Source organism: Pithys albifrons, chromosome 2, assembly GCF_047495875.1.
Source record: "Pithys albifrons albifrons isolate INPA30051 chromosome 2, PitAlb_v1, whole genome shotgun sequence".
Taxonomy (NCBI): Eukaryota; Metazoa; Chordata; class Aves; order Passeriformes; family Thamnophilidae; genus Pithys; species Pithys albifrons.
The window spans coordinates 102,131,440-102,275,618 of NC_092459.1; the positions used below are offsets into that span (position 1 = coordinate 102,131,440).

Genomic DNA, 144,179 nt, shown 5'->3' on the forward strand with positions numbered 1-144,179 from the left:
CAATCTGTACTTTTGTGTGTCAAAGAGTTAATACAAGATTGGGATTGGTGTATGACATATGGAGAAACAGCATAATTTATCCCATACAGCTATTTATTTTATAGCCTGTTTTCGTTATAGCCATTGTGACACCACAGATGGCAAAACTCTGCAAATTGGCTGGAATATTGGAATCAGACTGAAAAAACCTCAAAACTTCAACTGCTGTTTTCAACTCTTCTGTAAGGTACTGCAGACACCTATTGCCCCATACACTCATTGCAGATTTTCATTACAAGTGATTAATTTTTTGAGGTTAAAAGATGCAAACCCCCTGTAGTGTATTAATTTCATTTTTCTCAGTATTCAAAAACTCTGAAGAGTCTGCTTCAAGATGTTCTGTATTTTGCCTGTAGTAATTTCAAGTCCTAGCTACAAGATGCTGATCTGCCATTTCTCTCTGAAATGAGAGACAGCAGCCCTACAAACAGAAGTGCTGTAGTTCCCTGGCCATCGTTAGTATATGTCAACACTTCATTAAACTGTCCAGAGCCTGCAAGCATAAGACAAATGGACTTGATTCTGCAAAAGAAGTAGAAACAAAAATAGTAATTTTTCATCCTGTGTGTTTTGTGATTTAATTGGACAGATGTTCAATTGTTAGGCGTAAGAATCTGAATGGACAAGAAAGGCAGCAGTTTAAAATATCATATTCCTACAATTGGAAGTCAGATGTCTGTGAGCCATTTGGCCTTGTAAAGGCTGAAAGACTGATTGTTCCTGGCATGGGCTGTGAGACAGACACCTCTAGACACCCTGGGAAAATCAAAAGTTATCATGAGCCCCATTAGCTGAAAATTGCAAACTGTAATGTCAGGGCTGAGGCACAATAGATACAAGAGTGCATGAGGCATTTAAATTGGTGTTGCATTTCTTTTGTAGACAAAAATCTTCAGTTTCCAGTGATATTTCTCTTTCTAAAAGCCATGTGCTCATGATTTTTCAGTGTAGTTTTGAAGACACTGATGCACAGTGGTCCATTATCTGTAGGCAGAGAGACCAAGCCATTCTAAGGAAACACACTGACCTCAGAGGAGAGAATAAAAGCAAGAGAAATAAAGCAGCAAAATGAACACATTTATGAACATAATTTTTAAAATGTAAAGCTAAAATAGTGTTTTGTAAAAAGTAATTTATTGCACACATACTTCTATCAGATCAAGACGCAAAGGCAAGTCATATATAAGGTCTGATCTTGGTTTTAGTCTATAGAAGGAAGACAGTCAAGCAAAAAGACGATGGAATCACGGTGAGAGGATGCCAGGTAATAGTGTGAATGAACATAGAGGAGTAAAAACGATAATAATCATCTTGCAGTGGAAGGTGAACATTTGGGTTGACAGGGGTCTCTGTGTAGAATGGCTCAAAGCCTCTTCATACTGTTCAAATTCATGAGGGACTAAAACCACAACTGGTTTGAAGTTATCCTGTGTTCTCAAGGGGCATCCAAAGTATTATTTCATCAAAACACAGGACCAGTTTTTAATTGCCTGAGAGATCTCCTGTTTGTCCATGTCTACCTGATAAAACCTATTTTATTCTTTATCCTCCTCGGCACTTCTCTTAAACCAACAGTACTACTGGTGTTTTTAAACACTTGGTGATGAAAAAAACATGAAATAATCAGTGAGAATACAAAAACATTGAAAATCAGGGGGAATGCAGTGTAGCTCTGTTACTATGTACAGGGAAAGAAATTCATTAGGTACAGTTAAACTAGATTTCTCTGAAAATCACACAATTTATTGTAGGAAGATAAAAACTGTTCAGAAGAATGGTAACATGTGCATGATCTGCAACTGTAAGATCCCAGAGATCTGCAGAGCTCCTGGATCCAGCCATATCACAACTCCACATTAGGGCACAACATGTGTATCCACCATTCCCCCTAGAGCAGAAAGATGGCTGGATGTGAGGATTTGCAGATCTAAGTAGTTTTGCTGTCTCCCGAAAGAATAAAATCTTTTTATTTTATGTGCTGTGTCCAAAGGGGTTTGCACCATCTCATACTGTATTTCAAAATTGATTTTCTCCTGTTCTGCTTGCACAAGTTCCAGCTTTAACATTGGAAATGTTATAAACAAAGGCTGAGGGAGGAGACTCATGATTATAGCTCCCTGCTCAGTTTTCATAACATAGGTCTTGATACTTCAAAAAATGGGAGCGTTTTTCCCACTGCTTCTGGAAATTTTTTTGCTCCTGAATCTCAGTCTACTTACAGACTGGAAAAAGACCCAGCTGGGCAAGACAAGCAAATGTGGCAGCAATAGGCACAAAATTACAACAGAGATTCACAACCATCACAGAGGTTTCAGAGAGTGAAAACCTCCCCATTGCTAGAAATTGTCTACCAGAATATTTCTGTAAGTTTTGAAGCTTTTAGCAAGAGCAAGACTAACCCTAATAAATTACTTATGAACTCAGGCTTATCAGAACTTATGCAGCAGCTGTCTGAGATTCTGAGATGGTACAGTGAGCTCCTTGAACAACCAATTTATTGGAATGCAATTAAGGACTAAGAGGTATTAATGTATACAATCATGTTCTCTGAATCTAGAAATTTTTATTAATAACTCTCAGAGAGCATTTCCAGATTTGTTATTTGCTGGTATTTTTTGGGGGGAGGGTGGGGGGGTGGGGGGCAAGGGGGGAAATGTGCTCCCATTATACATCTCATTGTGTTTTGTATCATTGTATTTTGATGTTACTTACTCAAATTCTGTTCAGGGAAGTAAATCCAAAGAGCAAGGAATTACCTCTATCTAGTGGAAGCTACCTGAAAACCAAAAATACTTGCTCCAAAAATTTTCTGTGAGTATAAAATGCAACCCTTAACGAACATGTTTGGACTCCTTGGGTTAATAATTTTATTGTGTTAGCTACATTTATTTGCTTTGTTTGACACAGAGATTGGCTACCAGCTCTGTCTCTAAATTATTTTTGCAAAAGTAGTGCAGCACCTTTACAAAAAGCATACCTTGAACCATATTACAAATTAAAATGTTGAAGGACCTAGCAAGTAATTCCTTCTTAGTAAATAACAAAGCAGAAACAAGTTTAAGACATTTAATATAGAGGAATATCAGATTATTCTATTAAAAGGTTTATTTTATAAAAATAAAGTATTAAGAGAATTAGGCCTGTTCTGTAAATATTAAACCAAATTACTTTTCCCACCCATACAATGGATACTTCTTTTTTTAGGTGGTGAGCAGTCTACATTGTGGTTGACATTACCCACATCCCAGAAATAATTAAACTGAAATTACTCTATGCAATGCAATGTAAAAGAAAGATAACAGTTTAAGAATCTGAATGTCAGTTTTGGTAAACTCAAACTTTCAGCACTCATTAACAGCAGGTTTGAACCTGAAAGAACTAGAGAGTCTTTCTACTTTAAGAAATTAAAAAAATACGCTTTGATAGGTGTTTCCTTGATGTGGGATTGCATTTGTCAGTATCCATGAAGACAAAGGAGAGTGAATATTGTGCTCCTAAAAAGCTTTCATCTCTTGCTTTACTGAACATGCCAGATAGCTTGAACTCCTGACACTGGTGGGTGTGCACAGAATACCATCCAGGCAGTCCAGTCTCCATAGATTTGCTTCAAAGGAAAGCTTGGGCTCTCTGTAGTGGCATGACTCTTTTCTTCTCAGTGTTGCAGGGTGTGAAAAGACAATGGCCTTCCAGGTTCCCTAAGAAGCATCCCCTGTGAAAACAGGACTGTCCCATGGTTGCTTCAAGTCTGGGGTTCCTTGAACCAAAATGATTCAGAAGCATCTGAGCTGACATGGTGTGATGCACACAGGAGACACTACCCCATTTTGCAGTCCCTGTACTATTTAAATGACTTAAAATCCTGTTAGCTCTTGTGCTAATAGTGCTGTTCCTCTGTAGGAACATTCAGGAAATACTGTAAATCCTTCCGTAATTTTATAGTCAAGGCAGTATAATACAGTTATTTTGAGCTTCAGCTCACAGTGCCATACAATTACATCAGATTCTGCATTTTCATGAAGAAGAAATGGCAAGATTCTTGCCCTTACAGAAAGCTTTAAGCTTTAAAATATGAAATTGATGCAATGTCATCTGCCTGAGGGCCTGAAACAAGAGCTCTAAAGAGACTGATGCAATGTGATATGCTTGAGAGCCTGAAATGTGTTCTAAGGGGTGTGAACTCTGGTGTGCAACTTCATTTCATATTTATTCCTGAGTCCATGGTCCCAGTGAAATTAGTGACAATCACCCCTTCAAAGAGCAGTGAAAAGGCAGGAACAGATAATTGTGGTAAGCCCTGCCTACTCACTAAGTCACTGTACAAATTAATGAGGTATTACAGGTTATCCTAGTTCTCTTCCTTCCTCTCACACAAAAAGAAGAGGCTTCTATTTTCCACTTGCACTCTTTAATTAGGACTATGGTGGAAGCCTCCGGGGTATGGACCCATTGAAGGCTTTTTGGCAATACCTATGGGCTCTGCATTGTCTCATTCCAACCACCATGTATTGGGAATGTCATATAGTAAGAGGATGTAATGAAAAGTAATGATGAAAGTTCATGAAAGTTGCATAGCTTGGTAAACTACTATTTTTCTGTGTAAAGAGCCCTTGAAGTACACATGGGATAAGGGAAAGCTGAATCTGTCAGGAAACTGTGTTGTATTGCACAGTTAAGGCGAGAAGCAGAAAAAATCTGGGACTTTGCAGAAAACTAGGATTAATGAAATCCATTCTTCCCTCTGAGCCATAATGTTAGCAGCCTGATTTACTCCTTGTTTACAGAATTGGCCCATCTCCATTTTTTAAAATCAATTATGTGGTATAACTGAAGGCATCATCTGGCCTTTCAGTACTTGTTGATATTTTCATCTGTTAATTCATTTAAGTATTTTTTGCAATTAATAAGGCTTTCAAGTGTTTTGGGGTTTGGTGTTTTTTGTTTTTGTTTTGTTTTGTTTTTTTTTTAAAGTGTGTAGGGGTTTTTTTGTGGGTTTGGGGTTTTTTTGGTGTGTTTTTTTTTACATCTTTGGGCAAAGCTGTTGCAATTGCTCAGCTGCTAATCAGCCAACAGTAGTTGGTTTGGATATTTGTGATCTGACAATGTATTCTCAAGGGACTAAAAATATGTGTGTGTGGCTCAGCTTCATGAATGAAGATTTTGGGAAGGGCTGTCCCTACATGGGTGGGGCCTTCCAGCCTGTGCAGTGGAGAACTGGCCCCACCGTTTAAGTCCTGGGGTTCATCTGCCACGGCCGAGCGAGCTTGGACAGTGACATTGAAGTCCTCAGGACTAGAACCTACAGCACCCGGCATTTCCCAGGAGGTCTCCCATCCAAGTACTAATCTGGGGCTGACCCTGCTTAGCTTCCGAGATCTGATGGGATCGGATGTCAGGGAGGCATTTAACTGCTACTAAAAATATGTATATTTCTTATTTACTACTAGAAACCCTGACATTTAACTCAATGAGGTCTCTATCCCACAGGGACTCAATATAACCTTTGGTATACTGTTTGCTTTCAGAATAAAGAAAACTTTAACAGGGAGTTCAAAGAAAATAGAACTGAGGGAAGAAGTGATGGTGAAGCATCTGGAATATAGATAGGATCAGAAATATATCTATATGTATATGAATTTGGGATTTACTTCTCTTTCAGTAGCCCAAATTCTCTGGCAACATTTCTGAGGAAAAGAAGCTGAAAGTAAGATATGTGCAGATTTTATTTTTTAAGATGAGGGAAATAAATTGACAAACAATAAAAGCAGAAAGAATGGAAACAGCAGTGCAGACTACAGACAGATTTGCTGCTGTGACTCCAGTTGGGTAAGAGGTTACTGTGAAAGCTCTGCTCACCCCCCCCGCTCAATGTTACTGCCTCTCCAAGATATGCAGGTGTCACTGAACATGCAGATTTGTGTTCTCTGACTTTAGGGAGTCATTGAATGTGCAACCCTGCCAACAGTTCCAAAGTCAGTACTGCTGCAGGCACAGTGATATCCACCCCAGGGTCTATATGGTGGTTGTGACCCAAATAACCCAGCTCAGCTGACGGGACAGCACTTCTGACCATCTAAATCAGTGTCAATCCAACAACACCAGATTTTTACTGCTGTAACTAAGAGCAGAATGTGATGCATAAAAGCTGCAAACAAAATGGGAGTGAAAGTGCATCAGTTTGGAGGAATAGGAAATGAAGAAGAAAAAGTTAAGAGCAAAAAAAATGAAATGAGACAGGATCTGGCTCAGACATATAAACCATCTGTAAGTGTGTATCAGTGGAGTAACAAAGACCTACAGCAATACAAGCTTTGAGCCCACAAGGAAGATGGAGAGACTGCATATGCAGTAGTTTGCTTATAAGCAAGGACCTGTTCCAGAGGTTCCAAAGGTTTCAGACTTCCAGAGGAGTCTCCAGCAGAGACCTGGACTGCACGGGTAGCTAGTGAATCTCCAGGTGCCACTCAGGTATAAAGGTTTTTGTGACTTTTAAATCTATTAGCAACACCTTACTCCTTTATCCAGATCAATATTACAACTCTAAGACGTAAAGAGATTCTGCAAAGCAATCCTGGCTTTTTTTCTGCCTGAGCATGGGTCTCACAGCTTTGTTGATAAACCATGAAGTCCCTCATTTCACTCAGCACAGAAGAGTGTGAATGGAGGTACTGAAGTGAGACACTGAGAGATCACTTTAATAGGAAGTCTGATAATTGTGATGTTCTCAGAGGTACAAGTTTCATTGGGAAAACAACCACTGACTGTTCTCTCAAAAGCCAGGTGAAATGTGGGAGGGTGCTTAGCATTGAGCCAGGCCTCAGCACAGTAACCCTATAAATCCAAAGATGATAATGGCATAAAGAACATCTTTTTAATGACTTGGGAGCCCTCTGTGGCTGTAGATTTGGCAGCAGCATCTGGCTTCCTGCTCCAGAAATCTCACAAAAAAGCTTTATGGTAGAAAAATGAGGCACATTAGATCCCTAAGCCTTTGACATGTATTTCTGATCACAGCATTTTTTGTCCTTTTTTTCTGCAGGCTTGTGGATTAGTTTTGAATGTCTGATATAAAGTCCAAGTCTTCCATATTATTGTGCCCTCAATGCATACTTGCTTTTACCTCTTACAGGCAGTATTGGCATCCCATAGTCACTGAAAATATCTGACTTTGTGGGATGGGTTTTACATCAAGAAGGAAGGTGTCTTGTGCCAGGCCAATTCCTTTCCACTGAAGCTACTCAATATTTATTAAGGAATCAGTACTTTTCAAACTGACTTCCACAGTTATGAGCCTTTCCAGCACAATACAGCTTCAAGCTATCATTTGAACAGGGCTTGTGACTCAGACAGGAGTTGTTGCTAATTTGCAGTTTATTCTGTATGTAAAAAACCTCCACAGAAGGGATTGTTACTGTCTCTGAGAAGAGACTTCTGAGAAATGACTACTCACTGTCATTCCACGACTTTCACACACAATCTCAGTAAAAAGCTTGTTCTCACCTCTGTGATACAAAGGTAACATGAGAAAACTTTATGCTGCCTCCAGGGAACTTTGTGAAGGTAAGCAGTCAATATTTTCCTCCCCACTTGTAAAATCCCTTAGTCTGATACCGAACCCACTCTGCACTGGGGTTTTTACTAAGTCTTATTTGTCCTGAGTCAAGGATTTTTTTTTTGTCTCATACCCTGCCAGTGAGGAGGTATGGAAAAGAGAAAAACTGGGAGGGAATATAGCTGAGACAGGTGACCCAAACAGGCAAAGGGATATTCCACAACCTAGAATACCATGCCCAGTATATAAATGGGGGGTGGGGGGTGGGGTAGTTACCCAGAAGGAGGGTCAGTCTGGGTTTGGGAATGGCATTGGTCAGGAAATGGTGAACAGTTGTGTTATGCATTGCTTGGTTGGGATTTTTAGTTCCCTTTTTATTATCATTATTATTTGCTGTTATTATTATTATAATTTACTTTGTTTTCAATTATTAAACTGTTCCTATCTCAACCTACAATTTTTACTTTTGATTCTCCTCTCCATTCCACTGGGGTGGAGTGAGAGGGGGGGTTGAGCGAGCAGCTGCATGGGGCTTAGTGGCCAGCAGGCCTTAAACCCTGACAGAGATGTTGGAAGTATGTCCTTTAGTGTCTGCAGATGGAGTTGAAAACAGTTTGCCTGTACCTTTTTCAAGCTTGTTAAAAGAGAAGCAAGTTCCGGAAGTTCAGACCTTGCAGAGCACTATAATTTTCATCTCTTTTAAACCCATCTCCTACAAGTTTCATTTAGTATCCCTCAGCCCTCACATGGCCACACTTGGTGAGCAACAGTTCCCCATGCAGCTTATAGCAACTTTGTAAACCTCACTTACATCCTACTCCACCTTCTCTGAGGGCCAAACAGTCACAGCCTTTTTGGCCTTTCCGTGCAAGGTAATGGCTCCCTCCTTTGAAAATTTCCTTGCTATGTCTAATGTCTCTCTGCCCACATTGAGGTGCATGGGAGCAGATCTGCCAATGCACAGACACAAGCTGTGGTGGTGCTGTTGTCCTTTATGGCGGTGCCAAGGTGACATCTGTTTCTGTCAGAACCCTTTCTGATGGTGACCTGATGATGTTTTGTTGCTTTTCCAGCTGCTGCTGAGCTAACAACTTCAGTGACCTGCAGTGATGGCTGCAGGAGTCCTTTCCTGAGTGCTCCCACTGCATGTTTTGAGCTCAATACTGTATGAGTGTGAATTAGATATACTACATATAATTTTATCTTCCCTGAAGCATATCTGCCACCTTTTTGACTCCCATCCTCAGTGTCTTGTTTGACTGCTAATCTGCATAAATTTAGGGATTTTGCTATCTGCCATTTTCTCCAGGTTACAGATGAAGATGTTGAATAAAGCCTGACTCATATCCAGTTCCTGAGAGACACTACTTGACCCTTCTCTGCCCCGAAAAACAACAGTTTTACCTTTCCTTCTGCTTCTTATCCTGTAATCATATTTCAAACCATAAAAGCACCTTTCCTCCAGTCCCATGGAAATCTAATTTCTTAAACAGCTTTTAATGAGGAGTCGTCAAAGGCTTTTTGAAAATTCAAGCTTATTATGTCCACTAGCAACCTTTCTTATAATTCACAAAATCTTCCTTGTCCATGTAAGTCATCAACACACAGGGTTACCACATGAGAACTAAGAACACTTTTCATTTGGTTTCAGAATTAGAAGAAACTTTAACTCATATGCTTTTGTTTCTCAACTGCATTGTGCAAGGCACAGTTCAGGTTCCCCTCCCTTGTGATGCACCTGCTAGCAGGAGGAAAGTGATAGAGCCTAATTTGTATATTGGTAGTTCAGAGCATTTTCTAAACTAGAATCTGAAGAAATAAGTATATTCTTTATTTAAATAAAAAATGTGAACAAGTATCTGGGTTTTAAGAGCTAATTATTTAAAGTCTACTCAAAAGACAAGTCTGGAGTTTCATCCTGATCAAAATAGAAAGTAACAATGTTTGCTAGGTCAAATTAAATAGTTTGGAAATCTGGCACTATTATTTCACTAGATTTTAATATACTTTCATGCCATCTTGAATAGCATTATTTTAAAATTTAAAAATGGACCATGTTATTATGATACATTATATTAAAACAAACTTTTTTTGAATTTTAGGAGTTTTTCTGTATTAGTTGACTTAACTTACTGGCTAAATGCTGTTGTGAATTTACAAATATTTTTGTTCATCCAAAAGTGCCTTATCAGCAAATAATTTTTGTATGAAAAATTTCAGCAAACTTCATATATACATCTCCCCATTTGTAATTGCAAGCAAAATGTTCTATACTACACTATCGTGTAGTATAGCTAGACTGTAGCTAGACTGAATATCAAAGTACAATGTTGTAATTAATGCACAGAGAAGTCTGGTTTGAAAGTAATTCATACTTCTTCCTCTCCAAACTGCATAAAGTCAGATTTTCAAGCTGCTCCTCTCACATACTTACTGACATTGTTTTCATACTATGAAACTGAACTAACTTGGTCTTTTGATGCTCAGGGATCTGGAACTTGTCTTCTATGAAGACAGGCTGAGCATTTTGGTTGTCCAGCCTGGAGAACAGAAGGCTCCAGGGAGACCTTAGAGCCTCTTGCAGTACCTAAAGGAAGCCCATAAGAGAGCTGGAGAGTGACATTTTACATAGGCAAGTACTGATAGAACAAGAAGAAATGGCTTCAAACTGAAAGACAGTAGGTTTACATTTGAGATTATGGTGAAATTCTTTACTATGAGGGTGATGAGGCAGAGGCACAGGTTGCCCAAAGTTTTGGATGCCCCATCCTTGGAAGGGTTCAAGGCTAGTTTGGATGGGGTTTCGAGCAACCTGTTCTAATGGAAAATATCACTGCCGATTGCAGGGAGGTTGGAACTGGATGATCTTTAAGGTCCCTTCCAACCCAAACCATTCTATCATTGTATGAATATGCAGTAATTAATTTTTAGATATCAATTCTCTTAAAAGCAAAGATGTTTTGTGCTATATCTGGAGTGTCACGTCTGGATATACTTCATATTACGTTTATTTTTTATACTTTTTACTTATAACATCCTAGTTGTTCCAGTTACAAAAAGTTATTGTCACTATTCCAATCAAAAAGTGATTCAGAAATAAGAGATTTGCACAAGGTGTAAGTCTGGTATGAAATCACAATCAACTATGTATGAATCACTCAGAAGACAATTGCAGGTACTTAGTGATCTAAGCACATACCTCAGGGAAATTTATGTGCCAGTGATCTAGTATCAGGAATTTAATAGTGCTTATACATCATTAATGTGCTACTTAGCAAACCCAGGGAATATCATTTATCAGGCAGAATTTATCTTAGTTTAATTTTTTTCCTGTTGCCTTGCACTACAATTCAAAATGAATAATCATCTAACTTCTACTTAATAAAAATACATTTAAACTCTTGTTTATCACCCAGAATTTTGGAGATATGTTCAACAGTATAAATATTAACTGGCCTAATTTTTGTCAAGAGCAATAAGGCTAAGGAAAGTTGGGACAAGAAATTAAGGATGTCAAAACATGTAAACAGGGAAAAAAGACAATTTCAGCATGGCAAAACTGAAAAACATTTGCAAGAATCTGCTACTGACTGTAAATACTGACAGGATTTGAAAATGCTCTGAACTGCAACAGGGATGCCCCTGCTGAAAATTCCTTTACAGTACTATGTAAATATAGAATTTTCCTAAAAAGTGATTGTGTATTACAGAACCCAAAGGTTACAAAGTATGCAATATTATTGGATTTTTTTGAGTTTTAATTTTTTTAACAAAAGCTCCGGAAGAGGGAAAATATTAAGCATTCAGGCTAATCAGAATTTGTAGTCTCAATGTGTTATATAGAGGCATAAGAAAGTACAATTTATAAAATCATATAAAGGACCTCAAAAATTTTACTATTCCTTGATCCTTAAATATCTTTAGAATTCCACCTCTTGAACATTTAAAAAAAAAAATTGAAAAAATATTCCTGAAAATCCTATCAGGTCAAGATTCACCAGGCAACTATTTTAAAATTTATTTGCTCTGTGTCTTGTAACAAAGCCATGATTAATATTGCATTAACCTGTCACAGCATTCAAAGACAGTTATGCCCAGTGGTGATGCTAAACCTTTAGCACTTGGAGTCAGGAATTGTTTTTCTAACTGGGTTATTTCTTTCAATTTATTTTACTGCATAAAGAACATGGAGGTGTACAGTGTTCCTAACTTGCAAAATGTCATATTGTTGAAGACACGATATTAATAGAAAAATCACTATCATGAAACTAATACAAAACATGTTATATACTCTTGCAATTATTCCTTTTTTCTTCAGAGCTTTGGTCATTGCAGCAAATACACATAGTTAGGTGAACACAACATCGCTGCAAAGTAACTGGAAAATGTATGTACCCTGTTAGCTGAGGCAAAGTGACCCACAACAGAATAAATCCTTTTAGGTGGGGTTCTGAGTATATACTTTCCTTTTTGATTATGTTTCTTACTGAGGAGCTTTGATTTTGTATTAATTAACTTGGCCTTTTGTAGTGATAGAGAGGGCCTAAACATTCAGTACATGTTTCTTTCCATAGATCATTTTCTACCCAGTCAAGTGACAGTTCTCGTGGCTGACAGATGTTCACGGAGAAGCAAGATAAGTGCAATGTACTTAAATATTGATTTGGGATGGTGATGATGTGGCTCCCTCTACTGCAGTATCCTAGATGGTGTTGCTGGTTCCTGCCTGGGTTCCCTGGCTTGACTTTGAGAAAAAAGAAGCAGTACTTTTAAACAAAACCAAACCAATCAGCCCTAAGATTACACCAATAAATTTGGCTCACTAAGAAACAGCTTTACAATTCTCTGTAGTAAGCATGAAGATATACCTCATTTTGAATAGCAGAGCTGGCAGAAAGACAAGACACTCTACACAAGCAATATTCAGGTGCTTTGGGAGCCTTGTAGCTCCTTTTAAGATGGGGAGGTGCCTTAAGGTGATCTGGTGTTCCTCCAGAAGGGCTCCATCTCTTAAGGTTCTTTTTCCTCCTTCTTCCATTGATTACTCCATTTTCAGCTACTTTTCTTTTTCTCTCCTATGCCCTGATTCTTGTTGTCTGGGGTTTTTGTGGGTTTTGTTTGTTTTTTTTTCCTCCACTTACTGTTTTGGTTTTATTTTTCCTTCTTGATCTTTTTGTTTCACCACTTCTTTATAAGGCAAAATGCTTGGAAAGGAGTTGTATTTTCTGACAATAGCATTTGACCACAGAATCCTTAAAGGGGAGAAAAAAGAAACTGGTTCAGTGTCCTGATGCTGCAGTTATTATAGTGCACCAATGCCATCCACACAATCGTAAGAGGAAGGATGCTGGGAGCCATGGGGCAGATCTGTTTCCATATTTGCCCCATCCCAATGTGATGTGACATCAGTGTGACCTGTCATCCCTGTCTAACACAAAGCTGGGCTGCTCTCAATTAATCAAGTTGAAGCAAGTGACTGAGGACTGGGGTCTACAGTTAGAACTGATGTGGAAAATGGTTGAATGGCAATTTGCACTTATTCTAAGCAGACCTGCCTGAAATCAAGATGAAAATTTACATCTGCTTTGCAGGCACCTGGAATCACTGTGGTGCTTGTGCAGGAGGTCACTACTTGGTCTCTCTGCAGCAGAGTATATACGTGTTATTCCTTTGATCTTTCCACTATCAGTGAACATCTGTGATTTCAGCTCATGTCTGACTTTTTGGTGAAATTAATTGTCAGTGGAGTTTCCACATGATCACCTCCATCTGAAGCAGATGTGGAAGGTTATGACTGTCCAGCTGGTAGATGACTGTGAGCCTGAGCTCTTATGTCCTTTCCAGGCACTCCAGGTAGGCCCATAAAGACCCCCTTATGCTCTCCCTGCTTACTAACAGTACTTGCCGTGTCTCACTGGATGATTAATGAAAACAGACTCCTCTTCATACAGTACTAGAAAGATGAGCCCTTTGGAAAATGAAACTTTCTGACTTTAATACCATGTCCCTGAGTGCACATGTGTACCCATACTCATGGGCACCCATACTAGATGTACTCCAATAAGGGTGCAGAACTGCTCTGTTGTGTACTGTCATCTGCACAGTTGTAAGTCTGATGGGGTTTTTTTCTCCATGAAATTCACAACACATGACACCTTCTGTGAAATCCCAGTTTCCAAATCTCTGGAATTACATGACAATTTATTTCAAAAGAAGGCAGGTTCTTACCTTTCATTCTTCCAGAGAAATATTAGAAAATTAGACCACTTGGAGCCTTGGATTAAAAACATCACAAGGCAAATTTAAAAGTTCATTACATTTTAAAAACTTGTTATTTTTTAATGCCTGAAGTTGGCAATATAATATAAGTGTGCAGTCAGCTCACAGATTTTATTAAATTAGATACTAAAGGAGTTCAGTAGTCCTCACCAAAAAAATATGGGACCATCTGTTACTAAAGAGTCTCTTCTAAAATTATGAATCCCCATTGTGACTGCTGCCCAGCTGTAGTTTGGCTGAGAGGTAAGTAAGCCACCATCTGAGGGGAGAGAAGAAGACAGTGAACAAAAACTTTACCCAGAAAAGTAACAAATTATAGTGCAGCTATTTAGTAACTTTTCCAACACAAAAGTACTTCAAACTAATTAACTCCATTTTTCATTCACAGAAAAACATATGCATTAAAAAGTGCACCAATTCAATGAGCTCGTTTAACTATGAAGCAGAATTTTCAAGAGACAGTTAAGATTTAAGGAAGAATGTAGGAGGAGATAGCAGATGTTCCAAGACAAGTGAAAATTATTTAGGTGTACTTCTATTAATACAAAAACTGCACTGTATTATTACTATGAAGGCAGGGTATTCAAGGCATGCAGTAATACACAAGTCAAGCAGTGATGTGGGAGTCTTCTGGTTCAAGTTGTCTTTCTGAAACTATGAAGAAAAGAGAATGTGTCAAACAGAAGACCACTAAATGTGAAAAAAAAAAAACAGTAATGAAAAGGTAGAGTGTAAAATGAGACCTTGTATCCTGGTAACCCCCATGGAAAAGTCAAATTTAGTGATAGAGATTATACCTTAAATTATGCGTGAATGAATGTCACAACTGGAAGCTTTAACTTCTGAATCCAGACAGCACTGACAGCAGACTTGCCGTGTAACTAGTCTAACCTCTCAACCACTCAGTGTCTAATTTGTGAAAATGCCAGTGCCTACAGAATGAGAAATATAGATTTTTTTGTCTGGCACAGTGTGCTGGTTCAAAGGTGAACCAGCAGGGGAAATGAACTCACCACGAGAGGGATTATAAGTCAGAGCTAAAATTTAATAATAATATTACAATAACAACACTGACACAAAAGGGAATTTGCTTTCAACTCACAAAACCCCAGCAGTATAACCCAGTGTCCTGGGACACAAACCCAAGGGGGTTTGTTTGCTCTTGTGCTGAGACTCCTGTGGTTCCTCCAAGTCCAGAGCAAAAGGAAAAGGAAAAGAAAAACCTGTTGGTGCAGGGGAGGGCTGTGGTCTGGGCGAGAGTGGTGATCTCCTCCTGTTGAGGTCCTGCTGCTCCTCTGGATCCAATGAGAAGTTCCCAAGGTCTTCTTACCCACCACTTATGTACCCTCAGGGAGCACTCAGTCCCTCCCCCTGGGCGGGGACTCACACAATGGGTGATTAACTCTGGGAGCCAGGGGGTGTTGAACTGTTGATGGCCCATTAGCAGCTCCGCCCCCCTCAGGCTGGGTGTGAAGGTGATAATGGCTCCCCGGGCAGCTGCTGCTAATGGCCCATTGTCCTTGGGGAATGAATAGAGGGGGTAGAATACACAGCTTTGATCACCCCCACACAGGGTTAGCTGGTCCCTCCTGCTGAACTAGGACACACAGACACATGAACTCCCATTTCTATTGAAAATTGCAGCTCACAGGTTATAGAGTCACACATGCAAGATACTTACCATTCATGGCTACAGCAGTTTGGTTCAGACAGATAATTATCCATCTGCAATTAGGCAAAAGCCTCTAAAACCCTGCATGTTTTTCAGAACTATTTACTTTGTGTGTTTATGACACCTATGTTATACCTAAAATTAATATGAGTGATGTCCCATCCATTTTTAACACCCACCAATGTTCTAACATAAGGGTTAGTTGCAGTTGGTTCTGCAGAGCAAGGTAGGAAATGCATAGGCTACATAGGACGCCCTTGGATAAGAAAGAGCAGCCCCAGGGTCATCCAGTATTTAAGGAGGGGGACCAGCTATGGCCAGCCTGTGTGTGCTCTGGACAAAGGAGCTGACTGACTGTCAGTCTCAAAGTGAGCATACGAGGACTGGCTGCATATGCCTTCCAAATCTCCTCATAGCAGGCTGCCTGCTCTGTCTGGCAAAAAGCTTACATGTGCCTCTTCCAAATTCTCCACAGGAAAACAGAGAAGAAAATACTGCAGTGCACTTAAAAATGAAGCTTCAAATAACATTTCTCAGTGCAGACCATTAGGACTGTTATTGTCAGTGCAGGACTGTGGAGTTCCATGGCAATATTATTGTCTCTGGATCATGACTGAATTGCTGTCTTTAGTTCAAGAAAGGTGTGGTGAAGGACATCTCTATAGAGAATCTACTTTAGATACCCATAAATCTTGTGGGTTTTTAAATAAAATACAAACTTGTTTGAGAAAGGAAATTATTTTAGAGTTGACTTGTGGAAAAGATTAGTGTATTTGGCATTGTCTCTAATTTATGAAGATACACCTTTTTCCTTTCTTGAAATGCATTCGGTTTTAAATCCCCTGCCTCTCCAAGGTGCAGATGCCAGCTGCACAAATAGATCTGACAATTCTGTAGTGTAGGCAAATTGCCCCTGGATCACTCCTTGTCTCACTGGTTCCCCAGGCTGCTTAATTGCCATATTGTATGATGAAACAGCCTGATATCTGGATGCATCTCATGTTTTTTTGTTTTCTTTTAACAACTGCAATAAGAGATTACTAAACTTATTGCAGGTTGTAATATAACTTATCGACATGTAAACTGTGTAGAAAAACAATTATACTAGCAACTGTTTTCAATAATAACTGTTAGGTACCCACTGGGACACCAGTACCAGCTCTATTATTTGATGTTTTGACAATATTTTGCTCAAACATTTAAGCAGTATGGAAAAATAATGAACTGGGGTTTATATCCAAATGTGGTGGTATTTGTCTGCAGGGTTTACTGCTCTTTCTGTTCAGTTATGGTGGTCAAAACTTTGTAAAAACTAGGAGGGGAATGAGGACAGATTGACAACCGCCTACAGATCAACACCTTACAGAGTAACACTGCCCTTACGTATGTGAACAGCAGCTTGGTGGAGAACATAACATTAGAACCCTGCATGGTTTTCTTCACAAAAAGAAAGAAAAGAAAAAATGGCACCAAGTGCAGCTCCTGGCAGGAATTGGAGATGTTCGTAGAGAAAAGGAAGACTTACAGGAAAAATAAAAGAACAGGAAACCTTGTGTCTCCAGCATGTGAAGAGAGATATGGTGTACAGCAAAAAAAAGTAGATAACCACTGAGAGTGTCCTGAGTTTGTGGGAGATGGAAAAAAATGATACGGAGAGGAGTAAGTGAGGTGACACACAGAGCCACTGCCATGTACAAGAAGGGGAACAGAATGTTGCAGAGTCTTTGCCATGATGGGGATGAGCAGGATGAAAGCCCTGATAATTCCACTGAAAGCTTTCAATCTCCATGTTTCCCCCGGTTTATATTCTACCACATATACCAGGAAGTGATCCCTGCTCTATCTTGGGCCAAGCATGACTTGTTTCAAAGAGAGATCATTGTTGCTATCTCAGAGATCTCAAGCCCTCTCTCCCTGGAAATTTCATATTTTGTGGCTTCTAAGGGTGGCTGCTGAAATATAAACTTTCTAAAACTGAAGCATCTTATAGTGTGAACTACTAGGTTAGTAAAATGTTTATTGAACCAGCTCCGTACTGCAGCTACAAGCACACAGGCAATGAATTTCAGAAAAACAAATTCTTACTAAGCATTTGAATTCATGTTGTGAGTCCCTCTGACCTTCTGCCCTTTGTGCTGCTTTACAAGTGCAAATCTGGTCATTATGGGGAAAATTAATTTCTAGACTCACGTCAATCAATAAACTCTTGACTGTCACAATCTCAGTGTATGCATGCTCAAAAAAAATTACATAAATACAAAGCTGCTAAAAAACCAGAAACTTCAGGAAAGAGACCCCTCAGAAGAGTTGCATGAAGAAGTCTACAAAGAACAGCTCAGAATAGTAGTTCTAATAACATATTAATTTCCAGTAAGACAACTGGTCATAATTTCCTTGTAAAAGTATACTCTTTCAGCAAAGATTAGTAGTCAAACTCTCACTCTTGCTAGGAAAACCAGTTATCAGCTGAGGTCTGAGTCAGGGGATGGATCCAGTGTGGACAGGGCTCAGTAAGCACAACACTCTTCCAGTGTGAAACTCACAGCTTTGTCTCACTGTAGAGCAGACCACATAGCCCCATGTCACTTGTCTCAGTCTGAACCCTCACCAGAGAAACAACTTCTGGAAATAATTTTACAGATTTAGTGCCAATGTCTCTTGGCAATAGACTAGCTCCTCACAAGGAACATAGTTATAGATATAAGAAGGAAATCAAGAAGCCTCTTCTTTTTTTTCCATTGCATTTTAATTAATACGAACCAATTTTTCTTTGGCTCTCTGATCAGTATCTGGCAGGAATACAGAATTAAAACATAAAATGTGACTTTACTTGTTCTTCATCACCAGGCTGCTTTCCTGTTGCCTCTCTCACTCATCATCACTGCTGACAGGTGGTATCTCAGAAGCAAGAGTACATCAATAATGCAACATACAAATAATTTCTGTTTGCAACACTGATTTGCAACACTAATGCAGTTCTGGGAAAAAAACCTGGAACTTACTTAACCCTATCTATCCTGCTTAAATTATGTTCCCTGTCCTGATTGCTGCAAATACCTCATGGTACTTAATTAACAGACAATTGTCACAATCTGTCTTTGCAAACTTTTAAAAGAAAACTTTTTGTGTTCTGCAAGAGATTATCTGATTTAAACAGGGACTGATTCAGGGAAATTCAATGCCATGTGCTATATAGGTCAGACTGTTTGATTACATTGGTTTTTTTCTGGATTTGTAAGTTATTGTGCCTTTGCAAATTGAAATCATAAAACTATATAATCAAACAATCCACAAGTGTTCATATTATTAATAGAGGCACAATAAAACAGAAAGATGAAACAGGATAACTGTGGGTGGCTACTAGTTTCGTATAGCAGGAGCATCTTGAACTCACTGAAATCAGCAGAAGAATTTTCCTCCTCTGTGGGAGCAGATTGGAACCATGGAGAAGAGTTTGATCATCTTCAGCCCTGGCCCATTTTAATTTTGTTTCCTGCTTTTTTCCGTATCTATTTTTTTAGAACATTCTATTATTATGCACAGATCTATACCTTATCACATGGAAAACATCTGAATTGGAGTTGCAGTCTGTCTGCAGTTTTGATTGTGAATTAATTTCACAGGTTATGTTTAGACTCTTCTTCATTTTTGAACTCTTGTTTCTGGTGGTTCTGCTACATGTCATTCCAGCAGCTCTCATCTCCCTTCAGATCTGCATCTAAAAGAAGGCACAATGTAACAAAAGACGGTGTCATTAAAGGAACCCTAAATAAACATGTATTTCTTGCTTCATTTCTTGCTTCTGTACAAGCTCTTCTAAAACTAGCATGAGGAAGCTGCATGTCTGCAGTCATGGAAAAAAGCAAGGAGAAGTTAATTATCTTCGGTTACTAAAATAAAGGTGGTTTCTCAGCCCAATTACAGAACAATGAGTTACTGTATAAACAGTCTCTGATTTATTTCATACTCATGCTTAGCCTGTTAAGTATGCTGGACATTGAGAAGGAAACTGAGAAGCAGTAAACTTAGCACTGGAGGGAAAGTGCCCTTTAAACACACTTTTAAAGGGCACTTTCATACTTATTTTGTCCAGGCCAGTGCAAAATGAGTGTATTAGGATATCTGACTCTTGCCAGCCTACCAGATCAATTACATTTAGGTCAGAATGACTTCAGCACTTATAAACATTTTGTCATGGTTGTATTTTTCTGAAAACTTAACCTTTTCACTGGTTAACCTATTTACAGCATTAATGTTATGGCTAAATTCTCCTTTGGGGCAATTTCTGAGAAAGGTCCATGACTATATCATATAGCAAGATGAAAATATTCCTGTAAAATCTGGTCACCTCATGTCTGTCAATATAAAAGCAGTCACTGCTTTATACAAATCACTTTCAGAGAAAGGACACACATTAATCAAATGAAGCAGTGGACTGCTGTTTCCACTCCCCTTAAGCTATTTGCATGCCAGATTTATCTAATTTGTTTTTGATAGCTTCTGAGTATTTGCAACAGCCCTATAAAAACATTTCAATCTCATAATCTCCCTTCACAGTCATGTCTTGTGCTAGAAATGAAAAAAAGATACTAAAATATTTTCAGAAGTTGTGTTTATAATAATGAAGAAAAGTGAAAATTACATTGGCAACTGCAAAATATTGTAATGGTAAAATCTTAACAGTTTTGTTCAAAATGAAAAAATCTTACCTATAATAGCGAGGGCTATTTTCTCTCAATTTAAGAACTTTCTGTTAGCTCTGAAAGACAAATTTGTCACTTTGCTCAGCAGGCAAATAAATAGGGGTAGTGCACAAATCTTGTACATCAAACCCACACCAAAGTGAGATTACCTGGACTGCCCTTGACACTATCAAAGATACATCTATTTTGCTAATTGCTTGCCAAATTTTGTCCAAAGAGATAGCAAACAGTACAGAAGATATAGAATTGGACACTTGGCCTCAAGAGTACTTTACTTTTCTGTTGTGTTTATTGTTCTAGGTATCTTTCTTGATGTGACTTTCCTAGAAAGATCTCAAAACAACCATGAAAGCATTTTCCTTATTCTAACAACTAATAAGATAGAAACAAATCAATCTATAGAGGAAAGCCTATGTATAGCAGAGTCACTGCACTACAAGCTAGATCTTGGATCCTGCTCCATCTTTAACAAGTGTCCATCATGATTTTCTATCTCAGATGCAGAGAGGTACTGTATAATCTAGAAAAGCAAGGTGTAGCCCAAGTTGGTTTGGTCTCACAAATTTTGAGGTATGTTGAAAAAAGGCCAATCCTTGCTTTTCTAAAGCTCCTAGAATTGAGAATGTTCAGAACCACTTACTAAAAAGCACAGTTAAAGACTCTGTGGGAGTATTTGCGTGTGCACTGGCAGTGGAAGAGGGAGGAAAAGAATTATGATAAATACAGCATTTTCTGGTGTTCAGCTGAGCTTAGTGTAAAGTCTACACTACAGCAACTTAACAATTCCCTATGGTATTCTCTTCAAAATAAGATATTTTAAAAAAGAGGAGAGGACAGAGCTGTTTAAAATATTGTCATTAATAACACATTTTATATCGTCTTTCAAAGACTTTAGTTTTTAAATTACTCTATAATCTACCCTGTTGAGACCAGAAGAAAAACAAGTAGAATTCTTTCACTAGGGAAAAAATGAAGACAGTGTGCAAAAAACCCTCTCAGCGTGAGATTGTGCAACTGGCTCTATAGACACATGTGTGGATGGAGAAATAGTCACCAGGAACAAGCAAACTTAAGAGTGCCTCTGGGGCAGATACAGCTGAGTGCATGCAAGGCTGCAGTACACCAAGACTTGGCAGCAGGCAGAGGAGACAACCCTTGCCCTTGCGGGTGTCCACCTCTGGGCTCCCCAGAGCAAAGTGTCCATTGGCCACCCTGGACACAAGACCCATCCCCATTCCACTTCTCAGTGCCCACTCCAGCATCTGTTAGGCTCAAACAGTGGTCAGTTGGAGTCAACATCCAGCAGAAGGAGCAGCACAGAGCTGTCCTGGTGCACATCAACGCTGGGACAAGGCAGGTTGTGGTCAAGAAGCACAGAGCCAGCCCTGACAGTCCATATCCCATTCTCACTGCTCACTGGCCTGAGCCCTTGGTGCAAGGTGAGGGTCCTTCTGTGCCAGGGAGGATGAGCCTGGCCAACAGCTGCTTTGGCTCCTTGCCTGTCCTGCTGCATCCCTCAGCACTGTGCTGAAAGCAGGGCAGGGCAGGCTGTGAGAGCCCTGTCCTGCTGATCTCCACTGATGGGCTTTTTCTCTCTTTTCCTCTGCAGCAGGAGGGACCAGCAGAAGCAGCAGCAGTAGGAGGTGGCTGCCCTGGCCCTTTGCTCTGCGGCAGAGCCCGTGTGCTGCTGCTCAGGTGCCAGGGCAGGTGGGCTCTGGCTGCAGCACAGCGCTTTTTGGGCAGCCCATGGCAGCCCTCTGCAGGGAGGATGGCTCACTGCCCCAGCCCATCCAGGTAAGGCAGCCTGGACAGGGGTCTCCATCTCTCTCTCCCTCTGGCTGCTCCAGAGCCAGTGTCTCCAGAGACTCTGGCCATGGGGGATTGGGCTCTTCCCCCATGCCATGGGTGTCTGGGCCCAGCCACTTGGTGGGAGAAGGGACCCAGTGTGGGGCACAGCTCTGGTCCCGGCCACTGCTGTTGGAAGGCAGCTCCTCAGACAAGAAACTGCTGGTTGTCCTGCACCAGCGAGTACCGGCCACAGAGGGTATATTCAGGAGACGCTGCAGTGTGACAGCCCTTCGGGAGCTGCAGGAGGCCCTGGACCAGGGTGCGGATGTTGACATGGGAAGCCAGCCTGCAGTGCAGCTGGCCATCCTCCTGAAGGTGAGCACTTCTGACCTGCAGCTGCAAGAGCTCCTGGCTGGGCTGGAAGCTTCAAAGGGTCACCAGGAGCCCTTGGCATTGTAGGACTTCCTCTAAAGCATCCCCTCCAAGATCCTCATCACAGAGCTCTACAAGGACTGAATGGCAGCAATGTAGATGGCCAGCAGGGAGCAAAAGACCTGTGAGCTGAAAGTGTAATCGTGGGCAGCAGCCTGCCTCTTGAGCAGGGCCTGGGAGAAGGCTGGGACTTGCCTGAGAGGGGACAGTGTCCTTCAAATGCTGGGTTTTCTGGCAGCTCGTTGTTGCTGGGTTGGGGTCAGACTGCAGGGGAATGGACAGCCCATCCTTGCATGAGTTTTGGTGAAATCAGAAGCTGGGAGGCAACCATGTGCCTCTTTCCTCCAGTGCAGAGCCTTAAGTGCTGGCTGAGAGCACCTGCAAAGCTGCACAACACAGCCACTGGCTGACCCCTGCCTCGTGCCAGCTTTGGGGGCGGCTGTGGGCAACATGTGCTTGATGAATGTTGCCTTCCTGTTCCTCAGCATGGCCAAGAAGCTGCCAGCAGTGAAGCTCCTCCTCCTCCAGCAGCTGCTCTCCCTGCTCCAGCGTATTGGCCAGCACATGCCCACCAGCAGAATGACCTCCAGCAGCCTGGCCATCTGCCTGGGGCCAAACTTGCTGAGCCCATCCAAGGAGCACCTGCTCTGCTGGAGGCTGCACTGGCAGCAGGCGAGCAGGTAATTCTGTATAGAGTGGCTGTCTGCAGCCTGTCCAGCCATGCCAGCTGGGCTGCCCAGAGGGCCCTGGCAGCCCCCTGTCTCCAACAAAGGCTAATGGGGAAGCTGCCTGCAAGAGCTGCCCATCAGCCACAGCCTTCTGCAGAGGCAAGGCTCAGGAGGGATGGGAAAGGCTGTTTGACACACTTTCAGGCCCCTGGGTTGAGAGCACGGCTTTGATGTGTGCAGGTGAAGGTGCTGGTGGAGTTCATAACTGAAAACTTTGGGGAGGAGATGGCTGGCCCAGGGTAGCTGGGATCCCAGAAATCTCAACATCAAGAAGACAACTGCTGTAGGGCTTAGGTGGGTTTTTCTTTATGTCTTCCTGTATTCCAAGGAGTTGCTTTGCTGCCCATGCTTTTACTTTCTAGATCTGTGCTTGGAGGTGCAAAGTGGCCCTGCAGGAGGAGCAGAGGAGAAGCATCAGGCAAAGAGACCTGTTTGGATGCATCCTCCTCTCTGCTGGACGTGTTTGAAGAAGATGGGCTAGACCCAGTGGTGGAGGCCCAAAGGGCAGAGGTATGTCAGCTCCACAAACACTGGGACAATGTGTTCAGCAGAGGCAGGAAGCTTCTGGTGAGGCTCAGTAGCTGCTGTGCATCCTCCTGACAGCCCATCTCCTGAGCCCTTGGGCTTCCTTGCTCACCCCGCAGTGACACCTCCGAACAAACACTGGACAGGTTGTGTCCCGAATGCCTTAGGCATGGGCTTAGTCAAAGTACAAAAGATCTATGAATTGAAGATAGAGGGGAGTAGGTGTCCACTTGAGAGGTCTTTTGCTCCCATGCTACTTCCTTCCAGCTTCCTCAAGTCTATTTTGGGGCAAGTGTACTGTGCAAGTTGGAGATGATGCAAAACAGCATTTTCTCTGGGGAGCTAAGGTGGCCATTTAGCAATCAGTGACTTCCTACTCCAGCCTTTCTCTTGCTCCCTCTTACCTCCCAAATTTATGGTTTAGGCACCTCCAGCTTTGCCTCCAAACATCCCCCACTGTGTAACACAAGGACTAGAACTGAGTCCTGTAGATCATGGCTTTGCCTATCTAATTCAGTTTTGGGGGTAAAGGTTTGCAGGCTACTCCCAGGAGGAGGAAAAGAGAAGGAAAAGACATAGACAAGAGGCTTGGCCCAGAGAGATGGAATGCCAAGAAAGGAAGAGGAGAGAGGCAGGAAGAAGACAACTAGAGAAACATAGAGAGGTCCAGCAGGTCAGGAAGCCCGGTGTGTCCAAGGTTCTGCTGTCCATATTTCCCAACTCTCAACGCTGCCCTGAGTCAGCCCAGCTCCCTGGCAAGGGCTGGAAAGGGCTGGTGCTGAGCAGGGCTTGGCAAGAGCTCCATGGCAGCTCCCCAGGGACTCTCCACCGAGCCCTGCTGCGTGGCAAGGGGGCACTGGACATCTCTGCATGTCCTCAGGGCTCTAAGGGCATCCATCCCCCCATGGGGATAAAGGCCCCAGAACCAGCCCATCCCCACTGCCAGCAAGAGCTCTCTGTACTGGACCACAAACAAGTCCTTGTCAACTGCATTCCCCAGGGAGAAGGGAACCAAACCACGCCAATTCCTGGCTTTGTGCATTCATTTTCTGATTTTCTGACTGTCAAGTGCTGCTTTTCTGTTTCCAGCTGAAGCCCCAGGACTCGTGGACCCTACCCCCAGTGTTGATGTTTTCAGTAAAATTAGTTTTTGTTTCTTCTCACCATGTCTGACAAATGATGTTGTGGACTGGGGAGATATTGTTTGGGGATGAATCCTGTGGGATCATCCCTTGCCCCAGAAGCCTTGCCAGCAGGTATCAGGGCTGAGCTCAGATGCTTCAGAATTCAGACCTAAGCACTGAATCCCCCCAACATGCTGAGGTTGGGAGGGATATGGTGAGGTCCTGTGCTCCAGCTACCCTGCTTGAACAGGCTCACCTAGAGCTCTAGAAACCCAAAAAGAGATTTTTTGCAAACAAGACCTTCCTCTTTAGCAGGGATCTGAATTTGGGTGGTTTCTTGAGTGTCATGTCACTGTAGGAAAGAGCTGTGGGAGAGAAACCAGAGCCTTCAGGACAGGCAGAATTTAATAGTGGAGATCATCAGGCTGCGGAAGGCCACAGAAGGAGCAGAATTCAGACCTGGCCAGCAGGAAAGAAACATGCCCTGCAAGCACACACTGAGGCACAAGGCCTTGCCTGGGGCTGAGAGCTAGGTCAGGGGATGGACAGGAGACCCCCAGCCCCTGGAGTGGTGGCTGGAGGATGGGCAGGCAGAAAGAGACTGATGGGTTCCCTGCAGGGTCTTCTCTGATGGACCACTGGGCAGCTTGCCCCATCTTAGGGTTGGGATTGATGCTGCAGAGAGTTGTTGGTCCATGGCTGGATAAAAGCTTCTCCCTCTCTCTCTGCCAGGACCTTGCTCAGCTCTGGAGACCTTGCCAAGGACAGCCCCACCAGGTGGATGCTGTCCCCATGGCAGGATACTTCAGGCTGCAGCCACAACAGTTGGCACTGGGGGAAAGCTGTTCCCCTAGAGAGCCTCCCAGGCTCCCAAATCCCAGCCAGGCCCAGTGGGCGAGACAGCGCCCACAGGATGGGCTTCACAGCCCCTTTGCCAAGGTGCTGAGTTTCCTTTTGAGCATCAGCCACCAGACCCATACTGTTTTTGCCAGAGTTTAAAAAAGGGAAAGGAACCTCCTGCAGATCAAGCAGGGGAAGAAAAAAGTCCTGCATCCCGGCAAGAGCAAGGCTTTGCAACCAGGAGATGCTGGTGAAGAGGAAGCTGTAAAGCAGCTGTGCAGACACCTGGGGTCATGGGGGATGCCAGACTGGCCAATTTAGAGGAGGGTAGAGCATTTGCCAAGTGGTGGCATGTGAAAGTCTGCCACAAACTGATAAGCTTCAGAGACTAGTGGTCCTGCTGAATCCACAAAAGTGACAAACCCTGAACATGGAGACTGCCAAATCTTTCTAAATCCACTGGTATCAGCCATGGCTCATACAACCCAGGATACATCCATGAAGGATACTGTATGGAAAAAGACAAGTTTATCTATCTATCTATCTATCTATCTATCTATCTATCTATCTATCTATCTATCTATCTATCTATCTATCTTAGTATATTAAATACACACACACACACATATATATATGATGAAACAAGTGATTTGGAGAGACTTCCTGAACACCGTCCTCAGTACACATCAATACACACCTCTGCTTTTAAGTTACTAGCAGGTGTTGGTCTCCAGCTTCTGCTCCCATCTGTGTACCTGTTAGTGCAGATGTTTGTTAACTGGGTGAGGGAATAAGTGGACACACTGTGCAAAGAGTCTCCTGCTATTGGTAACAGCATAGTGAAGTAAATACTGGTCTGATCTCTGTTCCCGCAGCCTGACCTCACCAGAAAAATAGGGGATGTACAATAGTCCAGTATTGCAAAGTTTAACCTCTACGTTTTTGTGGATATCAAAGTGCAGAGCTACCCCACCTTGGGAAGGGTGTCTGATATTTGATCCAGACTTTCTAAATTACAGACTTAGGTGTGTTTCTAACGTGGCATTCCCTAAATGGCTGTCACCATAAATAGAGGAATGCCCAGACCCAGGGACACCACAGACCTGAAGAACTGGTATAATCGTATGGGACAAATTAAAATATTGCCAAAAAATATTAATCCATTTCACAGATGAATACTCTATGTCCATATGTGGTCCATAAATTCCAAGGATCGCAGTCTCTTCTTGAGACCTCCACAGTGTTGCCAAATCAGTAACATGCCCCTCTTTTAGCAGAGTCACTAGGACTGACTCACCTGTTCCTCACAGACTGAAGAAACCCCAGACTACCAAACAGAGCCCTAACAATAAAATGATTTTTGGGCACTCATACAATATTGGCTCAGAAGGACACCAAATATAGATGGCCCTTCATGTTTTTCTGTCATCTCCATTCCTCATATGGACTGACAACAGTGACCTCCAGGAAGAAGCCACTAGAATCTATCAGGAATCTGTTCAAAACAGGCTTAATCTTTAAAGACTGGGTCTGCTCTAAGCATTTTCCCAAGTTTTCCCCCTTCCTACCTCAGTCCATCTCCTTGCTTCTATCTGCTGGATGGCTGATGAGAGCATAATTTTCCTGACGTGGTGTTGCCTGTTTCCTGCAAACAATTGATACAAAGGTGCCGCCACCCAAACATTTTTGAAAGTACCATTCCTGTGAGTATTTTTGATGGGAACAGCCATCCTGCAATGTATTCTACTTCCAAGCACTTCACTGTCCATGTACTTTGGAATCCCTTGGACTAAACATTTAGGAAACTAAATGTTGTTAGGACACGTCAAATTATTTCTGGAAGCAATAGATGACAAGTTAAACAGAAATTATGCTTTGATATTAAATGGAAACAATTCTTTTAGGATGAACATGCTTTTAAAATCTTTCCACATGGATTGGGTTTGTATGACCTCTTGTGGTTAGAGCCCTACTTAGCAGTTCCATGATTTTACTGGCAGTGAGAGCACACTTGTGCTTTTTCCACTACAGTTGTGCAGACGGGTAAGAGAGTCTTTGACTTGAAATGTTAAATGGCAATGTTAGTGAAAGAAAAAGCTGTGCTAACAGGCATCTGGTGACAATAAACAATTTTTCTCTGGATTTATGCTGATAAAAATAAGTTGTTATTTTTGCTCTGTACTACTGTAGTTTGAGCACACCAATTAAGAACCATGAATGGCATTTTTCCCCCTTCAGGCATAGGTGCAACTTTAACAGATAAATTTGACAATTAACAATTAAATCAAATAATATTCTAAGTTGGAAGGGACCCACAACAATCACAAGAGTTCAACCCTTAGCCCTGCACGGGACCATCCCCAAGAGTCACACCATGTGCCTGACAGAATCATCCAAACACTTCTGGAACTCTGCTAGGCTTGATGCTGTGTCCACTTCTCTGGGGAACCTGTTCAAGTGCCCAGCCACCCTCTGAGGGATCAACCTTTTTCTAAAATCCAACATAAATGTCCCTTGACACAACTTCGGGCCAATCCCTTGGGTCCTGCCACTGGTCACTAGAGAGAAGAGATCTGCATCTGCCCCTCCCCTTCCTCTCACAAGGAAGTTGTAACTCCAATGAGGTCTCCCCTCAGCCTCCTCTTCTCCAGGCCAAACAGAACAAGTGACCTCAGCCTCTCCTTATATGGCTTCCCCTCAAGGCTCTTCACCATCTTCGTTGCCCTCCTTTGGACACTCTCTAACAGCTTAATATCTTTTTTACATTGCAGTTCCCAAAAATACACACAATATTCAAGGTGAGGCTGCCCCAGTGCAGAGCAGAGCAGGGCAATCCCCTCCCTCGACTGGCTGGCGATGCTGTGCCTGATGCCTCCGAGGACATGGTTGGTCCTCCTGTCTGACAGGGCACTGCTGACTCATATTCAACTTGCCATCGACCAGGACCCCCAGGTCCCTTTCCAACATCTCATTCCCCAGTCTGTACGTACATCCAGTGTTGCCCCATCCCAGGTGCAGAATCCAGCACTTTCCCTTGTTGAACTTCATATGGTTGGTGAATGCCCAGCCCTCCAATTTGTTGAGGTCTCTCTGCAGGGCCTCCCTGCCTTCAAGAGAGTCAACAGCTCCTCTGAATTTTGTGTCATCTGTAAACTTGCTCAGTATCCCTTCCAGTCCTGCATCCAAGTCACTTATGAAGATGTTGAAAAGCACAGGGCCTGGGATGGAGCCCTCAGGAACTGCCCTTGTCGCCAGTCTGACATCACCCCATTCACTCTCTGAAGCCAATTGCTCACCCACCACACAGTGTGTTTATCCAGCTGTGTCCTGAACATTTTGTCCAGAAAGATCCTGTGAGAGACAGTATCGAAAACTTTACTGAATTCCAAAAAGATAACATCATCTGGCTTCCCTTGATCAGCTATGCAGGTTATCTTGTCATAAAAGGAAACCAGATTTGGTAAGCAGGACTTCCCTCTCATTAAGCCATGCTGGCTGTGACTGATAATTGTGCTGGTTTTCAGAGGTTTTTCTATACTTCCCAGAATAATCTCCATAACTTTACCAGGCACTGAAGTGAGACTGACAGGCCGGTAGTTTCTGGGGTCCTCCTTCTTGTCCTTCTTAAAAATCAGGACAATGTTCACCAGCTTCCAGTCAGCTGGGACCTCTCTGGATTCCAAAGGCCACTCAAAAATCATTCAGGGAGGTTTTGTGATGACATCAGCCAGCTCTTTGAGGATAGTGGGAAGTATCACTCCAGCCTCCATAGATTTGTAGGGATCCAGCCGAAACAGCAAATCCTGCACAGTTTCAGGCTTGACTGGAAGTTGATCATTCTCACAGTCATGGCTCTCCAGCTCAGGGCACTGAGACCCCCCTTGGTCCATCATCTGCGTTGAGGACAGAGGCAAAGAAAAGCATCAAACTGCTCTGCCTTGTCTCTGTCCCTGTTTGTGAGGTGACCATCCTCACACTGTAATGGGTCAATGATATTTCTATACTGCCTATTGCCATTAATATATTTGAAAAAACTCTTTATTGTCCCCCACATTTCTGGCTAGTTTCAACTCCAGTTGAGCTTTGGCTGCACCAATTTTCCCCCTGTAGCAGTTTGTCTTTCTAACCATCTGGACATCACTCAGAGCTTATTAGTTTGCTTTCTTGAGAAAATCATTACACAGTCTACACTTTTCAACGCAGCGAATCGGACACATCCGCTGGGCTCGGGAATAGCCTCAGGGGCGCTCCCCAGCGTTTCCCGCCAGAGCGGCGGGCGCGGGGCGGGGCGGGGCGGGGCGGGGCGGGGCAGGACGCGCTCGGCGCGGCTTTGGCGCGGCTTTGGCGCGCTGGGCCCGCGTTTCCCGCCGCGGCCATGTCTCGGCAGAGCTCCCTGCTCAGCTTCTTCCCCAAGGCCGCCCCGGCCTCGCCGCGGGATGCCGCGCCCGCAGCCGCCTCTCCGCCGGCCGGTGTGATGCTCCGGCGGCGCCGCGCCTCGGGCGAGCGGAACGGCCGCCAGGCCGCCGGCAGCGCCGCCGGCGAAGCGGCAGCAGCGGGCGGAGCGGCGGCGCGGCGCGGCGAGAAGGGCACGGAGGGCGGCGCGGCCCTGAAGGCCCCCAGGTACTGGCGGAGGAAGCGGGGAGGCCACGGGAGTGCGGCCGTTCGGGAGCGGAGCGCGGGAAGGGAAGGGAAGGCGGGACGGGAATGCGGCCGGCAGCGGTGGGAGCGGAACCCCCGGGCCGCCCGTATCGTCCCTCCCGTCGCTGTCCCGCCCCAATTCCCTGGATGTGGTGGTGTCCCGCCCCCCATTCCCTGGCCATGGTGTTCGGCTGGGCCTGCACGGCCCGCGTTCCCGGCGGGACAGGCGGACACCTGCGGGGAGCGGCGGCGCGTTTGGTTTCTGCTGTTTGGAAATACACTGTTTCGCTTGTGCCTTTATTTCCTTTCCGTGTTGTATCACAGAATCAGGTCAGGTTGAAAGGGACCGCAGTGGGTCATGTGGTCCAACCTCCCTGCACAAGCAGGGTCATCCCAGAGCACATGGCGCAGGTTTGTGTCCAGACGGTTCTTGAATATATCCGGTGAGGGAGATTCCACAACCTCTCTGGGCAACATATTCCAGTCTGTGGTCGCACACAGAGTAAAGTAGTTCTTTGTATTCAGGCGGAACTTCTGTGCATCGGTTTTCAGCTGTTTCCTCTTGTCCCGTTACTTGGCACCAGCGAGAAGGGCCTGGCTTCAGCTTCATGGCACCCCCCAAATTACATGTTTATATACATCGATAGGTCCCTGCTCGGTCCTCTGTTCTCGAGGCTGAACAGGCCCAACTCCCTCAGCCTTTCCTCCGAAGAGAGATGCTCCAGTCCCTTAATCATCTTTGTTGCCCTCTGCTGGACCCACTCCAGGATCTCCGTGTCTCTCTTGTACTGTATGTTATGATGGGAAGTGTCCCACATGTCAGCAGTGGCACTGCTTCTTGGGCCACAGCCCTCAGGAGTATCCCAGCGATCATCTGTGGGAGTGTGGCACTGGCTGAAATCTCAGGGGAGAAGGAAAGAGAAAATAAAAGCTGCATTGGGTGCTTTGCAGTGTGAACAGTGGTTTTTTTATTTTTTGTAGCTTAAGCGTTTTTTAAAATCTTACTCCTTTCCTTTAGGTGCCCGGTTGATAATTAGTCTCTACAAGAAAACTTGCCTTAATTATGTTATATGATGCGTAATACCTAGTCTGCAATCCTTTAGTTAAGGTCTGGTTGGACCCAGCTGTTCTCCCCCTCTGTAAAATCCACAAAGAGTCTGGTTACACATGGCTGTAGATGGCACAGCTTGAGAGGGCTTGGACAAGAAGACCTCCGGAGATCTCTTCCAACCACAGCCACTTGTCTGTGACTGTGAATCCAGAGGATGCCACAAAGATGCTTGGGGGCCTCGAGCAACTCTCTTGTGTAGAGAGGCTGAGAGAGTTGGGGTTGTTCAGCCCGAAAAAGAGAAGGCTCCAGGGAGGCTTTACAGCACCTTCCAGTACCTAAAGAGGCCTGGGAGGGACTTTTTACAAGGGCATGTAGTGATAGGACAAGGGGGAATGGTTTAAACTGAAAGAGAGTAGGTTAAGTGTATGTATTAGGAAAAATTTTTTTACTATGAGGTGGTAAGACATTGGCAGATTACCCAGAGAAGTTGCCCTGTTCTTAGCAGTGTTCAAGGCCTGGGTGGATGGGGCTTCGAGCAACCTGGTCTCGTGGGAGATACCCCTTCTTATGGCAAGGGGTTTGGAAGTAGAAGACCTTTGAGGTGCCTTCCAATCTAAACCATTTTATGATAAAGCTCTGTCTCTGTGGGGATACAGTGGAAATTGGAGGAGTAAATCAAGAAACTTTGGTAAGGTATTGGTGGTGGGTATAGAAGGACTGTGTAATCCATGTTGCACCACTTGGGAGCCTTCCAAGACCTGAAGAGTTTAAATTGCTCAGAAACAGTGTAGAGTTACAGTTATGAAGATAGCTGCTTTAATTACACATTTGTTGTCTCTGCAGTGTCTCCTGTGAGTATTCTCCTGGGGACTTGGTCTGGGCCAAGATGGAAGGTTATCCTTGGTGGCCGGGTCTCATATACAACCACCCGACTGAAAGAACAATACTCAGAGGAAAAGGAAAATCCACTCGTGTCCATGTACAGTTTTTTGATGACAGCCCTACAAGGGGCTGGATAAGTATTAAATACCTGAGGCCATATAAAGGTAAGAGATACATACTAAACTTTTTGACCTAGAAATATGCCACTTGTTTTGGAAAAAGTAGGTTTGAAGTATAGGATATGGTATTCTCCACAGAAAAACAGCAACAAAACCAAGGTTAGAATTGAGCACGTTTTGTGCTTTTTAAATTACAGAAAGCAAGTTTTTGAGTGTTAAGGGTACATTTATGATTATACAGTTCTTTGAACATGAACCACTAAGCTCTCTTGTTTTTTAGGTTAGAACAGCTAAATAAGCCTTCAAGCTTTTTTATATTTTAAAGATTTTTCCTTTACTTCTCCTGTTAACATAAAAAGTATCTAAAGGTTAAATCCAGTATTTCCCTTTTTAGCTCTGAAATCCCCAATTTATTAGGAATGTCAAACCCAGTTTTTAAGCTGCTATGTAGGAACTGCAATTTGTTAAAAGACTAACTCAGGGTATTAGGTAACTAAAGTTAATTCTGCTGTGGTGTTTCTTTTAGGCAATGCAGTTTTGTTAATAAAACACATAACTTGAGAATTGAGTGTTTGTGAGGTTAGTGCTTGTGGTTATCGAGGAAAACTCGTGTTTGTCATATTGAAGAAATTACTTTGCTAACTAGTGAAAAATTTAATCAGGAATTAATATCTTGCATAATAAATCTCACCTTATTAATAATCATGATCTGTTTTCCCCTTATTTCATAATTTTACTGTTGCTGAAAACTAAATCATTGGCTGTAAACTGTGACATGTAAATCATCATGTTGCTGTGAACTGTTGTTAGGCAGGTACTTTGTGTGTAACACGGTGTTTCTGGTGCACTTTGGGATTTTCTTGTGTCCATGAAAAATCTGAATTTAGACAGTGTCTGCCTTTTTGCAAGTCACAGTTCCAACTCATGTGATCATGTAGACACATTTTTTTGGCTCCTTTGTACTGCAAGGTACTGCACTTCAGCCATGGTTAGTTTTAAATTAAAATGGTAATGTTTTGCCATGAATGTTGGCATAATGTAATGCAAGTGAACTGTTCCATAGTTTATATGTGCCTTCCCAGAATGTATTCTAAAAGAATCAAATGGATTTTAAGAGCTTACAGTTGCACTTTAAAGCAAATACAGGTTTACCAAAAGATAACTGTGGAAAAATAAGAAAGTTTAAGCACAGGTACACAGGTCTGTCCATGAGAAATGTGTTGAATGCAGAACAGAGTAAAAATATTTAAAATATGTGGGTTGCTTTAAAATTCAAACAAAAAGTATCTTGGTAAACAAAGTAAGAGTGTTGGAGTATTTGGATAAGAAAATGGAGAAGTTTCTTTTGTTATTGTTTGTACCTGAGTAAATATAGGCAGGACAGGGCCAGACCTGCAACAGCTGGGCATGCAAGAAGGGAAGGTGCATACCAGTTGTTGGAGTGAATATGCAGATGTTGCACACTTGAGTGTGCAATGAAATTACATGAGATTTTTCTCCTGTCATTTGTAAATTGAGTTTGCAAAACTAGAATGGAGACCTGCATTGTTAATGTGTTGCATGCTGTAGAAGCAGCTGCTTGTAATTCCCTGCTTTGCTACTGCACACTCAAAGAAATGAGTGTGAAAAAGGATTCCATTTGGCGTATTTCTGAGGTAGCTGGCCTCCTACAAGTCTGCTGCCTTTTGTCTTCCTCTGAGTTGGAACTGAAGCTTCAGTCAATAGTAGCATATGATGGGATTCACAAGAGAGGGTGTAAGGACCTATCCAAGCAGATCCTACTGTCGTAGGCAGGCAGATAACCTTGTTAGAGCAGAAGCAGGAATTGCTTTTCCCAATCACATACTCTTGTGTCCCTCTTTTTCCTTTCCATAAGTTGAATATATGTTACCTTATATATAGGATTATTTTCTTGAGCATAGCATTAAGATGAATCTCATTGTTTTTGTGGACCCTTTCTAGAAGTCAATCTGTAGATTGGTTGGCTTTGTTTTTGAGTTGTGTGCAAGTGGTAAAAGGAGGAACTGTGGTGTTCAGCGGCTGTGAAAGAGGATGAGGGAATGGTGCAGTTATTAATAGCAGGATTTGCCTGATACTCTGCAGTGTCAGGGTGAATCTCCAGCATGATTGAGGATCAGCTAATCTGGCTAATACATTGGTGTTGGGTCTGGACACCTTGCTGCAGGAGCAGTTTGGAGGCCAGCAGAGCTTTAATCAAGAAGTCTGTGTCAATAGGTGACTTATGCCTATAGCGTGAAGGGCTGCAAGCAGGACCCTGGCAACTACAGGCCTGTCAGCCTGACCTCCATGCCTGGCAGGGTTATGGAGCAGTTCATCCTGAGTGCAATCACACAGCACCTTCAGGGTGGACAAGGAATTAGACCCAGCCAGCATGGGTTTAGGAAGGGCAGGTCCTGTCTGACCAACCTGATCTCTTTTTACGATCAGGTGACCCACCTGGTGGATGAGGGGAAGGCTGTGGATGTGGTCTATCTGGACTTCAGCAAGGCCTTTGACACTGCCTCCCATAATATACTTCTGGAAAAGCTGGTAGCCCATGGCCTGGACAAGTGTACCCTCTCCTGGATTAAGAGCTGGCTGGAGGGTTGGGCCCAGAGAGTGCTGGTGAACGGAGCTGCATCCAGCTGGCGGCCAGTCACCAGTGGTGTTCCCCAGGGGTCTGTATTGGGTCCAGTCCTGTTTAACATCTTTATTGATGATTTAGATGAGGGGATTGAGTCCATCATCAGCAAATTTGCCGATGACACCAAGCTGGGAGGGAGTGTCGATCTGCTGCAAGGCAGGAGGGCTCTGCAGAGGGATCTGGATAGACTTGAGAGATGGGCTGATTCCAATGGGATGAAGTTCAATAAGGCCAAGTGCCAGGTCCTGCACTTTGGCCACAAGAACCCCCTGCAGTGCTCCAGGCTGGGCACAGAGTGGCTGGAGAGCAGCCAGGCAGAAAGGGACCTTGGAGTACTAATTGACAGGAAGCTCAGCATGAGCCAACAGTGTGCCCAGGTGGCCAAGAAGGCCAATGGGATCCTGTCCTGTATCAAAAATAGCGTGGCCAGCAGGACCAGGGCAGTGATCCTTCCCCTGTACTCTGCATTGGTGAGGCCACACCTTGAGTACTGTGTTCAGTTCTGGGCCCCTCAGTTCAGAAAGGATATTGAGGTGCTGGAGCGAGTCCAGAGAAGAGCAACAAGGCTGGTGAAGGGACTGGAGCACAAGCCCTATGGGGAGAGGCTGAGGGAGCTGGGGTTGTTTAGCCTGGAAAAGAGGAGGCTCAGAGGTGACCTCATCACTGTCTAGAACTACCTGAAGGGAAGTTATAGCCAGGTGGGGGCTGGTGTCTTCTCCCAGGCACTCAGCAATAGGACAAGGGGGCACAGGCTTAAGCTCTGCCAGGGGAAATTTAAGTTGGATATCAGAAAAAAATTCTTTCCAGAGAGAGTAATCAGGCATTGGAATGGGCTGCCCAGAGAGGTGGTGGATTCACCATCCCTAGAGATTTTTAAATGCAGATTGGACGTGGCGCTGAGTACCATGATCTAGTAAATGGACTAGAGTTGGACCAAGGGTTGGACTCGATGATCTTGGAGGTCTTTTCCAACCCAATCGATTCCATGATTCTATGATTCTAAGATAACTGTGGCTGAACTTCCCTGTCGTTCCTAAAATATCCATGTGGTCTCAATCAGGCTTGTCTGCTGCACTGCATGAAGCGTTATTTTCAATAGTAAGTACAGTTAGCATGAGGGTGTTTAGAGCTTGGCTGAGAAGTATTCACATGTGGTAATGAGTTACAGAAATAGAAGCAATTCTTCACATGTTCATGTACTAGGTAGGCATTTCATTTGTGAATGTTTATTCTTTCTCTAGGGGTAGTTTTTCAGGCTGAATAACTGATGGGTTACTGTATTTAAGATGTGGTGGGAATGACAGGTAACAACAGAATGTTAGGGAATTATGCTGGTTGTCTGAATACATTTAAAAGTGAAGTATGAACACTGAGGGACTGGCTAAATGCTCGACTAACTTTCTGACAAATTTGTGGTTTCACAGGTTCATCAGATGGGGAGACGCGGAAGGGAGGAATGTTTTATAGTACAAAGCCTGATATTAAAAGAGCAATGGTGCTGGCAGACGATGCAATGAGCAAAGATAAAACTAAGAGGCTTGAGCTGGCAGTATGCAATGAACCTTCAGACACAGAGGAGGAGGAAATGGAGGTAAAATTTTTCTTACTTGCTGTCATTTTCAAAAATAGTGCTAGAACTTAGAAGCTATGTCTTGGAACTAAGCATAGTATGTCTTGCAATTCTCTGGTATCACAGCTTATGTCCTCTTTAATTTTGCATGCATATGTATCCATATGTCTGCTTCTGTGTTGTCAGGTCACATGCTGGTCTCTCACCTTTTCTAGTCTGAAAGACAAGTCTCTTTGGTGTTTTGTGTGGTAAGGACTGACCTCAGAAGCTACTTAACTTCCCTGACTCTCTTCACTGATCACTCCCTGGGTAACCCAGGTGACTCACTTTCTCACTCATAAGTGCTTTTTTCTGATGCATCTTTTTAATCTTTTCTGTTTGCTGTTCATATTCCCAGTTGTCCGAGGTTTGATCTGAAGTTTTAGTGTGTAATAATGTAGAAATTTGTAAAATTTGTTCATGGCAGTGGTGCAGTGGGCACTGGCACTTTGTACTCACCACAGTCCCTCCACTTACAGGTTTTTTTCCAGTGCTGTTGCTGGTGTTATTAAAGTTTAAGGCTGAAAAGACAAATAATGGACTTTCTTTTCTTTCTCCTACACATGCACAATCTTCTTGAAGATTACTTTAAGGTAGTATGTTTCTAGGTAGAAATAGGAAGTTAACTAAAAAACAAAAATCAAGGGCAAAACTCACATGAGCTTGTACTGAAAGGTGGCCAAGCCTCATCATGTTTCTGACAAGAGTTAACACTGAGTGAATGTATGGAGGTATTTCTCCTTGGTGCTGAACTTCATATGCCATATGCTTTTTGTGCAGTTTAAGTGTTTTGTTCATCAGCATCAGTTATGCGCAGTAATGAATGAGGCTGTAAAGAATACAAATAGGAGTAATTATGCCACTGGCCAGTAGCAGTTAGTTTTCCAGAAAAAAAAGTAATTCTGGTAAGGTTTGGTAAGGCTTGGCTTGGCTGTGCTGTCTCTTGCTTGAAGTATCATAGCTATGGCTTTATTGCACACTTTTACGCTTCTTTTTGCAGTAGTGACTTTGTAGCCAAAATTATCTATTTATTTTTCTAGGAGATGAGTGAAAGTGCATCAGGCAACAGTGATGACAGCAACAGTGAGGAGGACATGAAGAGTAATAAGCGAGTAAAAAGCAGGGAAAGAGCTGTAAACACCAAGAAAAGAAGAGTGCTGGATTCTGACAGTGACAATGAAGGCTCTGATGCAGAGTTTAAGCCTGATGTGAAAGAAGCAGCAAGCAGTGAGGAAGCGAGTAGTGGGGTGGATGAAAATGAATCTTCTGACACAGAGACAGATGCAGAGAGTGTTGCAGAAAGTCCCATAAAGGTCCCTTCTAAACGAAAGAGAACAGAGATGAAAAAGCCTGCTAAACGGAGCAGCTTAGGAAATGAATCTTCTGAAATGCCCAAAAGACCAGCAACTGTCTCTTCAGAAGCCAAGTCTAAGTTGACACCATTTGCAGCACCTGAAAGTTTCGAATCCCAGGCAAATGCTTGCAGTGGAGGCACTGGTGGCTTCACAGTGTGGGAACATGAAAAGCTTGATTGGCTGCAGGAAGGGAAGAGGAAAGATGCACATAGAAAGTGTCAGGGTGATCCTGATTATGACCCATGTACTCTCTATGTGCCCCAGGATTATCTCAACAAGTGTACGCCAGGAATGCGGAGGTGGTGGCAGCTGAAAAGTCAAAACTTTGATGCTGTGCTTTTCTACAAAGTTGGAAAGTTCTATGAGTTGTATCATATGGATGCAGTCACCGGTGTAAATGAGCTGGGCCTGATATTTATGAAAGGTACTTGGGCCCATTCAGGTTTTCCAGAAATTGCATTTGGCAGATTCTCAGATGTTCTAGTGCAGAAAGGCTACAAGGTAGCCCGTGTTGAGCAAACAGAAACTCCCGAAATGATGGAAGCGCGTTGCAAGTCAACAGCCTACTCCACAAGGTTTGACAAGGTGGTACACCGAGAAATCTGCAGGATCATCACCAAAGGAACTCAGACTTACAGCATTATGGACTGTGATCCCTCTGAGAACCACAGCAAATACCTTCTGTGTGTTAAGGAGAAAGAAGACTCCTCTGGACAGCGTGTTTATGGGGTCTGCTTTGTTGACACATCGGTGGGGAAGTTTTATGTAGGCCAGTTCTCAGACGACCGCCACTGCTCGAGGTTTAGGACTTTAGTAGCACATTACACTCCTGTGCAGGTACTATATGAGAAGGGGAACTTGTCTGTGGACACACAGAAGATACTGAAGGGCTCACTTGTTTCTTGCATTCAGGAAGGGCTGACCTCAGGATCCCAGTTTTGGAATGCATCTAAAACACTGAAAGTCCTTCTTGAAGAAGGGTATTTCAAGGAGAAACAGAATTGTGAAAATGGATGTTCTCTGCCCTCTGTAATCAGATCTCTGACTTCAGAGAGTGACTCATTAGGATTAACTCCTGGTGAAAACAGTGAATTAGCTTTGTCAGCTCTTGGGGGATGTGTCTTCTATCTCAAAAAATGTCTAATCGATCAGGAGCTGTTATCACTGGCAAACTTCGAGGAATATGTCCCTGTGGATATCGCTACTGCCAAAACTATGAGTTCAAGTAGTTTGTTTTCCAAAACTGATCAGCGGATGGTGCTGGATGGAGTCACCCTGATGAACTTGGAAGTCCTGCAGAATGGAACCAATGGAACCACAGAAGGTACTTTGTTGGAAAGGATTGATTCTTGTTGTACACCATTTGGGAAGCGACTCCTGAAACAGTGGCTCTGCGCACCACTTTGTAATCCTAAATCCATCAACGATCGTTTGGATGCTGTTGAGGACCTCTTGGCAGTGATAGATAAAATGTCTGAAGTTAGTGAGCACCTGAAGAAACTGCCTGACCTTGAAAGGCTGCTCAACAAAATTCACAGTATTGGATCACCACTTAAAAGTCAGAACCATCCTGACAGCAGGGCCATTTTTTATGAAGAAATCAGATACAGCAAAAAAAAAATTGCTGACTTTTTGTCTACACTGGAGGGGTTTAAAGTAGTGAATGAAATTGTTGATGTCATGGAAGAGATTGCCAATGACTTCAAATCTAAAGTCCTGAGGCAGGTAGTTACCTGTAAAGCCAAAAATCCAGACGGCCGCTTCCCAGACTTGAGTGCAGAGCTTACAAGATGGGATACTGCTTTTGATCACAACCATGCTCGGAAGACAGGAGTGATTACTCCAAAGGCAGGCTTTGACTCCGATTATGATGTAGCACTACAGGATATTAAAGCTATTGAGGAAGATCTTAACAAGTACCTGGATAAGCAGCGCAAACTGCTTGGATGCAAATCCATCCTGTACTGGGGGACAGGCAGAAATCGATACCAAATGGAAATACCGGAAAGTGTCATATCATCACGTAATTTGCCCAAGGAATACGAGCTGAGGTCAAGCAGGAAGGGGTACAAACGTTACTGGACCAAGGAGATTGAGAAGATGCTGGCGGCGATGGTCAACGCTGAAGAGCGCCGCGACGCAGCGCTGAAGGACTGCATGAGGCGCTTGTTCCACAACTTTGATAAAAACAGCAAAGACTGGCAGGCAGCTGTGGAGTGCATTGCTGTGCTGGGTAAGAGCTCTGCTTCATTCTGATACACATTAAAATTGCTCTTGTGTACGAAATTGACACCTGATTTGGATAAGCAAAAAAGGCTTGTTGCCAGCCCTTAAATTTTAAACTCCCATTGCAGTAATAGCTTTGATAGCTAACAGTGATTCCCTCTTTCCTTCCTGTCAGTAATGACAGGATAGTTGCTGGGTCTTTATGTTTGCAACCTCTTTCTTCATTCCTGTAGTGTGATGGTAAGTGTACAGCTGAATATTTCTCACAGTTAAGCGTAGCCTGGTGAGTTTCTCATTGCCTCCAGATTCTTGTGTATGGATTAGTAGCTTTTTATTAAATGAAGGTATCATCTAACATACTAGTTATTTCCTTTCCATCTGAGCAGGCATAAAAATAAAGAAGTGGTTATTGTCAAGGCTTGAAGAAGGTAGTCTGGTAGGCAGACTTCCCCAAATCTTCCTATGTTTCTGGGATAGAACAATCTTCTATATTCTCTTCTCAGGACTGGCATACTTTTGTACTGTGAATTTTCTGCTAGGATGAGGGACTCTGGGATGTCTTTGTTCCAGGGAAAAATGAAAGTATTCTCTGAAGGCCACTGGGGCAGAAAAGGGGAGACAGGCAGGCAGGAAGGGTTGTCTTGGAACAGATTGGCTGGGGGGTCTGGGAAGCAGTGACATCAGCTACACCACAGCATCAGGGCAAATACTGAATTGGTTTCCAGTAGAGGCTGAGCTGTAATTATGTGTATGTAAAGCCTCTAAAATCATAGAATGGTCTCATTTTGTAGGTAATCAGCTTTTAGAACCTTAGAGCTCAGCTAACTGGGGTGACTTGTGCTGCTGTTTTTTGATGGACCAACAGAACTTTAAGATTTATATAAATCTCCTTTGGCAACTTTCAAGCAACGTTATGTTTCTTCACTGTCACAGAAGCTGATTTCCTCTTTACTCATTCTAAATGAAAAAAACAAATATTTTAGACATGTACTTTTTAAGTTAAATGATGTGGATTTTAAAGACTTTTAAACTAGAAAACTAGGTAAGAGGATTTTAACCTGACATCAGTAGAAATCTGGAAGGAGTAAGGAAAGTAAATGTAAATATTCTCACCTTTTACTTGGTCTGGAATGCTTCTTGTGTGTTTTCCTTAAAAGGAAAATGGAATAAGCTGGAAAATTGTGCTTACAAAATTGCTATTCAATGAGTAAATGAATTCTAGTGAATGAAGAAAGATGAAAGTGTGACTTACTGGAATTTCTCTTTATTTTATAGATGTCTTGATGTCCCTGGCTCGCTACAGTCAAGATGGTGATGGACCCCTGTGCCGACCTGTAATTCTGCTGCCTCTGGATAGTGCTCCTCCCTTCCTGGAACTCAGAAACTCACGCCATCCCTGCATTACAAAAACTTTCTTTGGGGATGACTTTATTCCTAACGACATCATGATCGGCAGCAGAGGTGAAGGCAGCAGCAGTGAAGCCTCCTGTGTGTTGGTAACTGGCCCAAATATGGGTGGCAAATCTACACTCATGAGACAGGTGATTGACTTTCTGTGTAAGAACAAATGGTCCACAGTGCCTTTGTGTCTTGCATAAAGGAATTGCAAAGTTTGGCCATTGCCAGAGCTGATCCCAGAAGTGGCGTTTAGGGTGTGCAGCACAGTCCAACAACAGCACTGTAAAGATAGTCCAGTAGAAAATGTCCATGTTTAGATAGTTTTTCTATTTTCACTTTAGGGAGGAGAAAGTTTTATTTCTCCTGTGTGAGATGGTTGGCAGATGTGAGATGGTTGATAAGAGTGCCTTTTATCTTTTTCAAGTGACTTATCTAGGACTTGACATGATCTGGCAAAAGATGCTTCTGCAGGTTGAACAAGATGAAACCAGGGATCAGCGGCAACTGGGAAAGCAACAGGGAGTTTGCTTTATAAATACTGCTTGCTGTGATAACTTGTGTTTTGGAACCTTTCAGAGTAGTTTAGTCCTGTTTGAGATTATGATGCTGCAGCCTGGAGCTGTTAAAACAGCAGGAAGCTTTATATACTCTCTATTTTAGGGGAAAACACAGCTTCATCCCCTTGTTCTCTGTGTGGATCTGAAGCTCCAAGCATATTGTAAAAACATGAAATGTGTGCATGTTTGTTCTGCAGGCTGGTCTCCTGGCTGTAATGGCCCAGCTGGGGTGCTACGTACCAGCAGAAGCCTGCAGGCTCACACCCATTGACAGGGTGTTCACACGGCTCGGTGCCTCAGACAGGATTATGGCGGGTGAGTTATTCCAAAGGGCTTTTGCCACCCGGTGAGTTTCTTCTCTTGCTTTGAGTGGCAAGTTGGAAAGGGACAGTGTGTTGATTTTGCAGGGGGAACTGGGCACTAATCTGTCATTTCTCATTGTTGAGAGTGGGAATACGATTATAGTTGCACTTTGTTTCTTTCACATATGTGTCCTTTGTTATTTTTGACAGACACATAGGATCACTTTTAATGAATTTTAGTGTTAAAAGCCTATCTCCCAGCTGGATGCAAGGCTGAGGAATATCTTTCTGGATGCTGTACAGTTGATTATATCCTACTCACATTGGTATCTTTTTCTACGTGTTCTGGAATAGGACAGTGGTGCTTGGGTAGCTGTTGTAGAGGAGTTTTTTGTACCTTGGCAAGACTAGAAGTTCTTTGTTTCAGTCAGAATGCCTTATGTCTGAAATCTGATTTCTTCAGATTAAGAAGAGAGGCAGGCTTCCTTCTTGGAAGCAGTGGTTGACAATTCTTGGAGTATTTTGTCTCTTCAATGGAGAGGAAGACACAAGTGGAGGATGACAAAACTGGAATGGGAAGTCTGCCTGTGGTGGTGGCAAAGTTCATAGGGCTAGAAAAACAAAGTTATTGTTGTGGTAAAAAGGGCACTATCACTGCTCATTTAAAGAGGGCACAGATTTTCTGTGATCTCTCTGCTGAAAAATAGGGGTCAGTGCATATGAAAGGAGTTAAGCCTACTGGACTTGTTGCACATAAGGAATTTGGAAATGAATCATTCTGAGTTAATTAAAAAAAATATTTGCACTTCCCCAAATCAAGGCTTTTCTTTGCAGCTAGAGAATGTTACTAAGGTTTTCTTTACCTAGCTAGTTTCCATTTTGTTTAATTTCAGTTCAAAAGTAAATCTTAAGTGGTGAATATTTAAGTGCTTATGATAGAAATAAAACCTGCCCTTCCTGCATAAGAGGTGGTCTAGCAAGGTGTAGCATTTTCAATTTTTTTTCTATCAATTGAGAACTATTCTTTTCCAAATATGTGTACAGATGTTTTATTTTACATTGTGAGGCTGAATGCTGCTTAGAACTAGATTTGAAATCTGTTCTTGATGTATTAGTTGCACACTCTGTAGATAGGAAAGCACAGCAAAACTTGCTCCGTGGCAGTTAACTCTGTAATGGATATCAACAGGACTTTTATGAATTTAATTTTTTAAGCAATGGAATTTTAAAATTGCCTGTGCAATTTTAGGGCTTTATTTTCTGAAGTGAGTAAGTGGTTATTCTTAAACATTGTTAAAAACATACTCAATCTTAGAAATTTCCTTAAATAAATGCAGAAAATCAGGATTGGTGTACACTGCTTAATAATTCACGTTGGAAAACATGTTAGAGGAAAGCAGTGCTCATGCAGCACGAGTACGGAAAGTAAATGCTTGCCTTTAATGGAATGAATTGCATTAATTACTGCTGTTTGTGATTTTTTGTAATGTATCCTACGAAGAACTAGTAAATCCACTTTGTAAGTGTGCATTTATCATGTGTAAGGGTGAGAATAACTGTGCTTCTGCTTGTAATCTGCTGAAACCAATTTCAGGTTTAAATTTCAGGCCTTGTATTATCTGGGTTGCTGAAACTCCCATGAGATGTTCAAGCCTCAGCAGCAGAAAATTTCTTTTGTCGTGCTTCACTCAAGTGTGTACAAATAAAGCCTTTATTATCCAAATAATTTGTTGCCTTACAACATCACAACCAAACCAGTAATTCTGGTCTTAGTCTTTAAGATTTTCTTCTTGCTTTTTCACTGAAAAGCCACAAACCTTAGGCCTGTCTTGTGCATTTAGAGCAAGAAGGGGCCAAAGATTCCCCCCGTCTTATATCCTTTGTGCCCCTTTTTGTCCAGCTGGAACATTTGACGAGTGCTATTAAAGGCAGACAGATATGGTGGCCTTAAATTAACTGTACTCATGTCTATATGCCTGTACTCTCCAGGAACAAAACCCTGCTTTTTCCAGCAAGTGGAAGTCCACCATTTTCACACTGGAAAGAAAGCTTTATGTTTTTGTTCAATTTTTGGTTTGTTGTGAGCTTCACTTTAGCTTTACCAGGATTCTAGTGCACATTAAATGGGGGTCGAGTTGTGGTTTTCAGACCTTTGACTACTTCACAGTGTCTTTTTTTATGTCATTTTCTGTAAAGGTGAAAGTACCTTCTTTGTTGAATTGAGTGAGACATCCAGCATTCTCCAGCATGCAACAAAACATTCCCTTGTTCTTGTGGATGAACTGGGTAATTATCGTTTTAACATAATGCTCTTGATATTTAACTGGTCTGTGTTTAATCTTAACTCTGTAAAATGTGTACTGCTTGTGTGCCCCAGGAACTGATATACCACCTCCCACCCTGCAGCACTACTATCTCCTATTTCCAGCTATGGTTCCAGCTCTTCCTTTGCATAATTACTTGCAGCAAACCTCTAGAGAGCAGAAACATCATTTTCTGCAGTGCAGAGGAAGTGTGACTTGTTACGGGGCAAATGCTTGGGTCACACCCTGGTGGATCTCACCACACACTGCTGTTTGTCCACCTTCCACAGAGTGCAGAGGGAGACAAACACTACAAATGCATTGCTGCATTTGTCTTTAGAAAAGCACCTCTACTTCTGGTTCGTCATTTTAACAATTGAAGGGATACACATCTCTCACCAGTGGCAAGTAAATTAAGGACTGAATTTACTCTGCTGCTTCTGTTCCCAAGTATGCCAAAGCTCTCCTGTTTCTTCTCCAGGCAGAGGCACAGCTACTTTTGATGGGACAGCTATAGCGAGTGCTGTTGTGAAGGAGCTGGCAGAGAAAATCCAGTGTCGGACGCTGTTCTCCACTCACTACCACTCCCTAGTGGAGGACCATTCCCACAGCGCGGCCGTACGCCTGGGGCACATGGTAGGTGTGGGCACAGCGCAAGCCACGAGGACCAAAGGATGGGATTTTTCCTTGTGGCTGGCGGATCCCATGCTGTGCACACTTCCCTGTGCTCTTCTGCCCTGAGGCACAGGCATTTTGAGAAAAGGACATTATGTCCCATTCATTTATTAGGCTGTAGGTCTGTATTGCAAACACTGACTTGTCACTTGCACTTCCTAGGCTTGCATGGTTGAGAATGAGAGTGAAGATCCAAGCCAGGAAACAATTACGTTCTTGTACAAATTCATTAAAGGAGCATGCCCAAAGAGCTATGGCTTCAATGCAGCAAGACTTGCAGATATTCCAGATGAAGTTATTCAGAAGGGGCACAGAAAAGCCAGAGAGTTTGAAAAAATAACTCTTTCACTGAGAATATTTAGGTAAGGCCTTGGGTTTCTGTATTTAAGTTGTACATTACTTAGTGGGCACCCATTTTAAAATTTGGGGAGTGGCACTTGCTCAGTCTCACAGCAGTAGGGGCAGTTACAACTGCTTTTGGGAATAGCAAATGTATTGCACGGGAAGGGAGGTACTGCAGGAGGGCAGATATGATGAGCAAATGCAGTATTTTATGCCAGTCTTAATTTGCACAGAGGTGCAGGGCTGGCTGTGCACTGAGCCAGGCTGGGGGGAGAGGCTGTGCAATGCCAAGGGACCTTAGAGCAGTACTGGAGCCTCTGCTGCTGGCAGCCTTTGCACCAGGCCCAGCATGTGTGTCTCCTAAAGTTGTGCCAGGAATGGGAAGCTTAAGCTCTGTGTTCACTAAAGGCTTTTATTTCCCTTAGGTATCTGTGCCGGGTGGTGGATGGTGCAACAAGCGATGCAAACGCTGTTCAGAAACTCACCGCGATGATCAACCACCTTTAAGAACACGTGGGTTTGTACAGGCGGTTTCTCAAAAACGTGTTAACAGACAACTTTATGATCTAATAAACTTTATTTTTTAAAAATGACCATTTTTCCATTGTCTTTCCTAGGAAATTAAACCCTTTAATTCATACCTACCCTCTACATAATGGTTATTGAGTACTCCACAATATATTAAGTCTAGATGTTATGGTACATGCATACACTTTCAGGCTGTTGATTACCCACTGTCACCAATACACATAAATGGAAAAAAGCTATGAAACTGTATAGGGCTGTATATATACTTGTCTCAGCTTCATTAGAGCAGGAAATTGCTGTGATTTTTCCAGCAGGTTATATAAGTAATGTCCAAACTGTTCAAAAAAAACTATGAACAGAGTAAAGTACAAGACTGTTTTGAGGAGACTTTCTACTGTGTACTTTAAAACATAGTAAAATTTCTTTCACAAAACTTAGTTACATGGGTACTTTGTTTTATAGTGCATTATAGTCTAGGAAGTCTCATTAAAACACTCGCATTTTTGTTAGGGTGGTTTGAGTACAGACTATTGCTGGGGCAGGGAAGGAGATTATTCTAACTTCAGAGGACACCAGAAAAATTGCTGGATATAATTTAAGATTAGTGTTTTCTCTTTCATAGAAAGAATGTATATACTGGGACATGAGTACAGTTACAGCAAATCTAGGTGTGCTAACAAAACAGGACACATTCAAGTACAATAAGATTTTTTTGCTTGAAATTAGAAACAAACTACATGAGATTAAAGCATTAAAATCATATTTCTCAATCTGAATAAATGTTAAAAAAAATCAAAAGAAATGCAGAAGTGCTAGCTCACATTTTTACCATGTTACAAAAGCAATTGGTACCCATGTCCATAAAGGCAGCAACAAAGAATGCTGCTTGTCTACAGAATAGTACTACTGCAAATTGGACTGCGTTTCAATGCTACTTGTAAAAACACCAGCTCTCAGAAGTTGGTATCTGTACAAAATTGCAGCTTATTTTTCTTCACTTCTGTCCCTTCAAAGTCTTTGTTTACACAGTAATGCTAAAACGCCCAGTTCTGGTATCCTGAGTCAACATATTGCCACTTTCTTTTTTGGTAGGTTGAGCTCCATAGTGTCAACACCTCACACATCCGCTTTAATACAGTCTCTTTCTGCAGAAATGGGCAAGTGTAACTTCCTCCAAAAAAAAAGTTTTAATAGTTATGGTATTAGAATGGCAGGACTTTCTTTCTGAAAGGAATTCAGTTGTGCTGCAATGTATTAGATTCTATAGGTGGAGCAGAGTCATATAGTGTATCTGTATCGTGTGTAGGCTCTCCGGCAAGCGTACAGGGATTGGACAGTGTTCCAGCACCACAGTCACAGAAAAACCTACAACGAGAGAGAGCTCTTTAGTGTCTGCTTCCCTTGTGCTCTCCACACAACCCCCCACACTGTGGTATGAAACATACCTATCATGTCTGATGAATTCTACATCATGTCCTTGATGGCACTTCTTAATGCAGTTCACACAGATGGCGTTACGGTCTGTGGTGTTGCAGGTGTGACATCTGAAGGGAAAAGCAGCACATCAAGCATGAGCCAAAAAGCAACGGGCTCTCAAGCAGAGGGCAGAACAGCACTAAAGGAAGGGGGTGCACAGGACTGTAAGGCTTGAGATTTTTACACAGACTTGGATTTCACAGCACACTCTGTTGCTTGTGTCGAAAGTGCAGTTGTGTTGTGTAATCCATCAGGCTGAGCTCCACATTAACAATTTGTTTTCCTCAAGCCAGCAGTAAATTCCAGACAATGGGAACGTGTTCAAACCTGTCACCTTGCTGTTGAAAAACATGCATTTGTGTGTTCACAGACATACAGCAACTGTTCTGGGGCCTTATTGGAAGAGAAATAGTGTTTATTTGAAAACTTTACTGTAGGTGATGGGAAAGAACCTGTTACCTGTAGAAGTCATGCATCGGGTAGCTGGTGTAGCTTGAGATCTTATATAAACACTGGCCTCTACTGACAGCTTTCTCTATGGCATCTTGATTGTTCATTATTTTGTTATCTGTTGGGTGGGGAAAAAAAATCCAAACTAAGCACACCTGGATCAATGACTTTTTATCTTGATGTGTTGAAGCAAAGGGCCCCGTAGGAAGATAGTTCTATGCCCACATTTTAGTTTTGGCATTTATGCATGTCACAAATCCTTGATGCCAGCTCACAAGGCACATGCCCAGAGTGCTATGCACTCCTCAGGTGAGAAGCACTGTTCTTCACTGCACACACAGCATAAAATTCATGACAGCCTTCATTTGAATACTGTTTGTGAATTGGCCTGTGAATAAATGGTTGCAGATACAGTAAGCTTTCAGCTGAGGAGCCTGAAACCTGAATGTTTAGAAACCTCTCATCTACCAGAAGGACTTGTACACATCCCTTAGGAAATAAAAAAGGGATTGTTCTTTCCCCAGCAGAATCTAGGAATAAGGCACTTTCCAACACAATGGAAGTGGAAATTAGGTCTGACCAGCTCCAGCATTTAAAAGATGTGTCCAAGGCACAGCGAATTTGATAATCCCCTCTGTTACTCAGCTACTAGATCTTGCGTCAAGTCCCAAAGTGCACCTCAAACTAGAGTTTTGAACACTCCCAATAACATCACAGCACCAACAGATGGCATCATAAAGCCCAGGAACTGTGATGTGGGAAGCCAGAGCTTGTATTTAAAGTGGTGTAAAGGATCCACAGGAAAAGGCTTAATACTACAGCCAAACACATAAAAATTCTGCAAACTGAACCTTTTCATTCTAGAATAGCCTCCTGGAGCTGTCTGGCATTCAAACCAGCATTCCCATCTCCTTCAACTGGATATTGTGTCATGTGCACTTTCCCACTGTATATGAGAATTTTACGTATGTAAACTGTTCCTATTCTCTGAAAAAAAGTTACTGGGATTGTGAATATTCACGCTTTTAGATCCTACAAGTCAAGTGAGGCATGTTTCTTTACTGGACACTTGTTTTTGAATGTGGGAGAAAAGACTTTCCATTACACGCTTAGAACTGGCGTTTGAGATGTGCCAAAGACCAGTAACCAGTTCAGAAGCTATACTGAGATAGAAAAGCTAGTAACAGTTTTAATAAGATAGCAAAACCTTCCACTACCTTTGAAAAAATCTTAACACAGCTTAACTTGGCTCATTAGCTTCAGCTGAAACACTTAGTCACAGGTGTTCTTAGGGCAGTACCAAATCTGAGCCACAAAGGATGCGATAAACCCAAGACCCAGCACCAAATTAAAAACCAGCAAATGAGCAAACATAACCAAGGAGGGCTCAGGCTCACCTTTCATTGTGACATTGACACCAGATGCTAGAAATAAACCTCCAAAGCGGTTGTTGAAAATCTGATTGCCTTCTAATGTTGCAGTCGCGTGATTTGTTATTTCGATACCTTTATTAAGTTGGGGAAAAAAAGAAGAGAAAATAAAGTGGCAAAGTTAAATCCTTAGTGATTGCACATTTGTACCTCTCTCATGATCTACAGTTTGTTCTTCATGTTTTTAAAACTCGGGGGGAAACAGCACTGTAATTTGTTACAAAACTGAGGTTCAAATGCTGCTCTTGAATCCTTTCAAAGAGCTGTAGCTGGCATGCACGGTTTCTGGGAGGAACAACACACAATGAGCTTATCTGATAATAAACCAGTAGTATGATCACACATACTTTTTCAAGGGGGATATGATTTTTGGGTACTTAAAGCTGTCATCTTCATGCACATTTGGAAGTTCTTGTGCACATATCTTACCCTTTTTAAAATATATTTTAAAAAAAGTTCTTAAGATGGGAACCTAAAATCATTTAACTCTTAGTTTTTATCAGTAACCCGTGTCTTCAAGTCATTTATCCGGGACTGCTCTTGACAGCAACCTATCCTTCCCCCCCACCACACTGAAACACCACCTTTACAGGCTCTTCTCAGAAAACGTGCTTCTTCTGAAAGAAAGATGGGAGAAAACTCAAGAATGCAATTTTAGTTGAAATGGAATGGAATGCAAGAAGTATAGAACTGTGATGATTAAACAGTAAATTGCCAAAAAATCACAGTTAAACACTGTTCATCTCTTCTGGAGTCAGAAACACTCATATTTGTAATTTTTCTAGTTTATGGAGTGTTAAATGTTGAACTTGAGAAGCAATTCAACTATCTTCAAAATGTGTATTTGCTCTGTTTCCTAGGTTTTAAAGCAGTGATAAAATATTCAAACCAGCATCCAGCACATTACTATGAATGTGTCCTAGACAATTTCAGCAATTACATTTAAAATAAAACAATGAAAAATTATTTCATTAAAAAAATTACAAGATAGAAAGTGTCACTTCTCAACCCACTAGTAATTCCAGAGACTGCTGTAAATACATTCTGGCTAAAATTCTGAATTCTCAAATGACTTCTAGACTATATTGAGGATATATCCCAGTCTCTGTTATAATGTCTAAATACCATGGGGTAAAGAAACCCAAGAGTTAGCTTTGTGAAGAGCTTACTCCAACCTCTAACACTTCCAAATTTGATTTAAAAAACACAAACCTGCAGCAAATCCATCAAATATTCGGTTTTTCCTTAGCACAGGGTGGCTGTTGGTGCTGATGAGAACACCAGCTTGAGCATTCCTGAAGATATCGTTCTCTTCCAGAAGACCTGTAACAGACCAACAAACATGACATTTGAGCTTGGTACCATTTCCTGATCCATAACCACTCTGTGAAACACTTTCAAAAGATCTCATCTGTCATTATCCTGCTAGTTCCTTCCATTGGAGAATACACACCAATAGCACTGAAGTTAGTGATAGAAGTTTAAAATAATTCACAGTGTATATCTTGGAAGTGTAGTTTTTCAGTATACAAGAGACAGAATTTGGGATCATAAGCCCCATTACAGAGAACTAAGTATTTTAGCTTTCCAAATTTTTCTTCAATTTTTTCAACACTTTTTTTGTTCTTGTCTTCTAAAACAAGCAGCCTGCTAAAGCCAAGCTTCACTTGCATTTTTTTGTTACTGCAGGACAGGATTACTTTGAAATACTTAACTTAAAATTAAAACTCATTTACAGCAAGAGATTATCTACAAAATATCAGAAGCTGCTATCAGGATACAGAAGTCATGGCATTTCAGACAGGAACCACTTCTAAGTTTACAAATATACAAGAGATTCCTTAGATCTGGTTTGGTTTTTTTTTCCCTAAATCCTGGACATTGGCAGAACTTGCACTGTGCAGGTGCATGAATTTTGGCTACATGACTTGAATTCAATATTGTGTATCAGTGAAATGGCAAAGCTTACAAAAGCAGACGGCATAAAAGTACTGTCCTAAGCAGCAATCTTAACAGTTGTTCTGGATGAGATTAATTATCACTGTCTCCCACGGATTTCAGTATTACTGGTATAATTAAGGCTAAAAAGTATCTGAGTATGTTTGCTATAACTATTTTATTACTTCAGAAGACAAGAGCTATGATTCTAAAGAGCACTTTAAAAAGGACATTGCTAAATCTGAAATTAAACTCTTATCCAGAATATTCAGTATATGCTAGTAAGGGGAAAAAACCCTACCTCTTCCCCCATTAAATATACAGATGCCTCCATCTCTTCCATCATGGATTTTATTTCTTCTTAGTGTAGGATTACTGTCTGTTTTAATCCACACACCAGCCATTGCATTATCAAAAATTTCATTGTCTTCTATAAACCCAAGCCCTAAAATTGAAGAAAGGGTAGAAAAAAATAAAATCAAAAAGGATAATAAATGGTAAGACTTAACACTGCGGAACATAAACAGTTCTGGATAAACATGAAAAACAAACCTACCAGAATTATAGACAAGAATACCACCATTCTGACCACCCCAGATCTTGTTGCGTCTAATTTTGGGGTTGCTTCCAGTTCTAGAGCAAAATGTAAGCAAAGTAGTAATGTAAAACAGTTTACTATATCCCAAGGCCAAACATTGAAAACACATCTTAAGAACTGCCCCACAGATCTCACTTTTAAAAATCTTAGTAAAATATGGTTCTTTCCAAACACGCAAAAACATTATAGCTTTACAGACTTCAAGGGCCACACATTCTAGTCAATATCCAGGTTGTATTAGTGATAACTTTCTTGTAGGTTAAAGCAGAGGGTATTCAGATAGAGGGAATATCAATTAAGTTACTTTTATAAACAAAATTACAAGAACAGTTAAAAATACACAAAAGAGAACATAACAAGCTACATCTGTTTTGGCTTAAAATCAGAAAAAAATGTTACCTTATCTGAACCCCTGAGTACATGTGATTATAGATGTCATTGTCTTCCAACACGCCATGTCCATTGTCATAAAAATAAACTCCAACCTAATACATCAAGAATTAAATTATTAGTCCCAAAGTAATTAGGTATAAAACCACACACTCTCTTTTCTGTGGCCCACTTGTAACCACAGAGCGAAACTCACTTGTTTTCCACTGTGTATTCTGTTTCTCCTCAAGACTGGAGTGCTCCCTGTTGTCACCCAGACTCCAGCCAAAGTATTGCTGTAAACTTCATTTTCCTCAATCACACCTTGTCCTTTTTCATGCTAAATACAAGATGATTTAATAGTTGAGAAAACCTGCTAATCACCAATACTGTTCCCCAACGTGGCTTCTTAACAAAGTAATTCCTTGCTATTTGAGGACATTTTTTTCACTTTTTTTTTCAGCACAACATGATTTTCAATGTTTGCCAATAAATGAAGAACGCCCTGCATGTAAATCATTGTATTTCAAGGCTCTGCAGTGGCCTTTACAAATCTCTGCTGGCTGTTGGTAGCATGGTTGCTCCCCAGCACCATGCACTCAACATGAAAGCTCTGGCACGTGGTTCCTAAACCTGCACCCAGCCCTATCCACCAGACGGACAAAAAACTGTCAGTACTATGTCCACCATGTGTTCGGGCTCAGAGGTGAAGCACAAGTGTTCTCGGTTAGGGGAAGCTGTTCTGGTTAGATTTACACAATGAACAGATGAAGCTGCACACCTGCAGCATTAGCTGAACCTTAGGTAACTTTTGGCAGAACGCTGCACAAATATTTTTCAAAATCTGATACTGCTGAAGGGAACCTGACAGCTCTTTCAGTTGAGTCAGCAGAGCCTTGAACACACTGGAAATGGTGCTTTGTTCTCCACTTCTACAATACACAACCATACAGAAATTGCAATGTAAATCACCCTGAAGGCATTACAAAAAACACTCTGAAGCACGTAACACTCCAAAAGAGCTGAGCAGACTTCTATTTTTTTTTAAATAATGACATACTACTATGAAAATTAAGCCTTTTCAAAAAGCTTTTAACCAAGAAATGATGAAATTCTGTAATCTATCCCATTTTAAATATTTTAGTCTGTAATAGGAATAATTTAGTGGCATTCATAAAAGCTTCCATCTTTCAAGTATCACCACCAGCTTCAGTCTCTCACAATGAACCTAGTTTAGAACATGAGAAACTCCATCACTGTAAGCACAAACATTTCACAGAGGACTCTTCTCTAATGTTTATAAAACAGAACACAAGTTTCAATGCCTGTCTGAAGGCTGTACTTACAACGTAAATTCCACCATGTTGACCATCATGAATCTTGTTGTGTCGAACTATGGGACAGCTGTTTGTTCGAATCTGTATTCCTGCTAATGCATTACCTGTTAACAAAAGCATTATTTAATATAACACATACTCATTTTTTTCGGAATTCAAGGTGCAACAAGAAGTCAGCTTACCATAAATGTCATTTCCTTCAATAAGGCCTCTTCCATCACCAAAGATATACACACCACCTTGATTCCCATTAAAAATCGCATTGCCCCTAGAAAACAAAAAACCCACATTATGAAGTGGTTCCAATACACTGTACAATATTACACATGTATGTAGTGTCTAGCACTGTACACTATTCAGATTTAAAATAAACACCTTATATTATCTTGCTTTGAAAAAAATCTACCTCCAAGTGTGTACACAAATTAAAAATGTAGTTCAACTGAATGCAGAAATTTCATTTCTACATATACAGTAATATTTACTGTTCATTATAAGTAAATGATATTCAAGTGCACTTCTCCCATCTCCACCCAATCTCTTCTTCTTCTAAGTAGTGAAATGTCAATGAAGAAAACAATACCTTATTGTTGGGTCACTGTTTGAGGTAATCCAAACACCTGCAAAATTGTTTGCATAGATTTTGTTCTCTATGAATTGTCCTCTTCCTTTTTCATGAACATAGATTCCTCCAGTCTGGCCGTGATGGATTTCACACCGCACCACCGTTGGATTGGCATATGCTTTCACTTCAAAGCCTGCTATCCTGTTCCTATGTATGTTGCAGCTTTCAAAATAACCCTTAAGACACAAAACATGCAGTTTTCTTTAAAAGCTCTTTTCAAAATGAAGGCTATTCCCTCCCCTCCCTCCCTTCTAAATACAATACTCATTTAAATGGAAACAATACCCAAATTGACAACACATCAGTACTTCCATAGCTAATTAAAACAATTACTGCCACTATATAATTTTGTTTTTCCCAAAATAAAATACTGTGTTTGCATTGCTATTTATTACTACTCATGGAATACCAAGAAAAGATGGCAACTCTGGATATAGCACCTTGAACAGGACTCAGTGTCATGTTTCCTCAGCAGGTCCTAAGGATCAGTCTCCTTTCAAAGCCCATAGGCCCAATACAAAGAAGGCAGTGCTATGAAGGATACTCCCTACTTGTTTTCAGAGCAAGAACTATATATATTTGGTAAAAATACAGTTTATTTAGGAAGAAGTGTGCTAAATTTCTTTAACACAACTGACTAAAATAAATAAATATGAATATGGGAGTTCTGTAATTTTGCCAGGGCTGGATGCGTGTGAGTGGCCAACAGGTAAACTTTTTTCCTTTTTCTCTTTTTTTTGAACAGTGTACACTTCCACTTAGACACTGCAGCAGTAGCAGGAGACCTGCAACAGAACTGTATTTAAACAAGTGCATTTTAAACAGCATAGCTATGGAAAATAAAAAAAAAGGGCCACAAATCCATCCCAGGCATGCTCCTTCTATGCCAACAAGCACTTGTACAGCAGCACAATGACCTGGTCCATCTGAAAATTTATCTGGCAAAGTAGCTGTTTTCTGCCCAATGATTTCTCTGATTCTAATTCATTCCACAGGCTTGCAAAGTAACCGTGTCAGTCCTTTGAGAGCATTTTTCTGAAACTGTCTCAGAACATTCTGATACTCAAATTCAACCTGTTCTTGAGGTGAACTTTAACAGCATTTCATGTCCATTTTTCCCAACTAAAACAACAGAAACTGATCAACTGAAAGACAGGAAGCCTTACTAGAGATGGTAGGTGATCACCAAGTGGTGTTTTAATTTGTGGATAGCCTAGATGCAGGCTCCTGAAAGCTCTAACCCAGACTAGTGCCAGCAAGCAACTGTGAAGGGTGGGACTAAAAACAGAGCAGATGACATTCAGAGCAGGACTCTGCTGACAACCAACCAAAAATGCACTACCCCTTGCATCCAAGAACACTATGGTTCACGATAAAGTGAATCAGTGTTAGTTCTTTCTTTTCTCCTAGACATCTGTCTGTGCTCTGCAAAGCCCTCTGTAGTATAAACAATCTATAATGCCAGATATAGTTGTAGCAGTATCAGTCTTCATAATGCAAAAAAATTACCTGTGTAATGAACTGGTAACATGTAAACAGGTAAAACATCTGACCCAAAAGCAAAGGGCCACGACTTTTACTGATCTTGGTCACCCCTACAGGCACCTCATCCAAACACCATTCTTCATGTAGCCACCTAAGTTAGTTATTTAGACTCACTCATCATGAGACTTGTTACTTGTGAAAAAAAAAGAAAAAGCAAGCAGCACAATTCCTGCTACTGCTCAGCATACTGGATTCCAGTGTTTGTACTCACATGATCCAGGAACACCTTGTGCCTGGAACTTCTACTACCTATCATGTGGAAATTACTCAATTTACTGCCAACTTAGGTAGTCAGCTGTTTCACTGAGCTGTGAATTACTATGGGACTCCATCAAATATTTTGATTAGAAAAAAGCAGATATCCATCCAGTTCAACAAAGAGATCAAGACAGCATGCACCTCTCCCTCCTCTGAGGATTGCAGCCAGGAAAGGCACAGCCTGGGAAAAACATTGTCCAAAAATGTACTATTCCATGTGCACAGCTCAGCTCCCCAGACTCCTATGGATAAAGTCAATTGGAACATGCCTACTTTCTGTAAATATTCAGAATATGACCGAAGAAATCCAACCCTAAGCAAGTCAAGATGTAGTCAGACTTATCAAGGAAGCTACACACTAAGAGGTAGGGGAATCCAAAGATCTCAGAAATACACCTTCATGCCAACAGGGAAGTCTTCTAGACTTCTTATCTCAAAAGGAAACACATTTTTTTCCTAATTTTCACTTTAAAATGAAGCCCTCAGAGAAACTTAAGTAAGACAACAATTAGGCATGAAGGCAAGCTTGATTCTCTTAATAGAATACATAATTTCAATTAAAATATTACTAAACATGGTCTGATACCTTTTAATTTGCTTCACACATCACCATCCCTTTGAGTGCCAGATATGTTGTGACTACAGCACCATGATGATGAAAAGTATTTCAGTGTGCTTAATCACAGCCATTTTGGATGCCATGTAGAAGTTTCAAACTAACAACCTTTATTATGTGGTCTGCAGTATATTCACAAGCTTCAGCAAGCAGTTATCTAACAGTATGAAAATTTTGGTTAAAATACTTTTAATTCTTGAAAACAGTCTTATATACTGTGTAGCATTTTAATTTGCCTGGAAATGAAGTGAAAGAGAAGGCTCCTTCACTTCTGCTTGTGTCCCTGTGTACCTACATAATATGCAGCTTCAGGGATGAACAGAAGCAGTACCTGCAGGCACACTGTGCTCTACCCACTATATCCTAAGAATGATGCTGTAACATTACTTTACAGTAGAGTACAAGTGTAATTTTTTCAGAAAGCAGAAAATGGAGCTTTCAAAATGACTGCTCTTCTACCTTCTCAAAAAAATGTTTGACTGCAGATTCAGAAGAAAAATGAGAACTTGCTGTTAAGCCTCTGTGAAGGAAATGCTCCTCCAAAGGGGGAGAATAACAAACTAAATCTTTATGTCAGACTACTTTATAAGGCTGACTGCTGGGTCAGAAGGTCAAGGCTTTCTGTTAGGTAAGATCCTGTAACATTCAATATTCATAAAAACAAACCGCATTAAAGAGCCCAGTCCAGCTCAATCAAGAGTCAGCTTAACCTGAACTGCTGGCTTTGAGCTGTCACGGTTAAACCCAGTGGATTTCCACACCTGTTGAGACCATGTCTGACCATTACCTGAGTGCATCATTACTAAACTGAATTTAGGCAAACCAACAGAACTGCTGTTTGTCAGAAACAGTAGTATTCTTCCATAGTCCTAAAACCACCACATTCCCAGACTTCCTATTTCCTATGCCATTCTCTGTTGATACCAACAACTCATTTGCCACAAATTAACCCTTAGGGAAGGCTAAAACTTCAGTCTCTCAGATGACCCTGGCAATCCCTGGTAACTTTTCAGCCACCAGAGCCACTTCCCTTCAAAAGGCATTACTGTGACTTTGAACTACAGCCTCTCAAAGCCATCTAGTGATGAACTTCTGGATCCCAAGAAATCATATATGGGTTCAGACAACATTTTCTCTTTGGAAAGTTAGTATTTTCCAAGTATGAAGACAAATTATCTGTGATTCACAGGGCCAGTCTAACTGCTCGCTAACACAAAGCTTAGTGCCAGCTTCAGCTATAACCAGTATCACCACGAGACACAGGCTGCTCCTTTCCTACCATTTCTGCCTCACAGCACACATAGACTGTCCCACAGCTCTCACGCTCCATCCAGATGTCAGGCAGCTCAAGACCAGATCCTTTATGGACACTCTGCCAGGAAGCTATTAAGGTCAGGCAGGTCAATATCCTTCCTCTGCATAGAGGGACTGCAAGCCTTATACTGCCTTCACCTCCTTCTTAAGGCTCATTTTCAAGTGTTCTGAGTATTTTACTTGTGCTTTGTGGTGGTTTCTGGTTTTCATCAATTAGCAGAAGGTGATCCTGGACAACACAGCACGCGGCCGTGCCAGGATCTCTAAGAAAAAGAGGCCCTTATGAATAATAAGGAAAAGGAGTAACTGATACACATGGGAAAGAGTATTACAATCTTACACAAAAATACCAAGTGTAAGGAAAGTCAAAATACCTTATCAGTGGCTTTCTGCTTGAAAAATCCTAACTATAAAAAGGTAGCTCTCTGTAGATCAGATTTATTTAAAATGCCAAGCAAAGTACTGGCTGTGTGCACAAGATGACAGCTATAGTGACAGAAAGTGTGAGCAAAAATGCACCACTGCAGCCTGTTAAGATCTGAGCAGGTAAAGTAATCACAAACACCACAGGAATAATAAATGTTGATGTTATCACATGGTACACAGTGAACAGAAAAAGATGTGATGACAAAGATGGGTTCCTGAGCAGCTGACAAGAGCAGAAGACTTTTTACATCAAGACAAACTCGGCAATTGAGCTTTTATGCTTTTTTCTTTCTGCATGTAGTCTAGTTTAACAAACACTGCTTTGAAGGTTAAAATTTTAAAAATTATGGGATTTTGTCTGCTGTTCTTCACAGAGGAATTTTTCCCCATTTATTCCAAAAGGGACTATTTTTAATTTCTCTGTCTCAAAGATCACAACATTACATAAACACAGCTATTTCATGTTACTGTTTGAACAACACAGTATTCAAAAAATTTGTTTAAAAATGTAACTGTACAGTCATCCTAAAGATTTAATGACACTGGTATGCCCAACAGGATTAGAAAAAAAAAAAAGAAAAAAACAAACAGCAGGCAATCAAGATAGATAAAAATTAACTGCTGAAGAGTATCTGACTGTGCCAATTTAATCAAACAGAAATTAGAAACGTGACTGACAACAGAAAAAAATATGTTCATAAAAATTTGCATCCCAAAGCCAGGAATGGTCTTTATTTGAAAGCTGGTGCATTTTATAAAAATTCAAATACAACATAAAGAAAATCACAACTAAAATGCAAAAGCAAACCCTTTGTTTTCAGTGGGCAGCAAAAGGTGAACTGAGTTTTTAATGCAGTCTGTATAGAAACTGCTATATGCTTAATTTACTGTTTTTACTTTATATACACATTTCTTTAAAATTGTCTGATTTGTAGTATTTAAAAGACTGAGCTGTAAACTAGTCAGTCACCCAACTTAAGACACATGCTGCTATACTTCTATTTCATCAGGAAAAAGCCCCAAGCAATAGGGAGTGTTCTGTTTCTCATTTGGGAGCAATGAAAATGGAGACTTACACCTAGATCTCAGCTTTAAACTGTAAAATTATGCTTATTCTTACAGAAAGTTGGAACTTCTCTGTTGTTTGCATACAACTGCTAAATAAATTTATGAAAGATGCCTGGTAACTCGTCTCAGGCAACTGCAGGAGAGGTCAGGGTAAGGCACCAAGGGCTGTCAATGCCATGCTGTGTTTTTAGTGCCTGCTTGTTATACATCTGAGACAGCACTAAGGCAAACATCAGAATATTGCCAGTTTAGAAATAAGGTTAAGTTTCTACAAAGACAAAGACCAGTCTGAGAACACAAAAGTGAAAAACTGAAAAACAAAGCACTCTTGAACCTTTTGGAGCCAGCACTCCAACACGGAAATCTACAGGAAAAGAACACATAGGGTAGGGATTCAGCACTGGAATGTCTTTATCCCACTTCACAGTCACAGGCAATATATAGATAAAAAAATACTTCCTCCAAAATAACAGAAGTCAAGCAAGAGAAGCGAATATAGAAAATGTATTAATTTGTTTAGGTATACAGGATTTGTATTTGAACGATACCACGTCACTTTGTTACTTAATGAGCATGAAAGTATAACCAATGATGTAATTTAATTAACTCTATCACTAAGCATGATGCATAAGAGAGGATGATGTCAAAGCAGACTTTAAGAAGGGAAGGCACAGAATCTTTGAAAGGAGTTTGTGACTATGAAATATTTCAACAATATTTGCACCTGAGATAAATATTATTCACAGGTTCTCTTTAATGTGCTAGTGCTTCTTCTAACCAAAAGACAAACATTTATTTCTATTCCATTTTGCTTTTGATACGACACTGATCACAGCATTGAAAGAGGCATTTAACCAGTAAGAAAACAGATCAAATACGCTTTTATTTAAAATTAATCAATTTAATTCAGCCTGTGGTTTTAAATTTTTTTTAATACTTCAGTACTCTAATATCGTTCAGTACTGAAACAAAAAGCAGCTCCCAGCCAGACCTTCCAATTAACCCTCAAGCCTACGCAGACACCTCTCCGCCAGGAGTTACTGATCACTCCCCTTTAGCAGTCTTTCTATAGCTGAAATCTCTTCATTAAATGTTTCCAAGCCTATTTAAATCTTGGAAGGACATATGGATATATGTATCCACTGCAGATTAGTAGTGCTTGGACAATGTCAGTGCAGCTTAACATAGTCCCAACAATGAGATAACAAAAAAGAAAGATGTAACATCCTAAGTCTGCCACCACTCTTTGCCAAACAGCCAAACAACTACATCTCTAGAGAACAGAAAATGATGTAAGGCAATCCATCAGCAGTCTGCCAGCTGGGCATTCCTCTGGGCTGCTGCAAACTTGCCCAACACAGAATATACTCCTTAAGATGTAACTATGAGAGCAGAAAAGAGACACCTAACCACAGAATCCCACCATGTTTCTCACCTTCCACTGGCAAGAGGATTTTATGCCAGCAGCAAAAACAGCAGCACTCTGTGACCTGTTTACCTTCTACTGAAACCAGAAAACTGCAAATCCAACAGCTACAAACTAATTTCTGCCTCAATCCTTTACCCCCATCTCCCCAACAACATGGGTGCAAAGGAGAAAGGCCTCATTCGTTTCAGTCCACAGTGGATTTTCTGTTAATACTCTTTCCACTCTGTCAACTCTCATCAAAAACCTGAGGAAATCTGGATTAGAACTTGCTGAGGATGCACTTGATCCCACTGTCTGTGTTCAATGTCACTGATGAATAGTACTGGTCCCAGTACAGACCACTGACGGACACTACTTGCCACCAATCTCCATCTGGACATTGAGCCCTTGGCATTTATCCTCTGGATGCAACTATCCAAACAATTCCTCATCCACCAAACACAGTCTACCCATCAAATCCACATCTTTCCAATTTAGAGAGAAGGATATTGTGGGGGACTGTGTCAAAGGCCTTACACAGGACTAGATAAATATGACATTTCTAGTCCTTCCTTTATTCACTGATGTTGTCAGTCCATCAGAGAAGGCACCACTGGGTTGGCCAGCCAGGACTTGCCCTTAGTTGCAGCCATGCTGGCTGTTCCAAATCACATCCCTGACCTCCGTAAGCCTTAGAAGAGCTTCTAGAAGGTTCTGTTCCATGATCTTTCCAGGCACAGGGGCGAGGATGACACGTGGGAGTTCCCAGGGTCCTCCTTTCTAACATATATTAAAAAGGGCACAATGTTTCACCAGGTTCTTCATCTGACTGCCAAGACTTTTCAAGTATCATGTAGAGTGGCTTGGCAACCACCTCAGCCAACTCCCTCGACTCTGGGATGCACCTCATTGGGTCCCAAAGACTTAGGTACGTTCAAGTTCCTCAGGTGGTCATGAACCTGATCTTCCCTTACAGTGGGAGGGACTTTGCTCCCCAGTCTCTGCCTTGTGGTCCATGCACTTGAGAGGTGGGAAAGATTGCCAATGAAAACTGAGACAAAATGATGTTGAGTACCTCACTCCAAGATAATACATTGTAACAGGCTGCCAACCAATTGCAACAATCTTGCTTAAACCTCTTTCAGGTAAAATTGTCTGTAAAGTGAAATCTCCCACTGAAGGGCAAGAGAACATCAATAGGCATATTTTAAAGTATCTGTTCATAAGAAATGTTTAAAAAAATTTCTTCAATAACAGGTGAAGTTTGAAGGCTTGAGTTACACAACTATATTTCTTTCTTCAAAGGAAAACATGCATGTTACCATGCCATGGTCGAAAGTGAAAACGCCAACGTCACGTCCATGATGAATGTGATTCCGTCTGATAATGGGATTTCCATGGTTTTTAACCCAAATCCCTGCTAACGCATTATTGGATATCTCATTGTCCTCATATATTCCCTGGAAAATAAAAATGTAAATTAAGACAGGAATCAAGAACAGTGAACAATTTTATCAAAATAAAAAAATTAATATAGAACATTACCTGTGCATGGTCTGTAATATAAAGTCCAACATTTTCACAGTCACTGATGTTACAGTGTTTAATAGTGGGACAAGCTCCCTGGCCACTAACACATACTGCAGAGCCAACTGGAAGAAAACAGTACAGTTACCACAGCTTCAAAGCATAGTGTATTTATAAATAGTCTGGCAGTGCTTTCACAAGAAAAGTTAGTGTGAACTGATATTTAAACAAGATTCAGCGAGCCCAGTGCCAAAGCATTGCAAGACACTGGCAGAAAAAATACTAATGTCATCATTTTCCAGATGCAAAAACCGTGGTAGGAGTTGCTTTAAAATCACTCTGCCAAGGTTACACAGCTGCCAGGACAACGGTTGATATAATAATTCATGCTTATGAAAGTTATCACTCATTTATTTCCCTACATTAGCCCCACTGAATACTGACTGTACACAATAAAGGATAACAGAAATATAACAAAAATCTATGCTCATTACTGCCTTGTTTTACTTGCCTTTAAACTTTTGTAACTTGGTACTCCGAAGAGGCCAAACAAGTAACAATTTTGCAGCACACAAAGACATGCTGTCTAACCAGAGATAAGCAGGACACAAAGGCACAATCTCAAGTACAGAACTAAACATCAGAGACCAACAGGTCTCTTCCTGACTGAGTTACAAAGCTCCTTGAATGATTTCAGCTATCACACCACAGCCTAGAAAACAAACCTTTTTCAGGAAACTAGGACTCAAACTGCTCAGGATCTCAGCAGATCAGCTCCATTCCCTGAATTATATAAACTATGAAAATATGAAATTCTGCAGCCACTGAAAATCAACAGCAGATTCACAGTGATTTCTGAAAAGTAAGATCTCATCTCAAGGTACTTTGTCTATGTAACCTACACTTTTCCCCTGCAATTAAACATCACTGAATAAGCAAGCCAGTACTTCCTCTGTTAGTAAGTTTTCATATATCCTTCTAGCAAAGCATGACAAAGACTGTACTTTAATAATTCACAGACTCATTTACAGAGCTTATTTTGTTAAATTCCTAAAGATATTATTTTGATTGTCTAGTCTGACCTTATGAATAATACAGGCTATACTAATTCCCTGAATTAAGTCCTGCTTCTATTCTAGTAGCAGAAACTTCAGCACATTATCTCTTAGGAACACATTTAATTTTGACTCTGTGATTTCCAGCAACTGAGAAACCAGCAGAAAGCTTGTTAGCTGGTTACAGGGCTGTTACCCTTTTAATTTACACTTTAATTGCTCATGCCAATTCCTCCAGCTTCAGCATCCGGTTACTGGTTCTCTTTACACCAATGTTATGCCATACCCAAGACACGCACATTTACTGCAAGCAATTTTCTCCTTCAGCTTTCTCCCTGATAAAGCAACAAACTGCACTCAGTGTTTTTCACTACAAAGGATTTTTTCTGCTTTACCTTATATGACACTTCATTGAACTGTTTCTAAATTTCCCAACATGTTGCTATGGACACCAAAAAAGAGTACTTTATTCTCAAGGACTAAGCAGAGGCGTTAACACAGTCTCTCTACTTCTACTCCGTATTCCCAGAGGTGTAACTAAGGATCACATCAGTTCTTCCAGCCACTTGACTACATGAGGGCTCATATTTAGCAGTTTACCCACAGTGGCTCTTTAAGCTTTTCACCAGCTTTCCAGGAGGGATGTTTATCACTTAGAACTAGGAACAAAAGCAAGTTTTATGTATAACTTTGCACTTGTCCAGACTAACCTGAATAGTGCTTGACAGTCCAACTACCAAAAAGGTCAGAGCAACCCAATCTCCTGGTTATTGGCAAGATTAGTTACACTATATTCATATTATAACACTTTAAAGTCCTCATTGCCTACAAGTCCCATCACTATGCATGTTATTTCTTCTCTGAAAGTCATTAAGTGGCTTAAAATCAAGAAGTCATCTTTGAAATAACCACAAAAGCCATTTATAGTTACCCTGAAAGTTATTTTTCACTTATTTGGTGTGCACTCTGGTAATTCTGTGGAATTCTAATATTTTGAGGCACTATGTGCTGAAGTCAAGTATTTTTCAGGGATCTATACTGGGAGTGCGGCCTTCTTTTAGTCAAAGAAAGTAATCAAACATGCTAACAGTGTGATGCAACCACTATAACTTTCTGTAAATGCACACTAACTTGATTCAATCATAAATTTATATTCTTCATTGACCAAACCCCTGCATTTACTACCTCATTATTGTACCCAGAGTTAATAGACACTCGTCTTGCCATACTTCTCCCCCCATGCTGCCTCCCCCAGGGACATACAGCATCTCACCTGGTTTCAAGTTACTGTCGATAGATAATACAAGCCCAGAGAATTTCTTGGCCAGTTCTTTTCAAACTCCTGCATGATTTTAGCGTGTCTATTTTTACAGTTGTTTAACCTCATCCACGGTTACTGTCAGGAGTGGAACATATTTCATTATCCCTATAGGGTACGAGCACATTTATCATTCCTGCCTATTCTCATTAAATATGGAACAAAAAATACACAACACTTTGCCATTCAAATTTTTCCATTCTATGATGGATCAGCATCACTGCCAAAACTCCCTTTGTTCCCCAAATTAAGCACTGTCTCTTCTAAAGACAGATGTGGTATCTTGTCTTGTTTATCAAGTTCCTTGTTGGAGTAAGGTGGTATTTTGATGGGATGTTTTTATTTTGGGGGGAGGTCTCCACAAGTTCCATCAATTTCTAATTTCCTGTTTCTATTAGCCACTCATAATGTCTCCTTTCTTGTATTTCATATTGCTTTCACTCCCTTTGCCCCTACCTCTTTTGGTGGCACTGAGGAGCTGTGGATTTTTAGGAACCCAGAGCCATGTTCAGAAAAGCACCCCTTTATCACATCTTCCTTATGAAAGTAATCTTTATTCTGACTCACTTCACTGGACTTCAGTATTGGTAGTGAGAATCTGGGTCTTTTTGGAGTACCAGGCAAATGTAGTACCAGTTTAGGCTTTATTTTGTTTACTCTAAATATAATGATTGCACACACCTATTGCAATTTAAAATAAAAAGGCACACTGCCATCCATTACTACTTTTATCCATTAAGGTAAGGACTAACAGAGACTTTTTCCACAATGAATCCAACAGAACCTCTAGACACAGGATCCTGCCATTTAAACTTCATTTAAAAATACTTCAAATAAGAACTGGCAGCAGAAGACCTCCAGCTTAAATCACCTGCATGTACATAACTCCCACCCTTACATATTACATACATTACCACCTTTACAGATGACACAATGTAGAAACATTCTTTAATGCAATTAGGAGACCTACAGAAAGGGTACCAAGCATGTGCCAGTAAAGAGATTTTCAATGCATATGGATCAGTATTTCAGAGATGTCAATGATTATGGAAACAGTAAATGCCTTTTCTGGTAGACTGCCATTCTTCCTCCCTTTTTACAAACACACAGTATTTCCTGAGTAGGTTTTAGAAAAGTTTGGTAGGATTTAAAAGTCAATAAAATTTAATAATCAGTAAGAAATTTTAACTTTGGAGAAGGGAAGCAACTATTTAACATAGTAAACATTCAGAAATCCAGAGTCTTGAATGGGGCAAAAGTCTGAAATGCTCAGAACTAGTCTTCGATAACGAAAACTGGTCATAAAAAATTATCAACCATTAATAAACTACTTTCACCAAAATAGCAAGACCTATTAGCTTATCTACAAGCCTGGATCAATACAAAGCCAAGAAGCTCTTCAAACTACTTCTATAACCAAGCTGAATGACGTCCAAGAAATGAATCTAATTCCTCTCATTTGTTGTCAGGGTCCCCAGTATTGGTAATATTACAAGTTCCACAACAATACAGCATTAATACTGAGATACTGGGAGCAGCTACTGTTCTTTGTTCCTCTTCTGCCATTTTTAACACTTTCACATATTTGCTGGTATGTCTCCAATAGAACAGATGATGATGCAAAGCACAGAACTGCCATGACCAAGTGTTTTATAGCCTGAAACCTCCAAGAAAGAGCCCCTCTTCCTTCAGAAGGCACAGACAAGGAATCCTTCCATCACTCTCTTTATGGTTCCTTGCAGTATTCTCTCCTTCACAGGCTGTTACCAGGAAAGTACAGTTTTAGTATCTAGTTGAAAGATCTTTTTTCCTTGCCTCTGTGTTGAGCTGAGCAACCTCTATGCACAGCCTGCTGAGCAGATCCATTCCCTTTCACTAGCTGAACATTGTGATATAAGCTCATATTGCCATTTGCATGCAAAGATTCAGTATCTTAATTCTTCTGAACCACTTCTGACACTCCAACTCCATTTCATCTGGTTGTGTTTGAACATGTTCAACTCACCATGGCTCGTGTCTAGTGATTACAAACAGTCGTGTCTTCCTGCCAATGACTAAGCTGCTGTCCAGCTTCTCAATTCCACAGACTCTGGCCCATCCTTTCCTGAATCTAGACTACCAACATACCCCAAATCATGCAGTATAAACTCATTGTCTTTGATGGTGAAATGAGTCTGTCTTTAAACAATTCTGCCTGTTCAGCCAGGCACTCATACTCTATGTCAAATCATTTCACTTCAAAGTGAACCAAGCTCAGCAATTACATCATATGACTGTTTAATGCCATCAATTCCAGTAGCAACCCTCACATACAAGTCCTCTGTGTACATATTTCAAATGCCCCCCACCTGCCAGCTATAACTAAAAGTACCAAAACCAGGTAACAGTTCATATAAACTGTCACTTTTCAGGTTTTAAACCAACTGCCCACAGAGTCTAAACACTTTCACACAGAAAACCAAGTATACCTTAGCACAAAGGTTTTGGACACAAAGAAATCACTGTAGTAGTGCCATTTCAAAGCAACTAAGGCTTGCAGACCTGTGTTAAACATCTGCACCAGAAAGCAAAACATGCCAATAGTGATCATACTCAATTTGTGTGTTTCTACAAACAATAAAAACCTACTAACCTGTACAAGTACTTCGAATAATACAGTGATCTATAATTGGACTGCAGTTCACAGTAATCTCTAAGCAGTGGTGTGCATTGTGGTGCTGAGCAGATTTGTCATCAGGGTTGAACTGAAAAAGGAAGAAAACAGAAATATTGTATTTAATTGCTCAGGCATTAAAATTTTTAAAATCTGCTGAAGTTTGATATTCTTACCCTGATTGTCATATATCCAACATAGGCATCTTCAGAACCCTCCATAAAAACGAAGGTGGAATCTCTAGTGTTTTCTATTATAACTTTATCTGCTACTTTTCCAGGTGCTGTAAAGAGAACAAGTAAGTCTTTGTTTATGTCACTTAAAAAAAATCCTCAAAAGACTTAACAGAATTCTGTTCAAAGCAACAAAGGAAAATCATCACTACTGTGGACACATAAATAGTCTTTGTGTCAGAACAATCTTAAAAAAAGAAATTTTCAAAGACAATGAAGAAGCTAGGCTTTAACTAAGGCAATCTGGCACTAATTTGCTCTGTAGTACCACAAGAAAAACCTTCTCTTGTCCAGAGTTAGTTTCTGATGACTGCTTATGAGGAACTGAATTAACAGTTTAAACTTGGATATCAGACTAGAGGCACTTTAGTTCTGTTCCAAGTACAACTTATTTGGCATTCTAAACCCTTTTATTAAAGCTAAAATCATACATTCCCCATCATTAATTTGAACCACTATTTAGTAATTTGCTCGTGACCTACAAGTGACCTCCTCACACTTCTCAAATGTAGGATTCAGAGTTTTGAAACTATATCATCATTATTCAGGAGAAAAAAAAATCTTATCAAATTAGATTGAACTATACTACTGCAGGTATGTACAGAAAGTTTCAAAGTGGTTCACTTGGAAGTTGCCACAATGTGTCATTTGATTTCCTGTGTTACCAAAGAGGCTGTGCTCGATTCCTTATCCTTAATCCAAAGGCAGGCGATGTTTACATTGGGATGGCAAGAGCCAGCAGAGGGAGCAGGAGTTAACAACAACCTTGCACTGGAATGAATTCAATGACGCTCATTCACAAGCAAGATCATTTGTCCAATTCAGACCTACACATTAAATATGTAAGCTAGAAGCAGCCTTCCTCCAGACACAAAACAAAGGTGGGAGTTTCACATACTATAGCAGGTAACTTATCTGATTGCCAATGCAAACCATTCTCCACTCAAGACACACAAACATGACCAGGTCTTTGCCCTAAATTCTGTATTTTATTGAAGATCCTACTCACGGGATTTCTTATGAGCAGATTGTTTTCTGCTGTCTGCTGACACTAGTACAGACAAGTGGTATGCCCTGTTCTTTATCACTCTGGCAGAAAGGTGTCAGTCAGAATGGAGCAACATTTTTATCATTCTCCAGCTTGTCCTCACTATCTGAAATTCTGATCTCCACTTTTACTACTGCAGAGGTGCATTTTAAGGTAGTCTAACTTTTCTTCATACCCTTATTCACTTAGTACTAGATAACAACTAGAAGAGGCTTTGATGAGGAGTTCTGTCATCATACAAAACATCTTTCTGTGGTTTGATAACATTGGTAACACATTCACCATGCTGCAAATGCAGTCGCATAAACACATTAGTGTATTTCAGCCTATGAAGAAGACCAGCACCACACTATGACAGGTGAACCAAAATCAGAAAACAGAGCCCCTAACAGGGTGTGAGAGCCATAAATCAGTATCAGAATTGTGTTCTCTCTTAGGGTGGCACAGAAAAATTGTACTTTACACTAGATGCTCTGAAACACAATTAAACAGAGATATGTGGAACTGTATTTGTAGGTGTTTGGAATGCATTTGGATCATGTCCTCTATAGACACATCTCCTTCCTCTCAGCACATGAGTTACTTCATAGGTCTCCGAGTTTGGGACTTCCCATCATGGAACATGCCAGTTAGATGGATCACTACACTTAGATCTCCTCTAGGAAAAGCCTGAACACTTCCTTAAGCATTAGTTTCATTCTGAATGCACCAATGGAATTCTGTGCAACATCACACTGAATCTTTGCAAAAATCATCATTTAGAGAAGTATTTCTATTAGCTTTTGGCTTGGGACACTTCAGAAAAAATAAACCAGAATAAGAATCAGAAAAGGAAGAAAAGAGCCACTAATTTTGTTCCCAAGCTAAACACAGCTCCCAAGAGGTCTGTTTGCTGAAGTATAAGGGAGTTGTGTTCCATGGGTTCGGAATTCACACTCAGCCTAAGGACCAAAATGGATCATTTAGAAATAATGTAACAAAAGCCTACAATACAGGGACTGCCTAAAGAATTATAAATTAACAGGATGTTGCCTCATAATTCTTTAATTCTTCAAAATGATTTCACTTTTCAGTGCATTAAAAGAAAACCCACTACATTCTACAGGAAATAACTGCAACCCTGCTCAACTTTGGTAAAAAGGGCACATACCCTTCTAGATCTTGCAGTCTGCAAAATCTACAGCAAAAGACACAGCTCTAAACTAGTCCAAAATGCAACTTGCAATTCAAAGATGCAGAATGGGTATTTAAAGAAAAGCTCAGGCACGTGAAACTACTCTTGCAGTCTGAAGTAAAAATATACACAATTATCGTAGTCTTACAATTTTATATTTTTTCACCCTTAAAATTACAATAATAGTTAATTGTTTTTACTAGTCTTTTTCTTGATTGAAAAAATCCTTTGATAATTCCTTTTCACTTACTTGCACATTATTTAAGTCAAATAAAAATAAAAGGGACATAAAAAAAGAAAGCTGTATCTCCTAAAGTACAGAAAATCACACACACTTAGTGAACAGTCTCACATTAGGATACATGGTCTGTACAACAGCTGAAATTCAGGTCATTGAGAGACTTTGTGTCTTGAGTGAGATGAGCACTCTATGGATATTCCTGCGGGGAACACACAACCCCTCCCCAACTCTGGAAAATAGAATTCTTTTAAGAAATGCGTAGGTATTTCTGTCCATTTAACAAGATGCAAACAATTCCTTACAAAACCCCTATTCTTGCTTCTTACTTGACAGTTCCACAGTACTAACAATACCCACAAAGGCTTCCTTCTGAACCAACTCCTTCACCTGGATTTAAGGGAAGAAATAATTAACCCCAAAATTAAACAGAACAACAAACTTAGGATATCAGGCATTACTCTGTAAGAACATTTTGCTTAGGTGTGAAAGCAGAAGCTCCCTGCGAGCTCAAGGTAAGTTAAGCTGCCTTTCTAATAATGATGTGTTTCTTCAGAAGTCAGCAAAAGAAACTATTAAAGAAATCTGAGTAGAACTGCAGGGAAATTTGGTGCTGTCTTAATCCTACCATTCTGAAAAGCATGCCAGACTGAACAGAGAAGAGGTAGTTCTCCAAGGCTTAGTGGTTCACTTTAATTTGTTTTCTTTTCCAGACAAATGAAAATTGACTCTCTCTACAATGTCACTCACCATACAGTGGAGAAAGTCTGAGGAACTGGAGTCAGCAGTGCCAAAAACTGAAATATAAATACATCTAGCATTTCTGGATTCCTCTTGGAGGTTTTGTTCCCCAGGACAGCTATTCTGTTACAAAAATACACAATGCAGATCCCTGGCTTTTAAAGGACTGTAGTTAAGATAACTGTTTTTCTGAATAACTTAGGTGAATTCAAGTGGAAGGGAAAGGAGAGGGCCTTTCAAAACTTAAACGGAGCCAGAGAACATGCAGAAATTTAACCAGTTATCAAAGATGCTGTTTCAAATGTCATGAAGTAACTGAGAAGTTTTGTATCTTAGGACAGTGCTGATCCAGTTTCTTCTGGAAACCTCATGCATATGACTTGCTTTGTTTGTACTGGCATCTATTAGTGTCATCCCCTATCTGAAACAAGCTGGAGCATTCTGTTATTTGTCTATGGCCATGTCTCCATTAACAAGCACTGCAGCCCCACAGGAGTGGTACTACAGAGCGAAATAGTGCTGAGGATCGAACATCCACACCACCCACATTGCAGGCCAGGGAAGGCAGAAGTGACTGACTGACTTTGGACTAGTCCTATCCCAGTCCCTCTGGCTGAATGTACAATGGCTACTAGAGTGAAGTAAGAGCATTCCAGGAACACATCTCTTAAATTGGTCTCATCCAAAAGGAATGCCTTTTGTGCTCAAAAACCTCTCCACAAAACAAACCAAAGCACTGTAAGTAGGGATGTTCAGAATGTTGCCTTCAGATATATAGTCATGAACTGACAAACTAACACACTTAACACAGCCACATCTTGTGGATCTGGAGGGGCAAGTTTTAGGAATAACACTGCAACAATCTGACAGCATTGCTCAGAGCCACTCTCACTGGCAAGGCTGCAAAACCCAGGAGAATTGCCAGAACAGCCTCACTCAGGGACAAAACACTTGGTATGGAGAACAGATAAACACCCAAAAAGAGGGACTTTTCAAAACGAAGAAAAAAACAAAGCACACACACAAAACACACCCACCAAAACAACCCAAACCCCTAACCTAACAAACAAACAACCCCAAATATACCACCTCCCCCCCCAAAAAATCCACAACCCATAAAACCAATCAAGCCAACACAAACGGAGAACATTCCAGAAAAAGCAAACAGCAGGCAATTCACTCCAGGGTCACCAGAGGAGCAAGCAGTCCAAGACCCTTTAATCAAGATCTCTACCAGACACTAATACAGCCTAAATTTCTACCAGTTATTGTGATACTGAAATTAGCATGTTCACAGTAGTGACAGGAAAAGCAAACAGCTCCACAAGTACTGCAACTTGCAGCCAGGTGTATTATCTTATATTGACCTTATAAACCTTTCCTAATCTGCAAGTCTTATTTCCTTCTACATAAAGATTCTCCTTTAGAGGAACAATTGGGAGACAAACAGAGTAAGATCTTCCAGTCTTAGAATCTTTCTGTTGTCTCATTTCCTTCCTCAAGACGGAATTATGATGATGAAGAAAATGAGACATACTAATCTGGGCTTGTTCCCATTGTTGGTTTCTACTCTGGAGATGGGATACAGATATATAGATATGTGTAAAAATTTCCTAAGAACCACCTGAAAATTTCTGCTGCAATCATAACACTGAATATATTACCTCAAAAATTCAGAATTCACAGAATCAGAGGATTTTTCTCCCAATGAAATAAAAAGATAAGTAAGTTATTCCAAGAACTAACAAGCAGACAATGGTAAGTACTTCAGTCTGAACCATCAGCTATTTTTCAGTTAGTGACATTTGTGCAAAAAAATATGTATTTAGCAGGCTATTTAATACATCAGATTATCTTCCTAATTAATGTACTAATTAACACAAATTTGAGACAAGAATGCTCTCAAATAATACCTGCACCGATCATGGTGATTGGAGATTCTATATATATCCATTCATCAGTATATATACCAGAGTGAACAAAGATAAGTCCATCAAAATGAGCTTCTTGAACTCCGCCCAGAGCATCCTCAATAGTATCGTAATACTAGAAGAAAAGGGATAAGTTTAGAGAAACATCCATTTCCATTTGAATACAAATATATAACTATTCTTAAGAACTGCTTTAGAAACGTACCAACATATTTTCTCTTCCTTTGTATCTTGCAGGATTACTGTAGAAGTGTTCAGCAAAACCTGGCTTTACATGTGCTCCTTTGTACTGAAACAAGGAAAAGAGTTTGTAATAAGCCTGCAGACAGGTGGGTCTACTAATCCCCCTAATTAACAAGCCATTTGCCAATAGCAGTTTGTTTCAAGTAGTAAGGATCACATACTGATGTCCCATTATTAGGCACACAATTCAAGATAGCAACACCAAAAACGGTCTGAGTCTAAGGGAGCGACCAACTAAACCACCAGACCAACGTCCTTACACAGACAGGAGCCCTGAAACTTGCTGAAAAGCTTCAAACACCTTATGCACTTCACAACAGCTGTTTTTACATCCATGTATTGATTTTCCACAAAACTAACTGCATTTTTGTGGTGAGGAAAAGAGAACCCTATCCCTTCACTTGCAATTGAATAGACAAAGATGCCAAGTCAAGCATTTCTCCTCAACAAACTTCTGAATTTTATTAACCAATTACACACACCATTGTATGATACACTCACCCTGATATTTCTTACTTATGTTTTACAAATATTGTGCCCAGCCATTCCTACAATACCTCGGAAACTTCGCATTAGAGCTTAAATCACATGCCTCAAAGATAAATCATTCGGCTCCAGTCACTGTGAATCACTATTTAAGCCCAAGTGATATTACCAATGTACTATTTGGTTTATTGGATGGAGATGCACACAAATCTGATAACCAGCACACACACTGGTTTAGTGACATATGATAATAACAATGTATTTGCAGTTTATTTGCCAGCCACAGACCATGACAATCTTTCACACAGAATTTCAGTGATGCAAAAACCAAAGAAAACCCAAGACAAAAGAGCTTGATGCTCAAGTGCTTTACCATGCTGTGTCTCCCTAAAATGTGCCTCACAACAGGAAATAACTCAGATGTCCCCCTACTGCTTAACACCACAAGGATCTATCCCCGCCTGCTCAGTCGCATCACCTTATTTAAAGTCTGAACCCAAGTTAATCACTATGGTCAGTCCCACTGCAGAATCTGGGTTTTTTACTTTTATAAACATCTGTAAATTTGAATATAAACAAATACTACTGTTACCAGTTGCTGGAAGCTTTCTTTCCAGGGATTGGGATGTTCATATTCTTCTGGATTAATCTGATAAAATTTACCAGGTTCAGGATGCATCATTGGACGAGTGTACTCAAACACTTCCATATACAATCTTTTCCTGAGCAGAAGCACCAAGTAGAAAAGAAAATGAATGCATTTCTGATTAATCTGCCATTTTAATGTAACAGCAAGAGTTAAAACCTGATTTTTTTTCCAACCGTATTTGCCAGTCTGACAGCAGATTGTACCAAGATCACTGCCCACAACTTAAACACCTCCAAAACAATTTTTCTGTTGCACTGACTTTAGACCTTTTCTGAGAAAAATTTTGATGTGTTTTATGATCCAAGTGAAAAAGTTCTCAATGTGCAATTTTCATGACGAAACTCAAGTAGTTAGTTACAGTATTTGTGAAATCAGTCTAATTGTATATTAACTACAGCATTGCTTTAACACTTAAAAAAGCTAGTAGCACAAGAATAACAAACTTAAAACCAAGTGTGCCACCACCTCTTCCTCACCTTGCCAAAAAAAGACTGAAAAACGCATTCACAGAGAACAAATGATGCACTGTATTCCAAAAGGAGTTCATCAGCGAACAAATTACAGTGGTTTAAAAAGAAGAAAATGGCACACAGCAGTTGGATTCTTTTGATTAGTGCCAGAATGCAAGTAATTGCAGTGTCTGAGCCTGCTGATACCAAGCCCAGACTTAGAGGATGGCACTGAACCTCAGAAGTTGTAATTCATCTGACAAGACATCCCCAAAGCTACCTCTAGAACAGAAAAAGGGAACATTTTTGTGATGTCATTTTATTCTTTTTCTTTTAGTCTTTATTTTTAAAAACGCAGCCTAAGAAACATGTTATTTTTTCATTATAAAAAATACAAATGTAGATCCCATTTATTCAAACTCTTCATAACCCAGGGGAAGGGTGGATTCAAATGGGGGAAAACAGCCCAAGCATCCATCCATTAAACAAAAGAAACAAAAAATCAAATCAAACAAAAAACCCCATCCGAGTAATACTAGCTTGCATGTAACGTTAATAAATGTTTTGTTTCTTTTGCCTCAAGTAACACGATCCCCACTGCAGTGTCCAAAGGGCTAAGGAGGGAAAGGAATGGCTGCTCAAGGAATTGACTTCTTTAGAACATTGTTTAACTAGTATCTACACTAATGCTTAACTAAACCAGACATACTAAAATACAATTGGCTTTAACTCAACTAATTGTAATCAACATTTCGATTTTTCTATTGTACTAGCATCTTGAGCAGCACATTTAGTATTTCTGAAGATAATGAGGAATAGCTTTTCACTTACCACAAAATTGGATCATTAGCCAGCTCACTGAAGCGTTTACACACACAAGCTGCTCTACAAAGATCCTGCTCCAGCAGGTAGGAGAAGATCTTTAGAACCACTTCATCTGGCAACTTCTCCTGAAGGTATTGTTCTGCAGGTGCTGCTATTAAACAGTAATCAATATAAGATTATTGACATATTTAACCAGCCCAAATTCTAACTGAAATAGATTACCAACTTGTCATTTGAAAGATTCTCATTCAAAATGCCAATTATGTCAAAATAGCTTTTTAAAGCATGTTTCTCCTCAATCTGAAGGCAAAAAATCCAGTAGAAGTTACAGACTTCAAGTCCACTTTCCAAACATTTTAGTTCACCTTTTCTATTGGAGGAATCACTCTGCAGATGACTGCAGATGTTAAATAGGCTACTGTGCATGTTCCAGATATACTGGGTGCTCACTCCTATTAACTTCATTGTAGTTCAATTAACCCACATTATCCATATGATAATAATAATGCAGTCCCAAAGCCAAAATCTCTCTGCAAATGCTTTCAAACACAAAAGAATTTACTCAGAAATAATCACTGTCTGGAAAAACTACTAGTAAAACCTCCTTGTTCTCCCACAATGAACACATTAGGGAAAGAGGACATCTGGGATGTGGCAAACCAATACCCAGAAACAATTCCAAAGTCTCCTCCTACTCCTATTTATGCCTTTTTTTTTCTTTATGAAAAATCTAAACCAGAAGAAGTGTTAGTCTTGTCAGATGTGTTTCTTCAGAGCGGGTGAAGAAACTGGCATTTCCACGTCACTGTGTGGAGACAAGACTGCACTGCAGTAAACCCCTGCTCTTGGACACACAGGCACTCCACACACAACAGCTCCTTTGGGAAACTCCCACCTGTAGTTTGTGTTCTCACAAGGCCCTTCTGTGGCAGGTTATCCCCAAAGCAGGCGAGGTCTGCCTGCTTAGGTCACTTGTTTGGTCAATGCCTTTAGGATCCTTTCTATGATCCTAAAGGCAGAGCCACACAGAATGGCTGCCAAAGTTTAGAGGATTTGTTTGCAAGGGGTTAAAAGCTCCCACCTGCTAAATTCATAGCACAGTTACATCCGTGTAATGCTTCTTGCAGTACCTATTTTCTCCTACAACATCTGAAACCTAAGGATCTATAGATTGCGGTTTTGGCTACTACAGGAAGACTACCCAAGTGAGCTTAAGAAAGATGACTTACTAAATGTGAGAGAAAAACAAAAGGGAAAAAAACAAGCAATGCAGGACTTGCCTGGAAAAAGCAGCACAAATAAATACATTATTTCCAGCTATAAGAGAGAAAAGAACTGTGGCTTTATGAAGATGCTCACCTGTGGTCTGCAGACCACACCACCAGAACCTGGGTACTGTGAGAGAACCAATTAGAACTGTTTCCTGAGGCTGTCATGCTTACAATCTCCTGTCAGACCAGGGAATAGAAATTCTGAAATATTACTGAGTTTGCAGTGCCTTTCCCTGAACTCCTTCTTTGTTGCATCATCATATGAATGTTCCTTTAGCGATTCCCAAATACTGATTTCCCTCTAAGACGCCAGAAGGGCATTTATGCAGTTGACAGCTGCTTGCAGCAGTATCAGAGCTTACAGCCAAACTGCAGGTACACAGCACTTCAATCCAACAAAAATCTATGGTGCACCAAAGTGGTGCCATCATTCCACACATCCACAGCTACTTGCTCCCATAGTTATCCCCATGCTCCTACAAACTGATTTTTTTATGATCAGCTCTCTGTTGTAGTTCAGTGCAAGCTACAGAAGTGCTAGCATGGGACAAAAGAAAGGAGATGGGAATGAATATCCAGACATTGCTTCTGAATTTATCTTTTTTCTGGTAGCTTTCCAGTCAGATGTAGAGAGTCTCCTACTGTCTTATTGAAAGCTGAAATGTGAAACTGCGAATGCCAAGGCAGTAAATCCTCCCAAGTCTTCCATGACCTGTCTTCTTCTTTTAACATACAAACCCCTCAGGCATATAATTTGATCTTCTTCCCAAGATTATCGGTTACTTCCATAAAAAGACCGCAGATTTTTCCTTCCTGTAAGTTTATATATATATCAGGACTTTGAATAATTTTTTATTGAAGAGAGAAGGTCACTAGTCTGGTGCCTCCCATTGCTCCAAAGTTCATACTACTGTTTTTCTCCCTAAGCCCCATCTCAAAATGAAAATTGAAATCCAGATGTATCTCCTTGCTGCAAGGGACAAGGAGCAATTCTGAAAGATCAAAACATTTCCCGAAATAAAAAAAAATATCTTAAAAGCCTCAGTAAGCTCCCTCACCTAATGCAATTTTTCAAGCTGTATTTACTTGGAAACTTGGGTACTGATTTCAAAAAGAAGATAATGATGATACAGGTGTTTGTTGCCCTCACTCAGCTTTATCCAAAATCCTCCAGAACTCAGCAATTTAACTTAAATTGCCCTTCTGCTCAATTAAGCAGGGCTTGATTTAAAATTTCTCCACTCAAATCACTGATACAGTGATTACTAGGTGAAATTCTCCAGTAAAACCTGAAAAAGCTGAATTGCTTCTTAATGTTAAGACTTAACTTTCCTCTGCATCCAAGAGAGAACTACATGCTTTTGTTCTATAAATCCACACTTTACATCTTTGGTATCTTTCAGTAACGTGTCAAAGCAAGGATGCAATCACTGTGTTCTTCCTCTCAGTCTACAATAATAAGCCAAAACCATTTTAAAGGCTTGTCTGGCCCCCAGATCAGAAACATTAACATGCTCCTATTCCTGACAGTTTTACGCCTATTGACAAAGTGAAGGTTAAGTACAAAATGCATATTCATTAAAAAAAAGGCAACAACAAAATCCTCAAAAACTCCAGTCTTTCAAAGAAGTGTCAGAACCAGACAAGAACAAAAACAAAGTGCAAGAGGTCATCACCGATGTTTATCTTTGCTCTAACATAAGCTGACAGTTGAACTATTTGATTTAGCAGGCATTAATGTACTGCACAACTGAAAAATAGAAACACATCTGGTTATGTCATTCTGTTTCCACAGGATATGTGTGAAACTAATTCAGTTTCAGTTTTATTATTTAGAACTAGCAGAGTAATACCAAGACAAAGGGCAGGGAAAGCTGCCTGAAAGTGAATTCCCTTCTTTGTACAAAGAGCAAGAACACCATCCTAAGAATCCCAAATGGCAAACTATGTCTTGTATGGGTACCTTTTTTGTCCATTCGTGCAGAAAATGGAGACAAATATGTTTTACTCCATAAGCTGGTATTCAGTAAAACATTTTTTCTTGTTAAGAAGCAGAAATATGTCAGAAATGTAGTATGTATTGTTTTTGGAAAAATATCTTATAAATCAATAGGAAAAGAGAAAAATAAATTTAAAAAGTCAGTAAGTTCTGTAAACTATGAGTTATGCATGTTCCTGATGTACAGAACAATCAATGAGTGATCCAGTAACCTACAGTCTCATATGTACTGCAAATCCAGACTTCAGTGAAAAGATACATCTAAAATAGAACATTCCGAGCAGAACTAAATCTGCAATGAGTATTAAAATAAGGAATAGTCTTGTTTTCAAACTACTGGCTCCACTCCAGTTGGAAACTTCAACTGACTGGCATTTCTCTTTCAACTCCACCAAATTTTCCTCAAGAGTCCATACAACAAGGAATGGTTTTCCACCAAGACATTTCCCTTTATTTCTAGTCCCATGGATTCATTCTGCCTATAGTTCTGAAATAAAGAACTGTACATCCCAGATGACAATGTCCACTGCTAAGAATCCAGATTATCTCATGCTTACAACTCACTTCCAACAGCCATCATTACCTATGCCAGCAAAAAACAGGGAGGAAGAGGACTGTGCATTAAAATAAATCTCATCACAATCAATACTCCCAGAAACTCAAGAAGAATTAAAAAAAAACCCAACATCATGTGTACTGGGAAAGAGATTGATACAAAATGGGTTGAGGAGGACACTCCCTTGTTAAATTGTGGACGGGTTTGAATACAATCTTAAAGAGTACAATTGTAAAATCACTGTTTACAATTCCTCTGTTAATTCCATGCTGGAGAAGCCTCCACAATCCCTGCACTTTCCCCACACGAGCTCAAGAATGCACTGCAAAAGCGTGGAGAATTCTTTTGGAAATCGGTGTCACTCACATTGTGAAATCGTACCACAGAACTTGAGCAAAGCTACACACCTCCACTAAAGCAAGGAGGCAAGTAAAAGCACGGTGAAAAACACGGCAAGAAAATGAATGACATGGAAAAAAACCAAAGAACTGACAAGAGAAACAGTCTGTGCAAAAAGACTTTGCACAATGCTTCAGATGGCAAATCAGAAAATGAAGACACAGGCTGATGTCCAATTGGTTCTGGCTGTTTCAAGGATATAAATCTGAGGGGTTCTTTAACAGCTGCTGAAATTAAGTTTACCAAAGAGAGGCATAATAAAACAGAGGGGGAAAGTACAGAGCTTGAAAGATAAAATCTACACTATGGAAAAGTTGAGAAGCCAGGAAGAGCAGAAAGGCAATGAAAACAGACCAAAGTCTTGAGCCAGCTGCTCAGTTTTAACTCACAACATTAAGGGAGACATGGACTAAAGAAAAAACAACAAGAAACAGCAACCACATCAATGGGAGTTGGCAAGTGTTGGTGTTCATTTTCCAGGGAAAAATGAAAGCAGATCTCCTGCAACTAAAGAATGTTTGAGGAATCAAAAAGGAACGAACAGAAGCAAAGACTGAAAAACTACATAGAAAAAAGTAGAGTATGTGTGCCTGTATCTGTGATGTGTGTGCATACAAAATACACAACAATTACATGCACAGGTATTGCACATGTGCTTATGATACAATGTCCATAAACTGTAGCTGTGTGCAAAAGCTCATACACACATAAACAGGTATAAGGGTATTTTTGTTACAAACACACAAAATCTCTCCAACAACGACATATCAAAACTACCTCTAAACAATACACTGAAACAATACCACCAATATGAGAAATGGTAAATAAGGCACCATTGCAGTCTTACTGTTCCTAACAGTAGCTTAGATACAACTACGCAGCACTGTGAGGAGAATAAAAACAACCAAAACATGCCTGCAGTGAAGCAGACAAAGACAGACTGACTAAAGAATCGGATTCTAAAAATTCTGATTAAAATCACGTTTCCAAATTTGACGTTCAGAACAAGCTTGCAGTTGTGGGTTTTTTTCACTACTGTTTCTTAGTTGGAGAACAGGAAGGTACGGTAAGCTCAGGGGTGTGTGTGAAACCAAAATGTCCTTCTCCCTCACTCCTTTTTTTGTACAAAAGTTATTACCTGATAAATCCTGTGACTTTCCAGATACTCTAGCACGTTTTGCTCGGTGACCAAAGTTTTCAGTAGCTGAAGTGGAGGCACCCTTTTAGTGAAATAAGTACACATTAGTTCACTCATCAGGTAACTTACAAAAAATATTAGTTTTGTGTTCTTGAATCTGTAATATTTCCTTTACAGTTAAAAACAAGGAAGTTACCTCCATACTGCTCTTTGTAGGGCAAGCTGTTCTTTTAGGTAGAAGAGTTTTTCTGCGAAGTTGGTATGGACTATTTTGTGCACCAGGACCTGATTCTTCTGCAACCATATCTGCAGGTACATCATCATCTGTAAACAAACAAACAAAAAAATAAAGGAAAAAATTGATAATTGGAACTTTAGTTTTGTTTTATACCATGAAAACCCTTCAGAAATTCTCAGACAAGTACAAAGTCAGGAGGGTGGGGAGGAAGTGCGAGAGAACACAGAACTCCTAGTAAAAAAAAAAATAAATCAGAATATACACAGCATACATAAAACTACATAAGAAAGTAGATACGAAGTAACTTATGCTCTCCACATGTACACATCACCTACATCAAAAGCTGCTTAAGAAAAACCAAACAACCAAAACCCTGGGCTTTTGGTTTCTCTGTGAGCACTTAATTTACCATGCTAATTCAATCCCCTCGTTACCGCCAATTTTTCACCTATCAGCAGAAAAAGGAACACTGGAGTTTCAATTATTAACTAGATGTTATCAAGAAATTCTTTAGTAACCGTGGCATTCAACACAAAACTCAAGGCAGAATTTTCCTCAAACACTTCAAGTATAGCACAGGACAGCATTCAGAACCTTCTGTAAAATGGAGGTAGCTTTAAATACATACATTCTCTTCACCTAAATCATACTTAGAAAACTAAGAGCATGTTTTCTCCCTGACCTTTTAAAAGAGAAGGACAGAAAGTGTGATGAGAATAATTTTGAAATTTTTGATTCACTACTTTCAATTTTCCCAGTTCATATATTTATGGAACATACTTGAAACAAGCAAGGAATCATCACCTATCACTGCATGCCCTATAACTGGCATTACATTATAAAGATACAAGAATTTTTAAAATGCCAAAACAAAGAATCTCAAGAAAATAAATTTAAGCCAACTCAAGTAATAGGTATACTTTCTGCAATGCTTAACTGTGAGAAAAGAATTTTGGATTGAATTTTAACTGCTTTATCATTCTCTAAACTGGGGGAAATGTGATATGGAAGGGATCACCAAAAAGGTAATGCCCAGCAGTTTTCAAAAATATATTAGGTTGAAGGGAGACTGATGTTCAAAAACAAAAAAGCCACAAAAATGCCCCCAACATCCCACCATAAAACTCCTCTACCCTTTCAATATTAAACTATTTTGTTTAAAACACTAAGAAATGCAACTCTAAAGAGACTCTTTTACATTTCAAAATCTTAATCTCATTATCTTCCTAAGGGGTTTTAGGTTTATTTTTACATTAATTACAAAACTGGATTACACAGACCACCATAACCAACAAACTTCTGAAAAAAACCCCAAACCCACTTTTTCAGTGTCCTCTTGCTCTCTTCTGGTCCCATTTTTTCTGTTCCTTAGCAGATATTTATAAATTGGAACCTTGCCATGTACTGTAACAGATCACAATAGAGCCAGAACATCTAATAGAGGGCAGAACCTGGCAGAAAAATGGAGTTTGCTGGTGGTGTGTGTGCAGCTTCACACAGACAAGCTCAAAGAAATCCAGGAGAGCTTCCTGTGCTCATTAATCCACCTGGAAATTAACCTGCAAGAAGTGCCTCTGTGATTAGCCTTTGGCCAGCCCAGCAGCTGGTCCTGTTCAGCACAGCCATGATGGGGGCAGGACCACAGAACGGGGAAGAACCACCATCCTTTTTGCAGCAACAGCACAAGGTTTTAAGGGCATAAGTGAACAGCGAAACTTTTACCAAGAACCACCACCTTTCAAAACAGAGACACCCCCGTAACTTCAGCAAGAAGCAGATGGCTCCCTGTCCCTGTCTGCTGCTTACAGGGCACACCTCACTAGCGAATGAACACTTCTCTACCTCAGAATGATAAGTATTTATCAATTACGTAAAAAGAAAATCTAAAGAACACTGATGATGAACATCAGTGTTTTCTTGTGAAGGAGTGTCTGGCCCAGCGCTGGCATCGTGTGCCTGTCTGTGGGAGGTTACTGACCTCAGAGCAGATCACTCCACACTCATGATGCAGTTGCCTGGTTTTACCTGTTTCTTTTCATCTCTGATCAAAAACATCCTATCAATTTAACGCGGTATCAGCAGGCAGAAGACTGAAGCTGTCCCTGGCACACCAGAGCAAGAAAAAGCAGTGGGTGTGAAGCAGGTGCTGCCAGGAAGAATTCAGGCACTACCAAGGCCCTCTCATGGCAAAACACCCAAACCTACTCAAACCTTGCTGCACAGATCTACTCTGCACCCCTTGCTTCTATCTTAGAATTGATACAGTAACTACGATTTCTGTTGCAAATATCCCGCAGAAGCTACCCAGGGACTTTGAGTGCTTTATCTTCAAGCCCCCACTGCTCCCCTATTTTGCATTAAAGACACAAGATGACTGTCAGAACAGCTGGGGTTTTCCTTCTGTTCTGGATGGTCAGTGCAATAGCTCAAAATTGCCATGTGGAACAGCAAAAGCATCCTAAGATAACAGGACAAAAGAAAAATAAAAATCAAAGCACAGAATTTTGATCTCTCAATAGGTGATGAAAAGGGCACAGCTAAACTTCAATCAGGTCTTCAGAACTAAACCCATGGAGGCCACAAAGGACAAAACATATTATTGCTGGAAAGGCTGAAGTCTGTGGAGGAAAATGGAAGTAAAGGTCAGCTCAGCTGAAACACTGAAGGAATAGCTAAACAAAAGGGAAATGTATTCATTTTCTTGCAGAGTTTTTAGAAGGGTGGCAGGAATCCCACTCCAAGATCACTTTTCTAGCACAGATGACATTAAGGGATATGCACACATTCACTCACATTCACAGCAAGTATCCAAAGAATTAAAATCTTTCTTCTTCCATTTGAGTAAGGAAGATGAGGGAAGGGTTCCAAGGGAAAGCAGGGAACTCATGCAGCATTGTGGGAAGCAGAAAGGTGCCCGTCACTGCTGAGCAGTGCCAGCCCTGGGCACAGAACACACGGTGACAGAGGCTCGCTCACTGTAAGAGCAGCTCTCAGGGATCAGAGTTGGGGCCTCAGGACTCACAGTCCTCCGGCCTGGCCCTGCCACCAACCTGCCAACAGGCTGACATACCACCTGCACAGGTGACATGGTGACGGAAGGTCAACCACAGCCAGGGGAGCTGGATGGCATCTTTCCCACCAGTAGTTTCTCCCACATTTCTGAGGGGCTTCTACACACATGATTTCTGACACTTCAGGAACAACTGATCATGTTTTTCCAAATGCAGCCTGTGAATGCCAAGTGAAATATCACCAGGAAACTTGAAGGTCTTGAGTACTCCTTTACAGCAGTAGCCTCAGTGCTTGTTTTTGGCCTTCCAAATGCTCCCGGCAAGCTCTGAACAGACTAAACCAGCTATGGGGGAACCTCCAGAGAAATGCTGCTCACAAAGTGCTGTTTCCTCAACACTGCACATCGCCCTTCCCTGAGCAAGCAGACTGTTAAAACTGACAACTTCGAAAGCTCTATTTTGAAAATCCTTCCCTAAAACCAGCATATATCTGCCTTAAAGCAGAAAAATCTATTTTAAAACACAGAACTTCAGTGCCTCAAAAAAATTTGGGAAAACCTTAAAGTGTAACAGAATCAACTAAACAAACATTAAAAGCACTATAATCACATTCGTTGATGGCAGAAGCACAAAAGTCAATAAACAAATCTGGAGGAGTGTATGTATAATATTAATATCCTCATACAAACAAACACCTGCTAAAATGATTGCCAGATGCTGTCACAGTTTTAACCAAGTCAAATACATCTGCAGTTTTTAAGAGATTAAATTAAGCTGAATCTGCTCTCAAACAAATATTTACCTGAATATTTTACACCAATTATCTTGTATAGTAAGATGAAATAATTCCAAACAAAAACATGTTTCTTGAACTTTGTGACACCGACAGGTCAAAATCTAAATTCAAATTAAGAACTATCTCACTTCATATTTCAAAACAACTCATGAAACTTGAACCATAACCCTACAAGCCTTAAGACTCACAAAAGACCAGTAAGGGCAAATACTTCCACAAGGGAAAGAGAAAAGTCTGCCACTCTGGCAACTGCTATGATCACTCAAGCCTGCTTTGTATTTCCACAAATGCTGTGGAAGTTAGTACATTCAAATAAAGAAAACAAATCAAAACTATACTATTTTACTTGTTTTGTTTTATGAAGAAATGTTAAGTTATACAAAAGCGACAAAGAGCTGTCAAAGTAATTTATTTATTAAAAGAAAAACCAACCCAGAGATCACTTCAAGTGAAAGTCTGTCACGTTGGTGACATCTTTTCCACAACATGTGCGTATGATGCAGTTTCATTTCTACCTTACATGTGTTCCAGTAATATTTCCAAAAGTTATCTTGCATATAAATGACAAATGAAGACCGTAAGGCTGATAAAGCTTTTTTTCTTTTTTTGTAACTTCCCTTCCCCCCCCCCCCCCCCCCCCTTAACTCCTTGACTCATCAGTTACAAAGGAAAAAAGGGTTTGAACTCAAGGGACGCAGCCCATACACAAACCTGCAGGGTTTAAATCACTTCAGTTTTAACTCTGCAGCTTCACATTTTTGTGCTGGTTTTCTGCACCTTTCCCAAATGGGGCAGGAGGAACAAAACAAACCAAACAGAAAGATCTGTAGTCAAGAGAAGCAAAGTGTTGGGGGTGGTAGACATTTCCAGACAGACACAAATGAAAATTGTTCCTGCAGACTGCAGGAAGAAAGTAGTGAGAAATATAAGCAAGCAGTTTTAAAAAAGAAAAATCAAACTGGGAGTAGATCCTAGAAAAACATCTCTGAAAAATAAAGTTAGTCCATACTGACCTATTTGAATGAAGTCATAATTCATCTTGCCTATCAAACAAATTTCAACAGTAACAGGAGTTCATTACACAGTGTCTTAACAAGAACTGGCACAACTTCAGAATGAAATAATAAACTAGTGAGACAAAAAAAATCCCAATACTGTCCATCTTCATTATTAGAAGAAAATCTGAGTAAAGCAACTAAAATATGAACTGATACAGCTCACTTGCTTTGGGTTGAGAGAATCTTGCCATAAATTTGGCAAAACATGGATAAGGCACAGTGCCAGCCTGTGAGATGACAGCCCCAACTACCTCACTGCTGGATTAGTTCAAAATTGCAACAGAGGAGAGAACAAGTTTAAGAGAGTAGAGAGGGAAGGAACACCCAACCGAGTCAGCAACAAAGGCCAAGCACAGAACAGAACAGAAATACAAGGCAAGAGTTCTGTATTTGCACACACTAACTGAGAAAACATTAAAATCTCTGTAACCAACTGCAAAAAACAAGCAGAACAGACTCACTCACCCACCATTTTTCTTGAAGGAGCAAAGTCTCTGGGAGTGAGCTGTTAAATAAATGTATGTATCAGTGGTGTGACTGGCACTCATCCTGTGTCCTTGCAAACACTTCCAACAAGTGGCTGACGCTCGCGTAAAAGCGGATACAGTACCAAAACATGAGAGATATGAGCAAGTGTACATTCTGCTCTGCAGCTCAGAGCAAAACTTTCTCACACTAGTGGAGGCTCTCCCATAGATTCCAGGCACCATTTAAGGGTTAGTTTAAATTATGGACAGCTTCAGGTTGCTTTTGAAAAACACTAGCAAGGAATACCACTCCCATGAAGGAAGGGTTTGGGTTTCTTTTTAAAAAAAAAAAGGACTCCCAAAAACCCTCACCCAAACCAACCAACAAAAAAAAAAAAAAAAAGAACAAAACAAAAAGGGGGGGGGAGGGGAGAAACATGACACACAAAGTTCACTGAGCCCAGATCCAAAATGTCCTCAGGGTAAGAGCATTTTGGTGGTCCTTCACTGTCAAGTTCCACTTCTCCAAAATGAACTTCTGAACAAACCAAAAACAAATTAAAAAAAAAAAAAACAAAACAAAAACAAACAACCAAAGGCAGGAGGCATGTATACAGCTACTCCATTTTATGTTTAATGTCAAAAACACAGGATGAAAATAAGAAGCAAATTCATCTACTACTAACACAAAGGAGAGTTTAATAAATATTGTGACATATTTTAATTATTATGGAAAGAAACCCTGCAGTATTTTCCAAGCAATATTCAAAGTAACTCAAGTCACAGAAAGATAAAAACTAAGAGATGGTATTTTTGTAAAGTTCTAATGGCACTGGTCAACGAGAGGGATCGAACCTCTGTCAGGAGTCAAAGCTGTCTGGAACTGGAAGAGGCTGCATGAAGAAAGATTCAAAGACAGATCCCCACTCAGAGCAGCAGGCACTCAGCTGAGAAATGGGACAGACCTAACAGTAAAAATATATGTTTTCTTAAAGACTACAGAAAGATCAGACTTGCTGAACACCATATGGAGGAATGAAGAGATTTTGCCTTCTGGGAAGCAGCAACTAGACACAATAACCATTACTGACTACCAGAATATTTTAAATATACATACAATTTCTTACCTATAATAAACCAGTGGTATATAACAATATGCAAGCCTACTGTAACTTGTATCAGTTTATTAAATAAACAAAAACTATTTGGAATACCTCGAATTTTGCCTGTATGGAAATTCTTCTTAAATTGAAAGAGGAAAAAAATTATGCCTAAGCTAAAAGTCTCAGTATTTGTACAGAGCAAAATAAAAAAACCCAACACACTACCCCCACCCCAAGAGCCAAACAGCATCTTCTTGCAATTTGTATTTTAAGCTTTTAAATACCAGTGCCCAAATGAGACATCTTATTACTCTTTGGAAATAGGTTGTGCAGTCATCATGGCCTAAAAAGAGCAAGAATAGATCAGAGGCTCAAACTCTGTTTGTTCAAAAGCTCATGTCAGTTTTACAACACATATAAACTATTTTCTGCAAGGAGAAAAGCAACCACTTCGAGCTACATTGTCAGTTTCTTAGGGCTCAGATTATTTCTTGTATTAGATGGAAGTTCATTTCCATGAGATGCTAAGAGTGTGATCTTTCCTCCTCCTCAGGACTACAACAACCCTCACACAGGTCACTCAAACCACGTGGGAGAGGAAACACACTCCCTAAAGGTCTGTCGGGTCAGTTCGTACCCTCCAAATGCTGCCTGCTGAACCACGGCTTTCACAGCAAGGTGGAAACTTAAGTCCCTAGAGCTGCCACAAAACAAAGTGAAAGGAGACAACTGGGAAAGATAAACCTACTGCAAGCCCAAAACCTGTCCTATATTTCTTAAAAAATTATCAACAGTCACAAACAGCTATTTACCTCCTCTTTAAACCTCATTCACTACAGAGTTCATGATCCAAAACATGCAGCACAAAACCCATGTGAGAACACCAGTTAAAAACCCCTCCAGGTACTATGAAGAATATTTTCCTTTTCAGAAGCCAGGAGTAAAAAATGGCAACTAGGATTTGATGAAAAATTCTGGTTTCTTTCCACAACTACATCTCCAAAAGTGGTGTTTAACATCAGGCTAGAGACTGAATTTCCAAAAAAGTACATTAACATGCACATTTTTAATTGACATACAGAATAACTGTGCGAGTACCTGCACACTTGAGCTACATGTCAGATAACCCATTTTAGAGAGGGAAGAAAAAGATCTTTTTCTTAGAATAACCAGCTCTAACACTCAGCACTACCATGTAGAACTGATGAACTAAAATAAGGAGATGTAATTTTAAAAAATGCCAAAGGGGGGGGAAAACCCATCTATTTTTTCCCAAACTGCTGATAACTGTATTACAGCATCATCTCTAACATTTAGCAAAGTAACAAACAAATTTCCAGGTGGCTGCCTTGCAAATATTTTATAAAAGAACTTCCCTTCCTGCTTAATAGGCAGCTTGACTTCTGCTCTGAGAGTCTTTCATTGAGAAGGGACAAGGATCCCTTTTTGGGTGCATTCCTCACTAATAAAGCAACACTTTCAGAGCTGTGGCCTTGCTGCACAGTTCCTCGATGCTACAGTGAAAAAGCTGACCAAGTAGATTTTAAGGTTCAGAAATACACTCTATTTAAGAGCCTTTCCTATGTGGTGCTTAAGAGGCTTTCCTCATTACATTTCTGAGTAATACTAAATAAAACAGACCTTATTACTGTAAGATGGAGTTTTTTTCTGTCTGACTACTGACTCAAGATTCCAAATAGGGGCAATTAAAATTTCTACCTGGCCATATTGTTTCATTTGGTAGAACAGTCAAATTAGCAGTCTCAAAGGTCACCTCCCTCTTTGGCTGAAATACAGAATCTTTTGTCTCATTAGAAAAGCACAGCCACTGAGAAAAATAAAAACATGTTGAAAAAGGTTCAAGTAGCCCCTTTGTCCTGACCAGAAAGATGTTTCTGATGAATGCCCACACTTCAAGCTCAGGCAGTACTTCAAGGTGCCTGAAGAACAGAGGTGAGAATGCAACCCGGTGACCACACCCTCGGTTGCCTACAAAAAGTTCATCTTTTTCCCTACAGAAGTCCCGCCCTATCAGAAGGCTGTCTCTCAGGTAGGAAGACATTGTAGATTCTCCAATTGCAACATCAAAGCGACAGGAACGTGCACAGAGGAACTGTGGAACCAGCCATTGGTACTTTAAAAAAAAAAAACCCAAAACAACCATCACCAAAACAAAGAAACAAACCACAACAAAACAAACACCCCAAACAAAACCCCAAATAACTCGGTTCCACAAACAAGGATGTCATTAAAACGGCTGGACACCGACAGGATGAAAACCAGTCCCCAAAACTCCTGAGAAAAATATTCTAATTAGCATATGTAAAATAAATATATTTGCAGGGATAGATTATTTCTAATAAGCAGAGAGTAGAACTATGAAGCCAAAAGCTTACCTGCTTTAATTAGACTAAGTTGGGATATTCTTGAAACCAATAACTCAAGAAAAATAATTAGAATTTCCTGGTTTTACTAACTTTTGGCGGGAATTATTTCCAGCCTCATCTCATCCTGTATCAGGAGTAACTGCCTTCAGCACTGCTGGAACTGAAGAATGAGCAGGACAATTTTAATCCAGTTGAGTTTCTGATATCTTTGAAAAAACTGGGTGGAAACCCACAGTATAGGGATGAGTAAATTCAGGGAGAATACTGAGACTTCATTAATGAATCTACAACTTACACTCTAAATTTTCTATGGTCCATAACTGATGCATTTGTTGAGATTTTCTGTGATGTATGGGAAGTCAAGAGAAATACTGCTCCCTGTGAAAGGACAGGAAAGTTTAAGAGTAATAAAACAATCCACAGGTCTCATTATGGATTAACACTATTGCAGCTATTCAAGCATAACCCCCATAAAACAATCTCAGGGCACGATCATTTCACCAAATTTTCAGGAAATGAAAGCCTCCCACAGATTTCTCTGCCATAAGCCACATCAGCAGAGAAATCTGTTGTCACAAAGGCAGGAAAAAAATTATGTTTCTCCTGCTCCTAAGAGCAGTGCAGGTTTGGAGATACTTGCCATGCAAAGCCATCTGCCTTAGGCGGACTCTCCATCAGAAGTGACTGACATCTATCAATACATTGGCCCAGCTGAAACCTTGTTATGGCAAGGAGTAGTTTTGATGAACCTTAGGAAAATCCTAGTTTAGTAATTCAGAATTAAAAAGGAGTTTATGAAATGCCTATCATGACAAGGAAAGGCAGCCACAGATCTGTTTCACAGTGGCAGAAAAACAAAAGAAAAAAAAAATCAAAAGAGGCAACCAAGATGAAAGACCAGACAGTTCTTTTTGCATGCTGGGGACGAGAGGGTACAGTCAGTATTAACTTACCCAAGAAAGAAGCGAGAGGATAAAAAGCTACATCAATTGTACTTTATAGCTTACAGGGTTTGGCTGTCATTCTTATGTTTCTGTATGCTACTACTACCTTATACCAGAGGAAGAAAAAAAAGACCTAAAAGATCAAGAACCAGGAGCTATCAACTTCAGCAGTTTGTGTGATTTAAGGTAACTAGAAAATAGAATGTCACCAAGAAAATCTGACTTTGATTTTTGACTTTGTATAGATCCCAGGTAATATTTTATCACAGCCTTCAGAAACAATATAAGCCAACAGACCATGAAGTGTAGTTTTCTGGAGAAATCCATACTAGTATGGATTGGCAAATCCGTGCTGTACCAAGTGAAGTTTCTAAGACAACCATTAGTCTATGAAAAAGCAGAGAAACGCCAAATAGTCCAGAAGAAAAAAATACAGACCTTGCAACTTTGACACACAAGTGGGAGGAAAACACACCTTGTGCTAATACTCCTCACAAGTTGGGATATCCAAGAGCATGTCTTTGGAAAAGGTAACTGTGCAAACTGCAAAAGGTAATATATTAACTCTACTATCTCTTTGGCTATTAGTATTCTTTTGGCTACTAAACATGCATTCTACTTTCTCCTCCTGCCCTAGTACTACAATCAACACAGTATTTCAAGTGTTACCGATGAAAAGAAAAACAAACCAAAGAAAAATCCATCATTTACACCACCAAGAAGTCAGGAAATATCACTATAAAAACACAACTGGCAACAGTATACTGAAAACTTCAAATACATTAGAGGGGAGAGGAAAAAATCCTTAGTTCTTCCCAAATTATTGGTCTCTTACTCACCAAATAGACAGACCCTCTGTTACAATATATAGTTATTTCTCACCTGACTTTCAGCAAGGCTATTTAATGATAATTATGCCAGAAACATGTGCACTTAAGAAAACAAAAAAAGAAAGCAAGCATTTATTACCCTTGCATTAGTCACAAGCATGATGCATCTAATAAATTTTGTAATAAGGCTGAATTTTACAAGCCTAACTGTGGCAAGGTTTGCACACAATCAGATTTATCTGAATCCCTACTTATTCTGAAAACTTCTCAACAACTGTTCCTATTATTCCATCCCTTGAATTACCAACTCCAAAGTGCCTGTCAGGAGCAGGAAAGGATGGTTCTGTTTAGCTTCAGGGAAGTTAACTGAGAAAATAACATGTGGAACCATAGGAAATGCAAGTACTCTCAGGATGCAGGAAGAAAATGCTTTGTTACTCATTACTTATTTCCCAGCATATATGTTGTTAAACCAGTTAAGAAATCTGTCATCAAACTATAACGCACCACTGCAGTAGGCAACTTCTCATTCAAAACCTAATTTGTTAAGAAACTACAGTAAAAATAAGAAACTGCTGTCAACAGCAAATACTGTAGGACTAAGGGCCAACAGCCTACCTGAAAGCCAAGCTGCTTTGAGAAAGAAAGTAAATCCTATACAGAGAACAACTATGCGTATTCAAACCTTCTACTCTGGGAAGATCTTTCCTACTAAGTTTTACAATATTGTATGTATGGCCAAACATACAGAAGACTTGGGCAGGGCTGTCCCCACATGGGTGTGCCCTTCCAGCCTGCACAGTGGATTTTTTAGGTGAGGCACAGCGTGCGCAGAACTGGCCCCACCGTTTAAGTCCTGAGGTCCATCTGCCACGGCCGAGCGAGCTTGGACAGTGACAGGGAAGTCCTCAGGACTGTCACAGCACCTGGTACTGACTGGGGCTGACCCTGCTGAGCATCCGTGACCTGACGGGATGGGATGGCTTGAACTTAGGTCCTTGGGATTCAGAGTCCAGAGTGCTCTTCGTTACACCACGGGACCGCCCCTTTTTTTTTACAATATTAATACATGATATAAACACAAATTTCAAGAACAGGATTACGTGTTTTCCACTGCCAACGTGTGTTGCACAACAAACATCAGGAAAGCTGGAAAGGAGGTTTTGTATTATACGTTCAAGGAAATTGCAGCACAGGGAGGACATGCTGTTCTTCCTTGCCCTGTAGAATAAGGATCTCCTAAGCACCCCAATGCAGAAGTTACTACTCTTGGACATCTGGAGGGGGAAAAAAATTAAATTGCATCCTGATTTTTTATCAGAAAACCAAATGGCATATTTTTTATGTATTAACTAGGTTTTTACTTGGCTGTTTGTTTTCTCTGCCTCTAAATAGAACTTTTTTTAAACCATGTTAATTTTTATTGACACATACTTCTCTTTTTACACCTGAACACTGTGTACGTTCTATACACTTTACCCAACCCATTTCACAGCATTTCATAACCAACCACCCTACAGCACTCAGTTTTAACTTTCCTAATTTCAACTGCCACGAAAACATTCTGTCAGATGCTGACTGATGTATCTTTACCATTAAAAGCAGTATCATGCATGAAATGCTGCATCAATGAACTTCTAAAAGCCTTTTTTAAGTAGCTGTTAAATTTCCATTAGTATTTTCTATTAACACTGTCATTTCACATTGTGAGCAGCTTTTACACATGTACTTAAACCCACATGTAAGTGTATTTGAACTTCAGAAATACATTTTTAATGTGCAGTACAACTGATTTTGTCACAGGAACTTCATTTTGGGTAAAACTTCAGAGACTAAAACACCAGCAGCTGCAACTGTCAAGGGGTGGGGGTGGAGGGCAAAAAACTATTTGGCTGTTAATTATGTCTTCTGGTAACGAATTACACTAACTGTAGATACATTTTTCCTGAGAAATTTTGAAGTAAAATGTAACAGCAGCTTAATTTAAGAGCTTCCAAATTGAGACATTTTTGCAGTGAATGCTCTTAAATTTAGAACCCTGCAGGTGAAGCCCTGCATCCTGATGATCTATTTTCAAATACTGACAATTTCATTACAAAAAGAAATTAAAATCAGCTTCTTTTCTTAGTATCTCCCAACTGTTTTTCTCATATCCCCAATTTGGCTAAAGCTCTGTTACACTAAATAATATGGAAACACCCATCTTAAAAAAAAAAAAGCCTTTTAGACTCCTCCCAGCCAGATTAAGTCGATGTTCATTATTTGCATTTCAAATTTATTCTTAATAATGTTGAGAAACAGTTCAAGCAGACAGAGTAAGCCTGGTTACCCAAGAGCAACCATAGTCACAAAATGGAAAGAAACTACTAATGTTTCATATTGTCTAAACTATCCACAAGTACTGAAAGTTTTCAACAGTTGTTTTTTCTCCTCCTCTGCCTTTTATGTCTAGTCTTTCTGTATATCTACAGCAGAATTCTGAATTTTTTCCTCCTCTTAAGTAAGTCTTACCTGAACTTCCATTTTCAGTTTCTCACGTTGTGAAGATTCACCCATTTTAAGACCAAACGGAATGGGATTTTGTCATTCATTCCATATCCACTTTGAAGACCTGAGCCACCACACTTCCTACAAACTTCCTATATTTGTCATGCCTCAGTATGGTAAATTTTAAAAATAAATATTTAAAAATAATTTAAAAACTCCATCTATTTAAAAATAAGTGTTTTTAAATAATGTGTATTAACTTTAAAAGTTTCTTGAACACAAGAAGAAGCAGTAGGGGAAAGTCCAGTTGAAGAAAGAGGACAATAACACAGCCCCTTCCGGACTCTTAAAGCCCCTAACTACACACAGCAATCCTGTGTTGTGAGCCATTAAAAGAGAGATTGAAACAGCCATCAGAAACAAAACCTATGCTAGAAGGCCACATGGGCCTAGAGAGGTTTTAAGAGGAAGAAGTGTTCTTTATCACTATGCCACAAAAAAAATGGAACGTTCATATTAAGATGATCAGTTTTCTTTCTCCTCTCATGGCCAGACACCATCACCATCCATCTGCCTCATGTGTTTTCTTGTAGCCGTACACAAGTAAGGTGAGAAAGTGTTTAAGCACTGGAAGGGCATTAGGAAAAAAAAGTTTCCATAATGAGACTTTTTTTGACCGTGAGAGTGACTGAGCATCAGCACAAGTTGCCAGGAAAGTTTGTGGAGTTGCTCAACTATGTGAACCCTCTTTAAGACAGCCATGACTTGGCTAATACGGCAAAGGCAGAAGGCACCAGCAGAGAACAAGTCAATCACCACTCCAGCATTCTCAGACAGGAAAAAGCTTTCCTTTCCTGTCCAACTGACCAAGACTTATAATACCTACCTTCCAGATTTCCTATTACATGGCCTCACCAGTACACTGAAATTCCAATCCAACAGCTTTGCTAGAAACCCTAAGTCTGCAGTAGAGATGAGCATCTCAAAAACCTTGGCCCATTTTCACTCTGCTGAGTGAAAATGCTTCTAAAAATCGCAGACATGGTGACATTAGGATAGAAAAAGCACAGCACTGGAACATGTTGCTCTGAGAAACTATGGATGCCTCATTCCTGGAAGTGTTCAAGGCCAGGCTGGACAGAGCTCTGAGAAACTCATCCAGTAAAACCCACGGCAGAGGGGTGGAACCTGGTAGATGATCTTTAAGGTCCCTTCCAGCCCAAACCATTCTATGATTTTCAACTACACACATGTAAAACTAGAGCTTTACAGAGCTTACACTGCTATATAAATACAGGTATTTCCTACACTGGTGTTCCTATGTTAGACTGTCAAAGAATCCATATCAAAATATATTTTGCCAGAAAGAAACCTCTAGTGAAGAAGTAATACTTCGGTTAAGTTCGAACATCCTCAGCACAGTAACTGAAAGATTTGATTAGAAGTAATAGACTACAACCTGGTGAAGCATTCTGCAGTTACAGAAACTCCCTCCTCCTCTTACATTTCCGTAACATATACACTACCTCATTCCTTCCCAGGTTAAATTTCATCTTCCTGGGCCAGAGGTTTGAGAGGGGAAAAAAACCCACCACTACACCACACAATTGGACTCAGTTAGGTTGTAAAACATCCTAGGCTACTTCCACACACTTGACCAGGCAAGTCTTTACAAAAACACCACATTTATTAAAAACAAAGAGATAAATGGCTAGCAACTGGGAAGGTTTTGACAACCAAAAAAAAGAAAAAAGTTATTTTAGAACAGTAACAACCTTTTTACAAAATTGAATGCTAATGAGTAACAATTTCTTTAATTTTATCTACAGAACAAAAATCCAAATAGGTCAATCTCAAAGGCAATTTGCGTAAGTTTTAAACAACAGCACTCAAGCTGCTTCCCTCTTCACCTTCACGTTTCCAACATAAAGACTTTCCCAAAAGGTAATAAGGTATTTGTTACCTGGAAGGCAAGCATGAAGAAGAAAAGAAACTGCTGCCTGACTGTGTGATCTCATTTACACTGCTCAAACTTGGTTATAACAAAAATAAAAGCCTTCATTACAGAGGTACAGGAAATTTATCCCTTACTGCTAGAGCTGAGAAAGAAAGCAAGAGCAGTGGTAACCTCTATCTCTGTTCAGAAGTAAAACCCTCTTGGGCACAGTGACCTGCCAGGCACACACCCCCCAGGGCTGTGCATGCTGAGCTCTCCCATTGCTCAGAAAGTATGAAGAGACAAATGCAGCAAGCTACACTCCCTTTGATTTTTTCATATCATTAAGCATTTAAAAAATTTAAAAAAAACTAAATCAAGAAGTGCTACTGTACCAATTCATAGTTTCAAGGACCTTCACAACCATAAACTGAAGTTTGCCGAACACATGCTGGCTGAGCACACTGTAAAACTCACCTGCTAGACAAGATGACACCAGCTAGAAAGTCAGAGTAATAATATATTCAACCTCCTACATCTTCACTCTAAATTGCAGTCAATTTGCTAAAAGTGAAGCCACACACAACCACTCTCCCTTACAAAGTATGTTCTCAACCTAATGAATCTACAGGCTGCACTAAGATGGTTATGTAACATCAGCAAATTGAATTCATTTTACTGACCCTGGTTTTTGTCAGTTTTTGTAATCATCACCTCAGTTTCAGTTTCCTTCAAGTCATCCTATCACAGTTTCACCTGTTCTGAACTCACCAGTGTGACGCACCTGTAAACCACTCAATTATTCCACTGTTACTAATTTGCAGTAGCACCTGGAGATGCAGCCAGGTTAGTCATTTCACACACTTAGAGTAGTGGGGAAGAAACCCCAAACTTACCCTGAAGAGCTCGTGGACACAGTTGCAAGCAAGATTAGACCAAAAGAAGCTAAGACAAGTAGGCATGTTGAGTTTGTTTTCACCCAGGCTTACACCAGCCTACTGACCATGCAGTGTGTAGGGGTTATTTATTGTGAATATTGTTCACCTCTCTGGCCCTGCTGGTTTCCTCACAGCCGACCCTTCTCCTAATTGATAATCTGGGATGAGATGATACCCACATTGTTTAAGAATGTTGTCCTCAAAACTTGCTTGAAATTGATGGAGTCAAACCAGAACTGGCTGCTGCCATCTTCACATACTCCACCTGATTCATAAAGTCAATGATTATCAGCTTTCAAAGTAGGCAGGGAGGTTTAAAAAACATTGCTGCTCATATTCTTTCACCTGCTGCTTCTTTCAGATATCACTGCTATAAAGCAGGGGTAGGATAAGTATCTTCTATGAAATCATTTGAATTTAAATACTACTGAAAACTGCTGGAGAAAATAAAGAAGTATCTAGTGAACCACAGTTTCCAATGTTCGATCTGAATTACTCTACCTTGTGTTAACACTTAGGAGATCAATTCAGTACCAAAAGCCCTTAAATTTCATTAATCACATTTATCCTGCATTTTTCTTTACTGAACTTGCAAACTATGCAGTCACACTTGTTACTGTGCAATTGAAATTTTCATAGGATGGTCACTTTCTGCCTCCAGTCCAAAGCTAACAAAAGCATCTCAGTGCCACAGGACCACTCATGTGCTTCAGAAACATGGCCCCCAAAAGGTCTTTGGGCAGCAGTTTAAACTTGTGAAGAAAACACACAGCCCACAGCCTCTATGGTCCCAGTTAAGGGCTGGACAAGTGGGCATTATTCAAACCCTGTGAAACCCAAGGCCTCTAGCCAGTTCAGCTAGAAGGCAGGCTGCTCAGAAATACACATTACACCTTGAAGAACCCTGTCACAGTACAGTAGCTGGCTGACAGTATCTTTTTTCCTTAGATGTCAGACCATATGCCACCACTGATGACTAACAAGTAAGGAACACAAAGAAATTCTGGTGCATCAGTCAAACCATGGCTGAAAAACTATGAAGCCTGACATCAAATCATGCTGCTATCTTTGAAATGCAGGACTTAACAGTCAGTGAATTATTTCATGTCAGTACTGTCTGCATTTCTGATACTGGCACAAGACGAGAAACAGGCCAGAGACTGAACTATGATGGAAGGAATCTTAACTTCTACTTGATAGACAATAGACATCAGTGGCAGGTGGATGCACTGTATCATCTACACTGATATTCTGGGAAAGTATTATGGAAGTTGGAATGTCCAACAGAAGTCAACAAGTAAACAAAACTGAGACATCACCATAGACAATAATTTCCCTTAAAAGACAACCCTCTTGTTTTCAAGTATAGCAAAACATTTCCAGAAAAATTATATCCTAAGACTCTCAATGGACTTGCAGGAGATTCTTGGTGGGGGAAAGTTCAAGACTTCTGTCAAACAGCAAGAGCTATGCATCTGTGTATACAGATATCAGATAATTTAGAAAAAAAAAGAACAAAACCTTAAATACTTAGAAGAGGGAGAGTCAGAGCCACTTCATTCTGTTCCTGGCTTTTCACATTTCCTGCGTAACTTACTCCTGGAGAACCACAGTGCTTCAGTGACCACTGGTCAATGCCAACAATGCAGCACCAATCCAGCACTAACCATCCCTTCTACAGACAAAAAGTTTTTCTTGACTATCCAGCATCCTTACCTTGAAGGGAACCTCTCTGAAGAGTCTCAGTGTTCCTAGAGAAAAACCTTGCATGCAAAGCGTCTACAGACAAACGATACCATCTTTTCCACAGTCACTCCACATCCACCTTCTCTATCCACAGGATAGGGAGACTACAGATGCAAAGTCGGAATAACAGATCACAGCAAATTTCAAATCCTACACATGCAGAATGTGTAAGACACAAAAAGCCACCCATTACACAACTACATTTATCTAGACTGTCATATTCGAAGCACAAGCATAGACAAAGCAGATTCAGTGTTGCTCAATACTCAAAAGAAGGGAATCCTTCATGAGTTGCTCTTAAATCACAAGCATTCAAAACATTTTCAGCAAGAGAAATGTATTTTGTGCACTCAACATCAAATCTGCTACACGGGTCACAAACATAGCTAAATCCGGCCTACTAATTTCCCCTACTGAACTAAAATATACAATACTTGTCAGCTGGTAATTACCTCCATCCGGGTCATCAGCATCCTTAGATCTCTGTTCACTGTTTTTCTACCAGCAAAACAAGGATATTCTCTGTATTATAATATGTAGCAAAGACACTGTACAGGTGCACTGACCTTTCCCATGTTGCCCCCGTACTTTGGGTTAGCACAGGGAATATTAAATCATCTTTGTTATAGTCATGCTCAAGACACCCACAAAAATTCTCTTAAGATGTAGTCTAAGTGTCAGATTGAAGTCTTGACATGTTTATTCTCAAACTATGGCTAGTTTAAAAACAAACCGTTCATATTCTGTAGATTGTATAAATAAACTTCTTACATTAAAAATGCTGGTATATTTATTGAAGTACTTTATTGACATTTACTTTTATGACTATTTTACACATAAGACATATTGTAAGAGCAATTCTTTAAAATACTGCATGGTGTCTAGCCATTCTAAAGCTAATCCAGAAGTTACCTACAGTAACCTTTACTCATTTTCCTCCACATAACCCAATATCCATCCTACATACAGATGCTCTAACAGGCATCTGGGTTTGCTTTCCAGGGTTTAGTTGATTATGAGTTTTTTATTCATAACTTCAAAAACTAGTACACTGGCAGGAGCAAGTGCTTCCTCTGAGAACTTTCACCTTAGCTGATCTGTGGGTGATCTCTCAGTCCATACTCCACAAAAACAAACAGTACATGAACACCCTCTACAAGGAAGAGCCCATAAGCAACTCCAGGCCTTGCACACAGGCAAGAGGCCAAGAGCTCCTTTAAGCAATACACACCTATCACTTTTAATTAAGCATACAGAGAAGCAGATCATGCAGGACCATCTTAAGCCCCGATATAAGTACAGAAAAAAAATATCAGATACTTTCTTATCGAGTGCATCAGTCAAATACAGTTAACAGAATGAAATAAATTAAATATTTGTAACAACCTAGACTGGGAGAGTAAAAGTTGTATTTAGAGCTCAGACTAGACTTACTACCAGTTAGTAAACTGTTGGAAACATACAATGAAGCACACAAAACCAGTATTACACTAACAAGACAAAGAGCAGTTAGGTAAAAGGCTAAAACTATCTTTCATTGCAGCAAAGTCTTCTATATTCCAAGGTCAAGAATCATTTATGCTATACATGGTGCCATCTACTCATCAGAAAATGTCAGCATTCCTGCAAACAAAGTACAGAGCTGTGAAACAACATCACAGGTTTTGAAAAATTTGTTAATCGTATTTCACACTTGAGAGACAGACCCCTCAAAGTTAAGAAGAAAAATAAAATAAAGTCACATCCATTTCAAAATCAAAATCCAGTTTGGTTACCTAAGCTTAGATTCTTAGACAAAAGAAACGCTTAAAGTATTTTTGTGTTCTTTAGGAAACAAATGGAAAAGGAGAGAAGTTTTCCCTTAATGAAAACAATTCATTGTAGCTGGAGATCTGAAAACTGTCAGCTATGACAGCGTTGGAAGAAAATCCTACAAAGGGAAAACTTCTATAACAAATACAGCAATAAAAGTGAATGACACAAGTGCCAAAAGGATCTGGTTTGGTGCCCTTAGTGGATTGATACAGAGTTGCAGTCATCTTGAGTAAAGAGAAATTTGATTTTCATCTTCTTTAAAGCCAAATCTTACTGTTATCTAGACGCTCACTGCAAACACAGAAGAGTTACAGTTTTCCAAGAAAAAAAAGAAGACTTGAGATCAAAAAGATGGGAGGAAAAAGTTGTACCACCATGACATTCCCCCTACTCATAACCACAAATGACACTGGAGACTGGAGGCACAAGTGTAATAAAACACAAATTAATAGTAATAGTAAAAAATAGTAATACCAGAATACCACCTGCAATGGGACAGCCTCAGACAGGAGTTACCAACATAGAGTTGTCTCAAATGTATCTACTGGGACATCTGGTGCCTGAATAAAGATCAAAAGCAAGGCAGAAAGTCACAGACTTGAACATCTCAAAACAGACAACATCAGGCAAGTTCTTTTTTTAAAAATAATTACACTGGAAGTAATTTTGAAAGTGCCACTAGAAGTCATTTTGCCAGTATAAATGAGTATAATAGTTTGTCAGTGCCCTTTCTGGTACTTACAGTTATAAGATTTTATTCCAAGTCATTACAACTCTTGTTTTTATTAAATCAACTACATTTTTCGTATTGAAAAGTACAGAGAACTAAATATAATGTCCTGGAAATTTGAAGCAATCTTTGAAGTCTAATGCTACTACCACATCTAAATGCAAAATTTGCCTTCCCCAGCAAGTAACATATAGGACACTTCTACAGAAAAATTTAATTCTGACCTCTGAGCTGTATGTAGCAGCAATGTGGAGATGCTTCAGACACGTTCTACTGAATGTTCATAAGAATCCAAACTTAACAGCCTGGAAGCCCAACCAATTATTTACTGTGAAAGGCACAACAAACACTGTGACAGACTCTGAGACCAACCCGTGTCTTTTACCAGCACGAAATCAATGAATGCTTGTTGCACATATTCCCCTCAACAGCCTCTGGTTTACTGGATAGAGGCACCGTAGAGAAGTGGACAGAGCACACACATACCAGGTAGTATCATCTTAACAAAGGACCTTTTAGGCCAGGCAGCAGCTGGCTTAAATTAGAGCAGAATATTACCTGTACCAGTCCAGATTATGATTGAGTACTAAGAATCCATTATTCAAGTTATGCTGTTTCCTCCCCTCACCCCCCACCGTATCACCTGGATGTGTGGCATGAACAACAGCAGTCAAGACTATGCAAGAGTCAGTCTAAATGGTGGGCTCCCCAAGACCTGCCAAAACCACTGAACTATCAACTCATTCCTAGCCTTGAGAAAACAAAAAAGCCAACCAATTAACTGAAAAGAGAAGGAGCAGTACCCCCTCTTTCGATAAAAATATTCAAAGCATTTCAAACTAAAAGCCATACATTGTTTGACTGCCAACTGCAGTGTTTTCTCCAGCTACTTATTTTCCCAACAATTACCTTTTATAAACTCACATACTCTTCCTCAGATAAAATGTTATTAAGTGTTTTTTCTCTCTCTCTCTGTTCACAGCAATGTGCCCATATGATCAATACAATTAGGAGTTCCCACATCACTAGTCAGGAGCCTGTATGATAAATTTTCTAAAGAACCCAGTGCAAAATCCAGTTGTTTGAATCTTCCACATGATCTGTAGGTTGTCTCTCAATGTACTTCCTTCAGCATTTGTGCTTTCAGAACCACATTTTAGTAAGAATATGTAATTTTCTCGTGCCATATGTGTATGGTTCAGTGCACCCACAGGCACACCTATGGCTTCAAAACTCTCACATTGTCTCATCTGAAAAGCACAAAAATAGTTTATAATGACACAGAATGCAAGTTTCAAGAATGTAATTTTATTTTCACAGAAATGCCCACTGTTCCTATTGGGATTTTTTTTAAGTTAATTGCACAAACAATTAAAGCAATCCCCACTCTCTTCCCTACCCACAGCTAAGGGCTCTGACTGACATGCAGTGGGCAAATCAAGAAGTAAAGTCTGCCAGCCACAGTAAGCCAGCTGCCCCTTCAGATACAAGTTGTTGCCCCAATGACAGATGGCCACACAGCTCACGCGGCAATGCAAGAACAGCTCCAGTTTTCAGCCCAGCATAAAATTATGCCAGCCAACTGCAATTCCCATTTATCTTAATATGCTGCCCTAAAAGATTAAAGCACTACCACAGCCATGCTTTGAATCCTTCAGTGACCTTGTCTTGAACAAGGATCAGCTGGAAGCACATGACAAATGACAACCAAGAGCAACAACTTCCAGTACAACCATCCAGTTTTTAGCCTGGGACAAGTTGAGCACTAACCTAAGTCCAGAAAGAAAACACGTATTGTACCAAGAGAGACTGCATAGTCCAAAACTAGACTACCAACCACAGCAACCCATGGCCATCATGTTCAAGCCTGTGCTTTGCCACAGACAGGGTTCCATGATAAACAATTTAAGAGTGTAATTCTGCCAGAAAGGAGAGTACAGACCTTTTTTCACCAGTTCCTCACACAATGGGCAGTGAATGTACAGGTATACTGTCATTAAAACAAAGGAAGAAACAAATCACCACTGAGAAAATCCTTTTGATAGTCATTTGCAATGACACTGTTAAACCAACAATGCCTACTAACTTCCCTGGTCACTTTGGACAAGTTATGTCATTTCTTCGCACTTTCATTTCCCACTGCTGAAGTTCAAACAATGGCACTTCAGGACACCCCAGGTGTGCAATGGGGGCAGCTACAGACATGACTGGAAGCCCACAAGACACAGAATTCTGCAATACAAACATCCGGATCAAACGAAGGGAATCCTTCAGCAGTACTTGAAATCACTCTAGGCCATCACTACCAACACTGTAAGAAGTGTTGGGATAACAGCTATTTCCCCACATTTACTGCAACCCAAATGCAAGACCTTCAGGCAGAAGGTGAGGATTAAAGTTGGGGGCACTGATTAGTATTCTTTTTACATAATGAAATGCTTGAACAGCTGTTTCCCAAGTAAACTCTTAGCATATACAAGAATAAGGACCTCTGTGAAAAGATCAGTGAGTCGGGAACCTTTTGGACTAGAAAGTGCTCATTAGCTCACTCCATCCACTGCATTGCTGTTACTAGAAATACTGAAAGAGGAAACAAAGAACCACTGAATTATTCCTCTCACTTTAAAACTTCAGTAAGTAAATATACAAGTCTACTCACAAAAGGAAAAAAAAGAAATTTCTTATTTAATCTAAACACCTACGATCATTAAGTCTTCTACAGAGACTCTCACTAACAGAAATTTTATCTAGGAAGATTTTTGCCAGCTAGGTCTGCAGAAAGGGCTCTAAGAATTATCTCCATATGTGTGAAAGATACTTGATGCATTCCTTGGGAGGAAACATGTCCCTTACCTGTTCTAATAAATAAGGAACAGCTTGATTTTTTTTTAAACTGAGTCATAAAATCAACACAAGCAGGATTTGTGGATATCAAGTTCTCAAACACAGCTACTCTGATGTATCCCCCTTTGCCCCTTTCTCAAACCATATATTGACTTGAAAAGCTAAAGGAATTAACATTCACTTTCTGTAATATATTTGGCTTTTTCCATAGTACTAACAAATTTGGGGGAAAGACAAAATATGTCCCAGAAATCTCACCAAACAAATCTTAACTGGGCTCAAGCAGTGCCCCCAGCCACTACAATGCACACACAGGATTCAGGTTTGTATTACCAAAGAATATAACCTTTCTGCCAACAGGACCCCACATATCAGTAACAGAAATCCTAGTGAATGTTTAACACTCAGTGTATATATATATATAACTTTTAGTGACTAGATTTGCATCAAAACATCAAAGATACTAAAACAGACCATTTATTTTTCTTACTGTTTAAAACTTGCTCATTGTGAAAGTGGTAATTATTTCCACCATTTAAGTGACAGAAAAAGTTGGATGTTTCTGCCTTTCGCAGCCATTACAGCTCGGCTTCAACAGACCACCTGACAGTGCAGCCCAAAGGAATGCTGAAAGAACAACCTTGGTGCTGGAGAAGAAACACTGGGATGGCAACTAAGTATATTTAGTCTGAAAATCACTGTGCCCAAGTCTCTACAATTTCAGCTTGTTCTTGACTCTAAACCATTATACAACCTTTTAAATCATGCATACGCATACAAAGAAAATACACTGGCAGCTCATGGTCCTTAAGACAACTGAAGTACAGGCAGATGAAAGTCAGTCTGCCGGAGTAACCCAAGACACGGAAATGAATCCACTCTTACAGCATCAATGGATGTGTAGGCATTGTAGGCCTCTGAAATGGAGGAGTTAAAAATCATGCTTTTTCCATACACTACCTACATTTAGCTTCCATTGTATTAATCTGCATAAGAGAACTCACAGCAGAGGGCAGGCTCAAATCTTCAGTTGCTTAAAAAAGTTATCCTGCAAAACAGGCTGAAAAATTAATGAAGTGAATATGAAAACTGGTCTTGAACTGCACTGCCACATTAACATCAATATTGAAATTTTCAAATAAAAATTTGTTTTAATCTTCCATTATGTTGTCTGTAACTAAAAAATCGGAATAATTTCACCTCCTCTTCTTCTCCTTTGGCATTTAAAGAACAGGTTTAGAGGAGATGGAGCTGTCAGTAAACATTATTTCCTGTTAAGATTTTTAAAGTTAACAAGGTCAGATGTTCAAATGTTACTTAGACAAAATGGGAAATCCAACATCACACCTACACATACTATGACAACTTGATCTTCAGAACAGACCTTCACTGGACACTCAGTGAACCTACTCAGGTATGCCTTTTTCAGCCCTTAAACCTTTCAAATTAAGGTATAATTTGACAATGACAAGCATCCATCCTGATACTGTCAAGTGTATCAGCAGATTATTGATCTGCAGATAAGAAATTTGGCAAGATATGAAAAGGGTCTAAACTTCTTATCAAGGGCCACTTTAAGTCATTCAGATATCACTCGTTATCACAATCACACCCATTCTTCTTGTGATCACCCAGACAGCAACAGTAGCCCAAAGCATTAATCCTCTCTCCTCCCGCTGATGCTCAACAGAAAACTCTGGTAGAGCAACTCTTTGTGTTGAAGGAGGTTCTCTCAACAGCCATCCCAGGCACACACCTTAAAAGCTCAGTTACTATAAAGCTTTGCAGAGAGTTACAAATGCAGCCAAAGAGGAAGCACCAAATGAATCTGAATAAAATGGGGGTTGGAACTGGGTAATTTTTAAGGTCCCTTCTAAGATTCCATGAAAACGATTCTTCTGTGATGGAAAATCCACAAGTTATTTCCATATACTGCAACCCCCATGGACCTTCAGTCTGCCAAGGTAGTAGCAGCTCCATCTCCTGTCCTTATCCATGGCCTTGACTTAGGCAGTTGCAGTACACACAGCTCAAACCACACCAAATGAAATTAGCTCAAACCACACCAAATGAAATTTCTCCTGTTCATTTCGAATAGCTGATCTTCAATGACCATGCAGAAATATGAGAACCTTTCTGCCAAACAAAATGGTCACAGATCTTCCCACCTTCAGAGAAAAGTACCACATCTTGCCAAGCGGTAATGTAACAATCATCTAAAAGTTGCAGTCCTTCCTCCTTCAAGACAGCAACAACCAAAGGAAATAACAAACATTAATTTGAACAGCTACTACGCACAATTAAAACTGATGACCCAACAGCATTTGGGTCATCTTTCTGGCTTCTTGCTTTCCCAATAGTCAGGAAAGGGTGGTTTAGCCAAAAAAGGCATTCCATTTTGTTCTCAGCTGCTAGAAACAACCATTAAAATCTGAAGTTTTCCTATGCTTCTGCAGCATAACATTTTCTCTAAAGGTATGGTGCCAAACTTTCCAACCCTTTATTTCACAGATGACTACAGCAAGTCTGCACCAAGCCCTATGTCTCTAGTTGATGGAATTTCAACAAAAGAAAAAAAGTCACACATTTCCTCTTTCTTTTTCAAGTACAAGACACTTGGGAACTGTAAATTTTACACATTACCTCCTAGAAAAAACTCTCATTGACCAAGTAAGAGTGAAAAATGGGGAGGAAACTTTTTATATATACATAGAATCAGTAGTGCAGTAATTAAGTAAAGAGATTCATTTGTGGAAGTGGAAATGTAGTAGATGCAAGAAGCAGTTCTGAGTTTCTCTTTGGAAGCCCTAGGAATTCAGTAAGGCAGCAAGACCAGGTGGTAATACCCAACTACTAAAAAATATTTTCCCATAAGCACTGAAGTAGTATTTTAGATTTTTAACAATTCTTGATGAACTAAATTGGACTAGATCTTCTATTGCAAAATCAAATTTCAAGTAAGAATTAAGCACCAAAAAGAAAAATCAATTGTTTTACCTTTTCTGTCATTTCAGATCAAATTCAAGTGCCACTTGTGGTCAATGCGAACCATTCAGTTAGCCAGGATTTCAGTGGGCTTTGAATGAGAACATCAAAAATCATTACTGCAGTGTTAGAATTCTTCCTAGTACCAGCATCTTCTGAAAGAACTCAAAGTAAAACCCACTCTTTAAAACCAAGAAAGAAGATATACCAAGATACAGTGAAATAAACAACTTATTTGTGGTGTTTTAAAATGCACTAATCAAGTTGATTTTCAAGGTAGGATCTTTGTAGGATTCATGGTCTCAAAACAGTAGCAATACAGGCAACTGGCGAATTCCTCATCTTACTGTTGGACAGATACACCCAAACTATCTAGGGGACAGAAACTGTGTTGTTGTTTTAGCCAAGGCTCTCCAGCAGGTCCAACAAACCACATGGAGAAGGGAGTGCCTTGTCAGAGCATAATGAAAGAGGGTCAAGCTAACTCAAATTACCTTCCATTTGCCACAGGCTAAGAGCATACACATGAACAATTACCGTGAATCAGATACCACAGATCAGCTGACATATGGTAACCTGTCATCTTACAATAACCTGTCCAAATACAAAGGTAGCTCGAATTTAGACTAGTTATGGAGCTACAACTCTCCCTTATTCAGAAAGCAAAACACCAAATCTTGAACCTTTGCTTCTGAAGGTATAAACTGAAAACAAGCAGCAGAAAAGAACCCACAAATAAGAGCCCTTAAGGTATACAGGCTGTTTCCAAATACTGCAAACTGGGATTACCAAAAGGAAATAGTTACAGTAACATGACCTATTCACATTAACTAGCCCTTTGGTATAAAAGCATGCACACAGCATGATCACCATGAGACTGCAAATTCAGCTCTTCTGCTGGTGTGGACAGGGGTTATTTAAAACAAGTGTAGGAATTCCAAATATGGCTGTTGATCTGGCCTTGTTACCCTGTAATGGCAATTCACAGTAGGACAAAAATCAAGCTTTTCCTTCCAGTGTTTCCCTCCCCAGGAGCGCTTGTTTCTCTATGCTTTGTACCTTCCAAGCTCAATGCAATCAAACAGCACACAAAAACTATGGGTAAGCTTTTATACCCTCTTACCAACACCAGACTGGCACTCACATGGTAGAGCTCTACAGCTAAAATGAGTTGTTGGGAACACAGAGAAAGCCACGCAAGAAGATAAACACTCCTATTATTTTGATATTGGAATACCAACATGTATCTGGTATGTATTGGAATGATCTCTCTACACACTTCTGTGGAATAACCTACATAGAATCAAGAAGGTACAGCTGCTTAACAGAAACAAACCGAGGAACCCAAGTGACAAGGTTTCTAGGCAGAGCACAACTATGCAGCAGCCTGAGCTCCTAGAACAAAGCAATGCCTCAACTCTCACATCAGAGGGACTTGACAAACCTGGCAACGGAATGGAAACTGCAGGTTTCTGTTACAACAAACAGTAGGTTTCATTGTATGTACCATAGCATGTATCCCAGCACAGAGCCCCAGCAGCAGTTCAATAGTTGCTCTCAAAGGGACAGGACCATCACCAGGCGCTGTGGAAGGCTCCTGTCCCACATTACAGCCAAGGCGATCTCGCAGGAAGCTGTGAGGATGGGGGCAGTCCCACTTTCTTCCCCCCACTCCCAACTGTGTACACACTCACCAAACCCTGCAGTTAAGACAGCTCACACAGCTAGAACAGCATGCAGCTACTCAGGCTGTTTTGGAGGCCTAGTTTCTGTGGTGATATGGTTCATGGAGCTAAAAGAGTGCCAAGGCAAGACAGAAGGAAAAGGGCATGGAGCTAGGAGCAGGACTAACTGGACAATTCCTTCCTCTAACAAACAGGCGTTAAAATCATTTACTTACCTTGCAAAAACACAACTAAAGGAAGCATCTCAGATGACAGCATAAAAAATAGTCCCCAAAAAGCCTGCTGCAAGAACTCCACATTTTTCAAGTTCCTTGTCTATGTCCTCTCAGTTTCTACATATGGATGAACCATGGTTTAAGAACAGGCAGCCGTATAACCAGCAAAACTCTGCTACTGAGAAGAATCACAATAACCACTATACAAGTTACCTTTAAAGGAGAATTTCAGAGATTTTCATCACCTCAAGAAGAGTTCACTAAACATTCTAACAGAAGTACAACTTAAATGATAGGAGATTCCTCTAATGCCTTCTTTACTTAGGAACCTACATCAAGACCCTACTCTTCTCTCTTACAAAAAATTAATTAAAAATAAGGGCAGAATTTTGATGTTCTGTAACTTCACTTTATGTTTTAACTTGCTTTCTTCCTCTCCCCTTCCATCCCCAGTTTCATGAAGAACTGAAGGTCTCAGACTAAAGCCCTCACTTATATTCATATACTCCAACTTAGTACCATGAGCAGTAATAAAATGTTTACTTCCCCCTCCTATCCAAGTGCAGAACAGAGAAACACCACAAAAGTAAGAAACAGATACTTAATAACCTAAAACCATTAAAGGATGAGGTAATCACAAAGTCAACTGAACAAACCTCTTATTTTCTCAATTTCTGTTAGTTCAGTCATCTCCACTTTTATTTTATCCACATTTTGCACAGGTCTGGTTTACTTTTCCTATTCCATCAGTTGCAATGTATAAGGCTAAATATATTTAATTACTATCAGTACTATTTAGAAATCTTAGAGAAGCATGTTATCTTCTCTTCCCAGCAGATGAAACAGTTCACAGCGTCTAATTTAAATGCTGCCACAGGTGATGTACATTACAATACAGTTGGTGCATTCTCCTTCCCTTTATGTCAGGAACCCAGAGAGAGCGTGGGCCAAAGTTGTTCCCACTGCAGTGGCAGCTCCCTCTGGCTCCCACCTGATCTCTCGGTAATGCACCACTGTGTGTGTGCACAGTAAGTGTGCTTAATGTGCTGAACAAACACATGCGCACAGCGGTATCTCTGCACGGGCACTGCACATTCAGCACTCGCACAGCACACCAGACTTACCAAGCCAGAGAGGGAACTGCCAGTGGAAAGCAAGCTGAAAGCCTGACACCAAATCCTTCATATTCAGTTTACAATGCTAAATGCCCTGCACACCTTCACTAAAAGCTTGACATACATTGGACAGCTTTGGTCTACTCCATAACTGTGATTCTCCCAGGAAGCATCAGAGCAGGAAGGGCGCACAGTGGACTAATATACCAAATAGACCAATGCAGGAAACTCATCACCTCTCAAACTATTGGGCTCCAAGTTTTTGTACCATAGAAACTATTAAAAAGATTTGGTATTTCTTGGAAACTGTAACTGATGTCAATAGTCTTATGAATGACCAAAATATACCAAAACCATAGGCAATGAACACTACTACGTTTTTCAAGGACAAACACACTTTATTTTGATCTCTCCAAATCAGATAGACAGCTTTAGAACAGATTTAGACACTTGCCTTACATGAAGGACAGAGGTACACAGATACTCCTTTGTACTCATGATGCAAAATCAGACACTGGAAAACAGAAGTCGTACTTGAAAAAACAAGTTTATAGCTTCTAAACTTTTATCTGTAAGGTAGACTTTGGAAACTTCTCACTACAGAAACAAGAATTACATTTCCATATGTAAATGTATCTTTTTGCAGCCTAAGACTTGCTTTCAAGAAATACAGAAAGTCTGAACTAGATTTCTTTCTACCTGAAGCAAATGATGCCCAACTTTACTTTTTGACATAAGGGATGACCTTACAAAAACGGAAATGCATTTAGGTACTTCAACACAAGTCTGCACATCTGCCTCAGAAAAAGAGTAATTTAATTCAATCACTCTTGCTGCCCTGCATACACCAAATTAGCCCTTTGGTGCACATACAAAAAAACCCCAAACTTTTTTTAAAACGCATCTATAATCATGCATATGCTTACACACATGCACTCGATACAGAGCCAAATAAAGACTCTTACCTTTCCTGAGATATTTATCTCAACATTACAAAATTCAGTTGTTGTGAGCAAGAACTGTACAGGAGCTTAGTTTCTACATGTTTGTGTCTTACACAGCCTAACCTACTCTTTTTCTCAGTACGTCAAGCCCTCGTGTCCCCTATGCAGACAAATGACTAATTCAATTACCTTGTGTGTTGACAGGCCACCTGGTTGCTGCTTCTTGGCATGGGTAGAGAGGGTGAGTTATAAATGTCTTTCCCTCATTGTCTTCATCCTCTGCCCAGCCAATAATTTCCACAAAATTTAACTTCACACCCCTTTCTCAACTTTGGTTGAAATGAGCTAACAAGTTCAGAAGTTGCAGAGTGACAGTCTGTACAGGTGTATGTATCTTGTGTTCCCTGAAAAATAGGTGGGGGGAGGAGGGGAAGCAAACCTGCAAGGTAGGTTTACAGCTGCATGTATTAAATGTGCCTTAGCTCCAAAAGTATTGACCCAGCTTAACCCAAGCTAAATCCAAACTGCCACAGTCCCACCACACCCACAGGCATTCAGTATTATCCCTTCCCTTGTACCAGCACTTGTGCCAAAAATCAACCTGAGAAAAAAAGTCAGTCAGCATTTGGCAGAGGCAGCTGTGGAGCCAGCCCAGTGCCTGTCACATGGACGCTGCTACCATGCAAAGAAATGCGCAGGCCTGTGGCAGATGCAGCTGCCATGGTGCTACACGTGTGGTACTCAACAGAACCCAGTATCCAATCCTAAAGGCACTTAATTCTGGACATGAAGATTGGAACCTCATTAGGACCCTATCCAGTGACGAGCTGGTGTTTCAGAGAGGCACATATGCACTAATAGAGTTGTTATTTTGAGAAGAACAGAAACAAGAAAACAAAATATTCATATGATAGCTCTGAGGTTGACAATTTTAGCTGCATTCTGGACAAGATCTTTTTTTTAAAGTAAGTGTCTAACCTCATCTTCTTCCTAAAAGTGCAACCAAGCCTATACACTCAAGGAAGAAAAAAAAATCCCACCGTAAGCAAACACAGGAATATTTAACCACATACAACACCCAGCCCAGTTTTCCTTTCAGGTTAGACCTTTGACCTGAAGAAAATGAGAGGATACATCTATTCTGTACCCTTCATGTAGAATTGCAAAACAACTGAATAAACAACTGGTAAGTCCACTGGTGACTGGGGAGAGATCAGGAGGGAGCAGGTAAAAACAGAAGTAGCAGTGTGTAGCCAGAGTGGCTAACAGAGATGGCGGGAGGTGTGAACAGGAGGCTTGGGAAGTATATCCTGATGACATCTTATCTTGGCTGTACAACACAGTGAGTCTAGGGGAGAAAATGTTTTTATCTGCAATCATTTATGATCTCTCTTCCCCACCGTTCAGAATATGGGTACATAGTCATTGTTTATCACTGTATTAATATAGACAGCATGATTATACATTCATAGATTTATTCCTACTACATAAATGAGAATCACTTCAGTGTAAAACACAGCTTTGTGTGATTTTTAAACCTTTACAAGGAATCTTTGATGGAGGATTTTTATAAAAGTATTTTTCCCAGTGATCTATTTATTTACAACAGGAGTCATAACTTGATTTTTACCCAGTGGTGAACATATAACAACTGTTACTCAGTTGTAAAACACTGTCTACTTACACAGTATTAAATAGTAAAGCTAAGACCTAGTACATATTTTACTAACCAATCTAATGATATCAAACAAGAAGTTCCAAAGATTAACTATGAGCTGTATTATCAACTCTCTTCCATGATATCTGTGCTTATAAGTAGTATGCTGTAATATGAAGGAGGAAAGAAATTGAAAATAACAAAGTAATTTTCATTTAATCACAGTTGCACTCACATTACCTAGTGATAGGTTTTTTAAACAAATTTAAATCTGAGTTCAATAGGAATCCTTTCCCAAAAATTTACACTGATTCTTCTGTACAGCCTTTTATAGGATGACCTACATTGATTGGGAATAAAGGTGAAAAAAGTCACCATTCATTTGTGTGGTATCATATAACCCCAATATACTGGCTTTTAATTTAGTAGCATTATTCGTCATCCTTTACTGCAACAGTCATGCACAAAGCAAGCAAAGTCACAGGTAAAACTGAAATTACCTTGCAGATACAGACGATCATACCTTGCAAGTTCTGAGATAAGATCACAAACTGCACTAGAGACACCCCAAATGTAGGTGGAACACTAATGACAAAAAACCCCTAATGCTGTAGATACATTTTTGGGCAAGTGAGACCTCGCACAACTGACCTTCAAAAATGTAAGGAAAAAGCCAGCAGTGGTCTGTGAGGAACAGTAATTTCCATAAACTGTGGAACGTGCTTTTGTTTTTAATTTCATCACCACTGAGTAGTAAATAACACAGAACAACGAAAAAAAACCCCAAAAATTTAGATGAATGTAGAGTTCCAGAAAATGTCAGAGTAATACAAATACCCTCCAGCTTCACATAGAGAAAGTTTCTGCCTGTATCTTTGAGCAAATTAATAACATATGAGCAGAGGCAGCCCAACATAAAACTGAATAATCACAGCATTTAATCCATAAACACATCTTTCCAGACATGTTCTAGAAGTTGCATTTTTATCTGTTTAAAAGAAAAAGTAAACCGTGGGGTTGAAAAAAAAATCATACTCTGCATATGAAACATTGATTATGAAAATCCTCAGTGCGTGTCATTTGAGAGAAAGAAGTTTTTTGTTTTATTTTTTGTTTTGTTTTGCCTTTTTTCCTGTGTTGTTGTTTTTGTTTTAATGTCAGTATACGAGAGAAGTAATTTTAATTATATAATTACTGAAGATTTTGGAAGGTTTACACAAGACCCATAATTGGGCATAAGACATCACATCCTCTGGTTATATACACAGCAATCTGGTCTGGGTAACATTCTTTGCTCTGACCAATGTGTGCAGGGGGGGCGGGGGAAGGAAGGGGAGGCAGGGGAGGGGGGAGAAATGGAGAATTAAAAATACTTCCTCAGATTAAATTTTCTTTACTTCATTTGCTCAAAATGTTCTGACTGCACAAAACGCACTAAAATATTTACAAGGACGCACCTCCGTAGTTAAAATACCTTGCTCTCGATGTGATATCCCAGATACTCAAACAAAAGACATTCAGCTGACAATGAAGCTTTTTCTTTTTATTTAAAAAAGGCATTTGTACACCTAAAACCGCACAACGGATCAGCCTCCTTTATAACGCCGGAGTTGTGGCAGGTAATGCATAAAAAATTAAAATCCAATCCACCAGATAAGACATGCAAAATGTCTCCTCCAATCCCACCCCCATCTCGTCTTCCAAAAAAAAAAAAAAAAAAAAAAAAAGCCCAACCAGCACCAGCCTTGCACATTCGTAGCACACGCACAGTGGCACCCCCAGAGCCACCACTGGGGCGACAGCGCCACTGGGCCGCCACCCTCGAGCCCCCCCGCACCCCGCTCCATGAGGGGCGAATCCCACCTCGCCGGTTCCTCATGCCCTCACACAATGGTGCTTTCCCCCATTAGCTCCGAATTGTCAACATTTTCTCGCTAGGCCCCGGCCGCGCCGGCCGGCCCGAGCCCCGGCTCCGCTGCGGGGCCGCGGGGGCGGCCCGACGGGGGGGATCAATGGCCGATGGGCCGCGGCCCTCCCCTGGCCGCTGGAGCCGGAGCCCGAACTGCTGCGCAGCAGGCGCGGCGCGGCGGGCCCGGCCCCGCGGAGCCACGGCCAGAGCCGGGGCCGCCGCCCCCGGACACCATTTCGGAGAAGGTGCCGCCGCGAGTCTCCCCGGCACCGCCGCCCCCCCGTCCCGCAGCCCACCAGGAGCTCTCCCCGTGCGCCTCTCGGGGACCCGGCCCGCCGCTCCCCACGGGGAGGCACCGGCGCTACCGGGGGGCGAGGGCGGCTCGCTCGCCCGCGGTCCCCAGGGACGGGGCGGGGGCTCGGGGGGGTGTCCTGTCCCGAGGGGCTGCGGGCGATCGGCTCCCCCCTCGCCGGCCGGGGAAGGGGCCGAGCCCCCGCCTCCCCCCGAGCCGGGGCAGAGCCCGAGCCAAACAAAGCGCGGCCTGAGCGGGAGCCAAGGGTGAAGCAGCCTGGGCTTTTCCTGCCGGTCCCTGCGCAGGGCGGGCCCCGAGCCCGGCTTACCCCGATCCCCGGCGGCGGCGGCGGCGTTGTTCCTCTCCTGCTGCTGCTGCTGCACCGGGCGCGGCCTGGACACTCGCCTGGGTCTCCTGTTGGCGGCTCGGACCGAGTTCATTTGCCGGCTCGTGTGGGCGGCGGGAGGGGAGGGGGGAATCCTCCGGCAACCGGTGCCTCGGCGGGGACGGGGGCGCTCGGAGGGAGCTCCGGGGCGGCCGCCTCGCAGGCGCGGGCAGAAGGGAAGGGCTGGGGGGGGGGGGATCTCCGGGCGCAGGTTCCGTCGCCGCTGCCGCCTCGCTCGAAGGCAGAGGAACCGCCGGCTCTCCCTGCGCTGCAGTGGGGGACGATGGCGCCGCGCCCCCCCGTCCCGGCCCCCGGCGATCCCGCGGTCCTGCCCGGCTCAGGCCCGTCGCTGCTCCGTGGCAGGAGGAGCCATTGACACCGCCAGGGACGCGCTCGCGAGCGGGCGGCCGTTGGGCGGCCGCGCTCGGCCAATCGCCGCGCCCCACACAAACGGCCGGCGGAGGCGCGGCCAATCCGCGCTCCCGTACTATGCGGAGCGGGGGGGGCGGTGCGGGGTGGGGCGTCGGGGCAGGATATAAAGTGCCGGGGCGGCGCGTGCGGACGGCAATGGCGGCGCTCGGGCTGGGCCGCGGTGTGACCACCGGGCCCTGATCCCAGCAAGGCACAGCCCGGGCACGGCCCGAGGGACGGGGACAGCGGAGGGGCCCGAGCGGCCGCGGCAGGCTCCGCTGGGGCCGTGTGTGATGAGGGAGAGAGAGGGCGGGCGGCTGACGGAGGTGCCTTGTTGTGGTGCCGTGCGCCTTGGTAACCCTGCCCGGGCTGGGATTAGCCGTGCCGCGGGGGCCGGCGCGTTTCGGCTGCGTGACCGGTTGTTGGCCACTTTTCTCCCTCTGGAATGGTGTATGTTCTTGGCCAGTTTGCACACTCGTGTTTGCGTTACCTTTTGCTAATACAATTAATATTTATCTTGGGCTGGCACTTCAGATTGCTTTATTATATTTGTCGAGTTGGTTCTAAGCTAGTTGCTTGAGAACAGAAAAAAATGACTGAAGTTTGCTGTGGATTTTTTTCCTTTTCAGAGATTAATTAATAAAATCGGTGGCCAAGAACAAGGACTAAGGAAGAAATCTCTTTGTAGGGTTGCTCAGGATTTGGTTTCTAATGCAGCCAAGGTAGGCTTGTGTGTAGTCCTATTTAAACTAGGCACTGGGAGCTTCTGGAACCAGGGCCATTGTCTCAGCCTGGAAAGCTGAAGTGTGTTATCTGGTACAGAATGTAAATAAATGATGGTAATTAAAAGCACATTAGGCAGAAGCTTGTTTAAAGCTGACAAATGAAGGTATAATACAGCTATAGGAAATGACAGTTTTGTGGGAAAAAAATCCTTTAAAAACATTTGTACTTGTGTTTCTGAAGGAAGTGACAGTGGAATTGTAATTTTAAGTTCATATCAGACCACAAATAAATGTATGAGAAATCTCAGTAGTTGTTGAGGAGCATTTCTTAGACATAGCATTTTATACCTTGAGGAATGACTGAAGAAACAGTGAAGGATGTTTTTCCTTGTCTGAAAAAAGTAATTTTTGCCAAATTCTCTGACAGTACAGAAAGAAATAATGAAATTCTTGTCAGAAGAACTTCATAGGGAAAGGGAATATAAACATCACTCTAGTGCCAGTTTTTGTCGTAACAATTGCCAGGTTAGTATATTAAACATTCTGTACAGCTACATAATTACATGTACATATCATAAAAATATTTTTACTTCTGATAGCAGCATTGTGAAACTCTGCTTTAACTCTTGAATGGAAAGAGTGTTCCTACCCAAGAATTATGCTGAACATGCTGTGTCATCTTTAAGGATTTTTCACATTAGAAACTTAAAACCTTTTAAATACAGTACTTTTAGTTTAAATGCGTCTGTTCAGCTGTTCTAGTTTTGCTCTCTTCACCAAGCAAATGAATTCTTGGTATTAGAAGATTACCTAAAATTGGTCAATATGGATATACTCCAAATTTTTAGTAGTCTGTCTATATCTTTGAAAATCTGTTCAAGGGTCAAGATGGATGACAAGTGAATTTTCACCTGGAGCCTTCAAGAATCTAAAGCTTCTGCTACTGGAGTGAAACTTCATTGAAAACTTGAATCAAGGCAGACTTTAAATGTTCTTAAAAAGTTTGGAACTCAATGACTCTTGGCCTAAAAACCTTTTTGTGATTAGCTTCTAAAGGTCCCTGATAGCCAAAATGCATTGAGGGACCATCTATAGAAGGTTATGCAGATGTTTGTGATAAATACTCCGAGTTGGTATAATGAGACCCTTGTATGCTAAGTCAGGCTTGATTAAGTTACTAAATAAATATTAGTGGTGCAAAAAAAGTGAGCATTCAATGGTTGCTTACAAGGCATGGAGTAACAAAATAGTTAAACTGCTTATCTGACATTCTTGGCTGTGCTTTAGAAGGCTTGACAGTAGACAACATGACAACTCATTAAAACATTATGTACTAGAAGTCTATAACCTCATAACAATTAAATCTATCTCATCTGATTTGTGATGACTGGGACTTGATCATCATAATTTCAGGTTTGTGTGTCAGTCTTTAAAATGTTATACCTGGCCATCCTGTGCCTCCATTGCTGCTGTAAAGCCTCTGAGAAGAGAAACACAGTTCTGTGATGGAAAAAGCACTGAAATCCCAAACTGATAATTAAGTCTTCGTTGTGTTGACCACTGTGGAGATGCTTTAAGCCATCCTGTATGATATGCTAGTAAACCATTCTGGAATGTGGGTGCAATTTATACTGACAAGATAATTTTGCATTTGTCAAGACAATTTTTGCTTTATTTAAATTGGGAGGAGAGGGAATGGGAAGTGGAACTAAACCATACAGTGATATTTTTGCATAATTGTCTACAATATAAATGCTTGCTGGGCTGGTTTATTGGCCACAAATCACCTTTTGGTGACCCACGAACAGTTTCACATGAACATAAAGGCATAAGACCTGGGTGAAGAGCTTGCTTAGCTCATTTGCAGCATAAGCAATTTGGGCAGAGTTGTCAAGTGCTGGCTCATCATATTAACACTATCTTCTAAGATGCACTGAACTTCAAATGTGTGTGTATTTAAATGTTAATGATATCTGGTTCTCTGTGTCTACTTGAAGAGCTGGCTCTTGCTTTGAAGAGATCACCTTCCTTCTGCATGGAGGAAGGGCTGCAGAGAGTGCCTAGTGATAAGAACAGTAACTGGTTAATTATATGTTAACATAGAATAGTTAGATGTGAGGCATCTTCATAGAGAGAAATAGTGGAAGTTCTCATGAAGGAAATTCTTATTTGTGAGGGTGATAGGCAGAGACAGAAGAGCAACTCTGAGTCAGCTGACTTGCTCTAAAGTGAAGACAGTTAAACCAACTTGAAGACCTGATCGAGATAATGGAACATTTAAGTATTTCTTGTCTAGAAACTCAGTGTTGTAGCTGAGAGATTAGAGGCGTTGGGGTCACAGAATAAGCAGGATTGGGAAATGGGCTTGGGGCAGTGTAAACCGCTAAGTCAGCAAGGCTGGTTCAGGCTGGGATGATCTGCAGGAATCACCACTATTTTATTCCCTTTAATGTACGTATCTACTAACAACCTCAAAAGCCCTTCCTTCAGAGTCTGTTAGAAATGCTTTGAATGTGGGGCAGATTCATGTAAATTGTCATGATCCAAACTTACCCTGAGGATATGGATATTGCTTTAATAGTTGATGAAAACAAGCCTAGGATAACAGACTTCAGTGAATCTGTGAGCTGTGGATTCCTTCTGAGGTGTTCACAAAAGATGAGTAAGGACAGACTTCAACTTGTATATCATGGCCTAAAGCTCTATTTAAACTTTTTCAGAAACTGCAAAATGAAAAAAAAAACAAACAACAAAACAAACAAAAAAGCCCAACCACCCAACCACTGAATTACTGGCTTTTAATTAAGTAGAAATGCAGTATTCTCCCTATCTTTTGCTTCCTAATATTTGTGAGAGAACAAGAAATATTTTGAGGGTACTGTTGCAGTTTGTCACACAAAGGCCACTGCAGAACCTTTAGCTACAGCTTGTGGATTTGAACAAGAAATACAAGGAGCAATTTTTTTATGATGCTTTTTAATTGGTTCACATGGCTTTGCAGAGGAACCACATGTCTCTCTCTCTCTCTCTGTACACATGAAAGTAAAGCAAAAAGGAGTGAAATTACTTGCCCAAGAGAGTTTACAGGCTATTAATAGGGCTACCAATAGAACCCAGGGTCCAGGAGTCATTATCTAAGGCTCCTCTCCACAGTGTCATATTACTCCTTTCAGAAGCATAAGACTTTTGCCTATTATTTCTAACCATCTCATATGCTGTTCATATGTCTCAGGTCTAAAAATACTGCATTGAAGACCCAGTGTGGATTTCTGACTGTAAGTTTTTAAACCTAGAAGGTTATTTCTCCAAAGATTGAAAGAAGCGAGTCTTTCAGAAATATTTAGTGATACCTAGGAATTTGCTTGCTCTGTAGCTTTAAAGTTTTAATGTCATTTTGTTGCAATGTCTCTGACCCTCAGTTCCTCTTAATTCTGTTTTACATCCCATCTCATGCGGCTAAATCTCACTCTTGCGGAAAAAGGCACTTAAATCTTGCCTTGTTTTACATGGAATCCATGTCTCCTGAAATCTAGCTTGATGTTAGCTGACCTTAGTGGGTTGTCTTCTGGGTGTATGTCTGTGTCTGGGATGTTTTCTGTTGCTATACCAACCTGGTTTCTGCACTCAGAATAAAGACCTCAGGGTGGGGAATGTGTGTTGTTTCCTATAAGCTCACATGACTGTTGCAACATGTTTATCTAATGTTAATTTTGATTCTAAGCTCTCTGGAAACAAGAATGGTACTTCAATTCTCATTAATTTTTTTTAGTAAAAGTAACTGCTGAAAAAGTCCTGGAGGGATGGTGTCTGAATTCAAAGTCATTATTAGCTGTCCTTGTAGAAATTTCATAAGCAGATTAATATCTATGCATCAACTGCCTTCTGGATGTTTTGGGAGTATATTCAGGGAAGGGAGAAGTATGGAGCTGTTTCAAGCATCTGATCTGTATTTTCAGCCTTGTTTTCCTAGTGGTACCCACTGCCCTCCACTGGAATCCCCAGACTTGGTCCTCTGGATTATATTGAATTTAGGCGCATCCTATAGTTTGAACTGGTACAAAGCTTCATTGCTAAAATTAATTAAAATCCATAATTTTATGGATGTCCTGTCAAAATAGCATGATTATCTTGAATTATCCATTTAGACACAATGCAATACTGAGATAGATAATATTTTGACTTGGTGGTTCTCATTCATTCAAGGTTTGCTTTTCACTGTTCCTTTCACACATCATGCACGGAGTTAAAGATGAGCTCACCTTATAATTGTAGTTCCTCTCAGGTGTGCGGCTTGGATTTAAGACAGTTCCAGATTTTGTTATTAGTTTCTAAGTTTCAGATTTTACCTTGGACTCAATTTTTATTCCTTGGAACATATTTCCATTTTGCTCATTGCATCAGCAATGCATCCATAGGATGAGTTCTGTGTTAGAGCTGGGATTTCCCACCCCCTGAACATGGCTGATATGGCAGTTGTTTTTATCCCCTTGGAGAGGATGCAGCCTAAAGAGATCTTTCAACATAACAAACCGAGTCAGGGCCCAAATGAGAGAGAAATGTTTTCAAGAAGTACATCCAATACTCCCAACTGGAAAAATCAATCACTTAATACTGAAAGGCTGGAGTTATATGAGGGCCTGATTCCAGATTTAGACCTACCAAATAAAAAAAAATTACTTTCTTAGAAGTTTTGCTGGTTTGGGGGGGTAGTTCTTCCCTAAAAATATCTCAGTGGGATTCTGAGCTCCCCAGTTTTACAAAGTACTTATGCCCCCAGATGCTTATCCATCACAGGCCTAGAGTGGCAGGAGCAGTTAAGGACCCTTTGCTTCACATTCGTTATGAGCAGCTAAATCTGAAATGAGCCTGAGGAATCCCAGTCTTCATTTTCAACATGTCAAACCGTTGGCAGCATTGTAGAGTATCTAAAGGCCAGAGGTGCTTCAATTGGATTTGGTACCTCCAAATACAGAGAAGGGTCAGCAGTGAGAAGTCATACTTCCAGCCCTGGATTAAGGAAGCTGAAAGTGGTTTCTCTATCAGCATGTGAATACATGTGGTACAATTGCCTTCACTTTAAATCTTGAGAGCAGGTGGGTGTGGGTGCTATTGGTGTTATCTGACAATTTTACTCAATTCCAACTGATTTTGTTTGCTCATGGAAAGAAATTCGTCATGCTAAGAAGAGAGAATATGAGAGATACTACGGTTTTTAACTTTGCTGCCTGGTGGACCAGTGCCATTTTAATGTCCTGCTCCAAACCTGTATCCTTTTCTACATAAGTGTTCTTTAAATATACAAAGATTGAACTCACCTAGAAAGAAAAATAGGTGTGGCACATCATGTATGTATGTCTTGCCCGTTTGCTCCTTGCCTGTGTTGAGGAGGTAGAAGAGAGGAATCTAGATCCTTTTTCTCCATCTTGGAGTCTCAGATGGATCTCTTGATTTTGGTTTATCTAATGAGTGGGAGGAAATGTGTAACAATCCTTGTGGCTGAGAAATATTCCCCCAGAAAGGATTTTTGAATGTCCTGAAGAGTGTTTTGCAGTTAGTCTAAGCTGTCATTGCCATTAAGAAGCAATCCTGGTCTTCATAGGCATCTTTTTGCTGCCCCTACCCTGTCCCCTGTTCTGTCAACTACCATTTCTCCAGCATCAGTTAGGCAGATCAAGGAGGTAATCTGACTGAAAACTAATCCAGCTGAAAGCATGGCTATTTTTCAGGCACATGAGCAAGTGGTAGTGCAGAGAAGTGGTGGGAAAAGATGGCACATACATGCTGAAGGAAGCTTGCATACAGGTTGGCTTACTATGATCCTGGAAGCATACCTTTAGCATTTCCTTGCACCTTTGTGTGACAGTCATCTCTAGTTAGATATATTTTACTGGAATGCTCTCAGACACAACTGTTGTGCTGTAGAATCTATTTGGGCTGCTGGTGAAGCACCACATTATGTTCTGTGGTTGAGCTGTCTGTTTAAGCAAGTGGCAGCATGTATTTCAAAGACAACCAACTTGGGATAACACAGCTAGTGTGTTTAAGCTACATAGTGACTTCAAGTGGTAAATTTCTCTTCACTGTCACATGGTGGTGATGTTGGTTGTTGCCCTCAAGGAGCTTTGGACTTTAGCTCCTGAGGGCAGGAGGCAGGTAAATTGGCAAAGAGTGTGATACCTTTGCATTACTTTCTTCAGTGCTGCATGTTTTTTCCAGTTAGCCACATGGTGGTTTTTGCTTCTGTTTTACATGTAAAGAGTCCTGGACCTCAGCAGAGTTGGCTCCTCAACAACAGAATATGTTTTGCTGGAGATAACTGACAAAATGTAATAGATTTTGAGAGTAGCACGCTCCAGGTATCTCTTTGGAGTCTGTTGGGCCATCATCTGAGGATATTCTAGATTTGGAAGTTTTTCCTATCACATTTTTATTGCATCAGGCAAAGGCTTGGATGTGATATTTTTGATTCCCCAATGCTGAACTCTGTGTCCTCAGTAGATCAGTTCTCACCTTCCCTGGTCGTACTGTTCTCAGTGCCTTTCATTATGACATTGCTGGTTGAAGTCTAGTCTTTTCATCTCTGTCCTTCTTCAGCCTCCAGGACTTTGAGTAAAGGCTTTTTTGTGTGGAACTTTAATTGACTTCAGTTTCAGGATGACAATCTTTGTAATGAGTCTTGAATGTTTATCCGCCATTAAGGAGCTAGCCTGAAGATGGGTGTTTTTGCTTGCTGAGGTGAGTGGTGGAGTGGTAGTTGGCATCCTTGGAAGACTTAAGGGTTTTCAAAGTTGAAAGGAACTGAGTGCTTGCATTGTTTCCTTAGCAAAGTGTGTGGTATATGCCCCACAGGTGTGTATTCTCTAGTCTTGTCTATATGTCACCCAACATGTGAACATAATTACCAAAGAATATGACCTTTTCATTACGCAAAGAACATAAAATCATGAATTCACCCAAATCAACTGATAAAGAAAATACTCTTTCTCTCAGTTGCCTGTAACTAATGTCTCAGGATTTCACCAGTTTTATGCTGACAAGCAGAGATGGAGGAGAGATCATACATTCAGAAGAATGTGTGTATAAATGAGATCAATTGCACTGTAAAATCCTCTCCACCAGCTATTGGTGATGAGCATGAGAGTGATCTAGGCCTCGATAAAATTTATATAGCATATGTAAATGCATATTCACTGTAAGGACAGCTTACAAAACAACTGATTTAAATATGTTAAATAATGCCTCTTTTTCCTCCACTTGTCTAGTACTACAAACTCAAATTTACTGAGTCACTGAGTTCCTGAGTCTTGCATCTTCTCATTGCTCAAGTTTTTATGATTTTCTTCACAGCAAATCAGAAGAGGAAAATGGGAAATCATGTTTATAATGTATTTTCAAGTCTCAGCTAAGATGAGAAGAAAAACTTGAGTGAGACAAGACTAGTGTACTATTTTAGTGAATTTTTCTATTAGGAATTGGATAAAGGAGGTGATGTCTGTATACTGTTTTATATAAACAGGTTACTGATAGTCACTGCAAGTGCATGTTCAACATAGGTAGCATAGTCATTGCTCTAGAAGTTTATAAATGTTCATCCTTTATTGTTTGTTTTGTAATCTTCATTTCTGAACAGCTGATCTTCCTTTTTTATGAAACTGGTGATCATATTACTGTGTGTGATTAAGTGGATGAATTTGTCTTGTGAGTTGCTTGGCAAAACCAGGCACATTTTGATGCAAGTTGTTTTTTCAGATTTGCATCTGTGTAGATGGTGTTGCTTCTGTGAACCGCTTTGGATATGGTCAAGCATGATTGTTTTTCACAACAAAAATTGCACCTGGGCATTTTACTTCCTTTTTTTTTCTTTTCAGTGATATATGAGGCAGAAAACAACTGAAAAGGAGGAAAACATCAAATCAAATTTTCTCAATATAAACTCTGTTCCAACATGACATTAGTTGCAGTAGTCAGACAATGTTGGGCAGAGCTGGGCTGTGGCCACCCAGTGCTGGGATTTTACATAGCTCTGAACATGTTTGGGTGGAAAGAGGAGGTCCAGCTATCACAATCATAGATTTTCCACAGCCTGTGTGAGGATCTTGACAGCTAACTGGTTCTGTTGCACCACACTCTGTTGGCCTATGTGTATATAATATTTCCATACTCAGACTGTGAGGTGTGGGAGAAAGAAGGTGGCAGTCTGATCTATGAGTCAAAGTTTTTGGAGGTACAGAAGAATAGTCAGTGAAGGAACATAAAAATATGAAGATTGGGGAATGGAATGTTTGGCATTGGTTTTAATTAGAAACATCCTGTTCATCACTCATATTGCAAGATAAAAGGGGAAAAATATCCATTACTATAGTGCGCTGAAAGAGGAAATATCTGTATTACAGTTAGTGAGCAATTGTAATTGATCTGCCAAATATAATTGAACTGAAATACCAACCCTATTCCAGCAATATTTCCCTTGTTGTGGTGTATGAGAGAGATTCAACTGGCATTATAGTCATTCCTAATCTGTCTGTAACCTGATGACTTTTGTCTAAAATTTATACTACTATTAATTCAGTATTCATCTTAGCAATTACATCTGTCAGCTCAAACATTACTAAAGCCCAGCTAACAAACCTTTCTTTCACGAGCACAAGGCTTCTTGCGCCTCACCCCTTAGAAAGGTAGAAACACAGCACTATTATCATGAGAGTGACTGTGTAAACCAGAGAAGGAAGTTGATACTTGGAGAGCTCAGAGCTGAAGGTTCTTCTGGTTTGGAGGGCTTTGTTCTTGCCGAGGAGGAACCAACCATTGAAATTCTGTGCTCATCTTCTCCTAGGTGTGGTGCTGTGACATGATGAGAGAGGTATGTGCTACCCATGACTGCAGCTAATCATGTAGAGTGACCTATGCTCTCCTCTCCCTCCTCGCACTGCAAACCAGCTGAGTGACTGATACTGTTACTTCACATGTTACTGGAAATTCGATTAGAATCTGCCTCTCCTAGATTCGTTTAATTAGCGGCAGTATCTTTAAAATTATTTTTAAAGCATTTTGACTGTGATGTGAAGCATGCATCATTTTTAAGGCTTAAACCTTGCTAAATGAAGTGAAGCAATCTGAGATCCTTCCACATGTAAAGGGAAAAAATTAAGAGGTTTAAATTCAGATTATTCTACAATTTAAAACTTAATAAATAGCAGTATAAATGGGTACAAGTAACCCTTTCACCCCCAGTTGTTACAGAAGATTTTTTTTTCACTTTACATGAATGTCTCTGTGTAGACTAAAGTTTCCCTTGAAACAATTTCTTTTGGCTTCTGAGTAAAAAACATATGAAGACATGTTCCAGGGCAGAGTCATTTTAATTAGTATGAAAGTGCCACGTGTCTTCCTAAAAATAGTGGTAGAAAGAGAAAAATCTCAATTGATTGCTTTCTTTTTTTAAGAATACATGGGAAGGCAGTTTTGACATTATTCCATTCAGGTCATTAAATTCATACAAGCTATTGTACTACAGTGTAAGATGTAAATTTTAGAAGAATGAAAAGTGCAGGGAGTTTGAATGATGCATGATCATAAATTTACTCATCTTTTATATAATGCCCACTTTAGGTGCTGACATTTTCAGTACATTAATTGTTCATAATGAATACTCTTGCATAAAACATTTCAAAGGTAATTTTTGGAGGCCAAAGAATGACTAAGAGGTTATTAACTGAGGAACAGTCAGTAATCTGTATCCAAAAGAACACTGGTAGAATGTGAAATAAACTGATGTAATCAATGAGAACTTTGCATATATAAAAGTACCTGCCCTTTTTACAAGTTTGATGCCTTAGTACAGAAGCCACAGAAGTGATGTTGACTGGTAGAGGCAAAATCGTTATGTTCTAATCATGTGCTATTGAAGGAAAGTTAAAAACAACAGTTTGCAGCAAAATACCCATATCTCATGTAGCAGAGGTCCAAGAGGTAGTACCTCTGCTGCAAGTAATATACAATCATTTTTGTACTGTATATTTCAGGATGGATAATACTAATCAGTGAATATAAGATATGTTTAAAGAGTATACTAAAAAATCAGGAGAATAATTAGTCACTGTATCAGGCTGCTTCCAGGCAGTAGATTTTAAACAACTTGTCAAATATTTCTTGGCTGTTACAGCCTCACATAAGAGCTTTTCATGGTTCATAAAGAAAATTAATGTGAAATCAATAATGGTATTTAAAAATTCACCAAACATTTCCCATGCAGTGAAAGCCTCACTTTCAGAGTGCCACTAATGCAACACACAGAGTGGGAAAACCCCACAGACTTGACCTTAGTTGTAAACAAAAGCAAATGCAGATGGAAAATGAAGTGAGGAAAGATGCTTTCAAAAGCAACCAGGAGAAAGACCTGCCTCCTTCCCCACAAGAACAAACCTAAACAGAGTCACTGTGGGCATCAGCTTGCAAAAGTCTTGCCTGAAGACGAAGTCTAGATGCTACATGGACTTCCTGCTGGAGGATACAAACTGGCCTGAACAGCATCAACAACAAAAAATCATAGATGGGTAAAAATCACAACAGAGACAAAGTAAAATAAATTTCTTATAGGATAATCCAACCATATGAACTGCCAGACTTCATAAAATGAAGAGGAAACCTTTGCTACTTCAGGTTGCTTCATTCTACTCTTGCAGAAAACCTGGTATCATTGTGGAAATGGGAAGAAAGAAGCCATATAATTACATTTGTTTGTTAGTTTGTGTTTTTAATAGAGGCACAAAGAGGAGTAACAGGGTACATGGTGATCTTGCAGCGCTTTCTGCACTTAAGTGACTTCCCTGATGAAGAAGATGCATTGTAGTTACCAGTTGTGCGAGTTAATGCAACTGTAATTACCCAGAGTTGCCACATTTTATCCTTGAAAATAAATAGGATTTGTCAGTATCTCCTCTTCTCCCCCTTCGTCCTCAAAGTAATACAGAACTGTTTTCCAACCTCTTGCATGGGGTTGTTCAGAGAGAGCAGAAGGTGCAGAGCAAACTTGCAGAGGCTGAGTGCAATGGAGCCTCTGGAAAGGCTGATTTCCTGACTGCTGCACCCACCCAAGAGTGAGACTTGGAGTTTGCTCAGTATTGTCATCTCCAGACACTCATGCCCACACTCACACGGTGGCATTCACAAAGACTTTAAAATATGCTTCTTTATTACTCATGGTGATTTCTAGTTCACGTGTCTCACACTTCCCCAAGCTTTTTCTTTGAACTTCAGAGTCAGAAATTTGTTTTTCTTCTTAAGTTAGAATTCAGATTCACATGGAAGCACTTGACTCCCAAAGCTGCAGCTTCAAGCAGCAGATAGGAGATTCATGATGGAGTTGGCACCATTTTACTGCTTCAAGAACTTTTGGAGACATATGCTGCTTTTCCTACTCCTGGAAGTAGTCCCACAGATGTCTCATGATTATTCACTTGAGTCATGATTGCAGAGTTGAGTTTTTGGTGGTTTGGATTCCCAGATCCTACACTGCACACTTACCATGTCCAAAGAGCAAATTCTAATGGAGGACCTGCCTGGGTGAAAACAGTGAGGGTATGTTTTCCCAAAACCCAGCGTTCTGAACTTCAGTTAAACTGCCTCTTGACCTACAACACTATTTGGGCGAAAAGAGACACCTTCGAGGACGAAGAGACGAAAAAGACACAAAAGCTGGAGCCGTTCGGGCTCCTGCCCCGTCCCCGGGCGCGGGGCACACGGTGGCGCTCCCGCACTCCGCCTAAGGAAGGTGTGGGAGTGACAAAACCAGGCGGCAGCATCTCTCGCCCATTTGCACTGGAGTGAATTTTTAGGGTCAAATCGTTCTAGGGGGTCTGGGTGCTACTTTCTTGGCCGAGATTCCCGAAATGAGGAATTGCCTGAGTGCCATTTGTCACAGTCTCCTCGCCCAGGTTCGCGTGCTGTGGGAGAGACGCCGTAGCGCTAAGCCTGTGCTTACATGCAATTTAACTCTGTGCTGCAGGGCTTTAACATCTAATGTGTCTACAGAATAATAGTTGCTGGGTTTTTTCTTCCTCGGGTGTGCTTTTACTGTTAACTGAGTTATTATAATAATTTATACATGCTGTACCACGAACAGATGTTAGGTAACCTGAGAAAATTGGAATTTGCTTTGTTTTTTTTAAAATTCCATCCGTTGTTTGGTTGGATTTTTTGTTTGTTTGTGTTTTTTTTCTGCTCACAGTAGCCTTTTACAGAGTTCAGAATCTTATATATGTCCTGCTAAGGGAGATGTAAAGATTCATTGAATACTCAAGATGGTCTGAAAATGCTACACGTTTCTCAGTGCTTCCTCTAAATTTTCCACAAAGCTTCTGGAACATTTGAATCAACTGACTCTAGGTCAGTTCAGTTTTCAGGCGAGGAAAGTTGTTTTCTTTTTCCTTTTTTTGTATTATTTTTACAATAAGTGAGGACAAGATCAGGCATATGGAAAGAAAAAAAGGTGTAAAGGAATTGTAACATCAAAATCTTTAAAACAGCATTATTGGTTTGAAAAATAGAGACATTAGTTGTGTAGCTTCTGTGTTTGAATTTCAGAAAGTTTTAAAAATGCCATTTTAGTTTTTAAAAATGCTGCATTTATTCAAAGTGGGCTGAAAATTAAAAGTATTGATAAACTCTACTAAGCATTTTCATATGGAATCTATTTTCAGCCACATACCAGAAAATGTCTTTGTTATTTTTCTGAATGAGACCCTAATCTCAGAATGACTTTTCATTTATCAGAGCCTTTTAAGTCTGCTATTGTGTTTCCAGTCAGATCCTTTCCACTCACTTCTCTTTTCCTGTGTCAGCCTCTTACAAACTTGCCATAGGGCAAAGTTCGCAGTTATTTTCCACAGGCACAAGGATTTCCCTCTCAGGGGTGCACTTGGGCTTTATGCTGTGGAAGCCAAGCACAAAGTATTGCCAGCTCTAATAGTTTGTGATAAAGTTTTTTGTGGTATGTTATACTTAATAGCAAACCTTACAATTTGTGATTTAACTTGTTAGCAATTCAAAGACTTTAGTTTCTTATGCTGTTTAGTCAGATGAAATGGCTTAGTGGTTTTTTGCATCACCAGTGTTGGCATCTGTGTCTGTGTTGGTGTTTTTATTTAACACTGTGTTGGTTCCTGCTTCAACAATAATTTAATAATGTTCAAATTCTGCTTTCTAGAAAAAAAAGTAAGTTCTGGCATCTATAGTTGAGAAGTTGGAAAAGGTGAGTGTGCTGAAATTAAAACAAAACAACCCACAAACAAAAACAATTGATGCCTTTTAAAAATTCATTGTCTTTCTGGGGGTAGGGGTTGTTGGTTTGGGGACTTTTTTAGGAGGGGTAGAGGCTTAACAGTATTGTAGCATTTAAATTCCCTGAAATATATTTCCTTTAACTTTTTTCCAGGGTGTTCAAGTTTATTTCTGTGTATTTTATAGACAGAAAAGCCAGCTGAAATTCTCTCAGGGGGTTAAAAAAAGCACAAAACCTGTTTGTTCTCTCCTGATTCACTATTACAGATTTTATGACTTTTGGTATCAGCAAGGATTTGTGTTCATATCCTTGATCGAAATTTCCACCTCCCTATCTTTTTTCAGTGAGGATGTGCCAGCTGTCAGCCTGGCTGCCATCTCCTACCTTCCTGCAGCTGAGCAGAGCTTTTAATCCATCTTGGAAAGTGCTTTGCAATCCCTTCCTACAAGAGGCTGATGTTCAGACTGTGGTTCCTCTTATCAAACATGCTTTTGTATTTCTCACAGGGCATTCGTTGCCTTCAGCTGGAGCTGAGGAGACCAACAGTTGTTTGCCTGTGTCAAAAACCAGCTATAACAGAAAAAAACTGAGGATGCATGAATAAAAAAACTGAGAGACAAAGCTGTGCTGGTTAGCTGCACCACAGGCTCAAATTGCTCAGTAATGTTTTACCAGATATCAACACGAAAAAATAATCGATCAGGCTGTTTAGGTAACCTATGCTACCTGTCAAAGGCAAATAAACATCTGCATCACAAGTGGAGGCAAGAAATCTGGGGATTTTATGCAGGTTTTGTTTTGGAAGAGCCAGCCTGGTCAGAGTCAGGTCTCTGGGAAAGTATCACCAAGGAACCAGCACACATCAGCCAGGGTTCAAGAGGCCTGAGCCAGCACGGGCTGGCATTGGCAAGCAGCCAGCCCAGCGCCTGGTTTTGCTTTTCCTCCTGACATTGAGATGTGACCTTTGGCTGATTCCCTCTCTCCATGCTCTGGTCTCCTCCTACCATTTGATTGCTTTGTCTTTTTAGAGCTGAGCTCCCGGGCAGGGCGAGGCCGCAAGTTCCATCTTATTAGGTGTTTGTGAAGCACACAGCACCACAGGGCTGATCTTGGTTAAGATCTCCAGGCACTACTGCACTACCTGTAATTGTTACTACTAATAGCAAAACCAACTAGTTGTAATGGAGTGTGGAAAGGGGAATAGCTTGGCCTTACTGATGTCAAGAGTAAACCCTGCATTTCCGTTATTACCTGTCATCCTCTGGAGAACTGTAAGCATCTCCCTGAATAGGGATCCAGTTTCTGCCCTTACCCTGTATAACCTCATCAGTTTCAAAACAAGATTTAATGTCACTAGAGCAAATTGGCCTTAAGGCAAGGGATTTTGCCTAAGGAATTCAGGTTGTCTTTACTTATTTTTCTAACCACATGGCATCAGAAGGATCATTGAGAAATTTACCTGTACCAACTTTTCTTCCCAGCTATCTCAGGTCCAGCATGTATCACCAATGTTTTTGCCTATGCAGCTTTCCAAATATTCTGCTAAGTGGTAAATACCCTCTTAAACCTCTTAGCATCCTTCGGGATTTTTTATATTCCTTTGTCTCATCCAGGCACCAGGGATTAATGTCTGGTCTGGTCGTTATCTGGAAACTTGGTCAGCTCTTCTCATATTCTCAAGATTAGTTATAGGTTAGTAATTCTTTCTGGTGTTGTTGTGGGTACATTATCATAACTCATCAATGGACTAGTGTATATCACTAGCATTCAGTTTTAAGCATTTCTGTTCCTTTTCTGCAACATTTTTCTTTCCTCTGTTTCATATGAGAGTACCTACTTCCATGATGGATTGTACCTGGAATGTCTGAAGGAATGGAAGGATTTAGGCTATCCTACTATTGTTATCTTTAGAAATCTCTTTGCACTTTGAAATTCTGCATTTCAAGAAAGGAAGTAAATTCCCTTCAATATAGACCTGCTCAGATTTCTTTGGTAGTTTTTGAGTGTTTCAGTCACTGCTTTGTTTCCTGGTAGGCACAACTCCTCTGTAAATGTCTCTAAAGTCCTTCTGGGGACCTCCTAAAAGAGCATAGAGTCAATATGACTTGCAAATTGTTTTAAAACATTTGTTTATTGGATAGCCTAGGCTTAGTTCATTCTCCTTGACAAAATGCAATCAGTTGCTTTGCATCATTCCTCATAAGCGACAGTTAGAATCTTTTTTTGTTTTTCCAGAGAGGAATCTGAACTCTGACCCCAGCACTTCTTTGAAGTCTTTCCTGATGGACAAAGATGAAGCTTGAGGTATCAAAATGTTCTGGGAGGGACGTGACCCTGAACTGAATGAGGACCCAATGGGGTGGGCTTGTTGCACAGGCCAGGGGAGATGGGGAGGAGTGTGACTCTGCAAGGAGGTGTGGCTGCTGTGGAGCCCTACAGTTGCAAATAGCAGCTGAAAGCAGGAGAGAAGCCATGAGGCTGTGTGTGGCAGTGTCATTGAAGAAGATTAAGAAATAGTTTTAATGGGGAACAGGGTTTTATCTTTGGATAAATACACATGGATGCCCATGTGTATCTTGGATCTTAAAGAAAATGCATTGAAGATTTCCGCTGTGGTACTTTGATTCCAAGAGAGATGATGGCCTTGATAAGTGGTAAAGAAACAAGGTTTACTGTGATTCTCAAGGAAACTTTCAGCAGAAGAAAGTATGAAAAGGCAAATTAGAGGTTGTAGCATAACAGAGGATTAATTCAGATCACATAGATAAGGGTGTTCCCAAAGTTCAAGAGACTCTTTTAGGAACATCCCCACATGAAAAGAAAGTGTTGGATGCCGTAACCAAACTGAATCAATCTTCATGACATGACGCGTCTGTGTGCATTTAACCTTTGCCGAAGCACCTCTACAACTGCACTCTCCTGTTACATAGATAAGTTCCAGGCATAAAAGTTGAAGAGATAAACGTTTCATCTTTATTGAAGCGTAGGCTGTATGAAAGATGTAAAAAAAACAAACCCTGGGACTTTTTTTAGAGGACCAGAATATGTGAGATAACGTCAGGTATAAAGAAAAATTTGTGTATTTACAGTGAGACTATTTCAAGTTACATGTTTCCTTCTGAACTCAGGAAAAAGACAGAAGAATGATAACAGCTGATTTCTTGTCAGAGATCAACTGTCAGAAAACAGATAATACTTAAAGACATCCAAAATAGAAATCCTGCAGATCAATCTGCACAGTCCCTCTAAAAGTAACAAAATAATTTCTAAAAAAGGAGTAATTAAATATCTGAGAGGTATAGAGTGAAAAAATGCAGGATAAAATAAAGCTCTGGGAGATTTACTAGTACAGAACAGTTATTTTTCATTTTCTCTGATTATTTTCCTTCCGCTCTTCTGCTATTCAGTTTTTTTCTAAAGCCTTTGCCAAGATTGTTTCCAGTTAGCAAATTCCAACAGGTTGAGCAGATATCTAAGGGAGCAGCCTTTGGTAAATCAAGTGGGATCATACAGGTAGGGCTAGAAATCAGTGGCCCAGGCTGAACATCTCTTTGTAACTGAAAGCTTTGCTTGTTCAGTCCCACAGATGCATCATGGCAATAGGGATGTGACATATTGCTTATTCAGGGGGATATGCCAGAAACTGTGAAGTGCAGATCAAGCCTTATGAAAGAAAATCAGACCAATTAGAATCTTGTCTCATGTTTTTAATTAACTTAAAACTCAGTCTCTTATTTCTAGAAAGGAGTGCTTGGGGGAATGGAGGCACTTGGATACAAAACCATGTCCCAAACTATTTGGAATTCACTGTGATTAGAATGATTTTTTACTGAGCTTTATTTTAAGCTAAATTTTAAAGTAAAATGCCAGGCAATAAAACCCCATATGAACTGAAAAAAGAAGAAAATCCTACTGGTTTCTAATAGCTGTATATTGAACCAGTCAGTCCAGTTACTACAATATCTGAACATCTCAGTCTTTAATGTGTGTAGCTTCAAAACTTCTATATAACTAAAATTGGTTTTAAAGGTCAAAAACAACTTCTTAAAAGCCACTCAGAATGTGAGAACCCATTTCTAAGAGGAGTTTTCCTGCATATAAAAGGTGAAGATATATTGCAATATGCTGTGTTTTCCTGATTTTTCAATGTATAAAATATATCCTTTCCAGGCATAAAACCAGCACAAAACCAAATATAAAATTCATGTAATAAGCTGATAAAAAGCTGAACATCTTCCATGAGCCTTCAATCTGACATTTCTTATATTTTTCACCCACTTATGCTCTTCTCAATACGTATTTTTGCCTAGGGAAAAACACAAGATTTATAAGGTACCAAGAGAGCAAAAAATCTCAGTCCTAGCCATGCTAAGGTGAAAGTTTCAAGTAAGAAGATCGGTTCCCAATATATCATTACCCATGTTTATTTTAGTCTAATCTGCTCAGATTTTGTATATATTTTTAGATTATCATCATAGTATTTGAGCTTTACCTCCTACAGACCACATATGGAAAGAAATACTTTATATGGCTGGTAGGAATAAATGGGGTTCCAAGAGGAGTAAGCCTGAATGGCTAATGACATTGTTAACACTTGGAAGCATTTGCTCAGGATGCATCAAGTTCTGATCTTGCATCAGTAAGACCCACACCTGAAGCCTGAGTGCAGCTGAATAATAAACGAGGAGCAAAATGCACCCACATTTTCAGTTCCCCTAGAGCTATGGTGGAAACTTATAGCTGATCTTTACGTGCTGTCATGGGATGACTGGGTGGGGGAGAGTCAGGGAGGAAGATAGGCGGAGTAAGTGATACAAACCCCATTCACTTTTGTATTTAATAAAGTAAGCACAAGGAGTGTCTGTGCCTTGGCTGCAAAAATACCTGTGGAGCAGCTCTGAGGATGCTCAGCAGCAGGGGTGGGACTCTGCTCAGTCCCACTCACAGAATGGGCTACATGAAACAGTTGTGTCCAGTTAGGATAAGTGGAGAGATGTGCAACACAAATCCATAGGAATGTCATGGATTAATTTTCAGGCCTTTCATGTTATTGGCATGCAAGTACTGGAGTGAATGTATCCCACCTTTTCAACAGTCTGCACAGGTCTTTGGAATAAGTGACCCTATCCAGTCATTTCCTTAATGAAACCTGAAAAAAATAAAGTTGGACTCTATAATGCCATGCTGACAAGTGATATAATATTCTTACTCATCTCTTAATCCTCTTCTTTCTGGTGCCTAATTTGGTGCTTCCCCTATTAACTTTCTCATTTCTTTCTGTGCGGTACATCAGAGGTCACTGTACCTCTTGTCATAATATTTCCAGTTTATAAGAGGGCAAAGGGAGCAGAAAGTAACTACAAGGCAGTTCTTAATCTTTCATCTCCATTTCTAAATTCTGTAGTTTCTTTAAAGTATACACTCTCTTTCTTTCTTGCCACCAGAAACAAGAACTTATTTGAATGTCAAACAGAGTTCTAATGAATCCCACAAGATAATCAGCAGCTGTCCAAATTAGTTTCTTTAAATAATTCTGTATGATCTTCACTTACGTTTGTAAGTGCTAACTCAAGAGTTTACCTTTTTCTTCTTCTCATACACCCATATGAAAACAAGGATGTTAATTTACTAGTTAATGCCTTTTAAGTGCTCCTTCACCTTAGGCTTAGATTGTAATACTGAACGCAGCTTCTCAAACGTGCCAAATGAAATTGTTGATATTAATATTTAGGAATTTCTTGAAATAGTATTAGTTACCTTTCAGAAAAGTTTGGCACCTCTAGAATAGTGGTTACTAAATAATGGTATACTTTACTAACTTGGTTCAACAAGGTCTTAAGGATTTATTGCCCTCTTCTGAGGAAGCACTGAGCATATACAGTGTTTTTCCTGTATACTACCCTTCAAAATCTCTTATACGAAGAAGGGCAGAAGACAGTAAGTTGAAGTTTTGTTGACTTGTCTTCCAACATCTGGGTGTCTTGTGCATCACTAGCAGATGCTTATGCCTTCCTTTGGGCATAAAAGAAGTCTGTGGGTATTCTAAATTTGAATCACTTTATTCACACATACATCCCAGTCCCAAAATGAGGATGTACAGCCAACATGTAAGGCAGTTCCTTCATGTAGGAGTCTGAGCCCAACATCTCTGTCTGGTTCCCAAGTAACAACTCTTAATGCCAGAATTGCTTTAACAAGAAGCAAGGCAGACAGCCAGTTTCTAGGCTGTTCACATTGCCTCCTCTTCTTCTGAGCCTGCCAAGGTACAAAGTCCTTGCATAACCCAAACACTGAACAGCAAGATAGCAGGTCTCTCTTAGAGATGAAAACCTACTTGCACACTGTAAAGGTAACACTAGAAAATTTTGTAGTGATGCTTCATAGTGATGCTTCCCATGACAATATGCCTGCTTATCCGTTAACAGGAAAGGCAACTGCAAAGCTTTAGTGCTTCACCTTTGACCAGCATTTCTGCAGTTAGGTTCTTATCCTAATTATTTATTTCTGCAAAACAAGGGTAGGAATCAGCTTTCTCATAGTGCAGTGATACTGTTTCCATTTATCTTTAAAAAATTTTCAGTGTGTCTAGTGAGAGGCTTGTTCTCAACAATTTTCATTCCCAGCCTGTTCAGTTACACAAAAGGTGACATTTTTACTTCATGGGGACATTTTGTACTTAATTTTTTCTTCCATTAGTTACTGTAGCTTCATGCTAATGTCTTGCAGGGCCTCCCTTAAAAGTACTGTATTTCACACATGCTTTTCTCAGAAGAAATGAAGGATTTAGAATTTTTTTAGTAGTTCAGAGCTGGCTTTCTCTAGTTCTGCTTCACCTTTTCCCTTTGATTGTTTCCGATTTCCAAGTAAGATGCCACTAGTAACATAGGAAGGCTGCAGACGCTTCCAGCCTGTTCTCAGCACTGCCTACAGTGCAAATTGGCACATTTAAAGCCCAGGCAGACAGCAGCTGTGTAATCCAGTGGCATTTCCTTCTAAAATTTTCCGCACAGAAGAGGAGCTCGAAAGGACATAACAGTGCAGGGAGAAAACCAATTCCAGCCCCAGCGGCAATACTACACTAAGCAGTAAATCTTTTTGTCTGTATCTACAGAAAGAATAAGACACTCCTGACTTGCTGGCTCTGTCTGTACAGCCAAGGCAGGAACCTGCAGACCTGATGCCCTCCTCTGCTCTATCAGGGACCTATTTGACCAAGCTGAAAATCCCTGTCAGTGGATGCTCATGAGAGAGATGCTGTGTACCTTATTTCAACCTGATATGGCTTTAGGACATGAGCAGAAAATAACACCGGACCAGACATCAAGCATAGTCTTTCTTTTTTTTTTTTTAAGCTTGCTAGGTATCCAATAGTTTCAGGCAAGTCAGACAGTCTCTGATGTGAAAAAGCCCTAAAAAATCTGGAAGCATCTAGTTCATGCAGAAAAGTACCTACTAAACTGGGGGGAAATAGAGACTTAAAACTAGTGACTGCTGTAAAGTCACAGACTGTACAGTCACTGCTGTAAAGTCACAGTTTACATAGCTTCAAGGTAGCAATGCCTCCCATCTAATTCCAGCACAATCTGTCACTCGGCTTTGAAAAAGGCAGCCCGAGCAATAGTCATCTAGTAGCAGAAAACATCAGTGTCTATTGTGCCGGCACATCAGTGTTGGAAGGATGATTTCTGCGTGATTTCATTCCTGAGATCCCAGTGGGATTTTTTACTATTCCTTTTTAGTAAGAATAGATCTGCTCCTAAATTTCCCATTGGATCAAAAATGCAGTTTCTGCTGCATGAACAACTCTGATACATTAACAACTCTTTCATTAGATGTAAAAAAATGGCTTGCTTTTAGCGTTGCCTAACCTGAGCTTACTGTCCTTCAGCCCATTGAGCTAACCCAAAAGGTTGAAGGCTGAATTGCTTCCCTGCAAGGCCAATGGAGAGCTTCCCCCACTATCCTCTAGTTTTCCCATTCCAACTACTGCAAAACACACTTTTCTGGCTTAGCTGAGGCAACAAGATTGCTGTAGGTGGTGCGTGGCAGTGACATTTTAGGAGGAGTCCAGTGTAGGAGGCCAGACCAGAGAGGAGACACAGAAACTCAAGCTGCACCTCTCAGAGGTCATGGTTTCCCTGCACAGTGAGATCTAATTTAACTTTGAGCTGATTCAAAAGAAAAGGCTGATGGATTTTTCTCTCCCACCTCCTTTTTACATCACACAGGGTTTTTTTCCCTTTACCAGTGTCTTTAGACTTTCAGTTCCTCTACCCAGCTACAGTCTGTTCTGCTTCTGGGAAAATTTGGAAAAAGGAACTGCCAGTAGAAAATACATCTCCTTGTTTCTATCCACCTCTTCCCTCACGTGCTATGGTAAAGAAGAAAAAGTATAGATCTTATATCTCCTTTTCTTCAAGCCCAAATTGCTTCCCTTAATGCTTTCTCTAGTGTTTTCAGTTACACTTTTTTCTTCAAAAAGAAATAAACCACTTCACATTTAAAAATCTCAAATTGTTGCTTCCATCTTGTCAAAAAGGCTGGGCTCCTTCCTGGTTTAGAAATACACTCAAATATGCCAAGTTTTGTCAAACATTACCTTCCTTTAACAAGAAATATTCATACTTTTTGGATTAAAGAGGAGAAGCAGCCATTCAAATGCCTTTTATAAGAGGGAACGTTCTGTATTTTCTTGTGTGCAGACATGGGGGAGGAGTAATATGGAAAGACAAAATAAAAAAGAGCAGATAGAAATACCCAGCTGAGGGCCAATCTGAGTTTATAATTGGTATCAGATTCTGCCAGTCTTACTCATGTAGCACAATCCCTATTGATTTCTGAAGGTTCCTCACAGGGTAAGCTAATGTTTAACATAAATAGGGGTTACCAAATCTTGTCCTTGAGAAGTAGGGGTCAGGAAGCTGTTATCAATTGAACTGCTGTATTCCTGACTGGCAAGCCTACTCAATTCAGGGTTAATTAACTGATTTCTTAAAGTAGAAGTGTTGTGGAGGAGCATGATCATCACCATTTAGGTTTTAATGAACCTAAATACAGTATATTCCAACTCCCACTCTGTCATGTCTTACAGAGAATGATCTGGCGAAGGAGAATGACAAGTCTTTGCAAAATGATCTTGAGTTCTGCCAGATACTCTAAGTTGTATGGCAGTGCAAGATCAGATACAGTGTGAAAGGCTTTAATGCACACATTTTTTGTTCCAGACTTTTCTAAGCTTGTGCAATGCAAACTCACACTGTTGCTGGGCAGACTGCTCACTTTACATGTCAACCTTTGCTACCTATCCCACTCCAATGGGCATGAAAGAAACCTTGATTTGAATTTTGCTAAGATGCCATGCATCTTAATAACACTATGGAGTGATTGAGGTCTGGATTCTGGGGTGGGATGCAGTATTTCTGCCAGGAGGCAATGTTTCAGGGAGGGGAGCTACAACTGTGGTCTCTAAAGGGATCTGGCTACCCTATTTATGTAACCTTTCTGTCTTGCAGTATTTGAAGATACTAATTTGTTCACATTTTCTTCTGTTCATTAATGTATTCTGTCCTTAAAAATGCAGGTTTTTAAAATAGTAGTGTATATTGTCTAGTTGAAAGCTTAATAACAGGGAGGTGCTTGAGGTGGGAAGGCTTTTCCGGAGAGGTTCCACATACTGTCAGCTAGTCACTCTTAATGGCAGTTTCCAGTTAAGTCCCTTAGCTTTTGGAAGTGACATTCAGGCTGACATGTGCCAGCACTCAATCTACCAAGCCCTGCAAAGTGCAAACATTAACATAAATGCATATTAAGTTACTGTGTTTTAGCTCTTTTACTGAGATAGAGTGGGAGTTCCAGCAGAGGCAAACAAATAGCATTGATTTACAATGGCTTGAGGATTTGGTCCACTACCACCTTTCGTACCCTTTTTAGAGTAAACTGGATAAAGGTTTTTCCTGGAACATGGCAAGTAATTATACGTTTAGGTTGACTCGTACTAAAGTTGGGGAATCTTTCTCAAAAATTGTTCTGCTGGATAGCTGATTCCTCAGGTAAGACCTACTTATTTAGTTAAATCCTCCCTCCTAGGCCTGCCCCCCCAGGTACATCTTTCTTCTCAGCTATCTTTTCCGAGGGGATGTTGAAGAGCAGCTGGGATGATCCAGGATATCTGTGTATCTGACCAGTCTGTCTTTTGAAAGAAGTCCTGGACCAGCTGCATCCATGCTGTGCTGAGCAGAGCAAAGGCCTTGGCAGCAGCCCTGCCCCTCACACCCAGCCTGCCTGTACGGAAAAGGTGCAAAAGCCACTCCAGTATTTTCTGAAAAGCTCTAGTGTTACTGTACAAGTGCAAAGCAATGGCATTGCCTGTGAAATAACACCAATGCTTCCAGAGAATGTCAAGCTTCCTGCTCGAAGGTGACATACCTGCTCTGCACTGGCCGTGTGCTGGGTAAGGGGAATGTGCTGAGAACTGAATGTGCTGTGGCCACCGCAGCAGCTCCCGAGTGTCTCCTGCAACACTGTTGATGGTGTTCTGGTGGTTGTATCTGTTTAAAAGCTGATTTTGTTTATAGCATAATTTGATTGCATTTTTCTTGGGCTTTTTTGCCATTCCAATAAGTATGCTGTGAGTACATCTGCAAGCATTCGTATGTTGAGGTAAAATTACTGGTGGTGCTCATCTGCCCCCGGGCTACTGCTGCTACCTCCAGTAAATGCTTGTGTGCCTGCATGTCCGTGTACAGACAGATGCATGTGCACAGCACCTGATCCTGCTTCTTAATTATTTTTAGCCCAATTCCCAGAGTTGTTCTGCTTCCTGCTGATGAATGGGAAATTCTAGTAGTGCTGCTTCATTTCACCAGCCTCTCAAGTGTAGAAATTATGGTAAATTTGAGAACAAGTGAGATTAGTTTGATAGTTACACCTCCTTCTTTAAATGACCAATCAGAGGATCTGTGGAGACAAGGGAGGGGAATAAGAATTTACAATAGTGAGAATGCTGGAGGTTCTTTCTTTTCTGTTCTTTTTTGTCTGTCTGTTCTCAGTGACAGTTAACCCCTTTCATGATGTGGGGTTTATTTACAACTGCCCTGACTATGCTGCATCAATGGTTTCCCTGACCTTGGCTCAATGATTATGCAACAGAGTGGTGTAAATTATCTTGTCACCAGAATCTCCATTTAGGCAAGTATAATCACTTCCTTGTAAGATCCCAGGCCTGGTGTACAGGAACAAAAAATCTACTGCATAATAATGAGTGCAGTGCACTGTTTGGGATGAAAAAGCCCCTCTGCCATATGGAAAACTACCACATATGCATGCTGGGAACCTGAACATCAGGACTTTGTGCAAAGTGCTTAGCAATCTTTGGCAAAAAAGCGATAAAGTATAAATTATTTTTTCTAGCTGCCTTATTATATGCAGCATGCCCTGTCTCTTCTTTGATGCAGCACTGAGTCTCTCTGTGCCTCGCTGCAGTGACACTTGGCAGTGCTGAGATCCCTCCTTGGCAATGCTTTCATGGGCTCCATGTTGCAGGGAACATTCTTTGCGTTATTGGCTCTCTGATCAATGTGACTTGCAGTCTAGGTTTTCTACACCAATGGTAATAAAACATGTAGTGCCAGTTCTTTCCAAAGCATTAGAGGGGTGGAGCAGAGCAATTGCTTTCTGCTTGCTATGAGCAAATCACATTATGGAGATGAGGTATCAAATGGCTGTGTGTCTGCAGGTGTGTATGTGCACACATGTGCATACTGATTCCTTCAAGGATAAGTATCCTCACTTGACTTTGCTAGCTGAGCTGCAGGAAATGTGAAAGGGATGGTTGTGTCCAACAAGCTAGAATCAACCCAAGATGTATCATATCTGTTAATGCCAAACTGGTTCTTGTGTTTGTTTCACTTTAGCTAAGAATTACACTTTCCCTTCTTGTATCTCAGAATGATGGAAAATGTCCCATCCATGAAAAACCCCTTTGTTATATCTCTAGACCAACTCATCAGCAACTTTTCATTTCTCTCTCCAAAACCTTGAATGTAAACCCTTGGGCTTCTAAATTATTTTTACTGTGTCTGAGGGAATCACACTATTTTGTTCTTACTCCAAAGATTTTACAATTGGTCCTCAAGCACAATACCTTCTCTTCTCCCTCTCCATAGTAACAGGGGAACTGTTATTTTTGTATATTTGTTGAGAATGTAGTTAGCATTCACTGAATAAACTCGGAAAGCAATATTTCACATAGAAAAATTATGAATATGTATTTACTTGAATAAGCTGTTGATTTTGCATGAATTCAGCACACTGTTTTTTAGGCAAATATGCTAATGATTGATGTGTGAAAATTTACTTTATTTTAGGCTTGTCAGACTAACTAACACAGTGATCCAAATCCAGAAAATTACTTCCTTATGCCTAAAGTACCATAGCAATTACAGGAATATTCCAAAGAAGTTGATTACTAATACATTAAACCCTTCTCTATGGATATGATGACTTTGCAGCAATATTTCCAAACAAAATTTATTTTGCTGCTGTCTTTTGGCATTGGTATTCAATCAAGTCCTCATTGCTATATTAGCTGTACCAGGAAACCAGTTGCTTTATAATTCTTTCATATGGTCTCTCTGACAAACCCTGTGGACAACACTATAGACAGTGATGCCAGTGGGTGGTGAAAGGGGCAGTGTCAGTGGGCAATGGCCATCTTGACAGGCACTGGGGAGCAGTGGGTGTGATTTCCCTGAACTTTAACAAGGCTTATGACAGTCTCCTCTGGTATCCTGGGTGCTGAGCTGGAGACATGAGGACTGAGCAGGAGAATAAAATGAGTGGAAAATTGACTGGCCCACAATAGCTCAAGGTATACCATGCAGCAGGTCAAAGGTGGAGTAGTGAGTGGTTACTGCTGGTGCTCCCCAGTAGTAACTGCAAGGTCTGATATTATTTAATGTCTTCATTAAAGCTGGACAGTGGAGTAGGATGGACCTCTCCCAGTTCACTGATGACTGAAAACTGGAGGAAGAATCAATACACTGAAGGGCAAGGCATTGAAGAGGGATGACAACTGGCTGAAGAAGTGGCTTGACAGAACCTTCATGAAGTTCAGCAAAGGCAAATGCAAAGTCATAGAATCATAGAATATCCTGCACCCGTCATGGAATAATGTGCTGCAGAGCACAGGCTGGGTCCAGCTTGTTAGAAAGCAGCTTTGAAGGGAAGACTCAGGGGTCCTGGTAGACAGACAACAAGTTGAACAGGATTCAGCAAGGTGGCCTCATGGCCAAGAAGGCCACCACCACACTGACTTTATTAGTCAGCAGCTCAAGAAAAGTGATTTTTCCTGCTACTCAGCACAGACATGCTGAGACTGTGTCTGCAGTGCTGTGGCCAGTTTTGGTCTCCTTGCTACAAGGAAAACATGGCCATTTTTACTGTGATGGTGAAGCATTGGAACAGGTTACCCAGAGAAGTTGTGGATGCCTCATTCCTAGAAGCGTTCAAGGCCAGATTGGATGAGGCTTTAAGCAGCCTGGTCTTGTGGAAGGTACCCCTGCCCACGGCAGAGGGCCTGGAATGACACAATCTTTTAGGTCCCTTCCAACTCAAACCATTCTACAATTCCATACCGAAGCATGTTCAGCAACATTTACCAGGATGCTCAGGGTGCTGGAGGATAAGGTGTACAAGGACAAGGTGACAAAGCTAGTTATTCATCCTGGAGAAGAGATGGCTCAGTGGGTATATTACTGCTCTCTGTAGCTACTGACTCGTGCTTATAGAGAAGATGGAGCCAGACTTTTCTTGGGACTGTACAGCAAAAGGCAAGGGGCAGTAAATACCAACTTCAGCAAGATGAATCCCAAGTAGATATAAGGAGAAGAGCTTTCGCAGTGAAGATGATTAAGAAGTACTACAACAAGTTCTCAGAGAGGTTGTAGACTCTCCTGCTTGGATATATTCAAAACCTACCTGAGTAAGGCCATGAGTAACCCCATCTCACTTCAAAGCTGACCCTGTTTTGAGCAGGGGTAGGGACCAGAGACATGAAAGCTCCCTTCCAGCTTATTTTACGGTGAGTTTATGATGAGCAGTTCTAGTGAATTTTGCACTTGGAAAAGTACTCCTTTTATCTATATTTTG

General features: G+C 40.7%; 2 protein-coding genes across 3 annotated transcripts; one reads left to right on the forward strand and one right to left on the reverse strand.

Annotated features, from left to right (window-relative positions):
• Positions 1-30,020: 30,020 nt before the first annotated feature.
• On the forward strand, positions 30,021-46,373 carry MSH6 (mutS homolog 6). Its single transcript, XM_071580219.1, has 10 exons — positions 30,021-30,299; positions 32,212-32,414; positions 36,438-36,604; positions 37,663-40,210; positions 41,479-41,744; positions 42,356-42,473; positions 44,657-44,746; positions 45,245-45,399; positions 45,601-45,800; positions 46,206-46,373. The coding sequence occupies exons 1-10, from the start codon at positions 30,055-30,057 to the stop codon at positions 46,285-46,287; spliced, it is 4,074 nt and encodes a 1,357-aa protein (XP_071436320.1). The 5' UTR covers positions 30,021-30,054; the 3' UTR covers positions 46,288-46,373.
• On the reverse strand, positions 46,339-116,004 carry FBXO11 (F-box protein 11). 2 transcript variants are annotated; one of them, XM_071580244.1, is made up of 23 exons: positions 115,560-116,004; positions 81,296-81,423; positions 81,100-81,181; positions 75,743-75,884; positions 74,406-74,535; positions 73,290-73,373; positions 73,067-73,199; positions 67,896-68,002; positions 67,699-67,810; positions 62,712-62,818; positions 62,489-62,626; positions 54,490-54,707; positions 54,089-54,174; positions 53,916-54,010; positions 52,787-52,909; positions 52,600-52,685; positions 52,159-52,235; positions 51,904-52,047; positions 50,877-50,987; positions 49,632-49,739; positions 48,244-48,352; positions 47,754-47,852; positions 46,339-47,673 (listed from the first exon to the last, which is right to left on the reverse strand). In XM_071580244.1, the coding sequence occupies exons 1-23, from the start codon at positions 115,669-115,671 to the stop codon at positions 47,544-47,546; spliced, it is 2,661 nt and encodes an 886-aa protein (XP_071436345.1). In that variant the 5' UTR covers positions 115,672-116,004; the 3' UTR covers positions 46,339-47,543. The 2 variants fall into 2 exon arrangements, with proteins under 2 accessions (XP_071436345.1, XP_071436334.1); XM_071580233.1 differs by having other exon boundaries at positions 75,743-75,887.
• Between the last annotated feature and the right edge of the window lie 28,175 nt (positions 116,005-144,179).

Excerpts from the sequence above, each read along its gene's own strand:
- MSH6 (XM_071580219.1), top strand. The coding sequence starts at position 30,055 with ATGTCTCGGCAGAGCTCCCTGCTCAGCTTCTTCCCCAAGGCCGCCCCG. Across the intron at positions 40,211-41,478 it reads GGAGTGCATTGCTGTGCTGG|ATGTCTTGATGTCCCTGGCT; the intron begins GTAAGAGCTCTG and ends TTTATTTTATAG. Across the intron at positions 42,474-44,656 it reads CTCAGACAGGATTATGGCGG|GTGAAAGTACCTTCTTTGTT; the intron begins GTGAGTTATTCC and ends TTTTCTGTAAAG.
- FBXO11 (XM_071580233.1), bottom strand. The coding sequence starts at position 115,671 with ATGAACTCGGTCCGAGCCGCCAACAGGAGACCCAGGCGAGTGTCCAGG. Across the intron at positions 74,536-75,742 it reads GCTAATGATCCAATTTTGTG|GAAAAGATTGTATATGGAAG; the intron begins GTAAGTGAAAAG and ends GCTTCTGCTCAG. Across the intron at positions 48,353-49,631 it reads TGTCAATGTCACAATGAAAG|ATAACAAAATAATGAACAAT; the intron begins GTGAGCCTGAGC and ends CCCACCCAACAG.